The following is a 124,773-nucleotide window of genomic DNA, read 5'->3' as shown; positions in this document are numbered from 1 at the left end:
AATGACTCGTGGCATGCCAGTCCAGCCACGGTATGACCCACCCAGGAAGCGCGTTGTCGAGCGAGGACTGACTAAAGTCAGAGCTAACCTAGGGAAGATAATCCTTCCCGTTTAATTCTTCCCCTGAAGCCACGCGTGTGCAAAACACACGAAGGAAGCTGGGGACAGAAATTAATCCGTCATATCAGAGTTTTCTTTGTTGTCTTCCTTGCCTATCAGATTTAATGTTTGAAGAGCTGCCTTTGAACTCCAGCAAACAGCTTGCTTAGGTATCCAGATGTAAATATCCCCGCTCGTTAAGTGGGCTGTAAATGGATTTCACTGTTCATTCCAAAGCTGCCACACGTGAGCACAGTAAAGCTGAAAGCCCAGCTGGAAAGCTGCACAGAAGAGTCCCTCAGCCGCCTTGTCTGCCAGGGCCTGACACGGCAATCCAGTAACAGACTGCCCACAAAGGAGACGAAATGGGGAGACAGGGGAAGCTCAGACACGATCGATCACACCCCTTTACAACCTGAAGGCTGCAGACCAGGATTTCTCCAGTCTAGCATCTCTACGTCCACTTCTGTAAGTGTGGCGACAGTTTTCCAAACTGTAAATAGGATCTTTTAGAGATAGAGGTAGGACTCACGAACATGAAATGGAGGTAGAGCACCACCTTGTCTAGGTAGTACGTCAGCCTGTCTTGAAGGAGATTGTTCAAACACTCTGTGGCGGGCAGGACACTTGGCACAGTACAACACATCATACTTTTAAATGTCCAAGTACGCTCTACTGCACCTTTGGACTCCTGGAGTCAAGTTGCCTGAGCACCAAAAAAAGGAAAGGAAGCGACTGATTTGGACTTGGTTTCGCTGGAGCTCTCACAGATGGGTATTTATGTATTTACATTGGCCGTTCGCTGCTGATCTTCGCTCCAGAAGAGGTTCTGAAGCCGTGTCATGAAGAAGAGTTGCATCTCACGCAAGGAAGTGAAAGCTGCTTCAGAAATAAAGAAAAAAGTCAAATTCCACTTTAACTAAAGAGAACAATACTTGGCTGTAAACGACTTCATTCCAGGCCTCAGCTTCCCCTGAGCGGTCAAAAAATGCATACCAGCATTCCACAAAACAGAATCATAGAATCATAGAATGGTTTGGGTTGGAAGGGACCTTAAAGATCATCTGGTCCCAACCCCCCTGCCATGAGCAGGGACATCTCCCACCAGCCCAGGCTGCTCACAGCCCCGTCCAACCTGGCCGTGAGCCCTGACAGAGAGGAGGCAGCCACAGTTTCTCTGGGCAGCCTGGGCCAGGGCCTCACCACCCTCACGGGGAAGAATTTCTTCCCAATATCTGATCTCAATCTGCCCTCTGTTAGTTCAGAGCCGTTCCCCCTTGTCCTATCCCTGCACCCCCTGCGAAAAGCCCCTCTCCATCCTTCCTCTCGGCCCCTCAGGCACTGGCAGGCTGCTCTCTGGAGCTGTGCGGGAGATACCGATTTACATAGAGAGGGCTCCCGAAACAACCCCCCCGGGCACTGCCTGCAAGACTGGGCCCTGCCCCCACCCGCCCCGACCCCCTCCCCCCGTAGAGAGAGGGTCCCGCGGGGCGGGGACGCGCCTGCCCGGGGGCCGTGGAGAGGCACGAGTAGCCCTGGCGGGCAGCGCCCCCTGGCGGGCAGCGCCCCCTGGCGGGCAGCGCCCCCTGGCGGGCAGCGCCCCCTGGCGGGCAGCGCCCCCTGGCGGGCAGCGCCCCCTGGCGCCCGCCCAGAGCCGAAGGATGCGCAACAGCAGAAACCCGAGAGCCGCACAACGGGAACTGCGCGTTCTTCACGGCGGGACGCGGACGGGGCCCGTGCGGCCCGGGCACCCGGTGCAGGGCCCGTGCGGGGGGAGCTCGGCCGCCAGCAGCAGGACACCCGCAGGCCCGAGACCGGCAGATCGCTGCTGGTACCACAGCTGCTGCTGGCACAACTGCACCCGCTCCGCTCCGCTCGGGTAGTACATATACCACACGTACAGCGGCACCAGACTGTACTATTCATTTCCTCTCACCTTTTTTTTTTTCCACACTAACGAAGGCTGAGCAGGGAAATGATTCTTTTCAGTGCTTTGCTCCTCTCCTCAGCTGCAGCCGCTGAATTCCGGCGCGAGCAGGTTCCCTGGCCAGGTCCCAGACACAGTCTCCATCACCCAGCGCTCTCACGAGGCGCACATGATAAATTTCACCACTACATTACTACTATGTGTAAAACAGAGGTAATGTTTAAGAGGTTGAAACTACCGGAAGGTTCAATTGCTTACAGAAAGAAATATTGAATGTAAATAAGCACATTATTTGTATAAATACTTCTTCACCAGGCTGAAGTTAGCGATACCAGATGGAGATCTGGTACTCCAGAAACGCGGCAACATTTTCCTGTACGCGCTGTATTAAAATGGTAAACACGACTGAATCGATGACTTGGATTACTCGAGACACTTTCAGGAAAATTACATTTTGTCTGAATGTCATTGAATATACTATCTACGGTTAAATATATTTGTTATAACAAAACCATTAACTTTGATCCTGCATTGAAGCAAATTTAACAGCATTACCTGGTGTTTTGCACTCCACCTCCAGTTAGAGAGCACACGTGAGAAAATGCAGCTGTACCAAACCTGTCGCTGCTTCCATCAGGCACCTTTCTCTTCCTCTTACCTGATTTGTTTCTCGTTCCACATCACCCCAAGACTTTCCACAGCAGGACAGATGCAGAGGAAACCGACGCCGGCCTCTTCAGTTCCACAGAGCTCAACGTCATGGAAATCCCCATCAGTCACATTCATACCAAAGTTCAAAGAATTTAAATCATTAACAATAATGTGTAAAATCATGTAATGGTGTAAACTAATCTGCCCTATGGCTTTTACCACAGCAAGTCAGCAAACTGCCATTTGTCAGGCTGGTAACTCTGCAACTTTACAAAAGCAAGAACGTGCGGCCCACCTGAAGGGGCCCGGGCGCAGCCGCGTGCGGACACGCTTCCACAGCGCATCCCCTTTCAGAGGGCTCCCAGCCCCACAGGGCACGCTGCTGACAGCACGCAAGCCAGCTAGTTTGACACCAACTTGTGCATTTTCACAGCTGTGTACTGACCTGCAGCCAATGCTGGACGTGTACACAAAACATCTGCGGGTACCCTGGGCAGCCAGAGGCATCTTCTACATACAACAAAACCAAGGATTCGGGGGCAGAGAGCAGCACTATTTACTGACCGTATGGAAAATCTGCATTCATGAGTGAGCGCCAATCAGCCTGAAAGCTCACTGGTTGAGTCAGACGGATCCTGCACCGGCACAGCTACAGCTAAGCCATTACACACCACTCTTCCTGCTTGTCTTCAGGGAAAATTCAGCTTTCAGCCAGTTGGTATGAGCAGATTTGTGTTAAAGAGTGCAACCAACAATTGTCAACTTATTTTTCACATTACAGAATCCAGCACGCTATTAAAATGAAATCTAATGGTACAAAATGCTTTAGAACATATCTTGCTTCCAAGGTGCTAAATGTGTTTTATTTTCTTTCCCAAAGAATGTCTTCAGTGAACTCTCAAAACTACCACAGAACTCTAGACAGAGGTCGCCAGCTTTGCTACTTTTTTTCTGCTTTTGCCCTTCTTTGCAACAGCTGTAGAATATTTCTCTCTTTGAAAAATGCACACAAGACACAAACATTGTGCTCAACAGGTTTACTCAGACCGGACTCTTAAATGCTCAAGAAAAAGGCACAGATTAAAAGAGACTCTGATGACTCTTTTGAACACAGCAAATGGGATTTTGTTTATAGGAAAAAAAATTCTGCTATGAACTGTGTGGGCTCAAAAATTCAAATATTATTCCCTGTTCCTAATTATTTGCCTTCATTAAAATGGAATTTAAATTAAACTGTATAAACATATGAAATAAAGTCTCAGTTAGGAAGTTTTTCTTGTTTCCTCTATGTACAAATCTTAGTATACAATTTTTACTTTTCATTATACATTTACTACATACTCTTTTCCAAACTGTGTGAGAGCAACGCAAAGTGTGTGTTTCAAGAAAATGCTTTGCATTCAGAAAGAATCCACCTGCGTTCTTGGCCAGCAGTGGCCATCGGAATTTAGGACGAGATGACAGGTCAGGGAGGGTATCCACTCAAATGTAATCGTCCTCCACCGGCTCGCCGTTGACGTCACAGTAGTGGATGAAGATAGCCACCACCCGCTGGAATACGCCTTTCTTCATCTGGCGCAGTTCAGAGATCTCTTCCCCTATCGTTTCCATACAGATGTCTGCAGACAACTGTCCTTTCCTTCGGGGTGCATAAATAGTAGCTGTGGAAGGCACGGAAGAATAAAAACTACAATCTCTCCTATAAAGAAATTAACAAGTGAATCCGTTTTGCATTAAATGAGATAATCTTGGAAGACAAAGCAAACGGAAAAGTCTTCCACTGAGCAACCACATTTAAGGAATAACATTCAAGCAGAAATGGTATTCTGCCTTCCCCAGATTAAAACCTTTAGACAGCTCCAATACTTGTTTAACGCATGCAAAGTCCATATGTCTGTGAGCGAAGGGAATCCCAGTGCATAACAAAGCCTTCCTCCAGAGACTTACCTGACATGCTTTCAGGTTATCCATTTCAGTGATCCCTTAAATGTTTTATAAACGAGAGCAGTTAAGGATAAAGCAGCAGTCTATATTTCTTATGGCTTTAACTTCATGTTTAATCCAACTACTCTTTCAAAATCAAATACGTACCACCTTTTTATAATTCAGACTATACACTGAACTACAAGCATTAAGTCTATGAATCAGTTTCAAATAAAATAAAACTAAAAAAAAATCATCAGAGAAAGGTATAGCCAACAATGATTTCTTCCTCATCTTCTTGAGCTTCATCTCCTTGAACTAGAGCTAGATAAGAATACCCAAAATTATGTCAATTAAAAATACCTCTAATGAAGGAGATTCCAAGATCTTCCTAATTAGGTAGTGGAAGAATGTATTTTTCCCTGCTGACAAGCAAGGTTCTTAATTGAGGAACTGTCCACTATAGTATTTTATAAGACAAGCTCCTAAATAGACAGAGACATATATACCCTAAATTCTAACCCACATCATCTCTGTTCCAGAGTTTTCAGCTCCGGTTCTTTCCTCTTTTCTCCCAAGTTTCTGTGAGCCTCACTTTTCTCTGCCAGACTCTCTTCAGCCTACCTTAACAACCTTTTATAAAGCAAAGCCAGAGGCAGTAGTCCAGCAGAGCTTTCAGCAGTAATGCCAGTAAACTCCACAAAACATGAATTGCTGGGACTACGCATCACAACATTCGTTTTATGTGTTTTAAATGCACTCAGTCTTCTGGATACAACAAGCTTCTCACATTTTTAGGCTAAGCACCAGATTCACTCCCTGATTTTGCCACTATTAGAGGTCTCTGGCTGGTCAATACACTGTTGTAGTACTATGGCCCTCTCCTGTGCTGGACCCCCACCTCATTGAGTAGCTATCTGTAGCCTACCAAAAATAGTACAAGAATTAGAAAACTGAAAAATAAAGGAATGCATTGGCAGCTTGGGACCAAGCAACAAGTTAAAGTTCTTTGAACACTTCAAAAAAGATTACTCACTTCTCTCATCATCCTCAAAGTCGTATCTAGCATAGCTGTTGGGCTCTGCTGTTCTCAGTGATCTCAGCCATGGGAAGTCAGTAATCATGGAGTAAGGAGCACCATCCACAATGCCTAGAAGACAGACAGGACGAGGGTACAAAGAGGACAATGTCCCTCCTGCAGCATCAGCGCTTCTCATCGCTGACACCACACAGATCAGTCACTGTAATGCAGGAAAAGCACCTCCTCACTTCAATACCCCCACTCCGTGCCAAAGGTCCTCCACTTCCCTCGCAAAAGTTTTTGTTCACGTCTCTTGTAACTTGATGCAAAGTTACTTACATGAGCAAGAGAGCGATCACTCATCAGCTTTCAGCTCTCTATAAACACTCACCTTCTAGAGTGTAAATATCTCGTCCCCAAGGGTACTTAGTGTATTTCTTCAGGTCCTCATCAGTTCGTGTCGCTTCAGGGAAGAACTCATATTTAATAAGCTCTCTAGAGAGGAGGAAGAGATTACAGCCAGTAGTGACAGGAAACGTGAGGGCAGCAAGGAGGAAAACCAAATGGGAAATCCTGTTACGCAACCTTTCCTTTAATGAGCCTGAATCCACAGAAACACCCCTCTGAGACCCCCACACCAACTCAGTGTGCAGCCCCTTCACTTCTGAGACTAACCACAGAGAATACGCACAGTTTACATGAGAAACCAGTTAAGCTACCTTTTAAGCATAGCTTTCTATCTGTAAGGAACAATCCAACAATAGACACAACTAAACAAAACTTCAAAAGTAAATTTGTTCTTGGAGTCATTTTAGTGAAAAATCAGGACAACAGAAACACCGGTTTAGAACAGTTGTCTGCGAGCCACTGTATACAATTCCCTGCTGCTGGGAATTTTTGCTCCTCAGTAAGGACCCGACAGTGATTGCACATAATCTTCCCCAGAAACTAACATTATTTCTTGTAGTAAATCAGCCTTTCCCTTTTATTAAAAAAGAAACTTGTTTTCAGGTTTTGTTATATTTCTCAAGCCATCCTGATGACTTCAGTTGCATTACTGCTGGATAGGACAGAACTGGAGAATTTTACAGAATTTTTCATATGGTTAGGTTTATTTGATCTACATTTTCTATTAGATACATCTTGACATTGAAATTCTACATTGCACTATCTAGAATTCAACCTCTGCTAGTCAACAAACCACTTTTTTAATTTGGCTAACGGAATACAGCAAGTCTGCAGCTTGACTGAAGCTGTAGCTGCCGAATCAGGACTGAATACTTTTTCTGTAAAGTTACTGAGGGGCAAGTACTCACTGGTTGATATTTGCTATTGTGTCCATCCAGCTCCGAACGCGCACCTTATTGCGGACATTAGGTGGGTTACTGAATTCGTGAATTATGCAAATGTGGTACGGATAAGGGCCGCTAAATATCTTTTGCTCGAGAGTCAATGTGTCAACCTGTGAAAGGCAGCAAACAAAGACTTGTAACCAAGAGAAACTAAGAGATGCGATTTCAGAGGCAAGAGCAGACATCTACCAAGTCCCCCATGTCCAGTGAAAAGAAATTTTAACAGTATACATAACCAAATACATGATTAACTGAAGTAAAACTTTCCTAGCGCTGCTTTGCCAATGAGTCTTCTCAAGTAGTGGAATTTGATGGGAAGTGTGTATTTTCTGATGTGTTTCACAACTCCAATATGTAAGTAAACTTTCATAAAATTACATAATGGTCTAAACTACATTCACTTCCTCAGAATTTGTCTCTGGTTTACGGGGAGGGGTTGTTTTTTGGTTGGTGGGTTTTTTTTTTTTCCTAATAGTCTTACCACTGTCTTCCAAGAGCTAAAGCAAGGGATCTGGTTTCAACAAAAAGCTGGCTTTTATATCAAATGAGCCTTCCCTCGCTGGTCAGGCAAACTAAGCCAGAAAAAGCATTACTTTACACGAGAGATGCAGCATCTCAGTATAATACAGAATGCTCTGGTTAAGAGTGATAAAAGTCAAAAAACATTCCAGATCCTAAATTAAGCCCTCTTATTTACCTATCAAATGACTTCAGCAACTCAGTAAATGTCAGTGCTTACATCTCCTACACGTAATCTGGGGGAGGAAAGGGTGGCTTCCCAGCACCACAGCTGTCTTGCAACACTGTTTAGCATCAAAAGAGGACGCAGCTTTCAGCACAGTAGTATTCAAAACACTAACTGCTGTTACTAAATCTAATAGGATGTTTAAAGATTTCAGATACCTATGCTGATGTTATCCTTCTGCTTATACAGAACTACAAGCTGACTTACTAGCACCTAGGTTCTTACAATTACTTTTACCTACTCAGTCTGGAATAAATTCAATACATCATAATTTTTTACAGTAACTGCCAACGCAGTGAATACTGGAGATGGTAGCATTAAGTCTTAAAATTCCCTATCACCCAAGTTCCAGATTCTGCAATAAAAGCCTTGACGGGATGAAGGTTTAATAAAAAAGTTTCTCTGAGCTGTGTTATTATATCATTTACATTTCTGGCACTAACTGAAGAACACACAAAGCCAAGAGTGGTGAAAGAATACAGGCAGAACTCCAGATCTGTTCACGATTAAATGAAAGTTGGTTGCGTACCTGCTGCATTGGACGAAGATAAATGATCCGATTTCTTTCCGGGGGCATCCTAAGAATCTGATCCAGAACCTGATCCATGTTTAACTTCTTGCACTGGGCATAGTCAAAACGATTGACAACTGGTGCATTTTCTACTTTTAAGTGTTTCAATACACGGCACCTTGTAGCTATAAACAAGCAAACAAAATTATTAGAAGAAATATAATACTGAAAATACCTTGGGAGCCTCCTGTCAGAGATTTTCAAAGCCGATTGTTTCCGAAGAAGGTAAACAAATAATGTAACAGACTATTATTAAAGTTGTTTGGATAGCTGATCAAAGCAATAGACTAGCTGTTCATTTCTTCCATGTTATGGTCAAACTTCTACATTGTGAATGTGTAAGAAGAGTCTTTTTAAAAGGTTATGTCAAATTTTACCTAACAATAACCTTTTCCTCCCTTTGTTTCCTTTCACAAAGCTCCCAGAATGGTTTGAAATTGAAAACCACTGACTTCAAAATCAGATCAAATACAGAGTGTTGTAAATCCACACAATCTAAAAATAAAGCTATTTCCTTTCTAGTAACCCTGCTCATGTAATCAAAATTTAGTTAAAAATTAATGTACATACTGAGAAGTATTCTGGAATAAATAAAGAAATAATTGCTTCATTCTCTGCTAAGTAGAGATACCTAATTTCAGAAGAAAACGTGTTATTTGGTGTAGGTGTTGCAGAAAACAATAAATGACCCACTGCTTCCATATAGGACTAGTCACACACCCTGGCATGTGAATCTAATGCAGCTTAAGTGTCATAATTTAAAACAGATCTTTATCATGTCAAGGAGAAAAGTATCATCATGTCAGTTAAATAATCTATGAAAGCATGAAGAAATGAGAGAAAAAACGAGGTAGTCAAACTCATTTCATCAACTCCCAATTACTGTATTATCACTCTTCAATAAACATCTCATCTTCCTAACTGTCATATAATTTCATCTGTTGGTTTTCAGATATTAATCTTTATTAAACCTGTTATGGCTTATAAGGGAAGAGGCATTCAAATAGAGAAGCAGTAATATTTGCGTATCCTAAGCATCAGTCTGACTTGCAGCAAAGCAGCTGATGAATACAAAATAAGCAGTGAACTGACTTTAATTCCCTCAGAAATTTCTCATAATGCCAGATGGAGGAGGTACATATGACATTAACTACATACCATGTATGAACATCATTTTGGGGCAGTCTTTCAGTACCAAATCTGTTATACCGCAATTGGTCAAGGTGATTCCAACAAGGTTTTTGGATTTCAAAGTCAGTACCTGGTGAAAATTTAAAAAAAAAAAAAAAAAATCTATGACAGGATAAAAACAAAGAAAAAAATAAAACAAACTGAATTTTAAAAGATACTGCCAGATACAGAAGGATCTTAACTGGATACTAATCAATATAATACAGCTTTTGTTAGTACAGGTATTTGAGATAACGAAGGCTACCGATGGCGGTGAGATAAAAAGACTTCCTGCTGATCAGCAACATCACAAAACGCAAAAGAACAACCTCGTAAGATTAAAGGAGGGGTCATATCAGAAAGCACCATTTCTATCACAGAGAACTTAAGTATCATCTCTCCCGAACTTCAAACCCTCTACCATTCAATTTCTACTTTTCAACCACAATGACAAAAATAGCCATTCTGGACAGCAGTTCTTGTTTAAACACAGAAGGCAGGTATGGCAAAGAATCACGGTTTGAACTCCCCATACCAATGGATTTTACCAGCACTATCTCAGAGGAAAACCTCACACAGAGGGCTGAAGGTTATATGCATAATATTTAATTCTCTATGTCCACTGTCAGTGTTAGAAAAATAAAGTACGCATCAAGCTCAAGAAAACATATAAGCAGAATCATTTCCAATAGCGTGAGCACAGGGAAAATGTAATAACAAAGAATCTTTTGCGGTTTTAATCTTAATTTTTCAAACTTTTATCACCAAAAATTCTAGCAAGATTTAGCAGCCCAAGGCTGAAGCTGACCAATTACACAAAGACAACCAAACAGAGTTCTATTAAAACAAAGTAAACACATGTAAAGAGACAAAAGAAGCATTCGGCAGTCGGATCTTTCAGTTCCAGCAATTTAAGCTGTTCCTTGTAACCACAGACAGTTAAAAAAATTTTAACAAAATCACAATACTGTTCTTCCAAAATGGCATATTTTAAGAAGAAAAATCATGCACCCAAAAATATCTTTAATGCTAATCACAAAAGCTGTAGTGCATCCTAGTAACCAACCAGAAAAATATTACGGGACACATTCACCACAACTATCTTAAGTTAGTGAGGCCAAGTTCTTCACCAGACAGAGAGGGGAAAATAAACACAGGCGGGTTCCTCTACAGCAGAGCTCAGAAGAGAAGCTTAAGTCAGCTGTTCAGAGTCACCCTCTGAAGCAATCTCACGCTCGGCTAGAACAAGAGCCTTGAGTAAACAGCCTCAACACACCAAGTCAGACCTTGCGCTTTCTCCTCCCACGACTGATCTTCACTGCAGAAGAATTAACTCTTGTTATTAATACACTAAGAGAACCTCCAGCCTGCAAACTAACAGCCGCGTGGCTGTGACCAGAGGTAATTACACCTCCCATGTTTCTTTTAACAGCAGTAGCCTATGCTGTTGTTTCAAAGATAAATGCCAGAGAATAAATTTTTTCCCTGTCCATCAAGAAGGACACTGTGGAAAGGCAGGACTTCACGTAGCACTACAGCCATAAGTACCCGACAAACTTCAAGTTTAGCTTTAGCTTACACTTTGTTCTTCTCAGGCTAGTCCACGTATCAATGCACCTAACACAGAAATTTCCTGTATATGGTTAAGACCAAAGAGAGCAGCAACATCAGTTATAACTCAGCTGGCTCTACACAGAAGATAAGCTTGTGTAATTCCATCACTGTTCCTGAGCATCCCCAGCTGATACACCTGCAGCAGGTGTGGAAAAAGACCTTACTTGAACATGATCATCTTCAATAACCGGGTCACTTGTGCTTGTGGACTTGTCAGCTGTCCTTTTCCGCTTTGTGGTTTGCCGTGGCTTTGGCTTGGCCACCTCTGGAAACAGAAAACCGGAAGAATCTTTCTGCTGTTTACATTTCAGTAGAACAACAGAGGCATTCCCTAGCTGAAAATGTGTCCAATAAGACCACACATTTCTTATGTATGCAGATCAAAATACCAGTCTGGCTTGAAAACAACTATCTCTCTTCCTTGCACAAAAACCACTTTCAGGTTTGCTGCTCGGAATCATTCATACTAGATAACCTGGGGCAGGGGGGGTGGGCTGTTCATAGATGAAGCCACGGGAAGGCTGCACCTACAAGTTCAACATCACAGAAAGACGCGGAGCCAAGACAAGAACAGAAGATGAACTGTTAGGTTACGTTTGGTTCCCTGCAGCAAACAGAACATTCTTGGCAAATACAAGAACCAAAATGGCTTTAATGTTTTCAATGGTAGAAATAATCTCAAACTACTTGAAAGTCTGCTCTTTATAACTGCTACTCAGTTTTTCCTAATATTGCAAAGGATTCCCGGTATAAAACAATCTGATGTTCCCAAACTGCTTCTTACTCCATTTCATGCCCCAGCAACATCAAATTCGTGTTTGATTTAAAAGATGAGGCTTTGAGAAAAGAAATGATGATAGATGGCCACCCTTACTTCCTAGAGTAAAAAGAAAAAATGTTCTAGAATTGATTTTCTGTAATTAACAGATCAAAATGAGAAATTATTTTACTAAAATTAAGCTTCCTTTGACTTTTTTGTTAAAACATATGGCATCTTCACAAAGATTCACAATCAAGATAGAAGTGCAAAATATTAGAGACTATATGTGAACTACTCCATGCTATACTACCACTAACATTAAAAAATACCTCTTTTCCTACTTAACATCATCAAATTCCACCGATACAAGTGAACTATTAATTAACATGTGACACTCAGTGGGCCTATGAGCTCCAGAATTCAGGCTGCTGCTTTAGGGGATCCACAGGTTGGAAGATGCAGCATTACAAGTGCTCAACTTGTAGCACCCGTGAATCATCATCCCAGGGAATTTTTTTTGACAGTTCCTAGAGTATCTACAGACAGTGAAACACTTCCTAGCTACATTATATGAAAAACTTTCCAATTTGCGTTGAATTGTTCAAGATGCAGCCCAAAGCCAAGAAATCTTTACAGAAGGTTTAAACATAACACGCGTTTTGAAATGTGAAAAGCTTGCTTCACTACAAATGCAAACTAAAACAAGTTTAAAAAATCCCACATTTATTACAAGTGTGGCTTACATTTTTACTAAAATAAAAATCAAAATTACACACGAGTCATCCTTTCTCCAACTAGTCTGTGGTGATAATGTTTTTAAAATTTCATTGTGTTTAATATTTGACTTGTTCCATTGTTCAATATGAGTAAATAATTTATGAGAAAAAAAATACTTCTACTAAGAAATACAGGTTTGTTACAGAAGCCGAAAACCACAATGTCATTTATGCTAGAATAATAGAAAGCAGTCATACTCAAGGCACATTTTTAGACTATTTATGGAAAAACATTTCCAACTCTGTAACAAAGCATTTTCAGGTTATACTCTCACGAGTTGTATAGCCTATCCTAGTGAAGAAAAGCACTGAAAGAGCCAGGCAGAAGCCTCACGGTCCTGTGTGTTAAACACAGGCCTAAAAGATAAAAATGACACATCATCTCATATTCTACCTCCAGCACCAGCTAGTATCTGATGCTTCAAAGAGGAAAATACGTGCATGAATACATACACGTAACTGTATGGAGCTGGGAAAACAGTTCTGACTTGCGTAGGTTAAATATAGGAAATACTGGCACATTTTTCTCCACGAGCAGGACAGATCTTTTTCCTGACTACCAACTGAAACATGAAAACAGATACTTTCAGAAAGATCCCCCTAATTTAGTACTTAGATCTGACTGACTTCACTTCAGGTTTTCATAATGGATGAGGATAGAGAGGAAATATTTTCTTTTGACTTTTGTAGGCTATTACTAGTCATAATGGAACAAGGTAGAAAACAGACATTTTAAATTTAATAGCAAGATCATTTCTTCAATCTGAGAGACATCTAGCTACAGAACAATATCATAGGTGATTTAGGTTTTGTTAACACTTGGGAACATTAAGATAAACTGCAAAGATGCTAAGACATACTGTGTTTGAATCATTCCATGTTAACAGAGCTACGAATTTGCTATCAATCTTTTCAACCTCCAACGCATAGGGTTCTGTAACTAGCGTGTTTCATTTTTCAGTTTCATTTTACTCGCCAGATATTCTCAGCAAAGAATCCTGGATACATGAGGTAATTATAAAGTGTGCTGTGCCAGACTAAGATGGTTATTTTGGAAAGCAAGTATATGTGGAAGAAACAGCAAGTTCCCCTCTCACATCTGTTCTTTTCTCCCAACATTTCTGGCTTCATTCCAGCCCTTCAGTATTTTGTTTTGTTTCGTTTGTTTTACATGATGTGAAGCATGAACCTACTTAATAAAAAGACAATTTTCAACAAGTTTGATCACCACGCCTTACACACTTGGAAGCAGAAGCCACTATGCAGGTGCACAAGCTTGGCTCAATTATAATTACGGCTTGCTTTATTGGTTGATAAAGTATCACTTACTAACTTTTGCCTTCTCGCTAAGATCTGAGCGTACCTGCTGTCTTCTTCCTTTTAAAGGGAGAATTTTAATGGGGGAGACAGTCTTATGTTTCAATGAATAACAGCCTTCACAGGAAGAGAGAAGCTGCCAAAAGAAGTTGCATTTGGTTTTCAAATGAGTAAATCAAACACTGTTTAGTATGTACGGATAACACACACAGAAACATTGCACGGAGAAAAAAGTCACTGGCACTCTTTTAGAGAGAGCTGCTATTTTACCTAGTTATGGCAGTGAAGTCAGCCATTTCTGTACCATCAAAATTCTGACCCTTTGACAAGCCACTTAGTTTTCAGTTATCAGCCAATAAACTTCACGTTTAACTTCAGTATAATCTGTAGGTGTTGCAGTTGCTCAATACTGTCTCAAGCCAGCACAGCAGTTTCTCAGAATTTAATACAGGCATATAGGTCATACCTGACTCCGACACCAGAGGCACGTGGGACAGCTTGCTTCTAGCTCTTGTTAGCGGTCGGCGAGGATACTCTTCTCTGTACTCCATCTCACAGCTCCGTCGCTGCGAGCCCGTGCTCTCCTCCCCTCTGGCAGGCCCACAGGCACTCCCACTAGTCCTCTCACCACTTGTCTCTCCTGGAGGCCCACAGCTTGGCAGAGTCCTAAGTGCAAAACCTGACCCAGCACTGTTTGGTCCGTTCCTGCAGGCTCCGCTCGTGGATGGACATTCCCCATCACAACACCCACTAGTCCTCTGCTGCGCGTCCTGCGGCTTGTAGCAGGAACATCTGGAACAAACAGAGCTGCTCTCAGTCTCTCTCTCGCTGGAGCCTTCGCTTTTACGAGGCGAGCAGACACAGTGCCTGGACTCGTCTCTGGTTGCTGGACTGGTCCCAGCAGAGTGGCTATTAGCTGTCTGTGCACTGTCAGGGTTAGGAGAAACAGCACTGCAGGAGCTGGATGTTCCCGTCGATCCTGCAGAGTTACTGCAACCTGGGTAAGAATCTTTGCTTTTGTTCCTTTCAGGCATGTCACTTGCTGCCTTCATGTCCGCTTTAATCTGCTCACTTGTCACTTGACAACCTTTCTCACAGCTGCTTTCCTCGGCATGGAACTGCTTTGTCTGGCCCACCTGGCTGGCACTACACCTCTTCCGCAGCGGCGTCTTGCCTTTACCGCTCACTGCAAGAGTTCAGCGAGAGAGAGCAATGAGACAACCTAACACACAGTTTAAATAAACGCCGAGTGCTACTCCGTTAGAGGCTACTTAAACCACAAGGCAGCCTAGAGCACAATGACAAATCTTGTCAGGATCATGCTGCTATTGACATCCTACAGGAATTAATAATACTTCTAGCAGTTACTGAATCTCCACAACATCTCGCAGCTATTTTATAGTGATGTGCAGGGTGTGTCGGTAAATAAGATACATATTTGTCAGCGAGGCTAATCTTTCCACAAAGTAGCTAACTGGTTAAAAAGGCCAAAGCACAAAAATACAAAAACCACACTGACAATAGGCTTCTGTTTTCTTAAATAGGAGGAAGAAGTCTGAGGAATTACAGTAACATATATAGGACTAAAATTTTTCCTTTCAATGGCAATCCTTAGGCCCCCCTCCTGGGTATGGAAAGGGGTGCCAATAGGTAACACCAGTCTCAGTTTACAGATGCATACAAAACCCACAGAGAACGGTGTACAAATCACAACTGGAACTTAATGGCTACCGTCTTAAGCCTCTCAGCTAATTACACTAAATCAAGCCTGATAAAAACATTATTTGCACCACAAAAGTTTATGCAAATTGTATCCAAACACAGCTTATTTCAACCCTCAAACTAGAGCTGACAGATAAGCACAGCACTTTACAGACTGCCAACGACCAGTCTTCTTGAAATGTACTAAAATGACAGGGGGGCTGAAGTGTAGGGAATATGCTAGTTACAACAGGAAGACACCTGATCCGTTACAGCTTTGGTATGTCCGAGGCTTTGCAGAAATTAAACCAGTACTAGACCAGTACATTCAGTCCTCACAACGCAGAATTTTTATGTTAACTGCTTAGCTAAATATTCATTAAGGCTTAATACTGTATGTACTTCATCTGTCAGCTACTTATAGATTACAATTTGGCTTCGACTTCCTCCTTTCTTGGATACGTATGAAACTACTTCAGGTAGAATACAAACTACAGGAAAGTGCATGTCGTCCCTGTTGCCGGGAAGGCTGTATGACATGGGACATCAGACCCAGGACTTGGAGCCGCAGATGTGCGGCTGTCGCTGTAAAATCAAAAGACAGGGAATGTCCTTTTCTATGTCTCTCTATCATTGTCACACTACCATGAAGTTCTAGGCCTCTGACTCTGAATGAATCATAATATACATACTGCTACTAATAATAAATATACACACATGCTGTAAGTGTTGTTCAGAAGTGAAGATGACAGTACCGAACATCATCCTGAGAATTCTAACTAACCTCCAAAGCTCGCATCAAAGTAAAGCTGATCGTACTACGTCCCCTTCAGGACACTTCGAAAGGGAAGCCGTACAGCACTATTTCTGTGTTTCCGTACAGTGACTACGTGATTCGAGCTCAGAGGGACGTGTCTTTACACCTCCATTCTAGATTTATAACAGGAAGAAAAGAGTAGGGGGCAAACAAGCATGCATGTCTGTTACAAAGGTAGAAATAAAACTGAGTAAGATGGAAAGACTGAAGCTTAAGAATAAATTTTGCTTAACAGTGCCCAGGAACCCATCTGTTCCACACCTGCAGGCTCTCTGGTTTCCACTGGATCTCTGCTTTTCTCTTCTCCATCTGAGTAATTCTGTGCAATGCTGTTAGAGACGCAAGCTCTTGAAGGCCCCATGTTTTCTTCCTCATCCTCACTGTCTGAATCATGGACAGTAATAGGTGCTGCTTTTACAACTGGCTGAATGCCACTTGGTCCTGCAAACAGTAGAACGCCATGCCAACAGTTCATGTAACAATAAGTCAAACATGGATTAAAGGGCTGAAGAACTTTTAGGACTGCTTGAAAAAATGACAAGAAATTAATTTCGTTCAATTTAGCCACCCATTCTGTGGCTCCCTCATTAAAATCCAAATACAAGAACAGCTTAAAAGTTCTTTGACAACAGTATGAGTAACTGCGCAACTGCGTATTATAAGCAGTCCCTGAAACCTCCACCACAAAATCAGAACCGCTGGTCAGAACATCTGCAATTACCCTTCTAAATAAATCCCACCAGTAGAAGTAGGAAGGAGAAGCATGAATTATCAAGCTTCAGTATAGATGTGCTTTGTTGGTTACCTCTCTTGGCCAATACCAGAAGGCATTAGCCAATTACAGTGACATATCTGCCTGTGAATAACACAAGAAATGGACATGAAGTTAAATAACCTTTTCAGGAGTTAATCTTGAGAAAGTGAACAGATCCAGCATGCATGTACGTTGCTTCATGTTGTTGGCATATTTAGTAGAAAATCAAGACTGCCTTATGTCACTAATGATGTCACTAATACAAATTAAATTAACACTGGAACAAGTTGTTCTGGCTTGAAAAAAAGGCAGAAAAGAATCCACATGGTGCAGTGAAAAACAGGCCATTAACACCAATATCGGAACATGACAAGCACATTCAGGCCTTCTGAGTCTTTTGTTATACTCAGCACAAACAAAAGGCTTTAAGATCAAGATATTTTACTCCATATGCAAAAGAAAACTGAGGACTGTAAAACAGACTTTAAAATAGTGTAAGTTTCTTGACAGCAGTAAGCTGTGCTAGCTTCATTATTCCAAAAACACCAGACAGCCCAGGTGAAGAAAACCACACAAAAACTAGATTTATACTGAAAAATTTAACCCTTCAAGAAGGGGATACCAAAAAGTAATTTCTTTCCAAAAAGCAAAGCTACCTGCTTGCTCTTCATCGACCTCCATAGGAATGACAGCCTGGCTGTGAGCCCGGACATCACTCCGGCCCTGCCCAGCAGCCACTCCTTCGTCCTGTGCCACCTCCTCCATCTCATTCAGTGCTGGAAAGATTAAGATAAGGTCAAGAAGAGGAAACAGAAGGAACAGAGCCCATCAGCGTAGAAGGAATTCAACCTACACCCACAGAGAGTCAGAGAATCATGAAGCAGCAGCTGCCTTGATGCCTTCACTGAGTCTCAAGGTTGCACAAAGTCTCTCACATTTTTTCTACTTCTCTTTAGCCAAGGCCCCAGCCTAACTTTTGGGCTTACTTCTCCCAAATCTACCACTCCTCCTCAAAAGTCTTGTTCTACTTCAGTGAGCAGTATAACCAGGATTTACATATTCGTTCCCTCCAGTGGCTTCTGCCTTTGCTAGGGAAGTTTAAAAATACACCCTCTGACACTGTGAGGTACTCCCAGCTCTGACCAGAGGAGCCTAGAAAGCAGTTCACGCTTCCACAGGCGAGTATCACACTGAAACTGTACATTGCCAACATCTGTACTGATGTAAGCCCTCAACTGTAATGTGCCTTAGCAGCCACGAGATACAATACAAAGATAGCTTTTATCACACAGGTATCAGAGATGTGCAGACAGCCCTCAGAAAAGGTTAAAGTCACATATCAGGAACTGAAAGAGCAACAAGCTTTCTGTGTGTATTCGTATCTTCTCCAGGACCCTACCTAAGCAGCAATGCAAACAAAATCCCTCCCTACAAAGGTTCACAAAGATCAGAGATTACCCTCAGCTGCAATCTGCTGCTCTTCGGCTTGCCCATCTTGCCGCAGCTCATTCTCCTCGTTCTGGTCATTCGGGTTCTGGTGATTGTTGTGGTGGATGTTTGGATTATTGTTATTCTGGTGGTTGTTGTTGTTGTCATTGTCATTGTTAGAGTTCTGATTGCTGACTAGGGCAGACGAGACACCAATTCCTGTGCCTGCACTTAGGCCCACACGGGCACAACCCTGAAAACAAATAGTAACCATTAGGATTTGAAAACACAGGCACGTTATCTCGACAACATATCCCAATGCCAGCAGAGGAAGCATTCTGTCCACAGCATCCAGGATAACAAAACAATATGCACGTGAAGAACAGGGAAACTGTCCCTCATACTTCCTTACGCTACGCACTGCAGATGTCCATCTTAAGTTTGGAAACCCAGAATCCTTACACTCCGTTAAACTCCTCATCAAAGGGAATGCCACAAAGCATATAGCCTTACTTTATTAAACTGTATTTCTTTCGCTATGAAATCTTATTACATCAATACAAACAGCAGATTACGTACTCCTCCCAGAACACAGTAGCCTCAAGGCAGAATTAATCATCAAAGAAAGCAGGTTTTTATGTAGGCAGTTTTCATTACGTTACAACAGCTGCTAAACAGATTTATGTCACAGTGTGGGAGAGGGGACAACACAAACAAAATTCCTAAGCTTTGAAAGCACTCCAGCAGGGGAACAGCCCCCCCATTTCACCAACCACCAATCATAAAAACCCCTTAACACTGTAAACAGATCCCTAAGTATGAAAAAGATCACATAAAAAGCAGCAGCAAAATGAAGGAGCAGCAGAGACCTCAACAGAAACACAGAATCAACGTGGGTCTTCTTTCCCGGTCACATATTCAGACAAGAATACATACCTTGCCACTGTTCCCATCTGCAGAAGCAGCATCATTCTCCCTAACATATCATGACAACAGCAACTGCAAACCAAAGTAATTTATTTACCAGCTATTTAATTAATTATAACTTTTAAAAGAATGCATAGCAGCTGGCGCTCAACGTATTTCGAGTGAGCTGGTGACAACAAAACTATTCCCTGAAAAACTAACCTTGGGAGGTTCACGGAACATCTGGTCCAGAGAAATAAATTCTAAGCTTGGCAACAACTCAATGAACTGACTAAAAGAATCTAGCTTTATCGCATGGCATCGCACCAGGGTGAGGTCAACCAGTCGGGTCCACCTTGAATGATCTGCGGAAGAGAAGAGATGCATTTCCTCAAGGATTCCTATCTCACTTGTTTTTCATTATACCCTTTTGTATCTCCATCCCGACTGTCACCAGCACCATTATCGTTCCAAACTAAGCATCATCTACCTGTACTTACTACGACATAGAACATGCAGTACTATGAGCAGAAAAAATTCTGTTTTAATATCACAGCTATTCATATAACATCTCTAAAATTTCAAAGGTGTGCAATACCTGTGATCCAATTATTTGGGTTATGTAGATGTGGGCAGTTGTAAATGACGAGATACTTGATGCAAGAAAAAACTTCATTTACAGCTTTCATACCAATATCTGTAATAATTCCTGGATTTTCAACCACATCAGCCAAGCCATACTTCACCAAGTCTCCATTTGTCATTTTACCTAAGAAAAAGATAGTAGCAAACACAGCAGTAAATTTCAGTAACTTGCCTTTTACCGCATGATTTTCTTACTCCCTATTTCAGTCCAATTCAGCAAAATACATCAGATCATGACTTCAGTTCAGTAAAGCTGAGACTTTCCCAATTTCAGTAAGAGTTTCAGGAAGCGAAGGAAAACTTATTTGGCTGTATAAGATCAGCAGCCTCAATAAGGGTACATGAATATTCTTTTTCAGTCACTCTCAGAAAATGACTGAAAACACATCCACTTATTTAATCCTTACATTTTTCAAATAATTTATGTATATAAAAAATGTCATACACTGTAGTAGAAACTCATCGACATATCCTAGATGAAGAGTTTCAAACTGTGGAAATTCCAGTTCAGCCATCTTCAGAGCAGAAAAAACACCGTCTTTGGTCAAGGAAGGCTGGATCCGCACTTCATGCAACCTGAATACAATTAAGGATTATTCCTATTAAAAGGCACACCAAAACACAACTGCCATAGAAACCACACAAGAAGATGCCCTCTGGTAATAAAATGAAAATATTCTTCCAACAATGGCAGGAATAAGAGGGTATCTGTTGTATCTTTATGGCAGTATTTGGCAGTTACGTAACAACACAGTTGTGAGACTAAGAGCACCACACTTTTCAGATACAGGCCTAAGAAAGCGGCTTACAACACAAAGTGATTCAGAAGCAGACATAACTCCAGTTTCTTTAACCACAGAATACTCCTGTTACGTAAAGTTTAATTGTTTATTCCTTAAATTTTTGAAGGTCGTTCTGCTTCTTGACATTCTTGGACTTCATTACTAAGATACATATTTTGAAAAAGGCGAAGGGGGAAAAGAAAGATGTAAAGGCCCATACCTTCGTGCAGCGGTTATGATGAGGTAGCCAAGATCCACTTCAAGTGCATTCTTGCAAGCTCCCAGAACTATAGTGTGCAAATTCCTAAAACCACCTGACAAATAAAATAAAAAACCCAACATCATTCTTTCGCTTTAGTCACAGATCACAATCTTATACATTTCCACCAGTGTTGTCTTGACAAGTGAATTAACACAACACATCTTTTGTAGCAAATCAATAAAACGTGTATTCACACCCAACTCCCCTCCAATCCTGCTAGTTCTACTCACCAACAAATGCAACTGGAAGGTTAGCTTATCAGCCTAGAGTTAATTGTAGTCAAAAGATCAAAACAATATGCAATGCAGAGCCATATTTAGGACCATAACCATTGTTCCAAACATGATACTTTTACAATAATCAAGAAAGGATATGCTACAGACAAAAAAGTTAAGCTTCACATGCCTCCAGTATTTGCTAATATTTCTATTTATTTGTTTAAGTATGAGGGATAAGAAGTTTCATACCTGATCTCCAGCTATCTTCTACCACGTGCTGGATGAGTCCTCCAAGAAATGGAACTCGAACCAGTTCTAAATGCTCCAGATTTCGAGCAGACGCCAGGCCCGTCACCAGAGGAACATACTTCAAAGAATTCGTGGGTCCTACATAGAACAAACCAACACAGACAAACAAGGTTGCTCACTTACCAACAGTGAACATACCACCTCAAAGAATTTTAAAGTGTCCACATAGACCAATCTAGATCGGGAAGTCAACAGAACTACATAGCACCAAATAACGTACAGAGGAGGGACACATTTCTGCCTAATACTATGAATAAAACAATGACTGTTTTCAGAATACTGTATTCTAAGATTTCCATTTACAGCTGGTGCCTATGCAGCTTTAACAGTATTTTACTTCCTACATGTTAAAACATCCCCTCCCTATAATGAATCCCTCTTACCGGCACAGTTCCTCATGACAAAAGTGCGTAAGCTGATACAAAGGAAATCTTTAAAAGGCTGTGGTTTGGTGAGTCTCACCCACTTCAAATAAAGGTGCCTCAGCATTGGGATACAAGGAATCTCAGGGACATTCACCCCTAATAATACACAAATGAAACAAACATTTTAAACAAGCTTTAAACTATAAACTCTAGGATAAATTTATTCGGATTAACATTCTGGCTTTAGAAATGAACTCTTTGCTATGCGGCATGTGAGAAAAGCTGTAAACATTCTAAACACAAGTTCTTCACCTCAGTTTGTCAACACAGGTTTTTGGAGTTTGCCCTTTGGACCTGTTCTCACACAAATAGCGACTACTATTTCACAAATGCCACATGCCAAATTCCCTCTCTTAAAGAATGACAATCTTCCAGAGTTTCAAAGCATTTAAATTCACCTGTGTTGAAGCCAACTACTTCACCACCAACACACTTACCTACTAAGTGCAAAGTCTGAATCTTAGCTCCTATAGGAATTTTCAGCTTGTTCTCAGGAGGAATTGGAAAAGCACCATTACGATTACGAAACTTCCCTAAAATGTGAACTTGTGGCATGTACGTCCAAATAGCTTCCACCAGCTCTAAATGAGAGGTCTCAACGCCCTGGAGAAAAGGAAGCAAAGCAAATGCTTTAACACTGTGCATGTGTTACTTCACTTTTCATTTGTAGCGACACTTGTCTTTTTAAAAGCAGAGGGATCAGGGTTTTAATTCATTTCTGGACTTAAAAGCACCTATGATTCCCACTGGTGCAACTAAAAATACTACTCGTTTGCAAATATGGTCACAAATAACTGGTACTCTGTACAGCCAGATCCGGATTCAAAGCCCAGGTCTGAACACACGAAGCCCTGTAAGCAATGAGTCCCTGCCACATCTCTTCTGCTCTGTTAACATGCATCACCTCAGCTGCTGAAGGAGCTTCTCTCTCCAGTCTAACCACTCACCAGCAGATTTGGACAGGCCTGCAAAGCCTCTAAAACTCCAGGAATGCTGAAAGCTTCATGGCCACGGACTCTGCGTCTTTCAAGATACCTGGGATGAAGACCATAAAGTTGTTCAATGTCTGGCATCTTCCTCAGCAGCGTTAGGAAACTGGAATCAGTGAAACCTAAGATGACAACAACAGACTTGGTATTCCTGCGACAGCAGACTCCTAGCTGTAAAGGGAAAGCCAAATACACTGTTCTCTCTGCATAGCAGTATAAATTCTACAGTGTCGAAAGATGTACTCCATGAAGCAATAGCTCATCTTCTACCTCCAGATTCTAGAAATCATGACCTACATACACTTCTGTCTTGAATTTTGCAGGCTTGCTATAGGTTTCCTTCAGTGGAGTCACGTGGCTACAGGGTTAACTACGCTTTCTCCCTTCTCAGATGAAGCACCTCTGCAGGCTGTCAGGCTTTGTGTCTTTGTCTTTCCCGGAATTCCATTTATCAGCTACGTGGCTCAAAACCGCCCAGCTGGATCAGTTATGTGCAGTTCACCACTATCCACCACAGCTCACAATTCTCAAAGACGACAGACAGTTTCTTAAAGCACAGGGTTATTTTATTCCAACATAAGGCAACACGTAAAATAGATTTTAAACTACTAAGTTACCTGTATTTGCATCTATCTTAGGTTAGGTCTAACCACCTAACTAATAACAGCCCTAATAAATCTGTAACTTTGCAGATCCTCCAACTTTCAGAATTCACTCATTTTAGCTCTCTCCCCCAACAAATCCCAGCAGTGCAATTTAAATCCAACAGAAATCCTAACACTCACAGGGTTGACCTAGGTTGCCAAATTTATCTATTGATTTGAAGATGGCTTGAGGGGTGACATAAAAATTTACTTATTCTTACATTGTTAAGTGTTGGCAGATGAGTTGCTCTCATTCCATTGTATTTTTTCCTGCCTGCATGCAAACAGCCTCTTCTTGGATTAACCTTTGGATTAACTCCCTTACAATAATCAGACAAACACAGATTGTATTTACAGATTGCTACAGAGAATCCCCGTTTCTGCTACAGTAATACCCAATATACATACGCACACACGTACATACGCACAGACAAATTTTCCAAACCACCTACTCAAGAAAGCCACCCAAATCTCACAAAAGTCAAAAGGAATGGAACACCTACCTCCTTTTACTGCTATTGAATATTTGCCCTGCATATGTCATTATAAGCACTAGGATAGTACAGTTTTGCTCAATACCTCTTTAACACCGTATCATGAGCGAGTGCGTTACTCACCAGTGGGCATGTATTCCCACCAACGGCCTGCACACAGATCCACAACCTTTACTACTCGCAGGTAAAGTGTGACTGCTTCCTTCAGCTTCCTGGACAGGCATTCCATGCACATGATATCCTGCAAGGGAAGGTACCTTTGGGAGAGGAAAAAACACCCCTCTGATTTATCAAAGGTGGATCCTTTTCAGCTTTTTCCAAACTAAAGAACATCCCGAGCAGGAGTATACAAATTCCTATATTTCTAACACCTAATAACATTAATTCAAGCAGAATTTTCAAACCGTGCTCTGACAAAAGTGTGAAATTTTGCTAAGCAGAATGACTCACCAATTTTTGACACTGAATATAGGATATTTAAGATACAAATGTAATACTAAAATGGAAAGATGCTTTAGTTCTCTAATAAATACTGCTGACCAAACCATTTGCCACACTAGTTTCTACATGTTCTAATTAAAGGTACTTTTATTTTCTAGTACATACTAGAATGCTCAATTTGCAAACATTTTGGAGAGCTACTGTTGTTAAAGAACTTGTCAGCAACACATTATGTTCTGAATATAATAGGCATGAGTGAACATCCTGGAGAAGGACTCTGCGGTAGGAAAGATCACATACTCGTCCCAGTTCCCTTCTGTATGCTGTGAAGCAGATACAACAGTTTCAAAACATGCGCCCCAACCTCGTAATACCCGCGATGCACTTCTGCACCGAAATCAGTATTTAAACACTTGTTACCACACGGGTGAACAATTAAATAACATTTATTTCTTCTTCCTTCTACCATTCATGACATTCACATAAATTAATTTTCATACTACCCAAATGAATTCTAGAACTGAAAAAAAAAAATAAATTTCTGACCCCCTTTTATCCAGGTTTTACCCACCAGTTCACCCACGGCACATCTACTCTTTCTGAAGACCATGTGACACAAGCATCACAGCAGGTAAGATTTGGGGGTAAAAACAGAAAACACTACCTTAGTAAACAAGAAATTGACTTCTGACAAGCTACTCACCTGAAGATGTGGCAAAGCACTTCATGAGAGAGCTGGTTCATGTAATCTTTTGGCTCATCAGCTTTGGTAGACTCAGAGCCTTCCCTGTTCACTGAGCACGGTTTCACATTTTTCCGCCGGGGACCCATATTTGCAACGATTTCTGATGAAAGGAAATATTCACAATGTCATGCAAATTCAGTGAAACTGAAAGAGAAAAGGGACAGAGTAGAGGAGGACACATCAGCTAAGCTTTGTTTACCAAAAAAATCCAGCAAAATCTGCCAGTAAAGACAAGCTCCAGTACAGCGGAATTAACTAAGAAATAGAAAAACTCTTCCACAAGTTACAGTTTGCCTAGGATGTGAAGTCTCAGACAGAACACGAGGATTATTAGAGAAACTAAAAAGCCCCTCTGAGCTAAGGGAAAGTGACAAAGAGGAAAATAACCACAAGTCTAACCAGAGATCAATTCTTTTGCACTAGTTAAATGTCTCAGAGATACCATCCACATAACAGTTGATCAAGACAAATCACAAGAAAAGCTGTGTGGAGACCACAGAGGTCACCAAGCAAACACCAACGTCACATGTTGGAGGGAAACAGAAAGCCCAAAGTCTCTGTCTGGCAGAAATATAAATACTTTTCCTTTTGGAAAAAAAGGGCTCCTACTGAACATTCCCCAGAAACGTCCCTTTAAAGGTCCTCAGAGCAGCTCTTCTTCTTAAGGGTCAGAACACCACATAAAATATTCAGGTTGCTTAGTTAAAGACCAAAGTCCCAGAAAAACGAAAAGACCTTGCCTCGGCAGCAACGTGCAGGATATCCTCTCCTTTTTCCCTTTACCAAATTAACGTGTTCATGTCTACACTGTTCCTGCAGCACACACACTGGCACAGAGGGACTGAAATAACAATAATACACTTTTCATTTAAAAACATAAGTAACAAGTAACTAAAATAAATCTGAACTTAATGTTAACGTTAGAATAACCGAGTTAACTCCTCACGCAGATGAGCGGCACAAGCAGTGTCTCCAGTACTGCGATTTAGCTGAGGAATGCTTTCTGCTAAGTCGGGTAAAGCATCATTGACTCAGTGAACCTGTTTAACAGGTTGAATACCAGAATGCAGTGGATGTGGAGAAACAACTTTAAAAAAAGACAGGTTTTGGAAAACTTATCAGAGATGAGCCTGTTACGGCATTCACTGTGAGGTAAATATACCACAGTGTTTGCTTCACCTTATGTGGATGGGGCAACTGAGAAGAAAAATGAAGTTTCTCATGGAAATGAAAAAGAAAAACTTTACCTTCTCCAACACAAATGACTTATATGCTGGTACAAAATTTGAAAACTCGATAGCTTCACTGTGATCCAATTACTGAAAGACATGCGCTCTCACACATTTCTGTGTGCCTTTTAAACTAACAACTGTACGCGTCGTAATTAGTTTTACTTAAAACGGTGATATTAAACTGAGTCAGCACCTTCGGCCAGCGCCTGGCAGGAACCGTACGTGTGTCCTCCCCGCGGGACGGGCCGGGGCTGCTCCAGCCGCAGCTCAGGCACCGCGCCGGCGGCCTGTACGCTCACACCACCCTTCCTGGCGCACAGCGGCAGGGCTGCACGGTGACGCTGCCCAACTTCACGAAGCACAAAACAGACTTCAAACTGAGACTGGATTCCGAGGAAAGCAAGGGCGACAGGGATTCCCAGTGAGCCTCACCTCACCACTCAATTAAAACGGAGGGCAGGACACAACCTAACAAATTCTAGATGGATGCAGACACGTGAGGAGTACACAGGGCAGCGCTAACAGGACTGAGGGAGAGGGAAAAGGTCTGACAGGATCCTGCCAGATCCACAGGCCTCGAGCACGGCCTGCCCGGGCCTTGGGGCTGTGGTGCGGGCTGGATCCCGCCACTGAGCGCAGGGGATAAGACTGACCGAGCCTCTCCCGAGGCAGCAGCTCCCGCAGAACGCTCGTTCCTCCCGGCACTGCGCTCAGCTAACGCGTGCAGCTTTAACACCTCATTCTGCGTCAGGAAGCTGGCCCCGTTAAAAAAAAAAAAAAAAAGGCAACAATAACCAGAACCCCTTCAGACACTTAATAAAGCTGACAAAACCGAGCTCTGCCCCCCCCCAGTCAGCTAACCCAGCAGAGCCTCCGCCCGACACGGCGGATCGGCGGTCATCCTCCCGGTCAGCCCGCACGGCCCCGGGGCACCGCGCCCGGAGAACACCCGGGGGCGGCCCGGCGAGCGCCGACCGGCGGGGAGGAGGAGGGAAAGGAAACAAGGAGGAGGCTTATCTTCGCTCGGCCGGGCGCCTCGGGAGCCGCTCTGCCCGCGGCCCGCTCCCCGCAGCCGGCCCCCTCCCCCGTGGCCCCGCCAAGGAGAGCGCTTCTCCTGGGGGCACGGCCCGCCCCGAGGCCGCGGCGCCGGCCGGCCCAGGGGGACGGCGCACGGCGCCGGCCGGCCCAGGAGGGCGGCAGCCGCCGGCTCACCGGGCCCCGCCAGCTCGGCCCCCCGCTCCTCACCTGCCCCTCGGAGCCGCCCGGTTCCTGTGGCCGCGGCGGGAGGGGTAACCCCGGCCCCGCTTCCTGCGCGTCCCCTTCCGCCAGCGCCGCCGCGCTTCCGGCCCCGCCGCAGGGAAGCCCCGCCCCGCCGCCATCTTGGGGGCAGTCGTGGGCGGGGCGCCGCTGCCGCCATCTCGAGCGCGGCGTCGCGCGGGGGCCGCCATGCCGGTGGTGGCCGGGCCGGGCAGGGCAGAGCTCCCCCGGCAGCTGAGGCGGGGGGGCACGGGCCGGGTCTTGTGAAGGAGAAGGAACTGAGGAAAGCCCGAGAGACAGGTGAGGAGCGGCGGCACGGCAGCAGCGGCCGCGCCCGCGGGCAGCGTACCCCTGAGGCGCCGCGGGGAGGCTCCGAGCTCCCTCTGCGCTCGCAGCGAGAGGAACAGAGTTCACAAGAGTTACACCTCCGCCCGCCGTTCGGCGCCAGCTGAGAGGTGACAGCGGCAGAGGCTTTAGCCAGCCCGACGTCCTGCTGGCTGTCTTTGCAGCATTCTGCGGGTTTGTATTTAGGCTATCTTTAAATCAGTGCACTTGGATTGATCCCAGCAGAAATCACCATTTACTAAACATCTTGGAGGCGCATTTCATGCAAAGCCCAAGGAACCGAGTAACAAAGCTCATTTAGTACTGAGCAGGCTATTGTTTTTTTTTGTTTGTTTGTTTTGGTTTGTGTTTTTTTTTTTTTTTTTTTTTTTTTTTAAGGCCAACACTCAAAGACTCAGTGACTGGTTTAATGGTCATCCCAGAATAATCCACAATGCTTTGTGGTAAAACACAAAGTAATAAAATAAATTTGCAGTTTGACTCTGCAGAATAAGCAGAGTGAGACATGGAGCAGCTGTTAGGAAAACCCCCGTGCACGGGGTGCATTGCGACCATCTCTCTTGAGGCATCACGCAGCAAATGCACGCAGTAGCAGTCACATTTACTCTGGTGTTACTCTCATTTACCCCAACTGTGAAATGGCTTCAGGAAGTATTCCTCTTTAGCTCTTCCTTGTGCATATTAGAAACAATTCTCATGACTACAAAATCAAATAACTGCTCTGTCCACTTGTCTTCATCCGTCAACTAACTTCTCACATCATCACCGCTACCTACAGCGGGAACATGCTTTGGCTAATACCTTGTACAATCTGCCCACATCCTGGCACATTACATTCCTGTAATATTCTTTCAGTACAGAAAAAAAAGCAGGAGAAGGCAGCATACAGCAGGAAAAGAGTGACCCAGCAATGGAAACGTGTGCAGGGTAGGCTGAATTTAAGCTGGTTTGCTAAAGCAGAGGAACTAGCACTGCTGATGCTGTCACTGAACATAGAACAGCTGGCAACAGCTGTGCAAAACAGGCAGACCCTCTTCTTGGCAATCAGTGTGGGTTTTAGATGTGTCAACAGCAGCATCCAAAAAATTTAGACCCCAAAATACGGGGAAGTAGGCAAATGAGCCTCCTTTGGAAACAAAGCAAGGGAGACAGTAGTTAATTCAACAGCAGGATTCAAGGCTAGTAGTGCTTGTTCCTGCCCTTCTCACCCAAAGGCAGGGGACACGCATTTAGTCGAAGTAAGAGACTGCCAAAAGGACACGAGAGAGACTTAAATGAATTAGGGAATTTGGGCAGGGCAGTTTGGTTTAACTGTCATTTAAACTTACATATAAAATAAACAGTCATAGTATATGAATGGTGAGGTGGTTACAAAATAGCAGAAAAAAGCCACCCTCTTTTTTTTCTTAACAGAAACCCACTAACATCACATAAATCAGTTATATGTGAATCTTCAAAGGTATTTTGATAGTTCTTTCTCTCTCCACTGCTACATATGAGAAAGTTTAGAGTTTGAGGCACCCAAGGATATCTAAACTAAAACCCAAACCAAAACAATTAGAAGCTAGAAATGGTGAACAACCATCAATAAAAATTTTTTGGTCTTGATCAAATTTGAAATGAAAAAGCACACAGCATTACATATAGCACACTACTGAGAAGTTTACAAAGTGAAGAGGCTATTCTTTCTTCAACTACTGTTAGAGCATTGGCTCTGCTTCCATGAAAGGAACCAGGGTGTTGAGACCTCTCATTTAGAGCCTGGTGGAAGCTATTTGGACATACATGCCACAAGTTTATATTTTAGGGAGGTTTCATGACCTTATTTCTGTGACACAAGTGTTATTTAATCAAAAATAAAAGACCTGAGGGAATTAATGCACTCCTTTATGCTTTAAAAAAAAGAAAGTCTACAACCCACAGACTCTCAATGCTTACCAGTCTCCCAAAGAGATGTTTCTAAGCTTTAATCTTCTGAGACAATGAACACTCTCCATCTCAACTAATGATAAAATTGGGTGCTAACCACATATGAAGTGGCTAGCAAAAACTCATCAACATTTCAAAACTTAAAACTTCTAAGGGAATAACTTATTGAATACTCACCTGTCTCCAAACAGAAACTTCAAGTTAAGAAAATGTTCTTCACCCATCCTATTTACTGTAGTGCCTCACTAACAATTTACACATCACTTTTCTTACATCTACTCCTACCCTATCAACATAATTCCTAGAAAAACACCCTAGCACACCCTCAACCTACTACTACCTTCTTCCAAGAAGTATTCTTCTTTCTGTATTTATAAGAAATTGTACCTAATGTGTCTCACCTGCACCACTGAGTCAGCAGTTAGTATTTTGCTCCTCTCTCCACAGCTGATACCCGATAAAAGCAAATCAAAGGGATTCTGACATGCAGGGTTCCTCTTACATGTCAGTAGTGTTTTCACCAAGGTTTAAATACCTAGGCTCACTTTTGTTCTGTCGTCTTCACATAGAAATACTATCTTTTAACAAGGTTAAACTTTGAAAGAGTGAGTTCCATTTTCTGATATGCGCATGCCCCTCTTTGCCCTGGAAAAGCTCAAGAACATTTTATAAAAACTTTGGGGTTAGCGTAGCATTGATACTGTAAAAGTCTTTACTTCTTATTGCTAATACGTGCTGTCGTCTGCCCGTTTCACTGAAATGCCACCAGACTGTGTGTACCCGTACCTGGATCTTACAGCTCGTATCTGCACTGGCCATGTGTTTGGCCATGAGACATAATTTAAATATAGAGGATTCTGGGACTACATGTCTCTTCCCTTTAGGGAAGGTGGGCTCAACTTGGACAATTACATACCAGTTCGCAATACTGTAAAGTTAACAGATCCATAGTGGTCTTGGCAGTCATGGAGGTTTACAAAATCATGAAATCACTTCTCACTAATTCTGTACGTATGGAAGGGTTTATGGAAAAAATTATGCGTGCATTTGTAAAACAAATCTGGTGCTGTGAACTTGAAATAAGTTCATTCACAGGACAAAGTACCTCTCTAGTGGTACTTGGACCCTCCTGAATTATATTTACAGTTTCATAAATGGGAGGTCCGTCTGCTGCCAAGGTGTTTTGTTTGCACTGAGTGGAACTGTCTTGTCTTCCCCGATTGTAAGCCACCCAGGGCTGTCTTCTGTTGACCCGGCTGATGGAAGCTGTTGTGATTTCCTCCAGTGAGAAAAAGGCAGTTCAGCTGTCCCGTAGGCACATTCAGAATAGCCACATAACGTCCTTTGGTTGCTTGAAAACATGGAGGCATTGCTTAGCAATTCGTAGAACCTACTGGCTGTTTAATTTCACACAAGTGACAAGGGGCGTCAGGTCGTGTCAGCTTGTGGGAGGATTACAGGGAGCCCTTGGTGGCAGAATGTGCGGGTGGCATGGAGCGGTGCGGTCTGCTGACAGTCACCAAGTGCACCTCTCCTCTCCTTTAGAAGGGTTAGGACTCTGTTAAAACAACAGGCCTAAGAGGCTGTGCTGCAGGACAGAATTAAAAAATAAAACCAGCTTCCAGAAACGCAATAAATTCTTAATAAGGTATATAGCAAAAAATCAAATAGTACGGCATCGCAGTGTCTGCACTTATCCCTCGGGCAGGCATGGAGTGAAAGGCGATAGGTACAGAGCAGATACTGTGTGATTTCATGGATTTACAAAGGGAGCAAGGGAAACTTTGTCCTCCCTTGAGCTTCCGAATTTTTTTCCTGCTCAGACAGGAAAGCTGCAATAAGCATTGGGCTCAGAAGGGAGCTATAGTTAAGTGTAAAGTGTATATTTGGAGCTGAGAGGTGGAAAGGAATTTGCAGCCCCCTGCTTCGGGTTAGGTATGGTTAGGATTGGGGTAGGGAACTGAGGGCCTTCAGAGCTGGAATTAAACTTGGGTCCTGCTCATTGTGGGAGACTGGTGAGGGCTGGGGCTGTGATGAGCTCTAATGCCACACTGGTTGGGAACGGGGAGGGAGCTCCCTTGTTTTGTCATTCCCCTGCTCAGAAGGGTGTCAGCCCTTCGCTATCAAAATCCTCAAGCCCTCCTGTAACGTCACACGGAAGCGTAGTCTGTGGAAGTAAACGCAGCTTTGATCCTTGCAGTGATGGGCTTGTTCACTGCAGGAGTGGAAACCAGCCATGAGAGCGGATACAGCAGCAGAAACAAACCTGTCCTGCTTTTGTTACGCTCTGGGTCATGTGAAATCATCTTCCTTCCAGCCGTGCTCAGAAAGGGTAGAGGTGTGCTGGTGGGAGGCCAGCAGCTGCAGACGTGCTGTGCTTCTCCCAGGAGCTGGCACCTCGGTGGTGTGGATGGGAAATCAGCCGCCCCCAAGCCCACATTCCTCTCCCTTCAGGTGCTGCTTCTGGGAGGAACGTTCTGAAGGAACGTGGTCGCAGCTTGGCCAAATCTGCATAAGGTTGATGTGCTTCCCTGTCAAGGAGGGCTGCTGTTCTTTGAAATGAACATTTTTTAGATCTTTTCAGTTTTTCAGATTTTTAATGTGTATGTCTATGCGTTTCCTTGTGTCGCAGTAGTTCAACACACCTCATGTCACACAGGACTGGGATAAGTTAATTCATGTAACTCATGGTGTATATAAGTTGCATACAAAGCTTTGCATTGCTAGAAGTTGTCCAAACTGTCAAAGCATTTACATTCTGTAACATAAAAGTTGGAAGTCTTGTCACATGCTTATAAGTTGTCCAAGGACAGATAGATGCACAGTTTGGATTACTATTTGAATTTGATCATGCATCCTTCTGAATGATTCCTGAGGAAGATTGTTACTGCCTCAGTTTCCCAATGCCTCAAGAAACTGAATCCCAGAACCCAACTATGATCAGACTTCAGGTGTTTTGATTATGGTCTATTTGTCTTATGCAACACAGAGAGGAAAGTTTGCTTCTTTAATGATATTTGCAAGGAAATCTGTCGTATTTGAAACTGAGGAAAGGGGGAAAAAGCAGCCAAAAAACTGTGTATGGAATTTGTTCAGGCATTAGTCCAAAAAGCCCCCCAAATCATCAGGTACATTAGCACAAGCAAGGATGGTAAGTTTGAATGATGTTCTCTGAAGTATATCAGAGTTCATTTCATTTAAATTCACTTCAGTATTAGTCTATTTTGTTTTACATTGATGGTTGCCTCAGATGAATTGGAGACAAAAAAGTGAGACAATGACTGGAGTTGTCATGGTGATAGATGAAGTAGGAAAGAAAGCCTAAACAGAACAGAAGAAAACTAGAGATAATGAGCTCCGTGCCACAGAGAATGGTTGGAATAGCTTTTGTGGGAAAGATTCCTAGGCAAGTCTGTCTGTCTCGCGTTTCTTGACACTCGTCATGACTTTTTGTTTTGTTTTTCATGACAGATACATATTTTCCTCCGCATGGACTGTTAAACTCAGAAGAGGACCCTCTCTCTTGTAAGTGAATATGTAGAATCCTATAACCATTTTTTCTTAAAAAAAATATAAATCTGTATTTCCTCAGCCAGCAGTGTTTGTATTTCATTATCTCTTGTCATAGAAATGAAAATGTCATGAGACCTTAGTGTGAAAGCCCTTCCTTCTCCTCCACATATAAATAGATACATCAACGGCATACAAGTACCTTTTCAGTGCAGAATTTTGAAAACTCTAATCCTTAATGAGCGCAAGGAGATCTGTTCTGTTTTTCCATTCAGTGCCAGTATCTGGCTACCTGTATCTCATTTTCTACCAAAAAGGATGTGAGTATGTTTCATCAGCTCACCGAACGTATGTATACTTTTCCTTCCCCATATTTCTGTGTTGTTGCTCCATCACACAAACTTGACTGTCTAGATTGTCTGGCCACTTCAGCATTTTCTTCAGGTGTCATTTACAGCAATTTGCAAATCACGTTCTTTGCTCTGGTATGTGGCAGAAGCTGGTATGCTTCTCAGTGTTATCTGCAGCTGTGGGCCAGCGCACAGTGCTAGCAGGAGCTGATAAAATGCACAAGCACTCCACGTTGGAAAGTATTGCTCTCCAGCTGCTGCTGTCTACTTTTTCATGTCAGAAATTATCAGAAACAAATTAGAGTCCCAGGGTTCTGTGGTACATGCAGGGGTCTGTGGTGGACTATTTTAGGCCTCTAACTTACAGGGCTCTGAATCACCCTTGTGGATGTGCATCGGCTGCAGAGGGACCTCAGTATCTAAAGTGTGGTCCACAAACACGGTCAGTTAAATATCTCAACACACTAAGGTAGATGGTGTGACTATCCATAGGCTATAACAAGCCAAGCTAGAAGACAGAAAATATCCCCAAATTGTCTGCTGGATTTTCTAACATCATGATGAGACATCAGAGTTTGTCTTTGTTTTCTCAATTTGATCTTTGTTTTCTCATTTTCATCTTTCTCAGTCAAGACACATCCCGGGAAAGATGACCTGTTGTGAGAATCTTTTTTAGGTTGACTGTCTAGAGCCACAAGCCTTTGAGCTATGAGAAACTTTTACCATATTTCCTTGCTCATTTGCATTCCTGCTGCCTGGCTTAGCTGAGTACTGATTGCTTAGTCTTCCCCACTAAGCAATCATGGGAAAAGAAAGAAGGCAGTACGGTCCGTGTGTATTTTGCTACAGATTTTTTCAGCTAACAGATGCATCCTTAGGGATCGGCAAAGATTGTATTGCACTGGTTTGTGCACTAAAGTACGCCTGAGGAGAAAATGAAGAGAAGGAATGGACAAGTGCCCTCCAGCTTCCTAGTTTAAAATTTTCCCTGAGCTTTTTTCTCCTGAAGGTTTCCTCTCCTTATTCCTAAGATTTGTAGGATTTGTTACATTTCACATTTAGCTTTTCTGGTTGTGATAAAGTGTTTTACCTTCAATAAAAAAATAATCCTCTTTAACTTGAATTCCATTGCTTCTCAGCGTTTGATATATTCACCTCCAATATCATCTATCTACCTTCTGTCTTCCCTTTCTGTTTTAGGCCTCAAAGTGGGAGCTAATGGAGAGGAAGAGATGAACAAAATTCAGGACATCTTACAGGATGTTAAACTCTAGTCTATATATGTTGATCTCTGGCAGATTCCTGTATCACGTTAAAACATTGGCCTTTGGTTCTGTTTGATATTCACCCATCTGCCCATGGTGCTGTCACTGCCACCATCTGAAAATGCTTGAACATGCCAAGTTTCAACAGCTGTGATTTGTTTCATCCATTCTTTGCTAATGCAGAAGGAAGGTCTGCTTTCCAAAGCAACCATGTGTGTAAATTACATTTGAAAATGTGTCATTCTGATAACTTGCTTCAGCAGTTGGGAAAGTCTCATGAAAAAAATTATTTTAAACATATTCATGAGAACATCATTCATAGCAATGTAAACTTCCCACAATCAGTAAATATTAGTGATGGAGGGACTAAATAAATATATGTGATAGAAACCTGCTTACTGTCTGTTGAGGTTTTAATGAATCTATGAAATGAACATTTGGTTTCATGGAAATGGCCTTTATTAATTAAAACTTTGTTAGCAAAGTTCAAAGAATGTAAATGTGACTTGTTCTGCCAGTTTTTCTCAAATAACATCGATAAGTTGGCATTGTAGGGAACTATAGCTTGCTCTGAATGAACTGTGCTTTCTTCTGTTTCATGAAGAACATGGCCACTGAAGATGAGCCCCTCCACCACTTCTCCCCACTCACACCAGACATAAAGTCTGATTTTACTGAGACAAAAACACCAAGCAGAAACATAGTCTGGGAGGTACCATGAAGACAGTGACCACAGTCCTTGCTCTAGGAGCTTTAAGTTCCTTACATACTTATGAGAGCTGGAATTCAGAGCAGTAGTCTGTCCTTTGACACATGAAGATGCTGATTAATCCTGACTTCAGCTGCAAAGAGAAGGGGGCTGTGGTCTAAGCAGAAAGTCTTCATCCATCTTCATTAGTCTCAATGTTGACGTTTCCAATTTTATCCTGGCACTTGGCTAAGACTGCTGTTCTAAACTTATAATTTCAGCAGAACATCAAAATTAGTATCTTCTGCATATGCATCACCTAGAAAATAACATGCCCATTTTCTCCTTTCTGCAAGAGGAGAGTTAAAGCCAAGGTCATAGATAGTCTTCCATCAGTTTCAGTGGCCTTTGAATAATCCAGAGTGCTGAGTAGGTTTTTAATGTGTTGAGCACCACTGTCCCTTAGAAAAGAGTCTGAAGCCTCCCACAGTGGGGAATAAACCCCACTCCATCCCCAAAACAGTCCCTAGGCTCCTGTTCTGCTACCTGTGGTTTCTTGGGAACCACCAGTGACTGGGAACAGCATATTATAATGTTAAGAAATCCATCTGGCCAAGATTCACATAACATTCAGTAGCTACTGCTATTTGGCTGAGAAATGCAATGCCTTAGGGAACTGTACAGTCAGGAAAAAGAAGTTCTTTGTTAAATACACTCATTAATTAGTATTATTTGACAGAGTATTTTTTATGCTGTTTGCTTGGTTGGAAAATACCACTCCATTTACATGCTTAATCTAGCATTTCATTAATCCTCAATTCTTCCTTTCATTTTTTCATTGTTTTCAGCTTTATCATTCTAGCAGATGTACTGAGTATAATAGGGACTTGGCATAAAAATAGTTCAGCCAGTTCACCTTATAAATCAAACTAAAAACTAGGGTTACACCAGTGTGTACTAGCAAATTAAACAGAGCCTCTCACATCCAGAGGCCAGCTAGTTGAGTTTAGTCACATCTCTGCTATGAAATTATCTTAGCTTCCAAAACAGGGTGTCTTCCTCCAGTTTCCTTTCTGGAAATGGTCCCTAGCCTGCCCAGAGGTGCCTGAGAACTGTTGGGAAGATTTTTTGATCCAAGACAGGATCGTGCTAACAATTTCAAAGAAAAGATGATGGAGTTCCAATGCTTACAGCTGTGCTCTGGCACCCTTAATTCCTTGGTAAAGTAGCTACCTGTGAAAGACTCTTTCCTTGGCTTTTAATCAGCATCACATAAAGTCCAACAGCCTCTTCTCCTCTACAGGGAACGAGGGTGATGTTTCTCAGCTCGGCCAGGAGAAAGAGCACGTACTAACACCATGGACCAACAAATGCTCTTGGTCCTTCCACTGCAGAATGCAGTCTGTCTGATGCTACAGCCATGTTCAGCCAGTGGTGGAATGGCTAGGCTTTTTGGTATCTTGCTTTCAAAGGCAAGGACATGAGCTTCTTTCCTCATCTTCCATTTTTTTTAAGTATGAGTGTCCAGCCCAACTAGAGTGCCAGACAGAAATGATACCCACGTTCCAGTTCCAAAGCCTTCTTCATGTGTAAGCCCAGTAAAGTCAGTCATTCATAAGTTTTAATTTTGGGAAAATGTGCTCTGTTGACTGACTATTCAAGTGTAAAAGACAAACTAGCTTAATAACGAAGATAATAAGGATGTAAGAGCAGAACAGAAATTTCTTCAGGTCTGAAAACAGCCAAATTATCAGAAGTGAACAGAAGCATTAATGATCTCATTTAAATGACAGGCTTTAACAGAGACACCGCTATGAAGTTTACACAGTCTTACAGCTTACCAGATTTGTTTCACTTGAAGGAAAGAAAGAGCCGGATTGTAGGGTAAATTCCAGTAACAGGAGGCCATCTAGTGCGTATTTTCAGTGTTACAACTTCTGTCTTCCAGACTTTGTTGTTTACCTCTGGCCCTAGCTCCTGCTCTATGATTATTTTCTGTAACTTGGGAAATAGGTAATTTGTGAATAATGGATACAATAAACTTATCTAGTAAGGTCACCACGGACAAAAAAAAGTGTCAACTTTTATTTTAATAACCATGCAATCTAAGTACCTAAACATCATATGTGAATCAGATTTGTACAAAGCTAGAAGAAAAATGAGGATTTCAAATGCAGCTACAAAACTAGAAGAGTCAAAGCACTGCCTAGGAAAGCCTTTGAAAAGAAGGATCTGCAGAAGTTTCTGGGTAAATGAAGGAAAATGCTTCACCAACAAGGAAAGCAGAAGCAATGCCTGCACTGACTTGTGTCCACTAAAATCAGGTGGCATTGTCAGAAGATTTGAACTTCAGCTATGGAGACAAATATGTAACGAGAGGCTTATGTGAAAACCACCTCGCTACAGAAATGGGAGTGCTCCCGAGAATGCTGAGGAGGTGCTTTGCAGAGAGGGCAGAAGCGTCAGTCCTGACACTCTGGAGCAGAGAGAAGCAGCGACAGAGCACAGCTGGAAAGCCTACTTTGTGCTTTGCTCGCCATCATCGGAACAGGCAGGATGAATGAAATTAAATTGAGAGATTGTGATAAGGCAGTGTAAAGCTGTTCTCAGCACTCTTCTCTGTCACGCAGAATTCTTTCAGCATGCCCCTGCTTGCTTCATACGCAAGGCACCTCTACTGCTCCTGCAAAGGAAAGGAAGGACATAGACATTGCAGACTGTAAGATTAATATTATGAACTAAAATCTCTCTGAAGTTCTCAGCCAACAACTCGCTAACAGAGAAGACACCACAAACATTTGTAGCAGGCAATAAGGCACTGTAAACAATTTTCTTTTCAAAATTACACATTTTATCCATAAAAAGCAATATATTTCCAGTACCACTTTTGAATTCTTATATGACCCGATTTGGGACCAGGTGCCTTGTCAGCCTTGTGTTGCTCATTGGACTCTTCTCTTTACTGTCTGACTTCTACAGTTTCTGCTAGAATAGAAAGTTGCTCACACAAATATCAAGGTCATTAGTTTAGATCGATTGGACCTTATTGGTGGGAGGAGAAAGTACTCTGTAAAGCTTAAGCAAAGAAGCAGAGGAGCGACCCTCAAAAAAAGTGATAGCACTTAGGTGGAATGGAAATACCAGATAACTCAGCTAATCTCAGATTTTGGCTTATTCGGGAGTAATTATATAGTATTGTACTCACAGGACTGCTTTGCAGAAAGAACATTTGTTGTTATACGTTTTCCCATCAGAGCCGCAGAAAGGTTGATAGAGTCTTTCACAGTAAATAGGTCTTGCTCGCTCTAAGGTTCTGTATTCACTGCAGTCTATCTGAAAATACAGTATCATTTTTCTTTGAGTCCATCTTTCTCACATTTTCCATTCAGCTACAGAAACAATGAATATATGAAATTTTTGGACAAGCTTGTCAGCCGCTCTAGAGCCCCTTCAGCAGCCTGGCCCCTGTGCCATGGCCCAGCACAGGCTGAGAGGTCTCCTCTGGCAAAAACAGTCGTTAGCCAATCACTCTTTTGGGTATTATGGGCTTAAATCCAGTCTGCCATTGAAAAAAAAAACAAACAAAAAACATCAACATATGGGATGTATGGGAGGTTAGCTTACCCCACTTTTGTCTTCGTCTGATGCTTGCTCTGTCGTCTGAATCTTTGTCTGGTCACACGGCTGAGACGGTACCTGGAAAGCAGGAGGCAGCACACTTAGCCCCAGCTGCAAAAGTGGGTCAGGGCCCTGGCATAGCTGACAGGTTTCCACAAAACAGCCCAGAAGAGGCAGTGGCATGGGAGGGAATCTCTGTAGCTTGTAGCTTATCATTTTAAAGCTGATCAACCCCCAGTTTGTAAGAGGCAAGGGGCAGCTAATAAAAAAACCTAGAAACTAGGTGAATCTGCCCCATATGTGTATATGTAACAGCAGGTAAAATGAGGACAATACTTGGTTTGGTGTGGAGAGCGGAACATGCTCTTCCTGCAAGAGTATGTGTCTTGGTGTAGTTTTGGGCATCAGAGGCTGTATGTATTATGCCAGGTCTGTGTGCGTGTGTGCGAATTTCCACTCCCGGCTACTGTCCACTGCACTCCCAAAGGGCTGGTCTCTGCTCGTCTGAGTAAGGAATTTTATTGCCTCATTTCTTTCAGAGGTAGACCCCTGGATGGGCACTCCAGCACAGAGAGAAATTAAAATCTCTAGGCACATGATTTAGGATCTGAAAGTCACCAAGAAAGCCTTATAGCATAATCACAAGATAAATATTAAAAAAAAAAAAATCTTCATTTCTCCTACATGAAATTCGGCCTTGCCCAATTTCTTGCCCAGACTGCATTACATGTAAAAACATCTGGAAGTTGTCAGGGCAACTGTATGGAAACCACATACCTCAAACTGAGGGATTTTTCTCTGAAATACTTAGGCAGCATATAATTAATGTTTAATATGTTGGTGTTTTTTTTTACCTCATGGACATCATGTTCCTACAAACTATAAATTTTTAGCCAGAAGTAAAAGAGAAAGTTACTCACCTCCTTCCCTTTTTGAGTATCTGTAATATAAACAGAATCACAAAAGATAAAATAAAAATCACTGTTGAATATTCAGTTTGTAACTGGGTTGGTTTCATTAGCAGCAGCCCTTCCAGCAACACCAAGTCTCTTACCTCCTTGAAAGTAAATACTGACATAGTTTTTCAGTGTTTAATAAGATACAGGTGTCAGGACCTATTAAACAAGTGGACCTCGTTATATTGTTTACCTTAAAAATCTGTGTCAGCAACTAGAACAGCCTTTGCTGTCAGAGGGAATGGAGGCTATTGTTCCCCTTTTCACCAGAGAAAGACTGAAGACCCAGGAGTCAGTATTACCTTCAATGGCCAACCTGTTTAGGATGAACTAGTTGTTGAACACGACTGGGTTTTAATTCCCAAGTTTAAAAAAAAAAAATCATACATGGTTGTAAGCAAATCACACATTCCTTTTAAACTTCGATTTTCTGTCAATAATGAGGATAGTGTCATTAAACTATAATACTAAATATATATAATGATAATGCAATTTGGATCATAATACCATTTTAAGAAAGTGTTTTCACTTGCCAGTCAGTATGGATTCTATAAACTATTTGGCAGAAGGATTGGCTCCTATTTTGTATACACATGGCATCTAATATAATGGAGCCCTGTTCTCAGGTGGGGCTTCAAAAAACTCCTTCAAAACAATGATAATTACTCCTCCCAGAAAGTAATCAAGTAACATTGGCATGTGTCCATTGTGGTGACGCATTTGTTACTTTCTTTAGGAATGTATTTTGTTCTTCTCCTGTCCTGGAATCTTTGTTCTGTGGTTTCCAAGGGATAAAAGTTGTCAGGGAGAGGCTTCTGTACAGAAGCAGCAGGAAGGAAACACATTATGATCTAAAAGGCAATACAGCACTAGCCGTTGTCTATATGACGAAATGTAGCTTTTTTATTTACTTATTTTGAAAGCCACTAAGCTTTCTGCTGAAAGTTCCTTTCACGGAGCTGCTGACGATGTCTCATCCAATAAAGCTGTCCGAAGTAAAGAACGCTAGCACGAATAGCGCTCCATGTCAAGGTTCAGTCTATGTCACCAGTAGTTTGACTGAGTTTTCACTGGTCTGGAATTGGATCAGATTTAACCCACTTCCACAAAAACATTAAGATGTTATTTTTTTCTCTGGTGACCTTGTAGTGTGCACTGTGTATTTGGGAGTGAATGCAAAAAAGATGTGGCTCAGAAGGTATTGACCCATAAAGTCTTAGTGCAGACAAGATAAACTAGAAAGTTCAAGGAAGGGATTTGCTGGAATTCTTACAAAAGTGATATCTGTTTATTTTTCTGCAGTTAATGAAACACTGTTTGAAAGAACAGTTTCCATCAAAAACATGCCATTTAATTGAAATTGACTGTAAGAATTTTGAGACAATTTTCAAAGCAATATTTTCAGAGCTATTATAAATGGAAAATGTTACATATTTTAAAATATATAAACATAGACATGATTTTTATATTATTCTATTATCTTTATTTTAAAGGTATATATTTTGTTTCATGTTTTTGGTTTTGTTTTAACATTTTCATTTTTTTGCTTCTTTAACATTCATAATGCTACTGAACTGCTATACTACTAGCAGGGAAGATTTGGACTCTCCTCTTTCAGTTATTCTAAATGTACTTATTTTTCTAGATCTTTCCTTTTTTTTATTGCAAATTTTTGTTTAAACAAAGAAAAACCAAGTGAAGGCTCAAGAAATTCGTCCCAGCTCCCTATTTCATCATAGAGCAACCTGTGCCTCAAAGCCCTCTCCAGCCTGGCAACCTAACAGTATAAAGAGGTTGTTCACAGCCACATGATGTGGCCCGTGCATAATCGACTGTCTCCTGCGTGCTCGGTTTAGCAGGAGCAGGAACTCATAAGCTCCAAGCTCCCTGATGAGACAGAAGAGAAAAAAAGTAGGTAAAACCCTGCGTTAGTTCTAAGGCTGTACAGTTCACCTTTTATTTACAAGGCAGAATGCAGCTCTGACGGACACCACCGTCAAGGAATAGGTTTCATCTACTCCAGTTGCCAACTGTAAAGCTGGTGCAATGTTGCTTGCTAAATAGTGCACAAGCACAAAGTTTCACTTGCTTTCTGCCACCCAAGTGCAGCACCCATTACTTACTATCCCAGTAGACTAAGAAGCTTCCAGCGTTTGAACATCAGAACTATAATACATCAGGAAGTAAAAAAGGTTACTCACCTGCTGAGCAAAGAACTGCCAGGGTGAGGAGCACAAAGGCGCCTGTTATCTTCATGGCAGACGTGGGTTCTTGACCGGTTTCACAGCCAAACTGCGCTCTGAGTATTCCAGCACACTGAGCTTAGATGCGTATCCGTGTCTCTGTGAGAGCAGGTACATGTATATATATACATATATGCATGCACAAAGAGCAAGAACCCCGATGATGAAATCCGCCTTGTAGAGAAGGTAATTAGAAGAAGGTGTTGCCCATGGGTAGTGTCAGTAAGAATGTCTTCTGTACAGCATGAAGGTCATAGGTACAGGGCAAAGATGAGCGTCACAGCATGCATTGTGTTGATAAAGGAGATGAATTGCACTTTGGCTAATCCCCTTGCCTAATTAACTGTTCCATCTCCATTGGCAAGTTCAAGGAGTGACTCAGAAAGGTGGTTACTTGTTGCTGTTCTGTTATTGCCATATTGACCCGTAGAGATGAACACCATTCCCAGGGAAAAAAATATAGTTCTTACTGGGCGTGCTCCAAAAGATTCACACCAGTGCAGCTGAAATGCTTAACCCCTGTTCTCTCGGAAGTTTGGAGACCCTTGCCACTAGCTGCAGACAGAGGCGATGCTGGGTGCTGTGGCTGTGCACTGAGCCCTTTCGGACTGCTCCGTGGGAGTAGTTGCTGCTTGGAAAATTCAGTATTCACGTGAATACCCTCACCTTCACACACAGCCCAGGAGATCCCCGGTCTTTCAGTGTTCTTCTGCCTTTAAAGTTCCACCAGCTGAGAGACCAGAAGCAATGCTTTGTGACAGGAGCAGAGATGCTGCATGGCACTGCCTGGCAAAGAGAAGTGATGAGTTCACAGCCATTGTGCATCCTGATGAGTTGCTGCCTAGTTTTCTGTCGTGGAGATATGGAGGAGATCCCTCTGCCTGCCCATCTTCTCCTTTGTTGCTATTTCCAGCACAATAGGTGTTGTATTATGTGGAATTCTTTAAACAAATCCAACATACAGGTGTGTTAGTGACTTAATAGACAGACATGAATTTTTGGCTTTTATAACACAGAGCAGGGGTAGAGTCACAGTCAGAAACTCGGATCTGAGTCTTAGTTTTCATAAAGTTCAAAGTAACGTGGCGTTTTGAGCCTATAGTTTTGTCTGAACGCATCCTTCCAGAATTGCTTTCCCTTTGGTGATTTGCAGTGCAGATGTGCAAACTGTCTCAATTTGAAGGATCCGTGTGCACCATTACAACTTGCAGTATTTCACTGATCACCTTCCCTGCATTGCAGGACAGCCTGGGGTAATGAATAGATGGTTAACTTCTCAGCACTTAATGGCGCAGAAAAAAAAGCAAACAAATGCCATCCAGTTTCAGTTCCAGGATAGGTAAAGATCTGGTTTGAGGTGAAGGCCTGTAGACTATTTTTGTTAAATGCCCTTCAGTAATTTAATTTTAAAATTTTCTGTGTTCTCAAGTTGGACATCTGTGCGTATTCCTGTGAGGTGGAGATCACAAAAGACAGGCTGTAAATTAAATTGGGGTTGATCTGGATTCTGCTGCTTTGGGATGTCAGTGAAATTTTTACTCTGGAAAGCCCAAAACTTTCCTGAAGAGCCTGTCATAGAACCATAGAGTAGTTTGGGTTGGAAAGGACCTTACAAGACCATCTACTCCAACCCCCCTGCAGTGAGCAGGGACATCTTCAACTGGATCAGGTTGCTCAGAGCCTCATCCAATCTGGCCTTGAACGTTCCCAGGGATGGGGCATTGACCGCCTCTCTGGGCAGCCTGGGCCAGGGCCTCACCACCCTCATCGTAAAAAATTTATTCTCTGTATGCAGTCTAAATCTCCCCTCTTTTAGTTTAAACCCCTTACCCCTTGTCCTGTCACAACGGGCCCTGCTAAAAACCCTGTGCCCATCTTTCTGACAAGCCCCCTCTGAGTACTGGAAGGCCGCAGTAAGGTCTGCTCGGAGCCCTCTCTTCCCCAGGCTGAGCAGCCCCAGCTCTCCCAGCCTTTCCTCGCAGCAGAGGGGTTCCAGCCCTCGGGTCATTGCTGGGGCCCTTTGGAGTCTGTATAAACTGATGGACAATATTCAGGGCATGATTATTTGTTGACGGACAATTGCCAGCACTAGGCAACAAGAGCAAAACCCAGATCATCCCAGAAGGTACTCCTAGTCTGAGTAGTTTTGAGCAAACAAAACTCTTGAGGATATTTTGAAGTCATAAAACTGCAGCCTGACAGAACACGCAGGTTCCTTGACACTGGTATGAGGAAATCTGCCACTTCGGTTACGCTCTCTTGCCTAATACGGTGCTGCAGAGTGTACTGCCTGATGCAACCTCAGTATCCATCCCATCCTTCCAGTGGAAGAGCAGAAACGTCTGTTTGCAGCCTTCTGAGCTGATGTAGGAAGATTTTCTGAGGCCTAGTGCAGAAAGGAAGAGGGGACTTTTCAAAGTGGGAGGGAGGGGGCTAATGAGGGAGACAGATTTTGGATCAGACTCTTCTTAGCCTTTGAAAATTATCTTGCTATTGAAAGGATTCCTGGTGCTTACTCGATACCCCATAGCAGGAATCATAGAATCATTAAGGCTGGAAAAGACCTCTAAGATCATGAAGTCCAACCGTCAACCCAACACCACCATGCCTGCTAAAAAATAAAGCCACGGTGTGAATGTTTCCTTTCCGGTAATGTTTATATGTTTTAATTAGGGCTTTTGAATCGAACTAAGATTTGTTTTCTGAGCAGCAGACCTCAAGCTTTGTAGGGCTTGGCCAGGCCACTTCAGGTAGGAGGGGTACAGTTCTGACGAGAAGCTGTGACATGCTGTAGGATGTGCAGATAGCAGCGCGCTACGAGCAGGGCACAGCTGGGGGTCAGACAAAGTTCTGGAGATTTTTGCATTTTGAAATATCAAAGCTGTCTTGAAGCTCTGAGAAGAAAAATGCCATGCCATACACAGAGAGCGAGTCTGTTTCACTTTCTGCTGTGAGGCAATACTCATATGCAAAATCTCTAAACGAAATTCAGTAAGAAGCAATGCCACAAAGCATTTTTTGCAACTGCAGTTTAAAAGGCTATCGAAGGTATCTGTGTGCCTAGCTCCAAGAATGGGCCGAATTCACATTAGCCAACTGGAGAAAACAGTCACTGTTTGACTCAAAAGATGCTTCATCTGAGGGGCCTTTCTGTCAAGGCTTGCAGAGGCTTGTCGTTTGCCCTGGCAGTCTTCGTCCAGAGCTGGTCGAACAACCTGAGACCCATCGTCCTCAGGTAGGCCAAAGGTCCATCTAGGTCAGAGTGCTGTCTCCAGGAACACTCAGCGGCAGATTGGGAGGAGAATGTAGTGGTTCTTCTCTTGGTGGACAAGTGAACATGAGTCAATGGTTTGCCGCTACAGTGAACAAGTCTAGGTCTGCACGCTGGGCCGTATTAGTAAGCATGTAATTATCAAGGCAAACCCATCATTGTTCCCCCTGTTCAGCACTGACGAGGCTGCATCTGGAGCTCTGCGTCCAGTTCTGGGGTCCACAGCACAAGAAAGATACTGAGATCAGATCCCATGAAGGACCACCACGATGTTGAGAGGGATGAAGCATGTCATACTAGGAAAGATTGAAAGAAGTTGTATGTTCAGTTTTAAGAAAGAAGGCAAAGTCTCGTTGTTGTCTTCAGCTGCTTTATAGAGGTGCACAGGGAAGATAAGAGCCAGACTCTTCTCAGAGGTGCACAGCGAAAGGAAGAAAGACAATAGTGCAAATTGCAGTGAGAGAAATTCCAATTAGATGTGAGGGAAATAAATTTCACAGTGAGACTAGGCAAGCATTGTAACCGCTTGCCTAGAGAGGTTATCTGAGAGATTAAAAAACGGATCTGTTCTAACCTGGCCGTGGTCTGGTGGTGGGGCAGGGATGTGGGGAACCAGGTGACCGCCAGTGGTCCATTCCAGCCTGAACCGATGCCGATTCTCAGAGGTCAGGGTTAACTGCTGCTGGCAGTCGGGGACTTTGTGGCACACTGGATTTGTCCGTATGAGTTAACGTTTCTAGGTTTGTTTTTTTTAAAAGTCAGGCCTCTTTACCATACCTAAAACTAATTCTGAAGTTTATGGTAAATACTCTGTTTGGATTGACAAATTAGGAGTGAAAGTCTAGCCTCATCAGCAAGCTCATACTGGTTTCCGTTGAGCGGGGAGGTACTGTTTGAATACACGCATGTTAACTGTGGGCCTCTGACAGTTACGTACTTTTATCAGTGTCTGGTCTTTTCCCAACTTCTTACCTCTCCAAGTTGTTATTCTGAAGAAGAAAAAAACAATTACCTGGTGAACAAATGTTTATGCACTTAAACGGGCCTGTTATATCTGAGTGCATATTTTTCTGAGACGGAGAACATTTGTCACGATTATGGATACATTGCTTTTGTGTTTGGAGCCCCGAGTGGAGCACAGATGGGATGCCAAGCACCCTGCTGCAGCACGTCGTTAGTTAAGCGCCTGCTTCACTCTGCGTGGGAGGGTGCTGCCTGGGTGCCCGCCAGGGAGCCTGGGTGCGGGGTGGGTTGTTCCCGCGCACACGATGGAGCGCCTCGCGCCGAGGACGTCAGCAGTGCTCGAGAAATGGCACGCGGACTAGCTAAGAACCCTGTTCTCACACCGCGTGTGCACCTGGGAAGAGCGCAGGTGGGTGTCACGCGATGTGGTCACGAGCGGGGTTCAGAGCGCTGGGCGATGGCAGCGCCTGTTTGTACACAGCCCCGTGCGCGGGCGCCTTCAGCCGCGCCGCCTGTGCGCGGTCAGGGTTGTCCGCCCATGTGCAATTAGCGTATCAGACTTTAAACTCTTGCTCAATGGGAGGTTTGAGAACCAAGTGATGTCGTTCTTAAGGCATCAAACTGTGCCCAAACATTTGGGTATTTGCCTGAAGGAAGGTGAGTTTCCCGTTTCCCACACCTTAAGAAAGATCAAAGGAGCCTTTCTTTAAAATTGCAGGTATCAAGCTGGGACAGATCCCAGCTGAAGGCTTCATGTGTTATTTTAGAAAGTAAAAAAACCCCGACACTATGACTCTGCAAAGGCTGGAGCTGATCTTTATTCTTTTTCTTTCTATCTTTTGATCAGTTTAAGATAAATTACGAGGCTGTGATACCTACTGCTGTGCAACTAGCTTGTGAATCCTTTGAGTTTCTTAGTGTCATACGCTTGATGTTTCGGAATGACTTGATTCTTCACAGATATAGGCAAAACAGGCATTAACAGCTTAACACTTAGCACTGAACGAGTTGGACAGTGAGCATTAAATAGGACTTATTTTAAATTGCCTTCTGTTTTGTGTTTTAAGATGTAATTTCCCGGTGTTTAGCACTTTGAAGTTCTGTCACACTGAAGTCAGTCAGGCGGAAATATTTGAGGAAAGGTTTCTTAGCTTTTTTCATGTCTCAGAACAAGGTTAGAGGACATACATTGGTTTTGCCTCTATTAAAAATATTACAACTTTTATAAAAAAGAAGCTACAATTTACGAGGAATTGGGATAGGATGAAGGTCAACATGGACGGAGGGGCGGGTGTGAAGCATTCGGACCTGAAATCTGGTATGTGTTCTCTCACAGAACCCCTAATTCGAGGTGAGCCTTCTCTTTTTGTTTGTTTCGCTGTCCGCAAGCGCCTGCCTGCCTGGCTCTGATGGCTGAGGCACTGAGAGGACAGCAGGCTCCGCTGCAGCCGGTTGGTGCCTCATTAAGCACAGCAGCCATTTGTGGAGCGCCCACAGAAAGCCCTGGAGGGAATTAGTCAGTCTCCGTGCAGCGCAGATGGAGGGGGGTGTGGTAGGAAGACCTAAAGCCACTCGTGGAACGAGGAGCACGAACAGAAAGCTGGAGGGGCTGCCCGTGCCCGGAGACCGGGGGGTCACCCAGGGAGGCAGGGGTCCAGCAGAAGATCTGTTGTGTGCCTATGTGATTAGCCACGCCTGTACCGTAGGGGCTTCAGGAATAAACTGAGTTCTGTCATCGTTTTATTTCAGAAGCTTTGATTTTGCAATCTGAAGGTTTTTTGGGGGCCCTTTTGTACACTGTGCAACCGGACTGAGCCTACGCGTTGTGACCTTTGTAAGACGGTTTCCAGATTATTTGCAGTGCAACAAGGAGAGATCGATACAGTCTTTGTCAGGATGCTTGTAAATTTAGCCTGCATACTTCCAAGAGTGAAAACTAGGGTGAATCAAAGTTAATGAGCGGTTTCAATGATTGGTTTCAACGGTGCCAGGGTTTCAACCCAGGTATCTGAAGAACAGGCAGGTCCTACTAATTCTGAATGCCGTGCCGACAGTATGAGAGAAACCTCAAAGACCTCAAGACAGATGTCAGCCTGGTTTCAGTTGCAAACCTCCTGACCACGAGGGCCCATGAACTTCAGTGTGCTCTTAGACTGCAAAAGAAACAAATCGCTTCTCAGCCGGCAGGAGAGGGTTTGGAAGAGACTGCTCACCAGCAGACACCGCTCTTCTGCGTTGTCCTGTGCAGTTTCACAGGCCGTGAAAGCGGTAGCGTTCATCAGTAACACTACTTCTCCCTGCAGACACTGCCTCAGAAGTAGTGTCTAATATTCTGGTAGGAAAGCGGAGAGTGATATTAACCGTTCTTCTTAAAAAAATCATAAGTAAACCAAATTTTCTTGTTTTCAGATGTATTTGTTATTAGCTCCTTTGTAAAACAAGCACAGTAAATTGCATTTATAGCAGAAATAAGTTGTATGCACTTAATAAATACTAACAGCACTTGAAGCTAGATTATCAAAAGTTGTCTGAAATATCAGATACTTCCTACTTTTCAATGTTTAAATATCTTAAATTACCACCCATTTCTAAGACTGGAAAAAAAGGAAGCATGGTTGCAAATGGAGGTCTTTCTTTAATTTCAGTGATTCTGTATCAGGGATTAAGGCCTAAATCCTCAAAAGTTATTTGAATGTATTTTGCCCTCCTGAAAGTCAGGATTTAGGTGGCTTGACAAAAATGTGCAGACTTCAACACATGCTTCTGCTTTTTTCCAGACCTGGGGACTTACACTGTAAGCAGTCCAGAACCAGGACTTGAGTTTTTTTCCCTGAGGTTCTGTGAAGACACCTAGCACGCCTCGCAGTACTAGGGAAGTGCTTTCAAAATGAACTGTAAAAGTCTGTATTCTAAACCTCTAACTTTAATTAGATGCTTAACATCCACATATAAAACCAGTTACCCATTGCTCTCTGAAATACCAGATACGCTGCAGTTAAACTTCTAAGTAATTCAGGCTGCCTTGGTTTGAGGTGCAGATGCCTGACTACCTGTGCCCTGTGGCCCTGCCTGCGGTGTGGCACGTCTGGTTTAATTTTACTGCCAGAGAACCCCCTGCAAGAGACGCACGGGGTGCGCGGTGGTCACGGGACAAAGGGCCTCTAGAGATCACCAGCACGAAAGAAAAGGAGTTTCGTTTAGGAGGCGTCACGGTCGGCTGCTGGCTCCCGCTCCGAGGTGGCATCGGGGCTCTCCCCACCCCAGCACCCCGAGGCCGGCCGTGCTCACCAGCTGGCAGCGACGTGGGGGGAGCGCGGGCGGCTGACAAAACGCAGCCGCTAACGTCTCCAGGACTGTGAACTCGCGATTCCGTCTCGCACTACAACGTCTGCCATCAGACGGGAAGACGAGGACGGCCCTGACATGCGACACACAGCTGCCTCGTGCGGCCAGGGCCTTCCACGCTGATGCATTGCAACAACATAAATAAAAATAAATAATGACATAATCAAATAATTAAACAATTAAATAACGAAATACTAAAACAGTTCTTTCAGTAAGTTACTTTCCAAATAAATTAACACATGAAACAGTTTGAATAGCAACTGCCATCAAGTAAATATCAAGTAAATAAATAATTGTATCAAGTAAATAAATAATGATAAATAAATAAATAAATAAATAGGTGCAATACAGTAATATGCAGAACCTACAATAACAGCTGGCAGCGATGGTCCAAAGCACTCCACGTGTTAATATAACATGATGGATGCTAAAGGTGTTACTCCAACCTGGGGAATTTAAAAGAGCTGCCAAAATCAGGACCGTATTTATCTATTACAAAAAAGATATGTTATGGCTTCTTAACAATCTCAAATGCAAATTTTTCTTCTAATTATGCTTATGTTCTTGTGCTAATTCATTCTTTGCTTTCTTTAGGAGCATTGTGCCATTCTCCTAGAATCTCTTCCTGCTTATCTGTAAAATAAGAGAAAGGAAATTTACATAAGAATTAATTTCTTGATTAGGGGCTCAGACTTAGATTTTCAGCCTGTTTCTCCATAAAGCTTTGCTGGTCTGAGCCATCTAGTGAAATGCCAGCACACAATTTCCCTGAAGGCCTCGGGACCACGTAAGGCCAGGCTCAGAAGTTCCGGTGCCTGGTGGGGATCAGGGATCCCGCTTCAACTGCTGAGAGTCGGGCACACCTTCTGGAAACTTCCCTCAGTTCCCACGGGTGTCTGTGGATGCCCCTGCCCCAGGGAAGAGTGGGTCCACGAACAGTGCGATCTCACTTCAGGCGTTTCAGCAGGGCTACAAGTTCACAGCTTTTCAATAGTGTGACTCGGGAAACTCAGAGGCCAGAGAGATTCGCGTCGACATCTAATTGAAAAACAGCTACCCCAAAATTACCACACAGAAGAGGGGAAGAAGATAAAAAAATCTGGACATTTCTTGTTGGTGTTGACCTGAAGGAGGCTATTTACATATTTAAAAATATGTTCTGACCCGGAAAGCTAGGCTGAGTACTGTAGAGCTGTCAGAGAACGCTATTCAGTTCACAGAATAAGAGAACAGCCGGTCCTAGGGCTTGCGGAAGCTGCTAACAGCGTTTCCTTCTAACAGCAAACATCTCCTCTCTCCCATTCACTCCCTTTCTCGTTCTGCAGGTGAGACTTGGCCGCATATGAATTGTCTGCTGTATTGGGACACTGATTCATAAGCGATCAATGACCAGAAAGGATAAAAATCAGCATGGGTTACTCTAGCAATGACCAAATGCTCATCTATTTCTTAAAGTATACTTTATAATTGCCTAGTTAGGTAGAACACTACCCATGTCCATGAACCTACATCTGTTGTTTCCTCTCTAATTTAAATGGATTCTAATTGTTTCCTCAATCTTTTTTTTTTTAAGAATCAGCATTTAGACAGCCCAACACATTTACGTGTTTATTCTCTTAGATCGTTCATGAAAAAGTGTTTGGGAGACAAAAGTGGTTATGAGGAAATGCGAGATAAACGTGCACTGAAGAAGCAGAATTAGCTCACAGACTCCTTTCTCTCCTAGGCAAGGAACTGTCCCTGCTTCTGCAGCAGAAGGTTCTTTAAGTCTTACCTGCAGAGTGAAGACCACTCACTCCAGGATGAGTTGTAATAGCGGTCCCTGGCCTGCACAGAGATCTTGTCTTTCGGGCCAGCCGTGGGAATCTGAACAGACTGCTCCTCAGCAGTGTAGACCTGTGAACGGGGCACGGCTCCGTCAGCGGGCTGTAAAGGTCAGGCAGAACGCGCACCGCGGTGCCAGGCAGATTGCAACAGGCGCACGGAACTCAGAAAACCCACTGGCAGTCCGTCGTTTCAACGGCACCAGTCTTCACCCACAGATACCAAAGTCATGAGGACTTGGGAGAACTTGAGCCTCAGCAGAAGGAAACTAAAAAGCCCACTTTCCACTGAGGTTAGTGTTGCAAAGCGATCCAAACCCCAAACTGAAACAGTCATTAAAACAAAGGCTTTATTTGCTTATCTGGGTTTTTTCTCTTTTTCCTTCTTCTCCCAGAGCGGGAACCCTAAAAGACAGAAGTTGCTGATTTTCAGTATCATTGAAATTCCCACTGGGGCCTGGCGGCTGAGACAAGCCGCGCTCCCGGACTCGCCAGCGTCTCTGCCTCAGGGGTTGTGCAAGACAACCCGCAGGCAGTCGGGGAGTCAGCACAGGGGAGCGGCCCCATCTGCCGGCACAGGCTCACTTGCTTGTTCCACACGGGAAAAGACATCCTCCGGCGTCTTTGGTTTACCCAGTCGACAGACTGGAATGCTCACGGCATTTGTTTACTTCTCCGATTGCTGGACCAAGGAAGAGCAGCACTGCAGTTAAGGACCTGCACTGCGGTCAGCTGGTTTGTGTATTTCTTTCCAGTTCTGCTGTTGATTTCTTTGCCAACTTAGGCGAATTGCCATGCTGCTGTAGTGTACCCTTTAGTGTATCCATGAGCATTAGCATTAGCGGAGCCGTGTTGTGATTTAAAGCTAATGCAGAGTACCAATGTTTAGTTAACAATTTAATAACTGGTGAGTGAGTGGCAAAGACTGTAGTCTTCACCAGTCTCCACAGAAATGCTACCAAGTGAGTCACTGACTCCTTATTTGTCATTCACCTGTAAGAACGTCTGAGCTACCCAGGAGGTACAAACATACAAGGAAACCAGTGCAACAGATCCTAGGCTTCCAGATTTGGAAACTGGATTTTCCCGCATTAGGACCCACACAGCCTACGAATGAATTAGCACATACTTTTCTCACACTAGCACAGCGATGCAATGCTGGGCACGATTTTAACTCCCCAGTTACATCAGGGTTGCATCCACCCCGGAGTGTTGCTGGGATCTTACTGCTCATGGAACTGGGAAGAAGGTCTTTTTCTGCCAAGACAGAACCTTGCCACGTTTGGGTCTCAGCACCTTTCCCCCCACCCCACCCTGCCCAGTCCATGTTTCTTGCATACTAAGCTTATATTATTGATACTGTCTGCTCAAGCAAGAGAATCGTGTTTCAGATGTTGTACCTCTGGCTCGCCTTTGTGTTTCTCTGCGCTTTCAACTTTGACCCTGAAAGTCAAAGGGAAGTAGGACTTCGGTGTGCTCCATGTTCTGGGATATGTCCAGGTCACTGTTCCATTTGTGGCCACGGACAGACATTGGGGTGGGTCAGGTTTTACTGCAAGAGAAATTACGGAAGGAGTTAACTCACATGAGCAGCATAGTATCAGACGGTGATGTGCTACTGGTGGTGGTTTTATAGGAATCAGCTTTGGGAGCATCCACGAGATTAATAGAGGAGTAGGCACGATGTGTGAGAACTGCCTTGCGTGCTCATGGAAAATGAAGCACGCTCCCAGAGTCTCTCTGGGCAGGATCCTTCTTTGTTTTGCCTGGAGGGTTGCAGAGGGCTCTGCTGGACACAGAGGAATATCTTCAACCCCTGCTGACCGTTAGGGCATTTAGCAAAACATCTGTTTCTCTAGGATGCTGCTTCGTTTTCCTGTGTCCTGTGGCATCGTGGTCACAACTGGTCCCCTTAGTTCCTGTCAGTTTCTGTTAGCCTGCCCTGGATGCCCATCTGTGCGAACCGATCTGGGGTGAAGCATACGTAGCGTTAGCCATTATCTGAGTAAACCTGCACTTCTCGGAGAAGAGACTGCTGGGTTATTGGTTACTCCCCGCCCTCTCCCACACACCCCTTCCAAAACATGTCCATCTGATAGAGAGGCTACAGAAACTTCTGGGAGGTGTGGGGGTGAGAGGGTTGGTGGTCACAAGCTAGGGAGATGTTGCTTCTTCACTTCCTCATCCTCTTCTGGACTGCTGCTAAGATTTGTTTTCCCCTGTTCCTGTAACTGGGGGCTCGATACAGATTTACAGTAGAACAGGGCAGGGATTCCCAAACTTGGTTTGATCAGCTACTGCTGTTAGTTCCACTATCAGCGGCAAGAATAAAGCTAAGCATTAATCATGACTCTTGGCCCACTCACTGATATCTCTGATGAAGAAGCTGCTAGTGTAGTTCTCGTATTCCACCTCGTCAATGACCTCCAGGAACATCTCGGTTGGCTGGTGCTCTTCAGCGAACGGACAGTAGTTTTCTTTCTGGCACTGGGCGCTGTATTCCGTCACTGATTTATCAGCGTGAGCTACAGGGCTGCTGCAGGTCACGTCTCCTTGCGAGCTAAATACAGAACAGAGAAAAGTACTGGAAATGCTGGTTTGTTCTGAGAATGTGTTGCCACAACAATAACATGTAGTTGGTAAGTAATGTTTTGCTGTTGCCTGTATCATTTTACAGCTGCGCTTCAACTGCCGCAGAAACATTTCGGTGGGAGTTCCTACACTGTCAGTGGGGTGTTACATATTAACGTAAAATCACAGACCCCCCTGCCTTAGCAGAAGGAATCGCTGTTTCAATCTAAACCAAGATATCTCATTTTTTATTGCACCACTGTCCCATGACAAGCTCTGGTATCTTTCTTTGTTCCTTAGCCCTTTCCATAACCCTTGCTGGAAGAAATAAGGGAAGGTTAAAACGGATCAATTGGGAAATAAATAACAAAAGCCATTGATAAAGTACCACCTGAATCTGGTTCTATTTTTGCATTCAGCAAAATAAAACACTCTGCGGTTATTTCTTCTTTAACAAACTGACGTGACCTTTGCTCAAGCACTGCATGTTTTGGAGAAACCCCTCAGAGTAGTGGGAGGTAGGAAATCCCCGCAAGGTTCCCCTCACATATTTCCCTCGCAGGTTTCTGCAGTGTTCCTCAACAGAGACTTGTCAGTGGACATGTGGCTTCTGCAGTGGGCGCAGCCTCCCACTCCCTAACTCCTCTGGATCTGCTGCGAAGGGACTCGGTGCTACGATTGTTTCTGTTTTTGGCTCAACTTCCTCTCTCTCCCCTGCACGAACTGTTTTTGCTATTGCCTAAGTTACTCTGTGGTTGTACTGTAGCAGCTGGAACAGTCCAGTGGGGGTTGGTCCATTTTCAAGTCTCCATTAATTTCTGAGCAGCTTCCATGCCCTTATTAGTTAAGGTAGTTGCAGGGGTGGCTCAGAACATTTTGCAGATGTTCGGACTTTGGAAGTGGGGTTCCTCGCCTTCTGCCCGTCCCCAGTAGCCTAAAATCCAGGATCTCCCACACAGAGTAACACACAGGGCTGTTCCAGCCTTACTGTGAGGCTGTTAAGGAAAGTACAAGCTCTTACCCTTTCAGACTTCTGATGGTGAACTTCACATTTGGACTCTCATTTTCGGTCATCCATGAACATTTGAAAATTCCAGAGTAGTTCTTTGCCTCACATTTTAAAAATGTCCTGTTTGGCTCTAGATGGAGAAAGAAGGAAAATGTGATTTATTGACTCGTTTTGCCAAAATGGTCAAAGCAGAGAGAAAACAGTAGCTGAAGAGACTCCCGTCTGCTCTGGCAGGCGGTGGGTATGTCGGCAGGCCCCGTCCCACCCTGCCCCTCGGGCAGCCACCTGCAGCTGGTGGCCAAGGCTGGTTTAGATGGCACCACAATAACCACGTCTGCGGGGCTACTGACACGAGCTGCTGCAGACAGCTGTCAGCGAGAGGTTTTCATAGACAAATCCATCCTCCCTTTCACAGGGAAACATGGCAGCTATTCAGCTGGCAAAGCTCTGTGCTGGCTGCCCCGCGCACGAGCGTGCACGCAGCGGGTCACCTCACGTCGCCACACACTGAGGCACCTGACGGGGAATGTTCCCAGCGTGAGAAGCGAATGAGGCCTCAGCAGAGGCGTGCGTTTCGTTCCTGCTGCCCGGCCCGGCAGACTCTCAGCAGCTCGGTAGTGTTGCCAGGATGTGGCTGGCTGGCAGAGCAGCCTGCTGCATCTGATACCTGGGTCCCGGGGGAAACCCTCAGGAACTCATTCGTTCCTGGCATTACAGTGGACGGCAGTATGAGACATAGGTGAGGGAGCTTCCTGCAGAAAACGCCACAGGCTTGTCCCAGTGGGTTAATGGTGAATGGAGAAGCTCAAATGACAGCACTTAAAATCTAGGTCAGTCCCTGGTTCTGTCAAATCATGCAGCCCTGGTTTTGCAAACCCTCTCCTGAGTGCTGGGTCTGTCAGCTGGAGGCAAAGCGGGTCAGTTGCTCCTCCACCAGAAGAGCAGTGGTGTAGCACTGATGTTATCCTGTACCTAATCATTCCTACCATCCCTCCATCCTACAGGTCTAGAGACTCCTAAATTAATCCCACGGCAACCAACTCCTACGCTGCTCATCAGCTGCACCACACACACCCACACAAAAGTGATAATTTTCCTCTCGCTGTCAGTGAAGCATTTGAAGAGGACCCATTTCAAAGTGGGTATTCCTCACGCGCTTCTCCAGAGAGCTCCCGCTGGTCCTCACAAAGCTCCAGTGCACAAAGCCGAGCAAGACACAGCGCATCAGCGTCTGACCGTACCTTTAAAGCTCTTCAGAATTGACCTTATCATTTGCCCATTGGAGTCTATTTTAGTTATGAGGAAGAAATTATAGCTGACGATTTCGTGGGTGTTAGCTGTCAGACAGGTGTAGTTGCCAGCATCTGGGAACTCTTTCACTTCGGCAATCAGAGTCTTTCCCGTTCCTTTGAGTTCTGTGCCCTTTTTCCAGTAAACTGGCAGTGCTTCATCAGACGCGTCACAGGTGAGCTCCACTCTTTTAGCTGGTGTCTCATCGTTCCACTCTGACTCTATGACGTACACTGGACATGGCAGAGAAAGACGAGTTAGCAGCTACCCATGCTCAACAGTGTGAAGGTTGAACTGGGCCCTGTTTTTCACCTCTACTCTCCAGGAAAACTGCTAACGAATTTCTGACTTTCTTGCCTGAGGCCTCACCGTCACCTGGAAATCTCTGCTAGAGATTTGAACCTCTAAGAAGAGGTTTGACTTGGTATCTAGAACCTTCTGATCATTAGCGATGACATTTTAATGGAAGACGTGGTTCTTTTTCCACGTTCCCAGAGAATCTGACAGTGGTTCATAGTTGTGGGAAGTCGGCAGGTACCTTTGTTTTAAAGGTGAGGGTGCCAGCATTTCACTACCAAACGAGAGCTTTAGGACTTAACCACAAAGAAGAAACACTAAGAAACAGATGTCAAACGCTGAATCTAAAATGGCAGAAAACATGCGCCTCCAGGAAGCTCAGAATCTCACCAAACTGCTTATGGATAATTGAAGCACAGGCAAGGTACATCTTCCAGACTTCAAACATACAGATTATTCTCAATACTGACAAACTTATTTGCAGTTTTCAGCACTGTGGTATTGCTCAGGGAACCCACAGGATAAATAATTTTTAAATGAAAAGATATGGGGAAAAAATAATTGAATTAGTTTTTACAAATAGAACACAATCAGATTGAGAATGCTTTTCTCATGTTGATTAGGGCCCTTCTCTTTGGATAACCGCATTGAAGACAGCCTGGATTACTGGAGCTACACTGGGTGAATAACAACCGCAAATCTGATTACCTGAATTTAGTCCAGTTTTCTGGTAAGTTATCCAAAAGACTTGTTTATTTCTGACCCTGTATTTTTGCAAATGTATTTGCGTTTAAGTTATTTACCAGAAAAGCTGGATAAACTATTTCTATGTTTTAGGTTTTACTGTAAAATGTTATTTTTGACAAGTAATTCTTAACTTGTTTGTTTGTGGGCTGTTACCTAAGTCACAAGATACCGTTTCTGCTTCCAAACTGCATGACTGAAACTTCTGAAACAAGAGAACAGGGAATAGGAAATAAGACAGTTTCTAATGCAAATATTCAGAATGGCTGTTGTACAACATTCTAGGACTTGGAAGTATTTCTTCCATTAACACCAATTAGTTGGCTAGTTATTCACAAACAGGAAGAACCTTGGCCTAGATACTATAGTTAACAAATCCTGTGCTTCGGACACAAGTATAACTCTGAAACACCTCTGTGTCCTACAGTCAGCTGTAGGTCTCAGTAAGTGAAAACTGCTTACCGTTTTCCCTCAGCTTCCACTGCGCTTCCAGAAGGGCAGCAAGGGAAAATAATGAAAGTAAGGCAAATAGCAGGTGAGACATCTGTTGGGAAAAGATAAATTACTAAACTTCATTGAGGATTGTTGAGTGTGCGCTGAAATGGAGCTCAATGCTGGACAGGACAGTAAGAAGACAGAGTCAGTCCCAGTGAAGTGAGAAGCAATTCTCCCACTCTAAGAACGCTCAGACTACACAACAATTGCGCCTCAGGTTTGCACTGCAGCGCAAGCCAAGATTTTGATCCGCTTGTTATTCACACCGCAAACCAGGTTAGAGAAGAAATCACGACTCTTAGAGGAAATTGCTGTGAGCGTAGGTCTTGGCCCTTATATGGTCAGGAGCTCAGAAGCATTCCCAGGTCCCTCAGCTAAATATTCCTCATGCAGGAAGAGTCCTGCTGATGCCAGTGAGCTGCGTGAGTCAGGCCCTGGACTAAAGGATCAACGGACATTTAATTCCAGTCAGGCAAAGCTTACAAGTATATTCCTTGGTTTAAGCCTGTCAGTAGTCCTATTAAAACAAAGGACTGCAAATAAAATGAAGGACGTGCTGAAGTGTTTTGCTGGTCTTCACCACCTCTGTGAGAACAAGTGACTGCAGTGTCCAATACGCAGTGTCGAGCTGAGGTCAGTACTGACACTCGCTGAACTGGTACTGGTTCTAGTGTCCGCTTAAGGTTGCATAGCCTGATTACTTTTGCAAGCAATTTCAGTCAAAATTCCTACTGGATTCAGCGCCACAGCTATATTTGCAGGAATGGCTGGATATGTACATCACTGCTGCTGTGTTCATTTGGGACACATACATATATATAGCTTGACAATATATAAGTATGTAGCTGTGTATGCAATATATAAATGTATATTTGTCCTGAATTCAAAATACAGCTAGAGCTCTTCATGAAACATAAAACCTATTTGCCAATTATTGTGCATAAGAAACTTTAACAACAGCTATTTAGATACACTTTTGGAACTTTTTCAGCTGGAGAGTAAGCGAAATGAATAGGAGCACGGCTTAGAAAAAGAGATTGGTGAATATATCTTTCAAAGTCTGTTCTATCAGCGGGGGTCTGAATGCACATGAAAACCACAAAATCAAGTGATTTGCATTTTTTTTCCCGCCCAAATCAGTGTTTTTCAGTGAAAGGGGAACAGTCCTCCTGATTTCTTCTCATGTGCTATGTAACATTTTCATGTGGGTTTCTGGAGGAAGAGCATGTCTGTATTTCCGTGTGCACCAAATCTGTTACTCGCTGGCAGCTCCTGCTGTTATCAGCAAACCTTAATCTTGAGCAGAAGTCAGCATCGCTGGACCAATGCCAAGAACGCGTCCCATCTGATTGTGTGTGCTGCACAGCATGGCTGTTAATGGGACCAGAAGCTACAGTGTCTGGAGGGACCATCTAGGAGAGGACCCGTCTCCCATTGCGTCTGTGCTCGGAGAGGCATGAGCCTCGGCGAAAAGCCAGACGCTAGCAGGCAGCCTATCGGCAGTACGTTGCCTCATTAAAGGCAAACATTCTGAGCTCCTGTTAATTTTCCACTGCAGGCAATTCTGTCATTTGCGAAAGAAAAATGCATTTTGCAACTTTCTGAAAGACGCTCATTTCTCCATTGTAATATGGCATTCATCACACTGCTTCATAAAACGGTACCTGAAATATCAGCTAAAACTTGGAGCAGCAGAAGGGTGTAAACACGCCTTCTTTTCTGTAACACTCTTTCATCAGTATTGAAACCTTGAAAACAGGAAAGTTTCTCTTGGTTTTAGGGAGAAGCTTCACGATTCAGGTTTTTGAAGAAAAAGGTTAACAATTTTCATGGAAAATTGTTGGATTTTTGAGATGGGGAGAGAACATCACACCCCCTCATCTCAAAATTTTATTGAAAAATTAATCAGAAATAAACTCAGTTTCTGAACATCACTAATCAGTGCAGCTGCCCGAGCGCTTCACGGATGAGGAGAGAGTACCAACATCACATGCTCCCTGTGACCTGGAGCATGAGCTGCTGTAGCTCAGCACAGATCCCCCCCTGAGAATGGCAGAGTACTTTATGTCAGAAGGGGCCTCCGGACGTCACACGGACCAGCCCCAGCTCAAGGCACGGCCAAGTCAGTGGTGTTGCATTTTTTGTAAAACAGAAAACGGTCTGACCGTAAATACATATTTGTCGATGCACACACCCCAGCAACATGAATATGGGTAAGATGCGGCAGATTATTACCGTATAACATCAGCTATTCTGTTAGTTAGAGAACAGGTCTATGAGCTATATACATAGATACACCACGTGCTTAACTTCAGGCACATAAGCATATAAATACTGTCCTGAGAAAAATGTCATGACAACTATTTAAATACACTTTTAAATAAATATTTTAAGTTTTCACTAGTTTCATCCAAAGCAACTGGTACAAGACGTGCATTGCCCCAGTGTTAGAGAAGAAAGGAATTCTCACCTTTTCCTGCGATGCCTGTCAGCTGAAGTCGCCAGGCAGGTTGGATTTGTGATCTGAAGGAAGCGAAGTGCTGGCTCGCTTATAAATACTTGTAAACTCTGAAAGGAAAGGGATGCTCCGTTTCACCGCAATACCACAGAATTGCAACACGTGGCTTGAGTTCCTTTTTTACATAGTGGCAGAGCTAAAGCAAAAAAAAAAAAGTTTGGGACTCCCAGGTAAACTTTAAAGAGGAAATGAGATTATGAGATTGTTGCAATGACCTTTATGGTACGCCAGAGGCATTTCCTTTCCTGCCTGATTCTCCGTCTCTCTCATACTGCCTCTTCAACATCTGAGGAAGAGTCAATACAGACCAAATAAACTTCCAGACCTGTCTGATGGGAAACACATTGTGAAGACAGAAAGAGAAAGTTACATAAACTAAGCCTGTTTCTACCTGGGAAGCAGAACAGAGATAACTACATGCGATAAAATACCAGCTACCACATCAATCAGAAGCAGAGCTAAGGGAAAACTAATTTTTAATTGTTGTCTTAGAATTGTGTTTATTCTAAAAACTGAGACTTGGGTCAACCAAAAAATAAACAATTAGTTCTGGCTCAGAGGTAGAACCCTGAGATTGTCACATTATTTTATGTTGCAGTTTTTAAATATAACCTATTGTTTTTTCTTTATAAACTGTTATTCCTTTTAGACCTGTACTCAAGCATAAGAAAAGCCCCACACATTACATATGCTTTGAAAATGAAGGAGTTTCTGTTGATTTTTTTATTATTTGTGAAATAGTAACCAATTCACTGTATTTGTCAGGCAAACCAAAGCTGAGTTGTTCTCTGGCCCTGTTCCAAACCTGAGCATGATGATTGGAAAGTTACAAGCAAGAAGAAAGATGCTGCTTATAAAAGCAAAAAAAAAAAAAAAGGTTTGCAATTCAACCTGACGTGCTTTGGGAATTCGTAAAGAGACACGACTCTGTCCTGTGTGCTTGCTAGTGACAGGAGCATCCCCACAGCCCGGAGAGCAAAGCTACCAGGTAGCAATCCGGCAGTGAAAAGGTGGCTCCTGTCCCTCCTGCTATAGCCCGTGGTCCTTCAGAAGTCCTTCACACCGACGAAGCAGCACAAACGTCTGCAATACGTTGCACATTTAGTGCCCCCAAATATGGCAAGAACCTAAAACAAGAGAAGGAAGAACCCAAATTAGCAGCGAGACACACTTGCTATGAATCCCAGCAGCTCCCAGACCGTGGGGCTCCTGTTCACTGTCACCCACCCGGGAGGCACCACAGCAAAGAGGGCGGCACGCTCGAACTCGAAGGCGGGTGGTTCCAGGGCTCTGGATTAACCGTGCGGAGAGCTTTACACGGATGTACGGTGTTACCAGTGGCATCCTCTTCTCTCCTAGCCATCCTCTTGAAAGAAGCACCGCTCGAGTAGGATCACGTACCCCTTGGGCAGCTGAGCTTTACCCCCTCCCATCCGACAGAGCGCAGAACTCGAGCACTGCGGTCTCAGGCAGGCACAGCCACCTCGCTGCCGAGCGCAGCGCAGCCGGTTCCCCACGCGCCAGCCCAGACCTCCTTCGCGGGGCCGCCAGCCCAGACCTCCTTCGCGGGGCCGCCAGCCCAGACCTCCTTCGCGGGGCCGCCAGCCGGGCCGGGTGAGAGCGGAGGGAGGGGGCTGCAGGCTGCGAGGGCGGCTGTCTGCAGCGCGCGTGGAACGGCAGCTCTCTCGCAGAGGAGGACTGCTCCCTTCACCCACTGCACGCTGACTCTGGACCAGTGTGGTTTATTGATTTATTCATGGCAGAACTGACCAGCAATCAGTGAACCTTTCATTGGAGATCCCTATCAATAACATAACAGGTAAGCCAGCGTACCAGACACTTCCAAAGTGTTGATGAATGCCTATCCATCTCCGCCGTCCACTTGTCGCAAAAAGCTCTCCTCTCCCCCTCCCCACGCGCACGGCCTTACACACGCGCACTGGAAGGACGCGCGGGTTACAAGGCCAGGTCCCGTCCTTGCACCTGGCTGATGCTTGTCCTTCTCGCTTACGTGATCATTTGGGACAAACATAGCCCCGGCAGTGCTGGGTCCTCCGTTCACCTACGCTGCTCACATTCCTGCTCCTGCCTTCCCAGCTGCTGTTATCCAGCCCGTTTTGCCAAAGGTGGGCCGTGCAGACACCGACACTTCTGCCGCTGGTTCGCCGTTCAGACAGAGGGAACGGCAGCCTGAGAAACCATGTGGAGAGAGGGGTGGCAGAAGCAGCTGGGCTGCAGGCAAGGGAAAGGTGCTCAGACTGTTCCAGGTGACAAAGTGGTCTCCTCCTGATCCTGGTCCCGGAGTGCTTTCGGCACGCCGGACACGAGGAGGCCAGGCTGTGCACCGCATTCCCATCCACGGCTTCTCCTCCCGGGGAAACCTGGCGATGAGAGCGGGGAGGGAGCCCCGGGGAGCAGGGACCCCCTCTCCCCTCGTAGTCCGGGCCCGCTCCCATCGCAGGCTCCGGGCAGCACTCAGGGCAGCTCTCCTTTCACAGGCGAGAAGGAGCCCAGGCCGAATCGAGGTTTGGCAAGACTTTGTTCCTGTTGAAGACCATTTCCAGAATGCACTTCGGTGATAACAGACAAGTTCAGCAGCAAGCCAGCGATGACCGGGAAACCTTGAGAGCTGCATTCAGTCACTGAGCAGATAAGTAAGGGCGCAAGTAACTTGACAGACATGTTGCCTATCTCCTTCTCAACCCATCTCAGCTTGTCTGTTTGATTATGTCAACCATGTATTATGGCTTTTCTTTTTCGACTGCAACGTCACTAGTCCATAGCTTAAACATCTGCCCGACCTGGTGGCAGTCTTTAAATGCCTGCTCGGTTCTGAAACATGAATGGTTAATGATCAATATAAAAAAATACACATTTTCATGGTGTATGTTTGCACGCACGTGCCTACAGCCCACACAATTGCTTTAGCTCGGTTATTGCTACAGGACAAACGGAGTAATACAGCACCCAAGGTTTATGTCAAAAATCCTAGATGCCAGTTATGGAGCACAGACACATCTGTGTGGAACTTCCATGATGGGATAGTTCGCTATGATCCATCAGAGGAATTTTTAAATATTAAAACATAGAGATTGTGAAAATATCTTTTGATGACAGTCTGGTTTTCCATTATGAGCTCATATATTCTTAAGGGGAAATTTGGAGGAGAGCAGCTTCTCTCCCTTCTTTTTATCCTACTTCCCCTATGAAGCTGAAAGAGAATGGTGGAAACTCTATGTCCATGTTTTGCTTTCCTCTAATGCAAGGAAAACACTCCTTTTTGGCAGAAATGGCCTGTCTGAAAATGGTTTTCCTTTCTTTTGAAGGACAGATGATTTTTGCTGTGTGGAATGACAGTTATTTCACAACAATCCAGGAAAAAACCTGTGTAACATTAGCAAAACAAAGATTTATTTAAACTATATAATCAGTATGATTCCCTTATATGGAATTTCCTTCAGCATCTGTTTAGTTTTGCATTATGTCTATTTGGAGATGAATGCCAAAGATCAAGTTTCATTACTGTTGTTATTATTAATGTAGCAGCAGTGAGAAGGGAACTCTGTTCTTTATACTTCATTCACTGAACAGTGATTTAGGTGACTTCATCGGGAAATACTGTGTAATATTAACATATCAATGAACTTTCCTAAAAAATTCCAGTCGCAAGCTACTATGTGGAATCACTGAACCAAGGTCAAACCTTGAGAGAAATGCAAAACAACAGAGAAAAATACATCCCACTTCTATTAAAAATCAAAAAGCCTGAGCTTTATAGAACAGCGCTGCGTCTGCGCTGTGACACAGCCGGAGCAGCCACCCGAGGTGGGGACTTTGTCTGCCCCTCGCCTGCGCGCCCAGCCAGCGGGCCTTCCGCTGCCTCCGGGGCAGAAGTGGCACAGCACAGCTCTGTGGCCGGGCCTTGTTCATGGGCCAGCGTCACGCTAACGTAGAGACTCAACCTCCAGTTAGAGCTGACTGTTGTTCGGCGTAGGGCTGAACGTGGATGTAAAATGCTTGTAGACACAGAGCACCAGCTGGTGCTGAGCAAGAGGAGCGGAAGGGAGGGGGTTTCGTCTCTTAGCCCTAGTCCCTTCTCCCCTGGTAAATCCACACCTGCCCAGTCAACTTGTAACTCACAGCGCATTGGGTGTCTCTGCAGAGACTCCATTATACACACAGCTTGTGTTTAGAGACAATATTAGAAGTAAAAAAACAAATGTGAGGAAGGAGATAATACTATCCTGCATAAGGATAAAAAACCCCAAGAGAGGTATGAGATTTCAAAAGTGATTTAAGAATCAAATTACATTTTCTAGAGTAAATGACTCCAGAGAGTCAATGGGATTTGGGCACCTAACAACACGCTTTGGCAAACCTCCATAGTCTCTCAGAAAATGTGGGGCCCAGATACAAAAGACAGCGGTATCTCGGTAAGATTCATTGCAGAGCCGTAGAGATACCAGTCCTCTTTAGCACAGGAAAGCAGGAAAGTTCCCCCCCCAGAGCGTGCATATGAAGATGGTTCATCGCTTTTTGAAGCGCAGTGGCATGCAGTCGGATGCAACGCTTCCTATTGCATCAGTCGGCTGTGTCCATCCTCAGTCTGTTGTTTGCATTCGATAAATCTGACGCGCTGCACTCAGCCCCGGGATCTAGATGCAAGCTGCTCACTTTACGTGACGTTCACTCGTTACTTGATGTGATGTTGCAACTATTTGAAATCCACTGTCACCATCACTCTAGGCCAGGATATAGTGCTGGGGGTGGGGGAAATAACATATCAAACTGAAAGTAAAGGGAAAAACCCAGGAGTAACTTGTTGACTTAAATTCAAGCACCATTTTCGTGCTTGTCGAGCAACTTCTGCACAAATGAGGCAGGACCCTTGATTTCTTTGCAATTCTAAAATTGCGTATAGCATTTTTTCAAGTATTCACAATAGGTTAGTAACAGGCAAGGATAAAATCCTTGGGCAACAAATTCCGTAGCTCAGTATCTGTGCAGAGAATCTGACGACACACTCGTGATTGGTATTACACTGACGGGAATTCCAGCTGATGGAAGACGTGGCAGGGAGAGGTACGGAGGCAGGTAGCTGGGCGGGTAGGTAGACTGGTCGCAGGTTTCAGAGCCAGTGATTGTTAGCAACGGATGTGTGATGGGTCAGATAGTCTTTTAAAACCCAGAATCACATTGCTGGACTGGGATCACCAAGTCTGCAGGTCTGCAACAAACATAAACTTGAAGGTGACAAAGAAGGCAACAACCAGTGGGGTCCATCACAGTACTTCAAGCCATAGGAACATCCCTGGAAAAGTCTGCGTTTACTTTACCAAAAGCCACTTAATACGTAAGACTTCTCTGTTGGTGTTAGGAGCAGGCAAGGTAGGAAAATCATTTCAATGTCGATGACTGCTAGAGAGCATCTACTGTGTGGTCTGGAAAATGCTTTGATGCTCTCCTACTGCTCTTCAGTTGTTCCTCGGCCATAGCTGAAGAAAGACCAATGCAGGAGAAAGACAAAGTAGAGAACTATAGTGTGACATTGAAGAGAAGAAAAAGCATCTACTCTAACGTTCAGTTAGAGAAGAAGTTATTGAGAAATTACTCTCAGGTTTTGGAATTGTATTAATCATCTAAAATTCATCAAATGCTTTCTCAGACATTAGTTGATTTTCTCACATGAAATACATCTGTTTGATTAGGTATCATTACAAAAGGTATTTGTTGATAGGTGGGCATTAACTGTGTGATAAATGTCAGTTTTGAACACCAAGTGACATGCTTTTAACGCACACATTTAAGACAAAGTGTTCAGTGAGTGACTTCAAGCAAAACAGAAGCAGAGTAGAAAAGAATTGCAAAGGTTAAGCATGCCTCACAGAGAGACAGAAATTGGTTATAACAACCAATCTTTTGCAGATCTTTCGTATTTTAGGAGTCATTACGTTGTAACTTTTGTGGAATTATGGGGAATATTCTGTTTTCAACCACTCGCCTATCACTTAATAGCACAGTATTTGAAGGACAGTTTATTTTCTTTTAATTAGTCTGTTTCAGCAACAGTAAGAATTCATTTTGGCACTTGGATTTGCAGTCTCAGAGGTGCCTTTGATGTCTCAGAGGTGAAACAAATCGTCAGCTGTTGGCCACACGAGACATGGCTCTCCTTTAACGCAGCACGCGCTCGTGACACCGCTGCGGCCGCACGCGGTCCCGCAGGGCCGTGTGAGGAACCGGCTGCTCACGAACTGCAGCTGGAGGACTGCTGCTTTTGCTCCGCTAGCGTGGCCCCTGCTAAGGGACCCGCAGCTGTGGTGAAGATTAATTATTGGATTAATGCAAATTTATTTGGAGTTTGTACAGTGGAAGAAGGAATGTTACTTGTTTAAAGAGAGAACAGTACAGGCTTAATCCTTCTCCCCCTAATATAATGGGAGTTTCAGCGTAGACGTCGGTGAAAACAGCTTTCACGCCAGTGTTCACCAGAAACCCTCTCGGGTACTAAAGCCACAAAGCCTGGACAGGAACACGCATTTCAGACTTCTCTGGATCTGAGCAAGGCGCCCGCACAAAGGTTGCCCCATGTGTGCAGGCTTTGCTGAGACAACCTGGAACCACTGGACTCGAGGACGAGGAGAACTTCCACTGTTCTCACACGGATCATGATCAGACCTGAAGCGTGCTGCCTGCCTTCGCAAAGAGCGGATCAGGAGACCTAGGTCCATCCGCTGGCTTATTTAGGGAATGAAGGCACACGTTAGGCTTTTTTGACTTATTCAGTGCAACAGAGGTTGGCAAACTGGCCCACAGCCTGTTCTAGGAGGTTTATAAATGAGCTTTTAGAAGAGTAAGGTCACCACAGCAGTCTGAAACTGTCAACTGACATTTGAAATTCCAGTGGAAAATCTGAAGAAATATGAAACCCAGGTTCTCAATATCCACTTGAGTCATACCATGGAATTTCAAGGGCAGAAACTCACACATTCTCTTCTCTCCGTGTAGTTGGTGTCGTGCAGATCGCCGTGCAGCACACCAGCAGGGAGACTGGCAACACAGGGGTGCAAGCTGGAAGTGAGGAACAGAATTCACGTTCCTTAACTTTGTCCGCTAAAGACGTGTTCAGGGCAGAGCTGAACTCTAATAGGGGCCATACAAACATGTCAATAATTTCTCAGTACATTTCTTTGTAAAGTAAAAAAATGGGAGCCCCAAAAGTTATTTTTGCAGTACCGCTTCTTTCAGTGCAGAAACACACTTTCTGTAGTGCTGCACTGTGCTGCAGTCTTGTATTACATTTTTCTACTTTTTAAAGTTATTGTCCCTGAAAAATTGTCCTTTATTACAGAGATATTAATTGGAGCCATAAAACAGCAGATCCGTATATTTTTTTTTCCCTTCTCCGCAGCATCAGCTTTCTCCTCAGTTTTTAAACTGCTGAACCGATCTTGTTGTTATGATGTTTGTGACACGCATCAGGTAACTGAATTTATCTTGTTTTCATTGGAAAGGTGGAAGTCTGTCAAAAATTTCTTTTACTACTAACACGATGTCCCTGAGGCCAAAAGTCATGAAACAGGCAGAAGAAAGAGACACAGAAAGAGTCCTTGATTTTCATCTGTGTTTTGTCTGTCTCATTCCCAGCTGCGCTGACATACAGACTGCTACAAGATAATGGGAATTAGATTGTGTCGTGCTTAACCACAGCGACTCCATTTCTCGCCACCACACATTCGTGAATGAAACCTTTGCAGAAGGCTTCTTGTTCCAGACACAGGGGCAGGTGCGGGCGCCGACGCGCCAGCTGCGAGAGTGGAAATGATGACAGCCTGCAGTTGCACCCCTGCACGGCCCCTGCGCCTGCAGTTGCACCCCTGCACGCCTGCAGTTGCACCCCTGCACGGCCCCTGCGCCTGCAGTTGCACCCCTGCACGGCCCCTGCGCCTGCAGTTGCACCCCTGCACGGCCCCTGCGCCGAGCTTTCCCAGCGCTCGCCACCGCCATTCCGCGCCCGCAGCACGTTGGCTCTGCTCACGCCGAGCCGCCGGCAGCTCTGGGCTGGGCGCGAGCGACTCCGCTGCCTTCCCTGCTGCGTGCCCTACGGCCTGCGGCTGTCCTCTCGTTCCGTGCCCAGAGGCTCGCTGCCCGCTGCGCAGACGGGCCACACGCGCTGCAGAGGACAGCCCCACGGGCAGTCTCCGGATGGCGAGGCCGCCGCCGTGGCAGGTGTCTGGGCCCACGTGGACGCACAGTCTCGGTCTCTGACTCGGTTTCGGATCCTGTAGAAGTTACTCTTTTGTTGGTAAATTTTGTTGTATCATGCAACATTTTTATATCTAGTTCGTGGTTTAACAGTTCTGATCTCCCCTTAGGTTTCTAATTGAGGGGACAAAAAATAAAATAGGAAACAAAGAATAAGAATGTGTGGCCCAGATGAGGCCAAAGGCCAGCTGAGCTCAACGTCCCGTCTCAAACAGTAGCAGAGAACACAGGGAAGACTTTCAGGTTAGTTAAGACCAAGCACGCACTGGTACCTAAAGAGAGATCTTTCATATTCAGCTGCTGACTGGTCCATGTGCTGGCCAGAATCGTGCTCAACAGCGTTACACATAGAGATGCAGGAATGACAGACATGTGACTGGAAATAAAGAAACAAAAGCATGTCATTCTTCTTTTTAAGTATTGACTCCAAAAATTCTGAGAAATCCTGGGGTTTATTTCCAAGATTGGTACATCTGCCTGACCCCAAAGTCTATGGCAGGGGGAAAACCAAGAAGATAGTTCCAGTGCAGTGTGCCCTGCCTTTGCGACTACGTAAGGCACAAGGCACGCCAAAGCAGATGGCAACGCCGTGCCTCAGGACTGAACAGCAGTGGGACTGACAGACACTGTCACGGGCTCCAGCGGTGGTGGTATTGCTGCTGTTCTGCGGTTTCTTAAAAAATCCACTTTTAGGGGATGCAACATCAAGCAACCAGCTAAGGAGGTGAACGCCGAGCCAGCTGGTACGGCCCCTGTGCTCAGATGCAAGGAAGAGGGTAGGAGGGTGAAGACATTAAGATCGAGCTGCTTCATCCAAGGAGCCGGTCTCTACTGCCTGAACCGCACAGGCGCGGAAAGGTGAGGAGCAGAGAGCGATCGCTGTGCTGCAGCTCTTACTGCAAAGTAGTCGGGCTGGGGCACAGAGGAAGAGGAACGGGAAAGGAGGCGACTGCTTACATGGCTGCTTACATTCCCTTTTGAGCAAGGCAAAAGCAGACACAGCTTTTCACGTCACTATGGGGTATCTTTTGAGATTTTGGGTGTGCACCCACCTACTGTTCCTTACTCAGGGCAGATTACTGGTTGGTCAATAACTGTCACTCGGCAAACAATTCAGATGTCAAAGCGAGGAGAAAGCCTTGCATGAGGGAACTTCCACTAAGTACTTTCCCAAAAGAATGATGAAACTTCTTGCCTGGAGTGAACGCATTTGTTTCTGCTTACCATCATGCCAGGGAGTACGAGGATGTGCCTGGAGTTGCTCATATTGGGAACTGTGATCTCTTGCTCCTCCCTTGGCTCTGACATCACGCTGAGTAAATGCACCGCAACAGGCCTGCAGAAGATGCGTCTGTCACAGGGATGAAATCATTGACCAATGTCGGTGAATTCCTGGGACTGAGCAGGAATGAGATCTCTCTTAAACTTGTCCGAGGAGACATAGAAAAAAATGAAATGTTTCACGTTTTAAATGTCCATGGATTTGTACTTACGGGGTTTTGTTTGTCAAAATGAAACCCAGTGCCTTTTTTTGGTGACCCTGTAGACAGGGCTCTTCCGAGCCGCGAGCGCACCATCAATACTCCATTCAGGCTAAGGCTGACTGCTTTTTGCCCGTACGAGAGCTCCTTTAGAATCATTTAGGTTGGAAAAGACCCTTCAGATCATCGAGTCCAACCATTAACCTAACACTGCCAAGTCCACCACTAAAGCAGGACCCTGTGCCAGAAGAGTCTCTGCTGGCTCTCATGATAGGCAGAAAGGACAGAGGTAATGAAACCAGGCCCCTCTAGATTACGGGGAGGAGAGGATGCCGTCCTGCTAAGTGAATAAATAACCCCTGCAGCTGTCACACAGTGACTGCTGACCCTCCCGGGTCACTTCCTAACTCTGCTCTCCCCTGAGGCGTAACTGTGTGTTTTGGGGGCCAGTCCTCACTCTGTCCAGCTGGAGCATGACCGAGCAGGGTGCAAATCCAACGCAGTCCCCAACCCCGCAGCGCAGAGCAGACCCACTGGCCTCCAAATTCCACTTGACTTTCTATGCTATCTGAGCCAAGTGTGCGTCACGCCATTTTTAATTTTACATCTTTAGTTGGCTTTTTCTGTTGCCTCTTTCTATAGGCAAAATCCCCTAGGACACTCCTCAGAGTACTCAAAATAAAAATTCAATTCCTCTGTGCAAAGCTACTTGAAGTTACACAATAGGTACTGACGTAATGAAAGCACCGTGGAGTTTCTTCGTACCTCCACCAGACCTTTCCCCGGCACTAGAAAGTCAATCAAATGTGGGTTCCAGCCACAAAGGACATTACTTCCTTTCCGCGGTAACAGCTACTGCGAGGAACACCACACGAAAACAGTACACCTAATGTTCACTGTTTATTTCTCCAACTTCTGTTGACCGAGCAAAGCATTTGCCTGCATTTGTGACTTTCCACAATTTAAATTCCTCTAATAATGTGAGGCAAAGCTGTACTGTCTTCCAGTTAGTTATGGAATTTCTAAGGCAAGTGAGAAACGGCAGGAGAAAGCCCTGCATTGCGGAATCTCCTCCATAAGCACACACCCGAGTGCCTCAGAAGTTAAACATTAATATTCCTATGCAACGCTTGTTTGCATATGTAATAGTATTATCAGTTTGAGATGTTGTTTCAATTCCCTCCACCTATACTTCACGTCTGAGAGTGAGAATCACTTCAGAGAGCTCCGGTGTGACAATCGTAACAACCCTTTGCTAACGGAACTGTTGTTTGCCCAAAGCAAACAAGACGTCAGTCACATCTAGAGCGCGGAGCACAACACCCCTTGGATCACCGAGCGCGCCCAGTGCAGGCAGCCCTACATAGATGGGCTGGAACTGAAATTTTGCAGAACACCACGTATCAAATAGTATCCTTCCGATGTGAACTGCTGCCTTCGGCTTTGGGTGCTTTTCTCAACTAGCTGAATTTAACGAACACGCTACTTAACTACTTGAGCATCCCCATGGCGGGACGCTTCCGTCCAGCTCCGCAGGGAGCTCCCCGCTGGCTGCAGGGGCCGGTCACGCAGCAGGCGGTGGTCAGTGCCCCCCGCCCGGCGCCGCTCCGCGAGCCAGCTGGCAGACGCGCCGCAGACGCAGGATGTGGTGTGCCGGCAGCCGTGTTCCTGGAGCCACCACACAGCTTTCCACAGAAGTCAACTCCGCAACAAAGCGTGTCGTTTTAAGAAAACAGGAACTTTCCAATCTGCAGTAAAGTTATAAATAACCGAGGGCAAAGTTTATTCACAACTGTTAGATGGGAGGTGACTGGGCACAGCCATGGGCTGGAGAACAGAGTCGTCAGAGCTAAAATCCCTAGCAGTCATGAATTTCCATTGTGACAATACTACAATTACCGTTTCATTATAGGGGACTACATTTGCATTGCCCTTTTCTTGCGTTTAGTTGTTCTTGAAAAGAAAGAAAGAGAAACAGGGAGAAAAGAACCCAGAAACGTTACACTATCGGATGCACAAATGTCTCTCTTGAACGCCTGTGGCTGAGCAGGTGGGACAGAACTTCATTCACCTGCGCAAAAAATGCAGAGGGTGAGGAGTCCTCCCCATGAGGAGGACGGAGCGGCAGAGACAGCGTGGGATGAGCTGACCGCAGCCCCCATTCCCCGTCCCCCTGCGCCGCTCGGGGGGGAGGCAGAGAAAATCGGGAGTGATGTTGGGCCCGGGAAGAAGGGACGGGTGGGGGAAGGAGTTTGACGGTTTGGGTTTATGTCTCATTATCCTACTCTGATTTTGGTTGACAATAAAGTAAATTAATTTCCCCAGGTCGAGTCTGTTTTGCCAGTGACAGTAACTAGGGAATGATCTCTCCCCGTCCTCATCCCACCCCCCGAGCCTTCCATTACATTTTCTCTCCCCTGCCCGGCCGAGGAGGGCAGAGACAGAGCGGCTGGGTGGGCACCTGGCCTCCAGCCATGGCCAGCCCACCACAGGATGTAATAACCAGCTCCAGTCAAAACAACTCTGTGGTTTCATTTACATATTAGGGGAAATAAAACAACACGATGAGTCAGAAGTGGAGCTCTCTCTATTATGTAATAAGAGAGTAAGTCTTTGGAAGAAGACGTAAGTCTGTTGTTGCTGTAGTACTTCCCCCAGAACTGTCTGTAAGACCTAACTTGACCTCAAAACCCAGAAGCCTGAAACTGGCTCCTTGTTGTCACAGGAAAGCGAGCTGTCGTAGCAGTCATATGAGTATCGAGAGCGGCACAGTCGTTACACGTACCAGCAAAGTGGTGGGTTCACACATACACACAGGGACGCACACGCACGTGAGCAGCCACAGATCTTCCCCTCCCCTCCAATATCTCTGATAAAGCTCACGCAACGCAAACTCCCAAGGAAGAGCTCAAAGAAACTTGGAAATCCTCACCCTGAAGTGTTCCTCCTCTGATATACCTGCCACATGTCTCTCCCAGCCAGACAGAAACTTTGTATTATGGGAAAAAGCATGAGAAATTTGCCAGGATTTCTTACCTGAGTCCGTGGTGTTTCTACTTCCAAATCATCTCCAGAGCGAGAAGTAACAGGTCTGCCGGAGATCATATCCCAAGAGCACGAAGACTGAGCCATGGTGCTGCCGTCACAGCGGGCCAGTTGATGAGCGAAGGGTATCTCCAGGTAGCTACCAGCTGGAGTACAGAGAGAAAGAAAGAGATTTCAAGACCTTTAGGTCCAGTGAATAAAGGGAAGAAAACACATTTTTCTGGGGACAGGAGGGCAATTTGATCCTGTGAAGTATAAAGCCCAGAAACCCTGCGATTTCAGTGATAAGCATCTTCGCAAGCCGCCCGGCAGGGGAAGCGTGCCTGCCGCCAGGTTGGTGGGGAAGGCTTTTACCTGGCTCTGTAAGCACCGGTCTGCAGACTTCGTTTCTCTGTGCGCCAGGGAAAGAACCTGTGAGCTCTGACGCGAACTCACGTGCTGCAGCTCAGCAGCGCTCACACGTTGTCCTCGTCTCCTGCCAGAGGACCAGGGTGTGTGGCGTCCGATTCCAGTCTTTCTAGCGGCGCCGAAGGCCAAACTCAAAACTCAGTGGAAAAACTCCACATTATGTAAGGAAAAAAAAACCACCTTAGGTATCATTTAAAACAGACGCTGAAATCCAAGCACCTCCCGACAATGTAAATAGATTTAAAGAGATAGCATCCTTAAAGCACAGAACATGTGCTGATTTTCTTTAACTATACCAATATTTTGTACATGTCTTGCACACTCTACACAGAAAAATCTCTCACACTGTGGAAAATCAGTGTTGTCATTAAAAATAATGATAAAGAAGCTGATTTTCTTCATTTTTTGAGGAGAACTTTCCCAATATCAATTTCTAATGCTTTTCTTTGACATAAAATCCTACCGCGCTATACTGGACATCAACCAACCAATTCTTGCGTCACGTATTTTTCATGTCAATACACAATCCTGTAACTGTGAATGGTGACTTCACACTGACTTCTTTGGAGCCCAGATCTGGCTGATGGTTTCTAGGTGCTTAAGAACAGAAGTTCTGTCTCTGCTCCATTAAATAATGGACTATTTAACTCGGAATGAAAAAAAACTTGAGCTCGTTTCACTGGGTCAGGATTTCACTCCTGGTATTTACAGATGTGACTTGTGAAATGGCAGCAGGAATTAAAGAATTTCTGATTGCTCAGTGGAGATTAAATACAAACAAGGAGGATTTTAATTTCACACTCCAGGTGCTGCCAAATAAGAAGAAAAGCTAAATGGACACATCTCAAAAATGCTAATCGGTGCTTAGCTGTTGGCAAAATAAAACATTGGAATAAACCATGAAGCTTATTTTTTCAGCAGAATTTCTGGTCTGACAGACGAGCACAGATGCTCCGACACCAGTCTCTCATGCAGCTCTTACACCAGCTGCAGGGGCGTTTGGTTGCCATCCCCCCCGTACCCACACCACCACCCTCCTAACGGGAGTTCGTCTTTTGGGGCTTTACACACATCTTAGTAATTGACTTGCGATTTCAGTAATTTTTTTTCGTGGCTGTTCTGTCAGTACTTTTCAGCACTTACAAAAATCAAAACCAAAATGGAAATACGGAAGTCCCACCGTGTCACGTCACGGTGCCGCTGCGTAGGTCACCAGGTGCCTTCGGACACCCACAAGCTGGGTAAAGACAGAGACGGTGAGAGCTAGGGAGGGCCATCGTCTCTGCAAGTAGCACAGGACGAGGCACATACTTGGAGTAACAGGGTTTGTCCCTGCTTGCTGGCAGCGGGGTCACGCTGGCCGCCAGAGAGGCCCCGAGCCCCTCGTTTATTTTGGCCGAGAACCTGCTCTAACAGCTGTGGACCATGGTCGGCATCATTCCCCCTCGGCCTTCTGCCCCCCGCTCCCCAGCCTGGCCCCATCCTCTCTCCTCCGCAGTGTCCCAGCGGCCCTCGTTAGCTGCTGGTGCCTGTCGCTCGCTCTGCTCCACATCCTTCTCAGCACAGACAGGCTGGGTTTCATCCTCCAGACTTACTGCTGAATTTCTGAAATTCCCCACCACACCGAGTCTCTCATCCCTTTTCATTCCCTTCACGCTCCCTTCCCTCGAGTGTATTTCAGCACAACTTCTGCTTTGAAGGCAATAAAGTTGCATGAAATGCTTGGCTTGAGTCAGGTACGTTGACTAGATTTTGTACATTCTAGTTTGCATTTTCTACTCCACTGTAACCTTTCCCTGTTCGTTTCCTTGTTTGATTTCTTTGGTTCATGCCTTTTTTATCGAGGAGTCATCTGCAGTGTTTACACCAGATCCTGAATTCTCAAAGCTCAGTGATTTTCAGAAAAGCCCAACAGAAACTGCAGTTTATTTGAACGCTGTGAACATTTTCACTAAACCCAGACCTCATTAACATTTTTGAGACCGCCGCTGGCATCAGACTGCTGGAATCAGAACCTTCAGATGTATTTGTGACATTCAAACTGGGCAACTAACGTATTTTCCAACATGACTACAAGTCTCACTTTGGTGTGCCAATGAAGACCATATGACCAATGCAAGTATGCAATGACACAAGATGACATCAAAACCAAACCTTCCCAATGGTTTTTAGAAAAAGACTGCTTATGGGAAGTGGAGAATTGTTCCAGCTGAAGGCTTGTCCACCTTCAGGTACAAATGTTCAATACAAATAGCACTGGTGTAGCAGCAGTGGTGAGCCGGTCCCGACCGAGCGGATTCGCGTTGGACAGCCCTGCACCGGGCACGCTGTAGGCTACACCAGGGGTCACACCAGGCTGCCGCGCTGTCACTGCGCTCCGCCGAGGAGGGCAGAGACAGAGCGGCTGGGCGGGCGCCTGTCCTCCAGCCAGGGCCAGCCCACCACAGCTGGGCAAATTGAAGGTGAAGAACAGAGTCTATTATTAGCCAATGTTATTTTCCTGGAAACAACCACCACATTGTAAAAACACAATTAGATTTTATCTCACTGCTATATACGTGTTTTTTAGAAGAAAAGGCAAAGTGATGAGAGGAATGGGGAGGAGAGGATAAGGGAAAGGAGAGAAGGAAAAGAAAAGGTAAAGAAAAGGATGATCTTATGTAAGAACCACGTGGCAGGTATCTTAAGTAGAAAAAAATACAAGGTAATATGATTGTGAGCTGTATTAGGTAATGTGAAAGCAAAGGACAGTATGAAAGTAATTTTTTAAGTGAAATATAGTGCTGTAATCCACATTCTTTAAAAATGGAGTTTGTCATTCAGGCGCGCTCAAAGCAACTGGACTGTCAAAGTTCAATCCACCAAGACTACTTCATGGCAGAAAATGTTACCTGACGCAAATTCCACTTTCAACTTAGTGTTTTGCAACTGCATTCATTATTTCAATATCACTGTTATTTCAGCATTTGTACCTTCCCTCCAATAATTTCACCCTGATAGTCTCGACTGTTGCTATGGAACTCACAAGGTCTCAATGTGGATTACCATGGTGTTTCATACTGAGAAATTAATATACTGAAAGATTAAGCTACCTGACTAAAGTAATACAAATGCACATGATTTGCTTCCGCCATGTGCTTTAATTACAAGGTCAGTCCTCGTCTCTGTTTAGGCAAATGACTTAAAAGTGGGAAAGAAACTGTATAAAGAATTTCCAACATAGAGGATGACAATGAGTCTTTTACCTATGAATCAGAAATTCACTTCCAACCTTAATCTACAGTGACTGAAACCCACTGATCTTTAATGGGTAGCTTCGTAGAAAGTTTGAGTAGTTTCAGTCCACTTTCTGATAGATAAATCCCCGTTAAAGACTCATATCATGGGTGATCTCACTTGCAAGACCAATACTCACAATTCATCTCAGAATTAATGAACTCCAAAAAGATTCCTAAAAAAAAGTACAGTCAATTCTTTTCTTCAGTCTACTTCCCTTTTTTTTTTTCTCCCTATACGCAGTTCGTGTTTTCGGCTGAATCAGACCCCTCTGGCCAGCTGTCCCATTCCAAGGCACATGTCCCCAAGGCAGCGCTGCGCTACCGCCCTGGAGCTCCTCCGCGGCCCAGGCAGTTGCCCAGAGTCGAAGGGCTTCCAGGACCCAGAGCCAAAACATGAGAGAGACTTTGCTGTTCCCCAGGTGTACTTAAAAGTCCTGGCTGCTGCAGCTATTGCTCCTCCTTGCTCATCAGACAGCTCCTTTACTTTCAGCAGAGGCTGGTGAGCTCCGTGGCTCAGCACCAAGAGCATGTGGTTGGGAACCAGGGGCAAACATGGGGAGAAGCAGGACTGCTCCAGTTTCTAGTGAGGGTAACAGCCATAATGAGTCCCTCCACTACCAGGGAATTTCTGAGATGAAACACCTGAAAAAAGGACGACGTGTCTTGCTGCCAGAAAAAGGCAAAAGAAACTCCCAAAGTCCTTTACTGAAACTCACTGAAAAGTCCTCTCTGATCCTCATCCCATTGATTGGCTTAACACCAAATATGTGAGAAAAAATATATTCTTAACTTAGCTTCTCTAAGCTGTGCTTTACAGGGAACAAATCAGAAGGTCAGACGACACCAGCCCCTCCTCATTCTTCCAGAGACTCTCCGCGTGAACTGGGACGGCGCATGGCCAGAGCACGCGCTACGCTCTCTCCCCAGAGCCGAGGCCCTGGGCGCAGGAGAGGCGTTTTAGGGCAGAAGCAAACGGGCCGGGGCACTCCACGTGCTGGTTGCTGCGTGTGGCTGCCCCAGCGAGGCTGCGAGCAGCCCGGGGGTGGCTGCAAGACAACGTGTCCCCACGCACCTCGCGTCCTGGACAGAAAAACTGCAGCCTCAGACCTTGGAGTTACACCCCAGAGGTGGCAGTCCTGATGCTGTGTCCCATCAATACAAAGTCTTCCCACAGTCTTTGATTTTGTTATTTTTCATCTGCGAGGGCTAGTTCTGAAAATGCTCAAATACTGCATCGTTTGGGGGGGGGGACATCTCCTACAGCTTTGCTACCAGTTCATAGGCAATTTATCCCTTTGGTTAAAAAAACTCCAAAAAGAAAAATCCACTCTTATTTGCTTTCCAAACCACTACCTTGCACTGTGTTATAAGCTGTTCCATTTTTTTGATCACCCAAGCAACACCAGCAGTGTATCGCAAACAAACATACCACAAGCATGTCACAAACTCTCCCATCTCACTACGACTCTCAGCCTTCATCTCTCGTCTCGGCAAACACATACCCACAAGTTTCCCTAGAGGTTTCACTGCTGCTAGAAAAGAGCTGTTTTGTGGATCCCCCTGTTAAAGCACTGTCAGAACACCACTGACACAGTATTCCCAAATCAGATTCTCGGTTCTGCAATGTTTCCTCCACCGTCTTTGAGAGTTAGGCAGTTTTGACAACAGCAGTGCGGTTTGAGAAAAAAATAAAACACACACATGCAAACCCACATTTAGAATTGAGGAATGGTATCATCTTCTTGAGGTGAAAAAAATTTCCACATTTTCTTTTAAGTATTATGAGAAAGGTACCCTTTTCATTGAAAAAGGCTTCTTCATTTTTGTGGAGGCTTGTTTCAAATACAGACAGTGAAATACGCTCGCAACTTCTTAGCCCTCAGAAGTCAGATTTTATGCCATAAAATTTCCCACCTTAGAGGCAATTCTCCAGTGCATAGCTGGCACAAACCACATTCAGACTGGCATTCTCTTTACAAAGCATCCTGAACCACTCGTTTTTACCACTTTTTAGAGGCTGGATAAGGACAGCAATTACTCTACACGGTCACACTGGCAGACCACGTTATCCTGTCCGGGATGCCTGAGACAGAGCCTTTCATAAATGGAGCACTCAAATTTAGAAAGAAAAACGTGGCTTCTGTTAATATGCCCAAATCTGGCTGCAGCTGACAGGCCATTAAAGCAGAAATGTAATTGCATTTTAAGAGTTTTGATTAGCTTAGCTACAGGTTTGGCTGATCAAGGTGGTCAATAGGCCACAGGTCCACAAGGCACCATTCAAGCGTTACTGAGTTCTCGTCTGAAAAACACTTTGCAGCACTCAGTCGAGCACCGGGATCCCAAAGCCTGAATTTGGGTGTTAATGACACAGTAACACCGCAGCAAACAGACCAGAGCATCCACGTGATTCTCTGTAGGACCCCAAAGGATTCCCCACCCCTTATCTTTGACTAAATTCTGCTGTTTCTGATTACTGAAATTTTGCCTTTGAAATCCATGGGAGTTTGTAATTAAAGATTACAGAATTTGGGACCTTGTGGGAGCATTTTCAAGGAAACATAAACTTCTTGTTCAGAAACTTCCTAACTCTAATTATTGCTCAAGTAGCAATCTTCTAGTTATGAATCTTTAATTTGGTAGAGCGACAAACTTAGTGATATAAGGAGATACGCACTAGAGGTTGCAAAAGAAGGTAGGTTGCCAAGAAACAAACATTTATTTCTTTAATTAGCTCAGAAAATTAAAGGGAAGTATAATAACTTCACAGTATAAAAATGTGTCCCGTTATCTTGGAACCTTGGAAGGAGGCTAGCAAAGCAGAGTCTTCATACAAGATAAAGCAAGGCAAGATAGGATACAATGAGATTAAAAGAGAATGATTTTACTAAAGAAGTAATTCCGTTTATCAGAAATACTGGTTTTCACTGAAGTTGCACGAAGGGGATGAGAACAGTCTCCGATCAGAACCTAAACTAACTGGTCATTAGGGCACCCGACTGCAGAGCTCTAGAGGACGGGTGGCAATTCCCTGGCTGCCTCTGAGGCCAAAAGCACCAGGGATAGGAAACCAGAGCTCAGGCCTCTTCTGTACTGGCTCAGTCTGGCCTTATCATGGGTGGAAAAGTTTGAAACTTCTGGTGGTAGTCTCAGCAGTGTCATATTCTCAACAGCCCTAGAAGTTTGCTGCCTTCAACATATAAAAAGGCTTCAGATACTCCTGTATTCAAAATGTGACGCAATCGTTCTTTGCAATAAGAAATTGAGACCCTTCGTTTTCATACAAGCGATCAGCTTGAGCTAAGCACCGCAGAAAACCTCACCTTAAGGTCCTATGGAGGATGTGACTTTATCTATTCTTAATTCAGGAGAATTAATTAATGTCTCATGACATACTAGGAAAGCTAAGAGGTGAGATGAAGAGATATGTGAGCAGCTCTATCATTTATTAGAATTCGGTACCTAACTTGGTCAGGCACCTGGTTAGGCATGAGAAAGCAGAGCGGGTGCGGACAGGGAGCGTTTCGTGACTATGTAAAGAGCATTTTCCTGGGAAGGGTCAAATAAACCCAGAGACCTTTCTGTTCTGTTGCTTTGGTTCTTCCACACAAGCAACAAAATAAAACTACCTAAAACGTAAGAAGGCTTAAGAACTTGCAGCTGACAGAGGCAAGTACACGCTATGGCATACAGACACCTCGGAGGACCTGAATGCCTGACGTCCAGTGTGTCCCAGAAACTTCGAACTGTGAGTCTCGCCTTCAACGGCGACACTTCAGCGCGCATTTCAGCTTTGGAAGACTAATCCTTGCACGGATGCACATCCCCAGGTGTCATCAGAGACGGTCTCTGTTCCACCCCAGACCAAGCGTGGCACAGCCAGGCTCACCCTGATTTCCCAGCACTGTAACCTGAACCTGGGAGGATTTTTGCCAGTCCCAGCTGACCTCGGGCCTCCCTCTGTAAGGGTGAGCAGTACAAACTGAGGCTGGCATGATGCCTCTCTTGCTTTCCTCATGTTCACTTCTTTTCAACCTAATGTTGAAAACAGCCTTGTTTTGCCTACACTAACACTTCTTCTACCATTAGCACCACGTCCTGCTGACAGAGGACTTGAAAAGTACTAAGGACAACAGGACGCATGAAAATGGGAGTAGGAGAACTGCTGTTGTGTAACAGAGGTTGCTGGAAATTCCCCTGCTGGTTTCAGAGCACTGCGCTCTTCGCCATGAACTGTCCTCCTGGCCAGGTCGCGCTGGTTCCATGCAGCAGCCCCTGAAGCACCTCAGCAAAAGCACCGTCTCTGGGGGGCGTGGGGGGCAGTGACACAACCTCCTGCAGACTGGTGTCTGTCAGGGAGGGGATGGACAAGGAAAGCTCTTCCTTAACGGTTACACGACCCTCAGTATCACTATGGGTAGCGGAAGGGATGCTAGCAGCGCTGCTGTGAGATTCAACACTTCTGGAAGTGCTACATCGCTCCCGAGGGTTGGGCAGATGGAAAAAATGAGTCTACAGTGTAGCATTTACTCTTTGAATCCGCATAAACAGACAGAATTCTCATGTTTGACTAGAAAAATGTGTACGCAGGTAAAGATAATGTGTCTGGGGAAACCCAAAGAGTGCGTTACCACTGCATGAATGCATCTGTAGGTGGGAAGAAGCAGCGAGCACGTCTTGCGCTTGGTCCTCTGGGCGCGGGGCCATGCGGAGGTCTGCGGCGGGGTCCCTGGCACAGCCGCGCCAGGGGACGGCAGCAGGACGGCCCGGAGGGGAGAGGAGAGGCGGCACTGCAGTGGGAATGCAGGCAGCTGCCTGTCTCCTGCCTGCAGCAAGCCTGTGGCAGAGCGCTGACGTGCTCTGCCCGTGCTCGGGGCGTGGGGTGCGGCCAGGCTGAGGTCTGCGGCCAGCAAACCCCGGGCAAAACGCTCCGAGAAAGCGGCGCAGGGCACCTGTGCTGTGCTGGTGCCTGGGCGTGATTGCTTTTCTCCGAAGCCTCGCAGTACTCAGCTGTTCGGGACCGCAAGACGTGAACCAGCAATACTTGAGTTTTCCTGCACCAAAGGTCCATGGACAGAGCGCACGCTCTTTTGGGAAGCGGCCCTCATTTTGAGAGCGGCAAAAGAAAACCCAACCCCTCGGTCTTTAGGACCATTGCGCGTGCCAGGCCTGAGTGTGGGGGGGGAACATTCTGTACATTTTGTTCCAGTTACCAACAAATGTTGATCTGATCATGTTTTGGAGACTGTTTTGTGATTCATAAATATTCATATATTCATATATTTCAAGCTCCAATATATCCTGAATGAATTTCTAACAAAATTACACGCTTATTTGAAAAGTCTTCATCAAGAATGACTGCTGAGTTTGTTTTGCTATGTAATTTTTATGGAAAGATTGGCTAGAGGAAAATAGTGCCATTAAATACAGCACGTGAAGTGTCTAACTATCGGGCAGTAATGCAAATTTGATTGCATTGTTTCTGTTAGCTACACTAAACAATAGAATCGCACTGAAACAACGTCATTTCAAATCCAATGTTCTGCTCTCATATTCGTAACTAGAGTCACGTTGGTTATTTACGTCAGTCGTTCTGCCAGCACAGATCTAACAGCACGTAACTCCTTACCGAGACGGTGCAAACAGCACATCACGAGTGCTCGCGGACCACTTCCAATGTCACCGCAGCCAGAGAAATATGAAATTTAATGTAATTGTTCTGAAGGAAATACGCATCTGAATCTCTCCATTCCTTTGTAAATAATAGAAGTGTGAACAGTTACCTGATTGCCCTGAGATGTGTTTTATTGCTTTAACTGGAATCAAGGTAATGAGTCTGTTAATTTGTTAATAATAATAGGCACACTGTTCTGACTCTCCGATAAATTTCGAATGATAGTTGACAATAAGTAAACTGAACAATGCAAGACATTTTATGATTACATTGGCTAACCCCCTAAAATAAACATATTGATCAATTTCTGTTATATAAATCCCTCCAAAACCTTAAAAGAAATTGAAATTAGAAATAGAAGCTGAAATCTAAAACAGTTTCATTCTCTAGGAACCTTGAATGATTGTTCCTCCATGACAACCACAGTAAAAATGGAAGTTTTTAATATACTCCTCCTTTCCTAAGTGTTTAATATTTAAACTCACTGCCTTTTCGCCTTTCCCATTCCTTACCTAGTCCAGCAAGATGTCAGGGAAGATAAAAATAGACCTTTATCCATTTTTAGGGTCTATTTTTATCTTCTTGCTGTGGTTCTCTACCATTCAGTGTTAAAGACCATTTTTTCTACTTTGGCAAGAAGATACTATTTCTCACAGACACTTCCTCCAAAGATAAACTGATTTGGGATTGGTTTTGTGATTTTTCTACTGTTTTGAAGAAAGTATTTTTTAGAAAAGGTAAATTGCATTGGAAATGTAGAGGTCTTGCACGGTCAGTTACAGAACAACGCCCGAGACCCCTCCGTTCACGCCTCGGCTTCCCGGCAGGCGCTGACGCGTAAGGACTCAGCCGCTAGAGGGTAATACGAGATAAGCAAAAAGGGAACTTCGTGCCCTCCAACCTGAGCTACAGCTAGTTTCCAGGACTTAGAAAAAGTTCAGACTGTAGTGGCAAAGTTTCCCAGTTATTTTCCAAGACTGCCTGGTGACAGTCAAAAGCTGTCGCTGCCCACACGAGGGTGACGTGGAGGGGCTGCCGTCAGGACACAGGCACACTCGTGCGAAGGGAGGTGGGCTTGGGGGAAGAGCGTGGGCTGGCAGCTTCTCTGCTTGAAAAGCTACATTGACAAAGGGAATGCTCTGTAAACTCTAATGAAGGGGGAAGCCGCGAAGACAACTGGTGGAAGTTAATTTCAATGTTGCTCTCAGGCAGGTGAGCCCAAACGCCCCTGAAGCTGCTGTTTTTCCAGAGTGAAAGTGAAATTTGATCTAATGGAAGTTTGGCCTTATGAATGAGAAATCGGGTTTTCTAGTGGAATCACAGAAAGTAAAGTTAGAAAAGACCATCCTATTTGGGCCTAAGCAAATGCTGCCGAGAGCCCTGGGAACTTTTCAGTTACCTTCCCAGACTGGATGGAAGGGCCACTGAACGCCTCCCAGGCACCAAAGACTAGGTCAGGGCTACAGACCACGCTACAGACCTTACTTACAGAGTTTATAATCTGAAGCGCATCGTCCTCCCTGCTTTCAAGTGACTTAAGGACAAAGGTTTTTGCTAGTTCCTTGGGGATAAATACCTCTGCGCTGACTCATGCAGGAAATTGCTGAGTGACATGCAATAGCTGTTACACTCTCAAATCTTTATGCACGAGGACAATACAAAGTGTTCTAGGCAAGCTGTTCGATTTTGCTGGGATTTAATTTCCCCAACACTTCCTTCTTTTCATTGATTCAGTGCAAATGAATTTACAGATACAGCTTATGTCAACAGGATCAGTACTGAAAGCTGTGAGCTGATCAAAAATGCCTATGAACACCGCACCTGACTGACCCGTACTGGGTTCAGATCAAAGGCACCGGCAAGAAACGAGATCCATGTATTGTAGCAATACTTGTCAGACATTACGAAAATAAATGCTGTGGTCACAATTACAGATAAGTTACCTTTGCCTTCTTTCAGGAAATAAGTAACTGAGATGGCATGTGCAGTGAACTTTTCTGTGTAGGCTTGGGTCTGGAGTAAGCAGACTTCCAGCCCTATTAACAAATCCAAGCCTGTCATCAATAGATTGGCTTTTCATCCCTGGGAGTCCATGAACTACTTCTCATGCCCAAGAAAGGCCTGTGGACTATCGAGTGAGGGCTTTGTGGTGAGGACGGGAAGAGGTGTGAAGAGGGAGAGAAAGGAGGTGTTGCATGCTGCCTGTCTGTAGGACCCTAACAGCCCTGTTTGGGGTGTACGCAGGCAGCGTAGCGAGAGTGGCAGGCAGAGCCTGCTCCAGGTGCAGCCACATCTGACGCTTGGTTTGAACCTTCCCTTACATTCCATCTCCATTTGTACTCTGAAATTTGGCACCCAGTTTTTGATTCCAGACAGGAGGCACCCACCAGATCCCACTGATGGCCTCCGCGCCTCGAGCTGTGCCCGTGCTGCCTTACCTTGCCGTCCCCTGAGATCCGAGGAGAATCCCGAGTCAGGTGGGTGAACAGCGTCCAAGATTCCGCAGCAAAGCTGCCATACACAGCCAGCATCATTTTGTCTGACGGCTCCTGACACTTCATCGATCACACGGCTCCTTCCATGGTAAAACCCTGAAAGATTTCCTGCAAGGAAATAGACACTAATTAATAACAAGCTGTTCCTCTTTCGAGAGAATTATGGGCTGACAGAGCACATGTGAGAGAGACTCTGAAAACGTGTCCAATCACACTTCGTAAGCCTGTAGACTCTGATCTGCTACACTTGTTGCAAGAAGTTCGATCAAGTCAAATCACTGCCAAAGGTAGACTTGGGCATGTAAGACCAAGATATGCCTTCACCATATTAAAATATGCCTAGAAGAGCACTCAGAGCTTGTACGTTTAACAAGTGTGCATTCTCCTGCAGCAGTCACAGCTCAGATGCTTCAGCATTGTTCCACCACATACGAAGACTTCAATAAAGCTAATTAAAAAAAGAAATGAGAATTTGAAATACACCAGAAGATCAATATCTGCTGGGATTATCAAAGGCACTTAATTGTAAAGCTTCCCCGTCCACATTATCTGTCTCTATACCACTCTAATTACTACTGAAAATCTCTTTATATCTGGAAAGGGAAACTTTTTTTTATCACTCAAGCAAAGAACTATACGGTCAGCACAAGCAGCAGGGTAAAGCCTTTTTAAGCCTTTGATCAAGTATTATTTGGAATTATTTTATCACAGTATAGTCTATGGTTTATATTAATAGCTATATCTTTCAATGTATCCTCTTATTTCACCCCATTTTGAAGTGTTTCAAGAAAAAGGAGAATGTTTTTGCTTTTAACTGCATTGTTTTGGAGGACAAATCTCTGCTGCTGGGTTTTTCAGTCCTGGCTGTGTGTTGTTACGGAGTCACACAGGATAAACGCTGCCCACTGAAGTGCCCACTAAAGCTTTCCAAGTCACAAATGACAAGTGGCATGCCATGAAGAAGGACCACCTGGTCTGGGCATTTTTATGTTTATGCTTGTATTTTAATAGCCCTTCGGATTTGTGAATGTGTTCACAAAGGAAGCAGGCCTGTGCTGACTATTCAAACAGTTTTTCTCCATAAATAACGGCAGAGCAGGTTTGTTACGTCCTCTTGTGGGGACTGTGAACCGTTTTAGTATTAGATGGACAAGGAACTTTGCGCCCTGCCTTTGGGAACGGAAAATCTCCAAAACCTGATCAACCGGTCAGGGGCAGGGCGAGGCTGCGAAGCCCTGCGAACACTGCAGAGCCACACGGCCTGTCGTCTGTGAGCGACGGAGGCGGACAGGAAGCAACCAGCCAACTACTGCCTCAAGCTCTTGTAAATATTCATTTTAACTCACTTCAATCTCCTCATCCACAAACTTTTCAAAAAAGGCATGACATTTCAAAATCAAAACCCTCAAAACTGAAAACCAAACAACACAATCCTCCCTCCTCCTGGTTTTCTACGATTAAGGAAAAAACTTCTTGTGCTTGAGAGGATGTGAATTATGAACCTAGTGTTCGCTGTTCCAGAGAGCCGTCAAACCCAGAGACAGGCAAAGAAGTAAATCATTCAGTGCCTTATCTAACTCCCATTAAAGTCTCTTAGATATCATGTTTATGAAGTGGCCAGCACTGGAGCAACCCCCTGCCATGATTTCTTAGCAGACGTGTAGAACCCATGGACAGCTTTGCTTCACCAGCAGAACCAGCACGTCTGCGTCACGGCTACACGCTGATGGAAATTACGTTGCTACAGAAGATGGGTTTCTGTAGAATGTCTCAGACACTCTACATCCAAACCATTACTTCTCCGAAACAATGACCTGGGGCATTATCAAAGAAATTCCAACTCATCAGCTAAACTTCAACGAAATGAAAGGAAACCATGTTAAAGCTTTGCATTTTTCTTTTTTTAACCAGAAAATGATGACAACAGCAGAGCAAAACAAAAAGGCCCTGCCTTGTCGTAAAGTCAAGTCCATATCCTCTGACGTTACTTAGAAAGAAAGCAGACAGCCACTGGGTCAGTAGAGGGGAAGAGAAATTTCTGCTACGTTACGGGTCAGTTCTGGGATAGGCCGAATACCCTGTCTCGTGCCGCTTGCTACAGGGAAGCCGAGATAACTTTGTAATTTAGACTCAAGTTATATTGGATGGATCTTCCTAAAATACCTGTTAAAAAACAAGCTACACTTTATCACAGCAGCATCACATAGTCAAATGGATACTTTTAAATTTTTTTCTCCTGATCCCACTCTACTTTGTCGACTGAACCTCAAAGTCATTGTGGGGAAAACACCCTCAAAGGTAAGGGAGTTGAAGTAGGAGTCAACTCGTCCTCAAGCAGCCAGCTAGGAAACTTCTGCTAAATGTTGTCGCCGTCTGTCTGGGATGATTTAGGGAATGCAGTCAACACACCACTGATCTCATTTTCAGTGCAAACAATAAGCAAAATAAATGTATTGACTCTTCAGGGCCTAGCCATTTCTCTTCCCTAAACACCAAAAATTAGAGTCGTCTGCTGCTGTGGACCCTAGAATCCAAATTTAGTTACGCAGTTGGTATAAATGTGTCCTTAAACATCAGCAAGTTAATATTGCTGCGATTCATCATAGAAGAACTCAGAAAGGCTTGCTGAGGTCATCTACTAAATTACTGAGTCAGTTTACATATCTAAATTTCAGCATATACTGAAGTACCTTGTTAAACTGAGACCCAGGCAACTACATGAGTTGTCCCTTTTGATTCATTCCTAGGTTGTGAGCCAGACACGTCACTGAATGGATTTTTCCTCCTTCACTGCTGTGATTGTCTGTCTCCACTGATTCTCTTTAGCTGATTATTTCCTAATTCTGCCAAGAAAATTAACTTCTTAGATCCTCTAAAGTGTTTTGCGTTTACCAGTACAACCATCTCTGCAACTATTTTAAGGCTTATCAGGATTTAGCAAGATTAATGTAATACAAGTCCTTTCTCTCTCTCCACTACAAAAAGCAAAATTTAAAAACAAATTGCTCTGACTATACTACCTCTTTCCCTCTAGTTTTTCCTTTCTTCCCTATTTCCAGTTTTGAACTGGCTTTTCCAAGTCTTGTCTTGATTTTGCTTGTTTCTGCAAATTGAAGGGATTGCCTTTCCATTTATTTCACAGATTTAGTGGAGTCCTCTTGTAGCCGTACTGGGTTTTTTTTAGGAGAAACCATAATAAAAATGAAATCAAACGTGCAATGTGCTTTTGAGAGCCAGAAATGCAGACTCATGAATACTTAAAAATTAAAAATCAAAAAACAGGAGGAGGATCTTTAGTCATAGGAGAGCTGACCTACCAAAACACATCTACTGCATTTGAAAATCAAAGAACTCTTCTTTAGAATAGAATAGAAAAGAACAGAGCATTTTCAGTTGGAAGGGACCTAAAACGACCGCCTAGTCCACCTGCCTGACCGCTTCAGGGCTGACCACAAGTTAAAGTCTGTTGTTAAGGGGATCGTCCAAATGCCTCTTAAACACTGACAGACATGGGGCATTGACCACCTCTCCAGGAAGCCTGTTCCAGGGTTTGACCACCCTCTCGCTAAAGAAATGCTTCCTCCCTTATGTCCAGTCTGAACCTCCCCTGGCACAGCTTTGAGCCATTCCCACATGTCCTGTCCCTGGATCCCCGGGAGAAGATCTCAGCACCTCCCTCTCCATGTCCCCTCCTCAGGGAGCTGCAGAGAGCAACGAGGTCGTCGCTCAGCCCCCTTCTCTCCAGAGGAGACAAACCCAGCATCCTCAGCCGCTCCTCACGGGACCTGCCTTCCAGCTCTGCCACCCGCTCTGTTCCTCGGTGCAGAATCTGGCGTCTGGACTTGTTAAATCGCATCCCGTTAATCATTGCCCAGTGCTCCAATCTAGATCGCTCTGCAAGGCATCTAGGCTCAGCCAGATGGAGGTGGTACTGTGGAACGAGGACAGGGCATACAAGGTGGAAGAACCACAAGGTCCAGGTCAAGCCCTGTGCTTAGCAGAGTCAGCAGAGTGGGGCTTAGAGGCGTGGGACAACCCCGTTCCATGATAGCAACACATGGATTTCACTTACACTTCGACGACGGTAGGGTCCTTTGCGTGGACAGAATCACTCGCCAGTAACAAGTCTCCTGGGGAGCCACGATATACACCCCATACCTCCTTTCTGTGTCCGGCACGTGGAAGATTCCCGCCTCCTCCTGCCAGTAGACTTCGCAGAAAATACCCAGCCTCCCAGCTGGCATTCAACTGATTGCTTCAGTCTCCCCATCTTTGCGGGCAGAGGAAGCAACTGGGTAAGCTTAGGCTCAAATTACCCTACAGGTTCGGCTCCCTGAAGATGGCAATGAAACGTAATACCTGTTCTGCATGGCTTTATAATAAACATAACGAACAGGATGGCCTTTTCCCAGCTATTCACATGGGAGGGACAACGCTGTCTCAAACTCTAAGGGTATGATTCGATAAATATAATATGTAGCTTTTAATAACTTTTTTTTTTTAACGTCACTAATGATACTAATCTGGGAGCTTCACGTCACTTGTGTTTATTTGCAAAACAGCCTTCCAGCTGAATTTGGCACAGTTCCTACTGCTCAGACAAAATACCAAAAAAGTGCGTGCTGATCAGAATGCACATTTTTGGGATGCCTTCAGCACAATTTTCTCCCATACTCACCACTGTATCAGTAACACTTCCTTTGCTCACCGCCTAACACTGATCAGCATTCACTGCGTTGTACTTTGCCAGTAACGCTACAGAACACGTCCTGCTGCTGTACGCTAGAATATCACAGTTATTTACCACAAAATTAGTGACACAATTAGCAGCCGCCTCCGGGGAGTTTGATTTCAGGGCACTTGCTCAGCAGCTGTCCCTTCCGTCCCTCCGGGCAGACCACTGACTCACTCGGTTCACGGCTTTCTGTGCCTCCAACAAGAAGGCAGAGTCTTGCACACACCAGTGCTTCGCTGCGCAGCTGATTTATCCCGCGGAGTTCACCCTGGGCAGTGGCTGGGACAGGTCCTCCATCAACGTAGTACGCAATCAACTAATTTAGGATTGTATTGTAATGCATAAACATAAGATGGCTGATTTAATGCCCGTCAGGCAATAGTAGCTGTGGTATTGCCTTGCTTTGGGCGCCTGTATGAATAATCTGGTAACATTGCTTCCAGTAGTTTCACATGAAATATACGCACCCATGAGAAACGTTGTGATCCAGGGTTCCTGCAGACCACCTCCAGCAGCCGTCTTCCACCACAGTTCTCTCTCTGAGGGTGCCCCATCACACCAGTTTCAGCTCTGAGATGGTTTCTGATGGATCCTTGATGACTGCTCCATCTCTTGCACTTCTACAAAAGACAGCCTGACATGATGATTCACCAATCCTGTGTTAGGAGATTGCAAAAGATGTGTTATAAAAGCCACAAAAATGTTATTTTTATATTTATTCAGGATTCTATCTTCTGCATGTGTTTATTACAGCTGCTGGGGGAGGCTATTAGCTATTCCTATAGCTCCCCTTATTGGAGAACTGGTTTGGGTCTACTTTGGATTCTGAGATGTATCAGCCACAGAAGAACGCCAGTTTTACACTGGCCGCTATAGTCCCTAAATGCTGTCATGCCAGGACCTTTGAAGTTCATTCTGTTTTCTCTGTTCCCTCCTAGACCTGCCACATTTGTATGCTGGAGCTAATAATATAGCCTGAGCATATGGCGAGCCCCTCCTTTCTGTGTCAGCACCAGCAGTGACTCAGTCTCTTACCACAGCAAGCTGCTTTTGGCAGCAAAGGGTTTGTAAGCAAATGCAGTTTACAGGTTGTCTCATCCAACGGTGAGAAGCGAAGTTTTGCTGCTTGATTTTCCCCATAAAGTCACATTTTCCCCAAACCATCTCTCCTCTCCCGCGATCTCATTTCTCCCCCACTTCTGTCACTGAACGGTGTTTGTCTTCTTCATGGGACAGAAGCAACTCCAGCTCCTCCTTCTTGACTGGACAAGGCGGAACAGCTCAGGGCAAGGGAAGAAATTCCCTCACGAGGCTGCCATGTCCTTTCGTTGTATGTGGAACAGCTACTCCCACAGCCCCCTGCCTAGCAGATGGATCACCGGTCCCATTTCCCGTAGTTCCCACCTGCTTGCTTTTTTCGTGGCAATTAGCAAAGCAGTATCACTACGTACAGACTCAGAAAGGAAGCAGATATGTTCATTAAATGGCACCACGTATCTCTTTGCAGTATTAGGTATATTCTCCTGCCAGGTGCCCATATTGCCAATCCAACTGATTTAATCATAAACAGTGACCACATTCAGCCTAGATTTCTGCCTGATTCCTACTATCCTTCAGCCTTTCCCTTCTCGACTGAAAAGCGTCGTATTTCCCTTACTGTACCTCAAGAGATGGCCTGGTAGCCTTCCTCAGACCTGCACAGCCTGGATGAGTGTGCATCAAGGATTATTCTTGTAGGCATTTATAAGCAATAATGACCTTGTCATGAAATGGCAACCTGAAACGTGGCTGATTCCTTGCTCTGAGTCCTGTCGGCTGTCACTTGCAGCAGGGCTGGCCTGACACTGACCGACACGGGAAGCAAGGTGCGCAGAGGCCCCAGTGGCCTGGGATAAATGCAGAGTCGGCTTGTGACAGATCGATATCTCCACGGCTTTACTTTGTGGTGCTCTCTTTGAATATTCGGGTTTGTGAGAAATCATATCAAACAGAAATCGCTTAAGGCATCTTCAGCTCCTGAAATTATTTCCCACTTGTACCTCAAGTTCAATGATTTTTAATAGAAAAGAGGAGAGAGAAGCCTGTTGTGAGTGGTGGGGCTAGAACCCCGAGAAACTTCAGGGGGAATGATTCAGGCATCTTGTGAAGATTTGAGGTTGGTGGCTTATTGTAATTACCAGTAATACCGTTCACTTCTGAAGTGCCTGCTTCCTACGTGGCTGTCTTCTTCCCACGCCTCGTCAGAAAAGCGAGCCCTGCAGCTGTGAGTGGCTCTGCCCTCGCCGAGGGAGGGCAGGGCTGGTGTCCCCAGGCTCTGTGGCCATCGCAGGGGCTGAGCAGCACCCTGGGCTCGGGGTGAGCTCTAAGGCAGCCTTTTCACCCACGGCACCCCCGGGGCTGCCCTCCCGCAGCAACGGAGGAGCCAACAGAAACGGCGGGGGTAAGAAAAGGAGAGCAAGAGGCCAGCTCGCGCTCTCCAAGTTGTCTTTCCGAGGATCTTTCTCCTAGCACAGCCTGTGGAGGGAAACGTGGAAGCCAGTCAACTCCGCCACTGAAAGCATTTAACTCCCCGAAGTACCTTCCACATGAAATCAATATGGCAAAGTCCCTGCCGAACGGCATAAAGTTTCCAGATGTTGTTTTTTGGACAAAATTTCTGCTCAGGACTGCACCGTATTGTTGATCCAGTTTAGCTTATCTCCTGGAGAGCTGCAAAGGAGAAACTAGGGGCAAGTTCTTCCCCGGAGAGTGTTTGCAGCGATCGTGGCAGAAAGTGCGATGCCAGGATTGCCCAGAGGCAGCGTGTGGGCTCACAGGACCCCCTCAGGAAGACTGCTCTGAGTGCACCATACCTAAGTCAACAAAATTCCCTACAGCAAATTACAGCATTTCTATTCACTTAATTAGCGTGTGCACCCAAACCCAATGAAAACCCCTCTTTAATACTGCATTAATCAAACCCTAAACAGGCACACTCTCGCTGAGCTGGCTCAGCCCTCAGCGTTCCCGTGTAAGTACCCCAGAATGGGAAACCCACAACTTCAGCTCTCGCGCAGTCTTAGTCCTGATGGAAACTGTGATCTGGGTGCTGCCAACGGTGCTCAGTAGCATAGTGAGGCATGCCAGAACTTCAGAGCCCATCAGATCTGAGCGCAGCCTGCCCCAGAGCCAGCTGCTGTGGCTCCCACCACTGCTAATGCAATCAGAAGGGGAAGGAAGCTGGTATTTTTAGACCTTTAAACTGATACAAGCAACTGCCACTTGCTCAGAATAACTGGAAAGTTTTAAAGACATTGAAAAGACCAAGGATTCAGCACGTGCCAGGAAACGCTCACAGGCTCACAGAATCACAGAATGGTCGGGGCTGGAAGGGCCCTCTGTGGGTCATCCAGTCCAACCCCCTGCCGAAGCAGGGTCACCCAGAGCAGGCTGCACAGTGCCCCTCACAGCAGTTCGTCTCTCACGGGCAGTGAACGGATAGCACGATACCCTGGGGAGGGCTTCTCTCTGGACAGCATTCATCTCTCTGGATAAGAACATACGCTGCTACTAAGGTAGTAAAGAAGTGATTTCTTTACAGCTCTGAACATCCCCGTGGGCAGCTGCTTAAGGTCTGTATTTCCCCAAATGTCTGCTTTCTAGTCAGCAAGTTCCAATGTTCCCACCAATATACTTTCATCCCATGTCACTCAGCAGGTAAAACTAAGTTATGAGTTCCTTACACATACTCACACTTAATAAGATTTATCCCACTGCCTGCAGATGCTCTGTGCTGTATTTCTTCTCTTAAAACATCCCTGCTAGTCAGGTTTCCTGGCAGACAGGCTCTGTTTATTCAGAGGAAATCATAGCCTGCGGCATAGAAGTCTGGACAAATTAAATGCTCAGAAACGGCTTCAAACAGCAATCTGTCTCTAGAATCACTTCATCATTTTAGAAGCAAACCAGGAGAGATGCTGTGGGCACCAAAGCCGTGAATGGGTCAGGAAGCCTCACCCCGTGGACACGGCTCCTCTGTTGGTGCAGGGTGGGTACGGGCACGGACCCCCGCGGCCTTGCCGCAGCCGGCTTCAGCAGCCCCCCGGGGTCGGACCCCCCAGGCCAGCGGCTACAGCCACGCCAGGAGGGCCGACGCAAGGCGACAGCGGGGAGCAGGAGCTCCTTCATCAGCTGCAGCCGCCCAGACCCAAGCCCGCGCTTCTCCACGGAACGCTCCACTCAGCCCCTGCGGCACGCGGCCCTGGGCTGGGGGAAGCATCTCAGCGGCGGTGGGGCGGGAAGGGCAGCGCGCTGGCGACCAGGAGCTTCTCTAGGAGTCTCTGTCCACTGTCACATGCCTAGAGCTGGGAGACGAGGCTTCAGGACCCACACGGAGAAAGGATGCCTCTAACGTGTGTGAAGCACAGCCTCGCCCTGCCACAGCCTCCTGCCCCCTTGGACGGGCAGTGAGGTGGGAAGGCAGGCAGGTGAGCCTTCACGCAGGGACACGTCCAGGAAATGACCCTCCTGTGGCCTGGGCTCGGGCTGATGCGTGCTGGGACCGGTACTGCACCTGCCTTCTCTAGACACACCGCACACGCTTCACAACCAGGACTTTGAGCAGCTGTGAAGAAAATTGTCCAGACGCCAGCACTGGCTCCATTCAGTCCTTCGGAGCTAACTCCATCGGGAGTGTGTTGGGACAGATAAGAACTCATTTCCATATGTGTGCAATCCAGTCATATAGTGCTGCCGGCAGCAAATTCAACTTAATAAGCCTAAAAATATGATTTCTTCCCTCAAACAAGTTGAACCAGAAGATGAAATTGGGGACTGCAGCTGACGACTTTGTTTACTTTAAAAGGGCCGTTCTGAGCTGGTTTCCTCTCTCTACAAAACTGGCCTCAAAGCACTGCGAGGGGTTGGCGACGAGTGAGATCCCCCAGCACTTCTGCCCCCCTGCCCCCCTGCCAGCACATCACTGGAAGCGCTGTTTAATGTCTAATCCTACTTGCCAGTGTCAATTAGGAATTTCTTGACCTCTGGGACGACCTTCATTAAAAGAATTACAAATATAAATCTTCAGCAAGAAATTGAATGTCCGAGGAAGTGGTCCGTGCTGGACTGCTTTAGGACTCTCTCCCGCTCAGCGGTGGCTCGGCAGTCTCAGAGGAGAGCTGCCAGAAGACACGCCACCTCAGCTTCGTGTCCCAGCAGTTCGCTTCCAGGCTACCAGCAAAGACCGTTCCAGCTCCGATGGCTGCAGCTGGCAAAGCACGAACAAGGCCCTCAAACTCCGCAGACTGCTCTTCGCCCCGTAGCTTCGCGAGCCAAACTGTAATGATTTGCACTTTATTTGGTACATTTCTAAAATGCAGTAACCACTAGAACTAGAAGGGGACCAGCCAGCTGGGGAGAAATTGGGATCATTTGTTTTGAAAACGTGATCTCACTAGCCCGTTTTTCCCCAAAATCTTCAAAACGATCTGTTGGAAGGCTGGGAGTGGGGCTAGGATGTTAAATCATTCCCACAAAAGGGAAGATACGCTTGTTGCTGAACGCAGGCGTGCTGGGTGCGGAACGGGAGCAATCCCAACGCTCTGTTCATACGCCTGGGGCCACGCCACCAAGCAGCAAAGGCCGTCACATTGCTGAAGGGCCAGGTACACTTCCACACTGAAGTCTGTTTGTACCTTCAGCCCCTCTCCATAGCAGGTATCGTGCCACGGTGTTGCCACTGGACTCTCCCCGGACTGCCAATTGCTTAAGCTGAAGAACACACTCTTGTGGACCTGTTCTTCCTCTGAACAGACAGGTCCTTCCTTTGGACTACGACTAGGACAGCTATGTGCCATTCTTACTACGGGTACGGCAGCTTTAGCTGATACTCAAAAACCCTTTTTGGCTGAAGAAGTGTTTAAAGCCTTTACACCTGCTGCTTCTTAGAAGGCCAGAATAACCTGTGAACCTCTGGAAGAATTTTTCTCCAATGGTTAAAAGGGAGTAGGATATAAATCCTGAGTCTATTTCCCCCACTGAGATCAGAAGAAAGGAAAAGTTTCTGCACCGAGCTCAAGATCCTTCAAGCCCATTCTCAGCACTTTATATCACAGGGCTGCAGCTCCATGGGTGGAAACGTTTGGCTAAATATGTTCTGGAGAGAAACCTGGCCTTGTTTCTCAGTATGCAAAAGAGCTACAACCTCAGCAGAGCCACAGCATGCCTCCCCCCTACACTGCTTTCCTTTGTGCTCTGCGGAGCCCACGTTCGGAGGGACTCTTGGGGTGTGAAGGGAATTTCTGCCAGAAGTACACTTTCTGAAAGAGAAGTGATGTCCAAGAGCAGAAGGACCAGAAGGTCTAGCCGGCAGAAGGAAGGCAAAAGAGTATCCAGAATGATGCTACTTGCTCTGTGACAGTTTCATCTTTGAAGGAAACTTGTCTTTGGTTAAATAGTGAGTGATCCATGACTTGGCAGAGTGGAATGAATGCCTTGTTTCCTCATGCTCCCCAGAGATGCTCTGTTCAAACCAGTTTCTTCCAAAATCTCACAGCCATCTTATTTCTTGGTACATCCGTTGCTGTGTTTTCGGAAGTCCCAGGAGTGGGGTGGAGTGTTGCAATTTGACTTCTCTTCAGTGCTGCCATTGGGAATGCCAAGGAATCCTTCGGTGCTCCACCTGTCTGAATTTCAGAGGAATAAATATAAAATTCCCTTGGGTACAATTAAAACCTCAGGCTTCAATAATGCAGAATTGGTTCTCTTACTTAATGAAAGTTTATGTGCTGGCATTGCCCCACAAAGTCTTTCAGAGGTACTTGCCTCATTTTCTTTTCCATTCTTCTACAGAAAGGTAGAAATAAAAGGATGATTGTGTTTGTTGCTCTACTTCACCCAAGAAAGTGATAGGAGCAAGGATGTTTCTTCCCATGGCTCCCTGTGCAAGACAGAGCAGCCTTAAAGCTGTTCCACTCAGCCCAAAGCTGGCCAAGAACAGGCAAAACATGGCCTCAGCCTCTGCACTGGAACACCCTGGGGTAGCGAAAATGCTGCAGGGAAGATTTTCTGGCATTACTGTGATGAGCAGAAAGTTATTGTGTGCTGGGGCATTCCCTGGGAGTGATTTCCACCAGGTTAGATGTCTTTTTCATGCAAATAAAGTGGTATAAGGGAATCAGAGTTGTCTAATGCTTCCTCATTAGTCTTTTGATAAATGCACAAAGCTATGAAGAAGACATCTAAAAGTGTGTGTGTTTTCTCACTTGCTAATAGTGCTCAGTGATTAATCCCTCTATCAGAAAGAAGCAACAGTCTGTTTGCCTAGGAAGCACTACAAGCCCCAGAGAAAGTCCTCATCCAGCTAAACGTCTCCCCGAGAGTCGGGCACTCTCTTGTCTTTTCCTGAAAATAGAGAGAGAACTAGTTCAGAATTGGTAGCCACTTCTGTAGGAAAGAGAGGGACCTACAGTAGGAAAGAAGGAGTTTCCGTTATCTGGACTAGAGCAATAATCTCAGAGGGATTAGTAAACTCCAGCAGCCGCTGTCCCCACGGGGCAGAACTGCTGAAGCTCCTCTTGCCTGCTGGTCCCACGCCGAGGAAGAAAAGTGCTTTTCACGCGGTGCAGTTCAGCAAAACTGACTGCGTAGTGTGAGGGGAAGCCAAAGATGGATGATAATAGCCCAAGATCTAAAACCCACTTGGAGCTGTTGAATCCCCCCCCAGGAAATAGCGAAAAGCTGTTTCTGCTTATTCCAGTTCATTTGGTTCTGTTCTTCATCTTCTTTTCCTCAAAAGCTGCATTCTACTTCAAGGCAAAACTGCAGGAATTGGATGTGGTGATAAGCAATTCCCCTGCGCTCCTTCTCCTTTGGCTCATTTCACTTGCTCATTTTTATCTCCCTTAGCTTGTGTCAGCCTCAAAAGAAGCAAATGTATTGTCATTTTTTAATTTCCTCACGTGTATACACAGGCATACAGACTCACACTCCTCTACAAAAACAACAAAAGCAGCTTGGATTTTAGTGACAGAAATTGCAATCAACTTAAAATGGCAGAAACTGGCTTTCTGCTCGGATGCAGTTAGGGTGGCTCGGCAGAGCCCGAACACGTTGTGGGGTTCGGCTTCCCTCCCATCTCTACACTGACCTGTTTCTGCTTAGGAGCAGTTATTACATGCTGTAACATTCTCCCTGACGGTCCCCTTACTCTTCACCAGCTCATGCAGATTACTTTTCCTCATCCTAGTTTACTGGCAAGTCTTTATACTATTCCTAGTGACTTGAGAAAATAGCTGTCTGTGTATTGTGGCATTGCTGTAATATGAGATCGACATTTTCCATCTCTTCACTAACCCATACCCTCATCTTAGGGTCACACGCGGATTGTTGGCTCTGTCCTTTCTTCCTCTGCCATTTATGGGGTAGTCTGAAACTGCTGTTTCCGTGAAGGCTGGTGACACCAGGTGGAAAGCAGAACTAATGCATGATACTTCCCTAGCAGCAGATGCTGAGCTGATCTGCCGCAGCCCCAGCGACACTCGTGCAGATCTGCCCCCCTAAAGCCTTTGCACAGCCACGGCTTGGTAAGCGCGGCCTCGCTACCCAGACAATTTGACACGCGTTTTCACAAGGAGGATCATGAAACTGAAACCTATTGGGCTTTCGTGCATCGTAAAGGAGAGGAGCACATTTCTTGTCATGGCCAAGAAATGGCCCAGGTGAAGGCTTGGGGTGATAAGAGAGATTTTAGCTATCCTTGTGAATTTAACCTAGAAAGATTACTTCCACATTAGACGCCAGTGAAAGAGTTCTAGCACATGCAACCTGTTACGTCTTTCTATGCAGCCTCGCTGCCTCTTTCGTTTCCTCCCCACAAACTCCTTGCCAACTACAAATCTCCAGAGATGTCACCCTGCAAGGGAAACAAGCGCCACCAAAGCAGCAGATACGATGTTTTAAAAAATGCAAGACCCGGGGATCCAGGGCAGTGCTCACTCTTCTTGGCACAGCTGGAGAGAAGTACCAAGGGAAGGTAGAGAGGGAAATTGAAACTCTGATCAATGCCTGAAGGTGGAGAAAGAACTGGGAGGGGTTGGCTACACCAGTGTAGACCGACAGGAAGGGCATGCAAGAAGGATAATTATGGGAAGGAGTGTCCATTGAGCGTATCTGCCAGCAACAACCATTACTGGAAGCGTTCCCATACCTATCATCACTTGCCACCCTTTGCAGCAGGGGCATGGCATGCAGCTAGATATCTTCTGGACAGGGACGTACAGCGAGATGCAGCCACGATTTTGAACGATGGCTTTCTTCATAGCTGCAACAGGAATCTGCAGTCGCATTGGTCAAGTCCATTAATATCTCTTCCTCTTTCCCAGAATCTCTCCTCTCCTGCTGTTAGCTGACATTTTTTGCTGCAAAATTTTATGAAGCAAATGCCACTTTGGTCTGACAGTATGATTCAATTGCTCTGTTCATTCACAGCAAACACGTGCAGTGCTTGCCTCTCTATGGGAGACACTTCTTCAAGGTATCTGTTGACTCTCCCACTAATCAACCACAGGTTACTAAATTACTTCACATTCGGGGAACTTTCTGCTTGGTGGAATCCCACTTCCACAAAGCCTTCTTGTGTCGTCACTTCCACACATGGAGGACCACAGTTTAGCAAAAGCAGTGATTTTCTGTCAAGAAATCAGACAGAACTGTAGTTTTTCCAGGCTTACTCAGAACGAAAACATTTTTTTCTGCTAAATAAAATTGTGTACAAATGATGTTAGGACAATTTATGTTCATCATTAATGTGCTATAAATAACAAGAGCTGTACCCAGGGCTCTGGCCCCAGTGACATGGCTCTGCTAGTGTTGTTATTACAGTTCCTCCTGCCATCAGACTGGAATGGCTGGGATTGCACCAACTGGGACAGAGACCATGGGTCAGTACAAATACAGCCCACCCATCTCTATCAGAGGGTCGTGATTAGGCCTGCTTAGCAGTTTCTCTTCATTAAATGATTCCTGTGGGCTATGACTCATATTCAGAGCCACTCAGAAAATGAGGGGTAATCATCACACTCAAAGTTTTTACAAAACAGTAAGGAAAGAAAAACTTTTTGCCTAACATTTTCCTCGCCAAAAAGACCGATTTCTCTACAGGAACTCAAAAATATGGGAATATTTTGATAAAACCCGCAGCTTTTGTTCTTGTTGCCAGAAATGTCGCCGGGTACCTCCTCAGTGCAGCACACTCCTACACAGCCGCAGAAATCAGCTTGCAGGTCCCCCCCCTCGGCTCAGCACAGCCCCACTCGGGAGGGGAGCGACGGCCGCACCTCAGAGCGCCTGATCACACTCAAGCCTCACTTTCTGCACCAGAAGTAACTCCTCTTCAACACAGGGAATGTTATTCTTCACCCCTAAAACCTGTTTTTTTTTTCCTCAAACCAGAATTAAAAGCAAGACTCAAACAAATACGCATTTAAAGAAATATATATGCACTCAAACCAGTGGGAATTAAAATTCTGTTCATGCTGCCTGAGTGCTATTACTGCGACCACCACGAAAGCACTGCTCAGAGCTGGCAAACCGCCCTGAGGTCAGAAGCCAGCGCCAAGGTTATACGCTGTTTTACTCATGTGCACAAGTTGTCCACGCTGAAACGCAAGCTGGAGCTCTGCTGTCTCTGCCCTCCGCTGATCCAAAGGCTGGAGGCAGTGATAACGTCCCGCTGCTGTCGGCTGGAATTACGCTGCGTGGGGAATACCCTCACCCGGCACCACTCCGTCCCACGCGGCTGCGGTATCGGCAGAGCGAAGGAGCCGATCACAAGCGCCGGCTGCGCAGCCTGGTGCAGTCTAGCAAGCTCTGTACTCCTCATCCAGCAGCAAGCTGAGCCAGCATCTTCACCGGGGTCTGGCCAGACTGCCTGTTACTGTTCTGACAGAGTGAGCTACAATCATGGAGAGAAAGAAAGAAAAGGATTTTACAAACGGTGTTTTCCTTGCACACTAGGTGCAAGCCACATAGTTTAGAACAGAATGGTCTCCGAAGGTACGCGTCTCTGTAGCTCCAGCTACTGTGGTGCTTCTTTCACAATGACAGTTAGCAAGGTAAGGAAAAGCTAAATTGAAGTCTTCTGCTGCAAACTCACCAAGAAATTATTTCAGTGGATTATTTCCATCTGCCTTGTTGAGGATATTAAATTTCCACTCTGACTGGAATTTATGCAAGTGTTCCACTATGGAATCTCAGTTTGAAAGTGAAAAGTAGGGAAAGTACCTGCATTTTTTCCCCCGTGCAGTATCTTGTCAAATCCAATATTATTTTAATGGGATGGAACTTCTGACAGTGAAAGTAGCACTTCCATCTTTCTTTAAACTTTCTTGTTCTGTTTTCCCATGTCTCATGAAATAATCATTTTATCAGAAAGTGTGGAGAAGATGAAAAATGCTTTAAAACCTGGAAGAGGCTAAGCACTTTGAACCTTTTCTTAAAATCTGCTGAATGTTGAGGTCTCATAGTCCCAATTGAATTAACAGAAAACAAAGATGCTCTGCAAATTAAGCCATTTATCTTCCCTTTGTTTATTCCAGCCTGTCTTTCAATTCAGAAACAAACAAAGGGTGAAAACCTGTAATTATCAGTGGAATGGAAATTCCCTATTTCGATCAATTTTAATCATGCTTAACCATGTAAGCGATAGTACCAAAATTCAGTGTGTTCCTATATGAAGCTCAGTGGTGTTTGATTTAAGCCTGTGCTTAAACGCTTTGCTAGATCACGGTGTATCTCAGGAGAGCAGTTAGCCTTGTGGTTAAACCAGCTGACTCAGCTGCACTCGCTGGAACTCATATTCATAACCCCTCCAAAAGCTCACACCGTCCACTGAAATGTCAGAGTTCAGCTGCTGTTCCTTCTCATTTTACAAATATCTCATTTTTGTGAATTGGCCTTTATGTATAATTGAATAATTTCTCCTTTCAGGACATTATCTTGTGTGGAAAAACAGACTATCAAAACCAGAGAAACAAACTTTCAAAGAATCTGTGACTCAGTGTGTGATTAAGTCGGGATGGTATTCCTTCGTGTCTACCCACTGGACTGTCCTTAAGGGCTATTTACTAATTGCTAGTGGGTCTGTGAAGCCAAGAGCACTTAAAGACTGCGCAGGGCACAGCAGTTTACACAGCACATGTAACCCAAAGACACCAAATAAATGCCTGCTGGCTCGAAAGCCCGTTTTCCCTCCATCTTTTCTCACTGTCAACTTCGAAAACCACTTTCTTAGCGCTGTATGTGCTCTGAGTCACGCCTGCACAATCCAGGGTAACCAAGATAAGAGAGGCCAGCTACTCTCTGGCCTCCGAACTGGTTGGCTGGTGCCTGAGGCTCACTGTAAAACGACACTGTCAGAGAAGGGTCAAGAGCAAAGCATTTTCTCTTACAAAATCAAGAAGTCACTTGGCCTCTGTGACAGACTCCTGTTCTCAGAATTTGGCAATAGTTCAGTACAGCTAAAAATAACAGTCAAAAAAAGAAAGAAAAATCAATAAGTAAATGCACACGGCTTCCGTGGCAGTGATGTATAGCCCTTAAATACAGATAAGAACTGCACTGCAGCTAGGAATGTTGTAACTTTTTCCTATTAAAACGAGAAGTGCAAAATGCTAACCTGGGAGGAAAAGCTGTATTGCTTTGCCTATGCTGGGGCGTTCATCCAACTGTCTACAGCTTACTTTTCACAAAAAGTGAGATTTCTGGAGGAGCGAATGTATTGAAAGAGAGTGTTGATGGCTGACAGACCTTCAGATTTCAGTGCCACCAGCATAACAAGCTCGCAAACCTTGCCATGCTCACCTGGAGCAGCCTCTCGTGTAGGCAGAGGCTCTCCCTCAGTGTCCACTCCCATTCACCTGGTAACTGTGGTCGTCCACCTCCATGCACGTAGTTCATTTAGAATCATATAACCATGAAAGAACTTAGGCTGAAGGGACTTCCAGGGAGGTCATATGGTCCAGCCTCCGCTGAGAGCAGGTCAACTTCCAAGCCAGATCAGGATGATTAGGGATTCATCCAGTGGAGCTCTGAATATCTCCAAGGACAGAGATTACATGGTCTCTCCAGGGAGCCTGTTCCAGTGTTTAACCATCCTGTAAAAAATGTTGTCCTTGTATCTACCTGGGCCACACCTTGCTGCAGCTTGTTTCCGCTGGCTCTTGTTCTTTCACTGCGCACCTTTGAGGGGAGTCTTGCTCTGTCTTCTCTAATACCCTCCATCAAGTTAGCAGGGGCGTGGGGCAGCTGGCTAAACAGTTGCTAGAATTGCTCTGGAGACTGAGATGAAATCACGCTCATTAGAGGCACTTTGGATTCTGGAATCCATCCTCTCAAACAGCCCAGGAGCTGGGACATCAGTTGCAACACAAAACTTTGTGTTCCCAAGGGTTTCACCAGACAGTGAAGAGCTGCCTTTTGTGCCAGCATGAGGCATGTGTCTGGCTGCTGTGATGGAGATCACTTCTGTGAGAGGCTTACCATTTCAACAGTGCTTCTGAAAAATACAACCCGTCCTTTCCCCAGGAGTCTGCTCTCTTATCTTCACAGATTTGTCTTGAAGGAAAAATCAAGACATTCAGACTTCAAAGATCTGGGTCCATCCGCTAGGCATTTTGGCTAACCCATGGCAGGACTTAGCCTCCCGCGCAGTGCAACAGCAACTCAGAGACACCTCTGAAGTCTGCCCAGCACACCATCCCTGTAGAGATACCAGCTTGGGTCCCGAAGGCAGTGTCGCCAGATGATGTGATGGCTGGGATAATAATCTGAGTGCACAGCCAACGCCCTACCTGGAGAGCCAATCTGCCAGAGCCCTGCCACTTCCAGGTTTGGACCTAATTAATACTGCTATTGAACAAATGCCAGTAATCAGCAAGCAAAGCTTTGTCAAACCAACTCACTTATTAAAGAAACTCAAAAATAAAAAATACGACAACGTGTAAAACCACAAGGGAGCCTTTTCATTACAGGTGAAACATATTTTCACATACACAAAAATCAAATTAATCTCTGTTTCACCTCTTTTTTTGACTTGATTGACAGCATTCATAATTTCTGCAAAGAAAACACTTACTGTTTCTCATTTTAAAATAGATGGTAATTTCACAGAGGTCTGGCTACAAATAAGATTACATCTGAAGATCCTCAAAATGGCTTATCTGCTAGACTGAAAATTATAAATAGCTCTGAAGTCTTTGTAATGTAAAGTAGGGAACACTGGATCATTAGAAACAGCTGGACTTGAGAAAATGCCAGAGAAATTCTACTCCGCCTTCTCTTCATGCTGTGAGTTAGATTTATTTGGTGGCGTTACCCCTTCTGTTAGCTTTGCCTGTTTACAGGTGGCAATTTTGTCAAAGGGGGTCTCCTGAGAATACTTCAGGCACACTGTTTTAGCAGAGAAAAAATGTGCTTCAGCAGGAGAGAACACTGGAAAAGAACTTATGTCTAAGGGAAAGCCATGGGAAGTACAAGAATATCTTTGCCAGCTTTGGAGAAGTCACCAGGAGATAGCGTTAATACCAAACTTCTTAGTTCTCCACTAATACAGGACAATGGATGAGGTACTGAAAAATCCAAGCATCTGAATTTAGAGGTTACTGAGTAGCTTACCGGCAATGGCCCTCCAAGAAACTGAACCAGCATCATCTGAAAAAGGAAAAAAAAATCATTCAAGAGAAGAAAACATTATTAGCTACAAGAAAAGGGTTGTGATGCTATTCAGTCCTCCTGTGGTGTCCCTCTGCGTCTCGCACACAGGGTCCCAGCTACTTGCCCTCAGCCTGTGCCAGCGACACACATCCAGTGGAGGAAGCTACTTTACAAGGCAGCAGCATCGTGCGAATCGTACAGGAGCAACAGAGCAGCTGGATCAGTCCACCAGCTCAGCATCTTGCCTCATCAATGGACAATACCAAACAACCAGAGAAAAGAACACAAGCAATCTGCAAGCTCATCTTTGCACTTTGCCATCTGCTTACAGGTTGCAGATCACTCTTTGGAAGCAGGGAGCTTCATGTGGAGCCGTGAGATGCTTGATCACTCCTCTACCTTAGGAATTGTCTGTATTTGCAATGCATTGACCGCTCAAAGGTCGCTTCCTGACTCCTTGCTGGGATGCACAGAACAGGGTTATTAACGACCTTTCTCAATGATATGTCTGAAATACAACATTAAGGCATCCTGATGCTTTACTCCCACTGTTGTCTTCTGCTCACTGTAATACAAATGCTGTTTGTCAGTCGTTTTCTCTAGGGGGAAGAGATGCCAACACAGAGAAGGTGATTTATAGAAGACAAATGAGAAAGCTGGAATATCTCATTTGGGGCCCAGCTGTGCTATTGTTATTCATGAAGAATAGTTGCTTGCTCCCATCAGGACCTACTCTTGGACTGGCCTTGACATGGTGCTTGGCCTGAGCACAGGCTGCAAAAAAAGGCCTTAAAAAGTCATGGATTTTTGGCAACGTGTGTCAGCAAAACAGCAAACAGCTGACCTTAGCGCGCTGCCCATTCCGCAGCACGGCAGAGCGGGCTCCCCTCGGCACGGCCAGCAGCCCTCACGCCCGGCGCAGGACAAGGCTGAGCTGTCAGTCCTGCTACAGCCTGCTGCATGGCCTGGCATCTCAAAAAGCAATATAACAACTAAAAAGGTAGAAAGGAAAACGAGACGAGTTGATCAACCTAACATTTTTTCTAATGCAGCCTGAGCCATTATTGCAGTTAGTAAGCCATATCTTACTGCTCTAGTCAAATGATCGCCACCATCATATATTGCCTTCACATCTGTCGCTATTAGAGGCCGAGCGCTGGAAATTCAGCCTCCTTCATTATCCTCAAATGCCTCTGTATTATTCAGAATAGAAACATTTCTTGTTTTCTCTCTCTGAGCCACGAAACTGGGAGAGTTTATCACCTAGCAGAGACCGTGGCAGCAGCTCTGGCAGAGCTCAGCAGCCGTCTGTTCCGTGGCTCTCCTGAAGGCAATGCGGCTCCGAAACGGGACTCCGGGAAATGCAGAGCCCACCTTGCGAGACAAGGTGGGAATATCAACCCCAGGGTTCATGGAGCTCACGCAGAGATGGAGAGGAGCCTCTATCAAGTGGCCTGGGAAACGCGCGGGTATGTTGTTCCGTGTCCTGTCACCGTGCCACGGGTATACAGTCCTCCCTGGCTCGTCTCCAGTAACACTTTGCTAGTACGTCCTGGCTTTGCTGTGAGACATGTTAGCTGTGGATAGTCTTTGATTACTGTGAAGTTCTGGTGAGGAATTTGGGAGGGATGCCCCTAGGACTTTGCACCACTTTTACAGAATTTAATCAGCTGCATAAGCCTCGTTTAGGCAATTCCCAGCAATCTCCTGCCTCATCACTGTGTTTCTTAAAACCTTAATCCAGTTTTCTTATTGAAATCTCTATCTTTAAACTACCTTCCCCGTTATTTAGGACTACGCTTTCTTTTATTCCTTTTCTGAGGTTTCCTACCATCTGTTACAGGTCCACTCAAGAGAATTTTTACTTCTCCCAACACCCCGAGAATTCACCTCCCTGCCCACCACGACACAGACAAAACGATTTACTGTGGATGAGGTAGGATGAGACATGAACGTACGGCTGCCAATGGTAGACTCTTCGTCACGGTAAATGGAAAAGGGTTTCGCTAGCTCGTGCTCACCGTGGGATAGCACAGGATGTAAGTCTCAATTTGGGCAATTACAGCTGCTCCATGGGGAGCATAAGAAACCATCGGCACGTCCACACACACCGTGCCTCTACCCATGCCACGGGAACAGCGTCAGCTGTGACCGTCCTAGCACAGTGCGGCAGCACTGCAGCTCAAAACCCCTGACTTCAGAGCACCACGCTAACCTACACCGCGGATTTCCCAGCCTCCGTGCTTACTTAATGCTGTTTATGAATGTTTACGCCTGCATTTAATTTCCTGTGGTGCTTGAAGTCCTTCTCTAAGACTTGCAAAACTGGCATCATATATTTCCCAGAGAACCTTTTGTTCAGCGTAAATAAAACATTATGCAGCAGCTTCAATTTCCTGGTAACTAAATGTAAAACTTTTCTAAAATGCTGGATCCAAGGCAGCTATAGGAACAAAACCCTGTGCTGCTGAGGAGACTTCAGAGCACATTTTGTGCCCCAAGTTCACTTAAACACCTTGATGCTCACGTGTTTCTGAAAGCTGCACGTTTCAGCACAGTGTCAGGAAGGTGGGAAGGTATGTAAAGGAAAAGTTAGGAGGGAAAACAATCGGATCAGTGGGATTTCTTACGGATGGAGGGGGAAGCAGGGAAGGTAACTAACAGAAAGGAGAGACGGGAGGAAGCAGCCAGGATGTCACAAGTGTTTTGTCTCCTTGGGTAGAGAGAAACACACTGATCTCCAAAATGGCTTGGAGAAGATTTGAGCAGGTAGGGCTCAAAAGAGACGGGGACCAAAGACTAAGTCAACAAGTAGCTGAAAGGGTTTTCAATTTATCATAGGCTTAAAAAAAAAAAAAAAGAAGCAGTTTTCAGTAGTGTGATTTCTTTGTTTCCTCTGCTGCTGCTGCTGCTGCACTGTGTCTAAAGAAGTTTTTAATCTCATCTTCTCAGTCTTCTCAGAGCCACGGCTGTGGCCTACGACCAAACTAGTCTGTTCTCCAGAAAATACCTGTGACTGCAATGAGGAGCCAGCCCGACCGCAGCAGCAGCAAGGCAGCACTCTCAGAGGCTGGGGGAGAAAGCCCTGGTTAATGCATTTGCTAATTCACTGCACTTTCCTTTGCTAATTAGCAAGCATGAGGGAAAGAAGAAAAGCCAACAATCCAGGCCACAGCCTCGGCTACTGCAAACACCAGTTTACACCAGCTAAGATTCCAGCCCCTTGATACTCCAAGGGAAAAGACGCTTCTTTGCTGTTTGGTTTAAGTAGCAATTAGCCCCTGGTTGCTGAGCGGAATTTTAGAGTTATGGGCCAAATTATTTGAGCAGGCACGTTCTGAGTTATCCACTATGCAAAATCCTTTGTGCAGAGCTGCAAAGCTATCACTAACTGTGCATTCAAATAATCTCTTCTCATTTTAGTCATGCTGTACTGACTACATACATACTTTCCCTCTCATGAAGCAATTCTGCTTTCCTGGAAGATGGGCTGCTCGAAAAACTAGTCACCTACATAGCACCAGCCCTGGGTAGGCCAAAGAGCACCGTGAATCATTCCTGAGGGAGAAAAAATATGCTTATTTGCAGATCAAAAAGGGAGCACTGGTCACAACCACTAATCTCTGTACATTAATAAGGGACTTTTACTCCTGGTGGCACTCAGAGCTGAGGTAACTGGCTCCAGACGAAGCCAGCTCCTTCCAAGCAGAACATTTGCTAAGTTGGACAAAATAAGCAGGATACCTGTGCTTTTTTCCCCACAACCGCTCAGCGCTTCACGCAGTAGCTGTGAAAGCCCACTCTGTGGCTGAGCCATCTGGACCTGTGTTTCAAAACCAGCACTTCAGAGAAACGCTCTTGCAGCTTTTGTTTTTCCAAATTTATCGAGAGCTTGTCCAAACGGACAAACTTTGTGCAAGCGAGGAGGCTGGACTGCACATCAGAGCATCCTTGTTTACTGGTAAATCCCACACGAGGACCAGTGCCGCAACATCTCTTTGAAGGATAAAAGCATTCATCTTTCTCAGTACCCCCTGCCAGTAAAATTAGGTATGTTACTTATTGACATAGCCACTAAGCAGACCGACTGCTTGAAATGCTTTCCTATTCTTAGATGGAAGCTGCTTTATAAACTCAAAATATTTTTTACTTAGGTGACAAAATATGTTTTTATAATAATTAGTCCAGTAGAAATATCCTTATACCATCACTCAGTGAAAAATTATAAAAACCAGTGGCTTGAACTTTTCGTAAAAATTACTATGTCTAAAACAGGAGAACATTTAAAGAGTTAGAAATGGCATGTGATGAACCACATAATTCTGACCATTTTAATCTTAGGGAAAAAAATACAGGGCCACATCTTGATGTTGATGGAGCTATGCTGATGACGCCGTGGTGGAATGTGATTCATGGTTGCATTTTTTATCCTTTCATTCCCACTGTGTTTGTTTATTCACATAAAAACGTGGACTAGCTTAGACGAGAATGCAGCTGAAACATGTAATGGAGGCAGCAGCCATTTTCTTAAATCCAGCCGAAGACCTATTCCTGAGTGAGCTCTGTGGAGCCGAAAGCCCTGCCTGGCACTCCAGATATGACACGAGTCTTCAGAAAAGCAATTTTATTCTTTGCCTATGGCCATAAATTGAAACACAGCATATTGTGACTGAGTGCAAGAGGGAAAAAATTATTAGAACAATTAAGCACTGGATCACATTGCCCAGAGAGGCTGTAAAGTCTCTGTCCTTGGGGGCTGCTTTGTCTTGCCTGAACAAAACCCTGAGCAACCTGATCTGAAGTCAGCACGGATCCCACTGTGAGCAGGAGGCTGGCTCGGAGACCTTACGTGGTCCCTTCCCACCACAATGATTCCCTAATGCTATCCAGCATGAACAATCTTTGCTGTTTATATTAGTGTTTAAAAATAAAGCCAGAGAAAATGGATAACTCCTCCATTGAGAATTTAGAGTATCTTAATATAGTTCTTAAAATTTGTATTCAACAGTTTCGACATTTTACCTAGATGAAAGCAAACACAGTGAGGATATTCTATCATGAACCCATTTAAGGTTCATTTTTTTCCCCATAGGCTCTTGCCTTGAGGAAGGAAAAGGAACATCTGTTCTTTTGGCTCCAGCTAAGGGTTTAAGTCTTCCCAGTCTTGAGCAGTGCTTCATAAACAAAGTCTGAGATCACTGGATGTTCCCACAAAACTGTTTGTGCAGTTGGGCTACGATGGCTGCAGAATCGGCAGCGCTGATGCCATGGTGAGAAAACCTGCAGCAGCGGGCAGTCGATCGCGTCAGAGATTTGCCTTTCAGACGATGAGGGGCTTGAGGATGTTCAAGGCTATAAATTGGCCCTAGATTCATGTTTTTGTTCTAAAAGCAGATTCCAAATTTCAGACCCACTTACAAATGCACAAGAATTGTCTCTCCCTGGTCAGCAGATTTTCTGAGGAGTCCAGGGCCGACGGCTCAGGACCAGGCGCCCCAGGCCTGGGGACACCATTTCTGTTCCCAGAGATCTGAGGTATCACGAGCATGTTTACAGGAACAAAACCACACTTGACGGCAGAGACACGACGGTACCAAATTTCCCCGCTTTGTTGTACGACCACAAGGAACTGCCCCATGAGGTGACTGCAACGCCACCCTGCACCCGCCGCCCAGGCAGGTTACATTGCCACCGCCCTCTTTTTCCATCTTCAGCGGCCTCATCCTGCCAGGCTGTCACTGTCACCAGACACCTCTCTCACATCACTGTCCCAAACGTGCCCTCTCTTTTAATACCATTTCTATTACTAATCTCTTCACACCAGCTTTCGTCATCTGTATTTTAATGGCTAACAGGATTCTCGGGAAACTCAGAGTCAGGAGGGCTGTCAGGGACAGGGTAGACAAGCTACCCCTCCATCTACACTTTCGTTTCCCACTGACTCCAACAGGGCCAGGGTGTCGGAGAATTAAGTACCTACAAGGCATATTAAACTCTGCATCATTGATCCTAAGTGCAGTAAATACATTGGTATACAAAAGAGACAGTGTTTGGACTGAAACCTCAGGAAAAGCAGTCACACTTGGAATTTTCTTCCTCATTAAAGAGAACACGACATTTCCTTCTAGCCCTAGCCATGAATGCCGTGATTTCTAAGCAATCCGGTACACAGCCAGTTTACCCAGTTCTTTTGGAATGGCCAGTTCTGCTGGGCACAGATGCTCTAGGGCCATCACGGTGCTGATTTTCTTCCCTCAACTACCAGGCAGAAGCCACCACCTGGGTTTCCCAAACGACAGCGTCTGGAGAGCCTGAATGACGTTTCTCCTGTGTGACATTAAAGGCAGCGGTGCTTTTCTCACCAGGAAGCTATCTGGTGTGCATCATGAATGTGGGGGGGGTGCAGGCCTGATCAGTTATCAGGAGACAGGGTCGAGACTGGAAATGAAAAAGCTGTCTTTCTTTGCTTCAAAGCTGGCGGGGACGAAAGCTTAAAGGATGAAGACAGTGATCAATCCTGGGAGTGCGCTGCGTGGACTTTGGAGAAGTGAGAGTAGTTACGCTTCCTAATCTCTCCCTGAAGCCCTTAGCAGCATGTGGCCAGATAATAAATGACTAATTCAGGAAGGGGGAATACAGAGTAACCTCTACACAAATACCAGGTTTATTGAGTCCTCCTCTTTTAAAGTTCCTTGTTTCTCCGCATGTGGAGCTGGCTGCTCTACACCTTCAAACCAGCATGGCCCAGGCCTTGCTCTGCCATACCCAGAAGTCCCCAGGAGGGGTTTGGGTGGTGGCTTTTGGCTCTGACGCCCGCCTGCAAGGCTGACTGCAGCAGAAACGGGCCGGGCGGGCAGCCGCTCCTCTGTGTCGTCCAGATGGAGAGCCCAGAGATGCCTCTTACGGACGGGGCCACTTTCCCAGCAGCACTGACCTCAGTGTTTACATTTTTGAACAAAACTCTAAATCTCCTTTATTGTTTCCTGAGAGGCAGAAAAAAGCAGCTGTGATTATTGCACATGTATTTTAAAAGATGATTGCTGCCATTCACGCAGACTAGGGGCTTTCTCACGCATGCTGCTACCAGCATTTTCCCCCCGGCCCAGAACAGGGTGTTCTGTGACATAGGCACAATACAGAAAACCAGCCATAATCATGGCAAACAGTCTGATTATATGATGCTATCCATCAAGATGTGAAAGATAAGTGTTTATACACTGATGAGATAAAACGAATTATTCAAAAGAAAGCACAGTTGGCTTGGGGATAGCTGAGAGGTCTCTGACGAACCCTCACTATCCACTAACTAGCTCCAGTTAAACCTGGGAACTTCTTAGTGGAAACTGTTTCATCAGAAAAGACAAATTTTTCAAAACCTAAACATAACAAAAAAAAAGAAATCTGAGAGTAACTTTTATACTTGGAAATAATAAAAACATTTAAAAATGTTAAAAGTGAAAAATTTTTACCTGCAAAAATTTTACTTGCAAAAAACCCCCTATACCTAGGCTAGTAGTAATAGTAAAAAGATTAAAAATTAAGGAGAGAGGCACTGGAAGATAAAAGCTTTCTAATATTCAAAAAGAAAATAATAGTTTTATTTTTGTTTGGGTATTGTACTTCTTTTTTCCCCACACTTCATTTCAGTTTCAGCTAGAACAGATTTTGTAGACACTTGCAAGTTTTCAAAAGCTACGAAAAACCCTTCCAGTTGCAACAACTAGTAGCCAATTAAATACACAGGGAACCTTTCCAGGAGAACACCCAAGTGCCAGTTCAGTAACCAAAGAACCTGATTTCCTCGGCGTGTGCCAGAACAGCACCCTGTCCTGGTTTTGGCCGGGATAGAGCTCATTTTCCTCCCAGCAGCTGCTGTGTTTTGGATTTAGCAGGAGCAGAATGCTGGTAACAGTGACCTTTTCAGTGGCTGCTGTGAACCGAGGGCTGATGAGCAGCTGTGCGGGAGCCGGGAGGCAGCGGAGCCGGGCAGCCAGCCCGAGCTGGCCGTGGACATGGTCCCTACCATGGGCGTCACGCTCAGTTTGTACATGGGGGTTGGCCGGAGGGGCAGGAACCTTGTCTTTCTCGTTTCCAGGAGTTCAAATCCTCTCTCGTCTGGGAGTTCGAACTTTTCCGGGAGTTTGTTTTTTTTCAGGAGTTTTGCAAAATTCTCAAAAATTCACAAGTTTGGCGTTCTGTGATTGCTGCTCAGGGACTGGCTGCAGACAGGTCATCGGATTGTCAAGAAAAATTGTATTGTGTACGGTCTGTTTTGCATATCTGTTATTATCATTGTTATTCTCATTATTAGTAGTAGTAGTAGTATTTCCTTTGTTGTCCTGTTAAACGGTCTTTATCTTAACCCACTAGTTTTACCTTTTGTCCATCCCACTGCGGGGGGAGAAGGGGAGGGGTGAGCAAGTGGAGCTGAGAAAGTCCCTCTCTGGGTGGTGACTGTGAGCAACCATGAGCCTCATCCCTTCCTCCCCAGGGCGAGCCAGCCAGCTCTCCGCTGTGAGAGAGCCTGGTCTGCAGCTGCAAGGAGAACACAGCATTACTCTGATGTGCTCCCAGAGACAGCCACTGCCCAGTGGGTTCACAGCTTTGGTGCCACGGGAGGAAAATCCGTTGTTCAGTTAAAGAAGAAAGGGAGGGGAGTAGATTCAGTGGAACATTGTGAACCTCTTTTTTTATTAACCAGAAATGTTTGAAATTGAGTTAACGATTCTCCTGCTGTTCTAATTTTAAATATTTCCTTTACATCACTGAAAAGAATTTAAAACTTGCATTTAGTAAATCCAGTATGTGAAAGGTCCTTTGGGCTGGTAATAAGACCTTTGAAATTGCAGAAATCAGTCTGTGAAAAGACATGCACTGGGTCCATTAATGTGGACTGTATCTTCAAAAGGGAAGGCTGACTTGGCTACTGGAAAGTAATTCCTTCTCTTGCTCGGATGAGACTTTGATCTTTTTTAATCCAGTCACAAACCTTACAAAGCCATTCGTAGTAACTGCAATCCCTGTATAGTACACTGACTTTTCACAGTTTAAAGATGTAACCCTAAAAATAACTTTATTTTTAGAACTAGACTTCGCATTTGCAGTGCTGTGGCACTATCAATGTGTTTCGTCACTTCTTAGTTCAAAATGTTTTCAAGATGAAGGTGGCTTCACCGAGCACGATGAGACAAGGGCTGTTTGTTTTTCCTCTCCATAACTATTTCTGTGTACTAATCCATAACTTTCTTCTCTATCAGCCTATCAAAACCACCATGATCGTTGTCTCCTGCCTCCAAAGACACCCTACACTGGCAATTTGGGATAAGCATTAAGCGAAGGCTTTGAGAGCAGCTATTTTAGAAGAAAAACAATGAATGGAAAAAATTACTTTAAAAGCACAAAGGCAGTGGAATTCTTCTTTTCTCATTTGGGAAGTTACTAGATGTGCCCTTGCTATTGCTAGTTGCAGTAGAGGCTCTGCGTGTTCCCAGAGATCTGGGACGAGCTGGAGGGACGTCAGGAGGGATGCTGTCCTGGCTCTGCCAGGTCTGCTGCAGGGACATCTCCTTCACCAGCGAGCGTCTGGTCATGGTGGAGCTGAGCTCCTCCAAAGCTCCTTCTCCCATCCTATTTCCCATGCAGCCCGAATGTGACCTGGGTGATAAAGACTGAGGTCAAGGCGGTGTCAGCCAGAGTAGCCATTACATCCACTAATCTGACATAGTTTCCACCCTGTTCCAAGCGAACGTCCCTACCGTTGGGCCATCCTCCTCTCTCCAGCCTAGGAGCTGGCAGCATTCCTACCAAGCTTCCAGGCCTTCCTGCTGTATTGATGGCTGAGACGAAACGGGCAATGGGCTAGTACAGAAACATACGACTTCATCTGAAACTCAGATTCCTTTCACTCTTTGGAGTGGGGCTTAGTTTTTGGAAACTGAAAAAACATGATTTCAAAAGCCTGGATCACTTGTAAAATTGTATCAACTTCAATATTCATTAACAACTTGCAAGCTGTGCAGATCCTGTCTGAACAGCTATGATCAGTAAATGAGGTTTCAAGTATTTGCAGTAAAAGTGTGTATGGTTTCAAAAAAAGGCTGTGGATAATGTTAATTGTAAATACTTTACAGTAACGGCGATCAACAAATAATAAATTTAGTGTTGAACAAAAATGTACATTTCTGGAAGGATCCACACAGCAATGTTTTCTAGTGGCAAGCATGTATATAGCTGATGAAATGAAGTAGTTACGTACAGGGAAAATGGAGAGAGAGAGTCTCATGTCTTGTGTAACCCTGAGTTTTCTAACGCAAAGCCAAGAGACACTTCGGCAAAAGCCCATGTATTTGTGTAGAAGAGGCTTTCAGAAAGCAGGTTTATATCAAATTCTCAAGACTTTTTGCCTAGAGCTGGTATGGTTGCATTTATGGCTACCACTGTCAAGAAAGCTGCTTTCAAATCCAAATCATCTGAACGCGAGGAGCAGGAGCGGTGCCGAGTGCAGACGAAGGAAAGGCTGCCGTCAGCAACGGGGTACAGCCGGTGTCTGCGGCGGCAGCGTGACAGCCTGACAGGACTGGAAGCCTGCACGGACCTAACAGAGACAAACGAACGCTGAACGGAGATTCATTTCCCCCAGGCGCTTCCAAAAGGAGAAGCTTCACATCACTTGCCACGCACTGTCCACGTCAGAGCTACGAGTGACCTCCAGCTGCAGGGAGTTCGGGAGGGTCCAACACCTTAAGCTGCTGCTGCTGGATCTCTGCCACTGCGCACAGCCCGTCTCTCCTCACCCATTCCCCGAGAAACCTACTCCATGTCCTCGGCTTGCCCTTTCTTTCCCTCTTTATAGCACTCTCTGCTGAGGGCTAGACAGCCCTGTTGAGTATTTGACAGAAGTACAACCAGGAGAAAACAGCTACTGTATTTCCAAAAGCAATAAAAGGACATCGGCAGGGCTGAGAGGACGGGGGAGAAGGCCCCCAGGTCACCTCCAGGCTCAGGGACCGGCCGGATCCAGGCCCCCGGGGCTCTGCACCAGGCCACCGGCAGCACGGGCTGGGGGACAGCTCAGGGGTTTCCTGCGGCCCCCGAAGCGGGGGTCCTGCCCGGGGGGCTGTGGCAGGACGCTCTCTGCAGGGTGGACCCCATCCTGCCCACCACCTGGGCCAGCCCGCCGAGACCCCCAGCCATCAGCCGCGCTGCTGCTCCCCGGAGGGATCCAACAAGACAGACAGAAGCCACTGCAATCAAAAACCCAGCCGAGTGAGACTGTGATCAAAAGAGGCCGCGAAAGAGCAAAACAGCGCAAGCAAAGCCCCAGTGTCTGGTTTTTCTCCTGCATCAGTAATGGGACAACTGAAATACGCCATTTCAAGCACTTTCTGGTGGCTTAGGTGGTTTAAACAACCTTCCTGAAAAAAGACAAATGCAAAGCCCATTGGCCTTGTCGTCCAAAACCCTACGGTGTTGTTGAAACCTTCCTTTTGTGTGGTCTCTTTGGGCGCCCTGCTGTCCCGTAGTGATGCACACATCATTGAGAAAAGATGCAAACACATCTGGAACAGCCTTCTTTTTCTCCAGACTAACTAGATTTACTTGATGTCTCTTAAAACAGCCTGTAATGATGAGACTTGAACCACAGCTTTATCAGAATGACAATTTATGACTTTTCCAGATGTGTTTTGATATCCTCACATGAACTCTACCTAAGCCTCGGTGTTATAGGATTAAGCCATTTTTCCACAAGAAATTATCTGCCTGCCTTCAGGTTAGTTTATGTGCTGACTCTGTTGCCAAGAGTCAAGCTAGGCACAGCTGAGTAATGCCTCCATAGAAGCAGTAATTATAATTTTCGTCATCAGGTATTTGTTATAACTGTGTCTGAGTCTCGTCTACGAGTTCAGTCACAAACCACAGCCAAAATATCCCCTGTATTTGCAAAGAAACATCCCTTGTCCTGAATGGTTTTTCTGTTACCAGTGGAAGCCATTACTACTGAATGAACTGGCACTGAGAGTGCAGAACAAAGGCTGACCTGACCGTTCCATGTGGAAAGCCAAAATTTCATTCCCTGTGTCCGTTTTCACCAGGCTTTTTTCTTTTCCTTTATAGGAACCAAGTAAGAATCAACAGCTCAGTGACATTTGACAGTCCCCTGCTTTCATTCTGCCTCCAGTGCTCGATGGCTCTGGCCGCGGTGATTTTAGCATACAAATAGTCAGCTTAAAGCAAACAAACCTGTGAGTTGAAAGAACTGTAAGATTCAGACAAAAAGTTGCCTTGGCAAAAAGTAGTAGACTAAACTGATTCTACACAAAATTAAAACAGCAAATTAAAACCCTCCTCCATGACTACAGCAAAAAGAAAATGCCATGCATGAAAAACAACTTACAGAAAGATGGAAAAACATGTCACCATGTGGCTGACAGCAATAAATATTATCCCCAAGCAGTGATAATTCAGATGGAGACAGCAGCGTGTATGAGTCAGAAAAGTTTTATCTGAATACTTCTAAAACAGAAAAAAACAATTGAATACAAATAACAGGGAATTTAAGAGATGGAGCAAAATCTTCTGATCACATCCAAACTTTGGGGATATTTAAACCAGCCTCTGGACTGAGTCTAGCTTCATAGTTAAACCATAAATCTTCACAGGACCAAAGGAGAAGAAAATTAAGATATTCTGAAATTTTGGGGCAGAAAATAAAGCAAGAAATGTAACCGATTTGACAGAAAGTCCAAAAACCCGAATCTAAACTGGCAGCCAGACAAGAAAACGATTAGCAGATAACCAGAAATTATCAGGGTTATAGAAATGCCATTTCTTAACAGATCTGCAGACACAGTCCTTCAGCCTTGCACCAGAAGAGCTGGACAAAAATGATCATTGAACTGCAATCCTAAAAAGGCAAACGCACTGCAACTGAAAAACACTTCTGGTTTGTGCACTTCAAGAAGAGGGGTTTTAGTGCCACCAAGCTCACTGAGGGCTCTCGCACCATCTTTGCACAAAGAAAAGCATCAAGTGTCCCAGTGACGCTTCCTGCCCTATGTGACAGAGGCACAACCCAAACCTCAGAGAAAAACCAGAAGACTTCCTTTTTGGAATGTTTTCCTACCAAGTTGTGCACTCTGACAGGAAAAAGAGAGACCTAGTTGCTTTTCCCAAAGCTGCATCCCCGGATTTGCAGTGGTGCCAGTCTGGGTCGCAGCGGCGGGGCGCAGCAGCCCCGCACCGCAGCGGCCATCGGTCTGCACGATGCCCTGTCCCGTCCCTCGGTGCACACGAGAGTGAGCAGGCACGGCCGGCGCAGGAACGGCAGCCCTGCTACAGGGCAGGCTGAAGGGTACCACCAGGCTACGCCAGGGACTTCACTTGGTTGGGTTTCCTGTGTGCATGTTCTTAGCCTTTACTTAAAGTTAGTGCTACACATTGATTCCTCACTACCATCAGCTCAGACTGCTGCAAAGTGCTGCTGTGTGTTGGCGTAGCCAGGCAAATTAGGGAACATTGCATTGGCAACGAACACTTCTTTAGCCCCATCACCTATAGCAAACTGCAGTCATCCTACACACCAGTAAGGAAGATACGTCACACAAATTAGGGAGGATGCATCAAATACACAGCAGAAATGTTACTCCCAAATACTGAGGAGTTTCTTGCATGGGTTTGTGTCTTTGTTATGCAAAGATTTAATGAAATATGACAGTTCCTTCCTAATGAGGGATCAGCACACTCGGAGTGTTTATCTAAATGGCAGTGATACTTCTTTATTTTTGAACTTCTGGTGTCTTCGTTATTTTAGGAGGGTAAACCTGCACATGCAGAGGGCGGGAAAAAATACATAGGGCTTCGCTCACCTACTTCTGTGCAAAACACCATAGCCCAGACATCTGCAAGCAGCAGAGACACGACCAGTGTTCTCTCGGTTCGGGAAGCTGCTTGCTGCCACGTGAAGCAGGAGCCCATCTGGCTGCTCCACCACTGTGGAGACATTTGGATCGCCAGTACCTGGCCTTCAGGAGACACAAGCGGAGGGACGGGTTTCCCCTGCCAGCACAGCACACCATTACCCTCTGCCTTCTCGCTGTGTCTGGACCTTACTCCAGGCCTGTAGCCTTGAGGGGAAAGCAGGGAGCAGCGATGCAAGACAGAGCACTAGCTTCCTCGAGGAAATCCTGCAGAAAACGCACAATGCAAAAATCCCTTTCTACCCCTGATCCTCTTCTGCTGACCGGCCTCTTCCTCCGGCAGGCACTGTGCCCCGGCAGTGGGCACCTTGTCCTGGTCTGTTCCCATTACACCTGGCTCAGAGATCGGTTTGAAAACCCTGGGTGGGTGATCACATGCTGGTTTCTGTCTCTCAGATGGTTAATATTAAGCAAAGGAAGCAAGCGTTTTTAAACATTGGCTCCACAGTTTCGCTGTCACAGAGGATCTCTGGGATACTCTTAAGGAAAACCAAGGAGAACAAATTCTTGGGGGTGAATTTCATCGAAGAACACCGTGCAGTGCAGCGACAGGAGAACAAGTCACCGGCACGCAGCCTCGCGGCTGCCTCCCTGCGAACCTTCAGCTGAGGAGACCACAGAGCCACAGAGGCACAGACGCTTGGCTGCCGGGTGAACGGGAGACAGGGAAAGCTTCGAGGAAGCTCAGCCTCCGGTGGTAGCAAAGGGTTTCAACGATGGCAAAATTCCTGACTTAGAGGAAAAACTGCCAGGATGCGTGGCAGGCGCTCCCAGCTGCAGCAGATGACGCCCTTCATCCTCGGGAGGCACGAGCTTTTAGTTCAAAGGCCCCGACTCCAGTGGGTATCGCTGCTTTGCTGGAAAGGGCCACGGACATCCTCGGGGAAACAGGCATTGTGCCAAGCTGGTTTGCATAATGCAAGAAGAGATAAAAACCTTTTTGCCTAAACCTTACATCTACTCAGGCTTGGCTTTACTGTACTTTTCTCAAAGTAAAACTGAAATTTCTTGGTTTCAGCTGGATCTAGAAGAGGAACTTACCAGAATCCTACAAAAAAAAGGTTGCTTTCACCATATTTTTACCAAGACTAACTCAGGCTGTATCAGATATCACAAGGGAGGATGAGCCTCAAGGAGACTTATGGCCTTACTGGCAGTGGATCAAGGCTGGCCCTGTGACCTCCTCCAGACAGCTGGAAGTGAGAGAGGATATCAGGCCATCAGCTGCTTTATCCTCTGATCCCTCTACTGAAGGAAAAACAATGCTGAGAGGGAGTTGTGTCCATAACCCTCCAGTCTGGCTGTCAAAGAGGGAAATAGTTATCGTAAAAGTTGCAGGAGTAGCTCAGAATAAGAGACATCACTGGTTATTTGCTTTGGAGCTATTCGCACCCTTGAATTTTTAAATGCTGCTGGAAGAGGAAATATGGAATTTCCCCACCGCTGATATCAAAACAGGTTGTTGAAGAAGACAGTGATACTCAGTTAACGCAGAAGATGGGAACTAGTCAGGATAATAACAAAAGTGCAGACTGGAGCTATTTGCCCTTGAGAAACTGCTCCCTTCAAACTTAGCCCAGCACATCCTCCTGGTTTTTGTCACTTGCCTCTTTCTGGTCCTTTTTTGCACGGCTTTCTGTCTGCTACAGCCCTGGGCTTCATTCATGCTTCTTTAGTTCAATGATACTGGTGGGAAACTGAATCCTCCCTGTAAGCTGGCTCCTTTTCCCCCAAGTTCCCCCCCAAAGCAGAACCACTCAACCAGCCTTTGCTTACTGATGGGGTTCTGCAATTGCTACCTATAATTTCTTCCTGGGGTCTGTCTATGTATGCCTGCAATAGGCATCTCAGCCCAAAAGACATGGAACTGATTTTATAAAGGACATTTTTTTTTTCTATATGGCTGACATTTTACAGGGTTGGGTCTTTTTTTGCCAAAGTAATTTACTCATAGAAACACAGCCTGTCACACATGGAGGTATCCTGAGAACAGCTCAGCTATGAACACGACGAAGCTTCTTACACAGTGAATGTTGCTGAATTAATTTCGTGAACTATTTCATAACTACAGAGTTCTCTGATTTCTTATGATCCTTGCTACAGCATATATTGATATCTGAAATTTTACACATTGTGACTTATGAAAAAAAGCCAGATGAAATCTTGCAGCTGTGATTTCCCTCTCCATATGCAGCCTCTCACTGAGAACTCGCCAGAGTGTTTGACCACAAACTAAGTGTGAATCACTCAGCATGACCACAATTCGAGCTATGCAGAGCTTGAAAGATGCCACGGGTCTTTCATGGTTTTGCAAAGTGCTCAGAGGCTTTGGGTCCTCCTGCTTGGATAAGAAATGAAAGTCTAAGAATGACATGGCAGCTGTCACCAACTCTGGGCCAAAGAGAGTTTTTATAACCTGCCTATTCTGCCTTGCTCCTAACCCTAGCCAAAAGGCCTCGGAGGAGAACGGCCCCATGACCTTTGGGAAGCCAACGCATTCAGAGCTCCGGGCAGTTTCAGACCAAGAAAGGAATTTTTTAGAAAATTTTAAGTCTGTTCTCAGTGAGATGAACAATCGCTGTGCTGAGACTCATCAGTTGCTGCCTTCTTCAGGCTGTATCAGTTCACAGGGCTGCTAACAGAAGCAGAAACATCTGTCTAAAGCGTGCTGTACACTGTGAAGCACTGCTACGGAAAAGGGCCCCCTTTCAGAAACAAACCCCTGCCCTTGCCACCAGGGAGGCCAGCGGAGCCTGGCAGGAGATGGCAACCTTGGCTCAGGGAACAGAGTCCCGTTGGAAGTGTGCTGTCGCTCTCCCTGTCCACGCTCTCATCGGAGACTGACTTGCTCCTCTGTCGCGAGGGGTCCCTGCGAAGCAGAATCAAAGTGCGACCATGCTACAGCAGTGTGGGGGCTGAGCAGTGCTCTTGGCTCTGTCTTCCTCCCTGTTCTTCCATTTACCTGCTTTCTTTACTGATACTGTGCTGCTAATTCTCACAAACAGTCAGGTTTTATTTTATCCTCTTTTATACTGTGTTCATCACAAGTAACATCAATCTAAAAAATATGTATGTGTGGCCATACAGTAGTGAATAGCATGCACGTCTCCACGCCCTCTCCACGGCTATCGTAAGGCAGCTACCTGAGACATATTTTGTTCAGAGGGGGCCAGGTTTTGTTCCCTAGCAGGGTGACCTGCTCAAAGTTGGCATCACTGCAGGGCTGGGATGCCTTAGGTCACAGCACAGCAGAAGAAAAATTGCACAGGTCAGTTAGGAAATTACTAAATGATTTTAATTTGTTTTAAACCATTTGTATGGATGAAACCATCCTCGGGAGAATCATACTCAGAAAACACAGACGCATCAGCAGAGAACTGTATTCAGCCCATGCTTCCAACAAGCTCTTGTTGGATGACACATAACAGATCTTTAAAGCCTAATAAATACTAACCGTTTAGCTCCAAACGTTTAGGATTCTTCCAGGATTAGTGACAGCTTAAGGCACGATAGTGAAGCTGCCTGTAAGCTGATCTCTTCTAGGACAGTAGATCCGCGTTAATGCAGCCAATTATCCTCATCTGACTTTCAACTTTTTTTTACCTGCTTTTGCTACCCTCTCATCGTTTTTTGGCCCAAAGTCCGTGGCAGCTGGTTCTTATGACCACAGGGTGGTGACATCTCCTCCCATCTTTGACACCAGCTGTCCACAGGGCAGCCACACCAAAGCGGCCAGAGCCTCTGCTCAGTCCCTTGGCCATGGATATAGCTCTGCTAGGCTTCCAGCTGAAGCATGTGGGACATCGGGCTGGAGATGCAGAGAGCAATCAAAAGACAGGAACCTCTGACAGGGTTTGAGAAGGAACCAAATTCTCAGTGAAATGGCTAATTAATTTACATTTTAAATATTTACTCAACAGAATCCACTTTCTCATGCTGCTTTCCTCAGGAAAGCAAGTATATCCCCCCGTATTGCTGGAAGATGTTTGCTTCTGTCCACCGACGGCACTGACCAACCAAAGTTAGTTGTTACGATTACACACGTTCCAGACAGAATACAGACATCACGTCTTCACCAGAGGGGGTGGCTTGTTATTGTAAACTGTGAGATAACCCAGCCACGAGCGCTTATATCCACATGATGTTTGACCAGAGGAAGGAGTCTGCTGCTTCTGTTAGCTGCGCTGGACCGTACTGACACATGGAAACAGCAGTGAAAAGAAAAACCAACAACGAACAGAAGAAAGAAACGTGAGTGTCAGACACTGGGAGATAAAGAAGAACTGGGCATCAAATCCAGGAGTCTTTTGTGGCACCAGAAGCCAGGATATGAACGAGAGAAAGGAGCAAACCCATGAAATACTTTTTGAATGCAGCAGCAGCTAGCACCAGAAAAGATGGCTGGGGAAAGCAAACCCCAGCGACACTTGATAAACACCACCCTGATTCAGAAGTGGCTAGGGAATGACTAAGAAGTGAGTCAGATGTACTTTCTTCCCCCATTTCTCCTCTGCCTTTTTTTAGTTGCAGGAGATTATTGAATCAGGTAACATTATGAAATCTTTAGAGTCCCTCTCGTCTCTGCCTACCCTACTACGCTCCATACTGATGAAAAAGGCGAGATTGTTTTCAGTTCATACACATGGGTACGAAATACCATGCAGAACTTTTGAAAGATTACTTACTGCGATGTCTGCCCTTTAGGGAGGGGGCCGACTGGCTGGACTGTTATAGTTTTTAATTACTAAATAAGGAATATAATTTCCAGATAATTTGTTCCACTCAAGTGTGGTTCAAGATACTTTTAAAAGGACAATTCTTACCACACTGAAACAATCCAGGAAGAGAAGGCTAGTGGTTACAGTGTGAGTCTTAATCTCTAATTAGAGACATAATTTCTTGTGGTAAAAGACTCCTTCTCTGACCTTCTGCAAGCAACTTTTAATTTCTTTGTTCCCATTTGTAAGGAGAACACAATGGCACTTCCCTGCCTCAGAGGGGTGCTACGAGCATTCCCTCATTCATGGAATCATCAGTGAACCGCAGAACGGTTTGGGCTGGAAGGGACCTTATAGATCATCTCGTTCCACCCCCCCACCACGGGCAGGGCCCCCTTCCCCCAGCCCAGGCTGCTCCCAGCCCCGTCCAACCTGGCCTTGAGCCCTGCCAGGGAGGGGGCAGCCGCAGCTTCTCTGGGCAGTCTGGGCCGGGGCCCCACCACTGCAAGTATTTTCAAGTGAATACCGTCCACTTTATATTCCCATCACTTGTAAATATTGTAACTGTTATAAATTTTAAAGTTATAAATTCTCTCTGCAGAGACAGTTCGGCAATATTCTGCCAATTACGTAGACTTAGTTTACTGTTTTCTGCTCTTCTAATACTGCATTTTTTCCTAGCAGACCACACTGAAAAGAAAAAATGATATTTGACTGTAAGACCTTTCTGTGGTTGGAGACCACATGACAGATGAAAATAGAGCAATTTCCTTAAAGTGCTAAAAGAATTTTTCATCTTCACCTT

The 124,773-nt window shown here is 45.1% G+C and overlaps 3 protein-coding genes and 2 long non-coding RNA genes across 14 annotated transcripts; 2 read left to right on the top strand and 3 right to left on the bottom strand.

Annotated features, from left to right (window-relative positions):
- Positions 1–3,458: 3,458 nt before the first annotated feature.
- On the bottom strand, positions 3,459–28,052 carry FBXO38 (F-box protein 38). 4 transcript variants are annotated; one of them, XM_075441984.1, is made up of 22 exons: positions 27,964–28,052; positions 25,445–25,630; positions 24,424–24,557; positions 23,121–23,284; positions 22,611–22,776; positions 22,132–22,269; positions 21,689–21,826; positions 21,180–21,273; positions 20,623–20,753; positions 20,131–20,301; positions 19,755–19,897; positions 18,657–18,879; positions 17,855–17,974; positions 16,706–16,885; positions 14,393–15,112; positions 11,238–11,338; positions 9,448–9,550; positions 8,248–8,414; positions 6,938–7,083; positions 6,013–6,116; positions 5,637–5,750; positions 3,459–4,338 (listed from the first exon to the last, which is right to left on the bottom strand). In XM_075441984.1, the coding sequence occupies exons 2-22, from the start codon at positions 25,570–25,572 to the stop codon at positions 4,160–4,162; spliced, it is 3,564 nt and encodes a 1,187-aa protein (XP_075298099.1). In that variant the 5' UTR covers positions 25,573–25,630; positions 27,964–28,052; the 3' UTR covers positions 3,459–4,159. The 4 variants fall into 4 exon arrangements, with proteins under 4 accessions (XP_075298099.1, XP_075298098.1, XP_075298100.1 ...); XM_075441983.1 differs by having other exon boundaries at positions 25,445–25,586; positions 27,964–28,037; XM_075441985.1 differs by lacking the exon at positions 27,964–28,052 and having other exon boundaries at positions 3,461–4,338; positions 23,121–23,208; positions 24,424–24,541; positions 25,445–25,558.
- Positions 28,053–28,119: 67 nt separating this feature from the next.
- Positions 28,120–35,769, top strand: LOC142364001 (uncharacterized). Its single transcript, XR_012766081.1, has 3 exons — positions 28,120–28,275; positions 33,721–33,774; positions 35,310–35,769. It is a non-coding gene; the product is annotated as an uncharacterized LOC142364001 (long non-coding RNA).
- Positions 35,770–38,144: 2,375 nt separating this feature from the next.
- Positions 38,145–42,917, bottom strand: LOC104330558 (serine peptidase inhibitor Kazal type 9). The gene is made up of 5 exons (XM_009935791.2): positions 42,838–42,917; positions 40,601–40,620; positions 39,687–39,758; positions 39,268–39,395; positions 38,145–38,745 (listed from the first exon to the last, which is right to left on the bottom strand). Exons 1-5 carry the CDS (start codon positions 42,890–42,892, stop codon positions 38,700–38,702), a joined length of 321 nt encoding a protein of 106 aa, XP_009934093.1. The 5' UTR covers positions 42,893–42,917; the 3' UTR covers positions 38,145–38,699.
- A 6,604-nt stretch (positions 42,918–49,521) lies between these two features.
- On the bottom strand, positions 49,522–62,259 carry IL12B (interleukin 12B). Of its 7 annotated transcripts, none has more exons than XM_075441993.1 (9): positions 62,191–62,259; positions 61,158–61,491; positions 58,655–58,736; positions 57,103–57,384; positions 55,874–55,991; positions 54,648–54,841; positions 53,682–53,833; positions 52,233–52,354; positions 49,523–51,091 (listed from the first exon to the last, which is right to left on the bottom strand). In XM_075441993.1, the coding sequence occupies exons 3-9, from the start codon at positions 58,734–58,736 to the stop codon at positions 51,088–51,090; spliced, it is 954 nt and encodes a 317-aa protein (XP_075298108.1). In that variant the 5' UTR covers positions 61,158–61,491; positions 62,191–62,259; the 3' UTR covers positions 49,523–51,087. The 7 variants fall into 7 exon arrangements, with proteins under 7 accessions (XP_075298105.1, XP_075298108.1, XP_075298107.1 ...); XM_075441992.1 differs by having other exon boundaries at positions 61,158–61,534; positions 62,191–62,244; XM_075441989.1 differs by lacking the exon at positions 62,191–62,259 and adding an exon at positions 62,097–62,175 and having other exon boundaries at positions 61,158–61,534.
- Positions 58,052–63,789, top strand: LOC142364002 (uncharacterized). Its single transcript, XR_012766082.1, has 3 exons — positions 58,052–58,178; positions 61,971–63,024; positions 63,704–63,789. It is a non-coding gene; the product is annotated as an uncharacterized LOC142364002 (long non-coding RNA).
- The last annotated feature ends 60,984 nt before the right edge of the window (positions 63,790–124,773 follow it).

The sequence above is a fragment of the Opisthocomus hoazin genome, chromosome 23 (genome assembly GCF_030867145.1).
Source record: "Opisthocomus hoazin isolate bOpiHoa1 chromosome 23, bOpiHoa1.hap1, whole genome shotgun sequence".
NCBI classification, from domain to species: Eukaryota; Metazoa; Chordata; class Aves; order Opisthocomiformes; family Opisthocomidae; genus Opisthocomus; species Opisthocomus hoazin.
Note: the sequence above shows the minus strand (reverse complement) of the source record. Positions and strands in the feature narration are given on the sequence as shown.

Bases quoted from the DNA above. Each gene is read 5' to 3' on its own strand.
- FBXO38 (XM_075441984.1), bottom strand. From the start codon at position 25,572: ATGGGTCCCCGGCGGAAAAATGTGAAACCGTGCTCAGTGAACAGGGAA. The intron at 24,558-25,444 runs GTGAGTAGCTTG...CCTCTCCCAAAG, and splicing joins GTGCTTTGCCACATCTTCAG to GTACCTTCCCTTGCAGGATA. The intron at 21,827-22,131 runs GTAAGAGGGATT...TGTTCTATGTAG, and splicing joins TGTCATGAGGAACTGTGCCG to GACCCACGAATTCTTTGAAG.
- LOC104330558 (XM_009935791.2), bottom strand. From the start codon at position 42,892: ATGAAGATAACAGGCGCCTTTGTGCTCCTCACCCTGGCAGTTCTTTGC. The intron at 40,621-42,837 runs GTGAGTAACCTT...TTTATATTACAG, and splicing joins GGCAGTTCTTTGCTCAGCAG to ATACTCAAAAAGGGAAGGAG. The intron at 39,759-40,600 runs GTGAGTAACTTT...CCTGCTTTCCAG, and splicing joins ATACTCAAAAAGGGAAGGAG to GTACCGTCTCAGCCGTGTGA.
- IL12B (XM_075441993.1), bottom strand. From the start codon at position 58,736: ATGTCTCACCTGCTATTTGCCTTACTTTCATTATTTTCCCTTGCTGCC. The intron at 54,842-55,873 runs GTAAGAGCTTGT...TTCTGTATTTAG, and splicing joins ACCATCAGAAGTCTGAAAGG to CTCGCAAGGAGACGTGACCT. The intron at 53,834-54,647 runs GTGAGTGGGCCA...TTTCTCTTGCAG, and splicing joins CTTCTTCATCAGAGATATCA to TAAAACCTGACCCACCCCAA.